This window comes from Myodes glareolus, chromosome 4 (genome assembly GCF_982192425.1).
Source record: "Myodes glareolus chromosome 4, mMyoGla1.1, whole genome shotgun sequence".
NCBI lineage: Eukaryota > Metazoa > Chordata > Mammalia > Rodentia > Cricetidae > Myodes > Myodes glareolus.
The window spans coordinates 83,432,471-83,549,326 of NC_142029.1; the positions used below are offsets into that span (position 1 = coordinate 83,432,471).

Sequence of the window (116,856 nt, forward strand, 5' to 3'; positions counted from 1 at the left end):
CTCAGGTTTTCCATTACTCAGGTTAGAGATGCTTGCCCTCATACCTGGCTCTTTACATGGGTGTCAGGGATTGAATTCAGGTCCTCATGCTTTTGAAACAAGCACCTAACCTACTGGGCCATCTCCCCAGGCCAAGAGCTGTGTTTTCTGAACTGACACTATGCAAGTTTACATTTACTAAAAACTTAAAACTGTACATTTACATCGACTACTTTTAAAAATCTATTTATTTTATACATATGAGTGTTTTGTCTGCTTTTAGGTGTGTGCACAACATTGGTACCTGGTACCCAGGGAGGCCAGAAGAGGGTGTTGTTGGATCCCCTAAACCTGGAGTTACAGATGGTTGTAAGCCATCATGTGGGTGCTAGAAACCGAAACTGTGTCCGCTGTAAGAACAACAATGCTCTTAACCTCTGAGCAACACTGAATACCTTTTATATTTAAACTATGTTTCAGTGAAGCTGTTAAAAAACAAAAATCAAGTTAGCGTGGTGGTGCATGCCTGTAGTCCCTGCACTTGGGAGGTAGAGGCAAGAGAGGAGGATCAGGAATTCAAACCCAGCCTCAGCAACATAGAGAGTTTGAGGATCACTAAGACTGTCTCTAAGAAACAAACCAAACCAAACCAACGTTTGGGGAATAAGTAAAACACCTGTTGTAGTGGGATTGCAAAGGGACCCATTACCCACCAAATATAGAAGGCCCATTAGACCCCTAATAGGTAGCAAACAAACACCTCATCCACACAGCTACTCAATGAATGAAGGGGGGGTGGGGGGGAGGCTTCCGGGTCGCAGCTGGGCCAGCTCAGCAGCGCGTCATCGAAAGATTAAGGCAGTGATTGGCCAGCTAATGGCAGCTGTGCAGAGAAGGGTCGGGGCTGTAGGCGAGCGACGAGAAGATCCGAGCTGGGGGCGGGGCCACGCGGGGCCTCGGGGCGGGGCCGGGCGGGGCGGGCTTTGGGAGCACCGGCTACGCGCATGCGCACTGGTGTTGCCGCTGTCGCCGCGGTGAGGGAAGTGAACGCGATGGCCGGGTCCGCGTGGGTGTCCAAGGTGAGAGCCACAGGGCATCAGGCTCGCGGGCAGCACGGGAGGGCAGACTGTGATCCCTCCTCATGCCTGGCAGAGGCGATCGCGCGGGGGCCGGTAGAGACGGCGCACGGCCTGCGGGGAGAGTTTCGGGGAGTGTGGCCAGCACGCCGAGCGTGGCTAGCCCGGAGCCGGGACAGCCGCGCCCTCGGCGGGGACGGCCTCAAGGTCAAGGCGGCCGGCTCTGCTCCGGGTGTCCCTACCAGGCTTCTCCGGTACTGGAGCCCCGGCCTTGCGCGGAGCCCGGGAAGGTCACGGAACGGCCGCCCAGGCCCCGCGGCCCTGTTACCTGCTGGTTTCGGGGCAGCCAGCGGCACGGCCCAGGCCGCCCCTCCCAGGTCCCTCAGCATTTGAGCCGCTAAACTATGGGAGTGAGAGTTTTTCCCAGGTGAGGGAATCCCGGGGCGGTCCTGCCGGCCAGATTTTTCTCCCTCTTGGAACTTCCCCTTCAGAGGACACAGGGCATCATGCCCCTTGGAATTACACTCTGAACACTCAGAGAGGAAGACCGCAGCATCGTCCTTGGACCTTCTGTTGTTGGAAACCCTGCTGTAGCTGTCTTTGATATGATAGCCCAGGTACAAGCTGGAAGGCACTTGAGGTTACATATGCAATCTTTTGATTTCCCCGTGGGGCTGACCTGTCCCCAAAGACAGTCTTACTCAAGGTCATACAGGATGTCATTGTCATTAGTTAGAGGAACTCAAGTATTTTGATTTTCAGTGCCCTTCTGCTTGTTCAGTGGCCAAGGTCACTTAGCCAGTTATGGATATAGTACTGACCTGGCCTTAGGTCATCTGATGCTAGAGCCAGTGGTCCCCTGAAATCTGCTATAAGCAATGCGATTTTTAACATAAAATTTGGTATTTCCCCCTTTCTCCTTTCTAAGTTTAAAGAGAGGTTTGGAGATGCACGACAATTTACTGCTAATTCAATATAGGGGTCTTAGTTTTAAATCCTGATAATGCCATCAACCAAACTGTGCGCCCGGAGCAAATTACTTAATATCTGTGAACCCATCTGTAAGATGGGTTGTGTCAGAGTTGTTTGTGCTTGAAAGCACCTAGCCCATGCAGGACAAGAAAGCCTGACGCTTTCTTAGTTATCAATGTATCTATCTGTCTTGGCAATTGTCAAGCAGACAGCCGTTCTTGGGCATCAGTAACTAGGCTTTTTCACTCAGTAGTTAGAGTCTACTTTGCCACGTTCTTCAGACCCACATCAGGTCACATTCAGTGTTAAAGGTGTAACAAGTTTATCCTTTAATGTCTGGCCTTAAGCTCCCTGCCTGATCCACCCCTTAGTAGGTAGAGTCAGCCTTCAGGGGAAGGATAGAGAAAGCTACACTGGCGAAGAGTGTGCTGGGAAGTTGGTTTTGTCTTTAGCTCTGTACAAAAATTCCCAAAAGTTAAGAAATTATTGGCTGTAGGGTCAGAAGATGTCCCCTGGGACATGATTCCCTGTGTGACCTTTGGCAGAGTGGCCCAGCCTTTCGGTCAGTCTCTTTAGGGAGTAGGGCTCAGGAGAGGCTCCTGGGGCTAACTCATCAGGTGAAGTGCTAAATGGCATTTGGGGTTTCCTTCAAGAAGGCTATTACTGGGTTTCCATTTAAGGGCTTTGCTTCTCAAGTATAGCTCAGGCTGACCTTGAACTCCTGGTCCTTTTTCTACTTCCCAACTGTTGGCAAGATTATAGGTGTGAGCCGCCACACCCAGTTTCCATTTAAGGTTTTATTTGTTTCTTTTCTTTCTTTTTTAAAAAAAGTCATTTGTAGATCAAAGATTTCTCCACTGAGAAAAAGTGGGTTTTAAAGGCTTTTCAGGCTCCAAAGACTAGGGGAGCCAGCTCCATCCCCTCCTCTCCACAGTACCTCTTGTTCTTAGGTGGAGTGTGAAAGGAAAAGGAAAGGGTTCAGGGGATCTGGGGCCTGAAATCAAGCTCAGGAAGCTCGGTTTTATAGAGGAAGTAGTATTTTATTTTAGTCCAAGATCATAGAGGAGAAATGGAAACACGGGAAACATCGGCTGTTAGAGGAAAGTCATTACAGGCATGGAAGCTGGGGTGGGAGCCCTCAGCTGCACACAGCATTTTTCTGAGAGTGGCCTGGGTTGTTGTAGAAGGGATTTGTTGAGCATCAGCCAGGAGACAGGAGGTGTCCCAGGCACTGTAGATACAGTAGCAGACAAAGCATAAGAAGGGCCTGCCTTGGGATATTGGTTATTGCTCTAGTGCTGGAGACTGAGCCTGGTGCCAGGAAGCACTGTCCCACTGAGCTGCACCCTCAGCACCGTTTTTTCCCTCTAGTTTTAAAGTCAGGTCTCAGTAAACCACCCAGACTGTCCTTAAACTCACTCTGTAGCCTAGCACAGACTGGCAGGCATTGAACTTTCAATCCTCCTGAGTACCTGGGCTTACCAGCCCGAGCCACAAGGCCTGGGAAAAATAAGACAGGGTGTAACAAATGTCTCGCTGCTCATGTAGCTAACATGAAAAAGTTACATTAAAAAACTTTTTTAGCAGATTTGAATATCTTTTGTCCATGTATTCAATTATTTGTTTTGATTTTATTGTAATAAGACTGTACCATTTCTGAAGGAGTCAGCTATTATTATATTTGAAAGCTTTTTCTTGAGACAGGGTTTCACTGTAGCCTAGCACTCACTATTTAGACCAGGCTAGCCTCCAAACTCAGAGAAATCCACCTACTTCTGCTTCCCAAGTGCTAGGTTTAAAGGTGTACGCTAGAGTTTGAAATACCTTTTTAAACACGTACATGTGCTATTGGTTATCAGAAAAAAATGTATTAATACTAATGTCTTAGAGTGGTAGACTTGTTTTGTTTGTTTGTGTTTTTGTTTTTATTTTTTGAGACAGGGTTTCCCTGTAGCTTTGGAGCTTGTCCTCGAGCTAGTTCTTGTTGACCAGGCTGGCCTCAAACTCACCTGAGATCCACCTCCCTCTGCCTCTTCAGTGTTGGGATTAAAGGCATGGGCCACCACCGCCCGGCTGAGTGGTAGGTTTGTTGACTGACTTTATTTTCCTTTTTCATATCTTTCTGTAGTCTCCAAATTAACAAATAAAATTATACAAATAACAGTAATAACTATTTCCTGTACTCCTAGAAAAACTAAACAATTAAAATATTCTGTGTGGCATTGGCATCAAATAGTGCTAAGTAAACTAGTTTAGGTTTACTATAAACTGTCATAATATTTTCAAAAGAGTTGGCCTATGACGGACACAAAAGACCTGGTTGTTTTTTCCCCTTTTGGCATTCTCGGGGCTGGTATATGCTAGGCAGGTGGTCTGACTCTGGACTGTGTGCCCAGCCCTCCTTAGTTTTTGAGATAGGGTCTTGCTGAATTGTCTTTGCTAGTCTTGAGGATTCCCTGTAGCCCAGACAGGCTTTGAACCTCCTACCTCAGTTTACTGAATAGCTAGGTTCACAGATCTGTTCCACGAGGCCCAGCAAGATTGTTTCTAATTTGCTGATTGGATATTGGAGAGATGGCTCTGTGGATAAGAGCACTGGCTGTTCTTCCAGGGATCCGGCTTCCATTTCCTATGTGGTAACTTATAACTGTCTATAACTCTAGCTCCAGAAGACCTCCCTGAGCACCAGGTACATGTGTGCAGGCAAAACACCCATATGCATAAAATTCTATAATAATAATTTTTAAAAAGAACTCAGTAGTTTGCTGATTGGTCACTCTGATCTAAGCCAAATCCCGGTCTTTTTTTTTTTTTGGTTTGGCCTCGAAATCACAGGGATTCACCTGCCTCTGCCTCCCCAAGTGCTGGGATTAAAGGCGTGCGCCACCACTGCCCAGGTGCAAATCCCGGTCTTTGACCTTCTATCTACAGAATTAGTTCGGAGAGGAGCCAAGCTCTGCCAGGACCCCGTTGGCTTTAAATCTGGTGGTAATTTTCTTAGAGCATATGGCTTCCTCTGGTGGTTAAAAGCATTAACAAAACTAACCAGAACATTAGAGAAAAACTAAGATTTGAGGCAAAAAAGTGTAGTTCCATTTTGTCTTCAAAAGTTTTTGACAGTTTACACTTATAAACTCATACTTCAAAAAACAGTTCAGTGCGGAGCTTGGCAGCGGGGTGGGGGAGATGGGGGGGTCAAGGGAGGGTGGGGCGGGGAGGGGTTTGGCTCAGTCTGTAAAGTGCCCACCTTGTAAGCACGATGACCTGAGTTCAGATTTCCTGCACCTACATTAAAAAAGGCTGGGCAGAGACCTGCTCTTTTCTAAACAGAAATGGAGGAGGACCGGGTTGGGAGGGGAAGCGGGGGAGGGGGGAGAGGAAGGAGGAGAAATTGCGGTCAGGATATAAAATATATAAATTTATTTAAAAACAAAAAAGGCTAGGTGGTGACACATAACTATAATTCCAGCATTAAGGAGGCTGAGACAGGAGAATCCCTGGAGCTCAGCTCTTCCTAAATTGGTGAGCTGTGGGTTCAGTGAGCTCACCCTTCTCAAAAACTGAGATAAGAGGAGGACACCTGGTGTGGGCCTGTGGCTTTCACATGCATGTACACACGTGCATATATACACTGATATACCACACATGCATACATAAACCCCAAAGAAAGAAAAAGTACAGAACTGTAGTTCTACTGTTTCAATTCAGCCACATTGAGCTAATAATATTTGAGAAAATTATTCCTAAAAAGTCTCCAAGTTAAAAAAAAAAAAAAGAATTGAGTTCTTCCAAGGAAACCTATCAAAATGACTTCCCCTCCAGTATTTATGTTTAGTTCTGTGCATGACATTTCTCTGTTGTGTTGATGTAGGTCTCTCGGCTGCTGGGTGCATTCCACAACACAAAACAGGTGACAAGAGGTTTGGCCGGTGGTGTGAGTATAATTATGTCTTTACTTTTCCTTTTAGAAGTTTCTCAAGAAAGATGCTCAAATGCATTTATGATTTAGCATTCCATTTTCATTTATTTAATGCTAAAGGGAATTGGCCATACTTCTAATGTATGTTAAAATTATTGGCTGACAATTACACAGATCTCTTGTCATTGTCCCATTGAAGAGAAGTCTGTTACATCTGGCTGTGTAAGCCTGTCCCAGTAATATCTCCAAGGAGCCAGGATAAAAATAGAAGCTACCCTGAAGCTGTTACTTTATTTTGTAATCTCATTAGTGTCTTAAGACACTTAGGGTTTATGTTTTTTTAGAAACATATAAGTTGAGAGAAAATTGTTGAGAAGCTTCAAAAACTTCGCTTTGCATTTTTGTTTTCTGAGCTTCCCTAAAAGCAGTAGATTGGTTATCATCTATGGTCGTCTTGTGCTTCTCTGGGCCCTACAGACCTACACTCTCTGTATGCAGTCTGTAGACCCCGTATTAGTGGATCACCTAGTGCCCATTAAATCTGCTGTTTTTGGAACTCCTTAGAGTTCTGTGCTTGAAAAGCTGATGGCACATTTTTGGAACATTCCAAGACTGTGTCAGTGACTTCCTATTTATTATTTTTTCCCTTTTTATAGAACCTGATTTGATTTTGTAATTCCTTCATTCCTATACTCCCACGTCACATTTCATGCCATGAGGAGTTGATGAGACCGTAGTACATTTCTTCCTCTATTTGCTGGGTGTACTGGAGAAGAAAAGTAGCTTCTTAGATGGCATTACATGTGGGAGAACAGGAAGAAGGAGCCTCTGGCCCTGCTTATGCCAAAAATGCAGAAATGAGCTCACAGCAGCTGAATGCATGCACAAGACCAGTGCAAGCCCAAAGCAGACCAAATTCCAGCATGGGAAAGTTGTGGGGCACACAATCCTGCCTCTAGCTGTGGAGTGATTGGTGGTTGTTAGCTGCTGGGAGAGTCAGTTTTCTCTGATTAGATTATAGGCCCTGGTCAGATGACCATGCTCCACTTGCAGTCCACGAATCCTAGAATATTTGAGCATTACAAATTGGTCTTGATGGGTAAAAAGAAGAAAAAGGACATAAAGTTGGATGGGTGGGGAAGACAGGGGTAGATGTAGGGAGAGATGGGGAAGGGAGGTGAATATGAGCAAAACACATTGTATGGAATCCTCAGAAAACTGATAAAAGTTTTTAAAAATATAGAGTAAGACTTTCATTTCAAACTCAAGAATAACCAAGCCAGTATTTCAGAGCCATTCTGAGGCTGGACCTGACGGTGTAGGTCTGTGATCCTAGCTGCTTAGGAGGCTGAGCCAGGAGGGTCAGAAAAAAAGGCAGGGCCTGTGTTCCAGACAGAGAGTTGAAAGCCAGCTTGGGAAACTTAAACCTGTCTCAAAATACAAAGGAAAAAGGGTTATAGTTCTGTGGCAGAGCACTTGCCTGCATGCACATGGCCGTGAGTTCCATCCTCAACACCAAAGTGAACAGAAGGAAAAACACCCAGCACACTTGGAAATGGGTGAGACAATCATGGTTCTCTACTGTTATTTAATCTCTAGAATATATTAGCCTGGTCGATGAGGTTACTTTTAAAAGATCAAGAGGATATATTAATTTTAAAAATAATTGATTCAGCTCTATGTAAAACTTGAGAAATAATTAGTCAACCTGTCCAGGTGTCATTGTAAGGCAGAGGCCCAGGGAAAGCTGAATTAGTGATTTTAAAAAATAAATTTATGATTTAAAATATATATACAATGTTTACATTAATTCTTTGAGAATGTCATACATGTGTACAGTGTATTTTATCATATTTGTCTCATTCTTCCCCCATAATTAGTGATTTTTTTAAAAAAAAAAAAACTATGTAGTTGAAACAACTAGACCTGTAAGAAGCAGGGTAGAATGTAGTTCCCAATGAAGAGGGCTCTGACCGAGTCTCAAACCCTCCCATCTTTCCTTCTGACACATTTCACTCATTGTTAGGTGCCCGCTTGCTGTTGTCCAGAGCCTCTGGAGTTGATGTAACTGATGTCACAGCACACACACTCGTGTTGTTCTAGCTGGGCCTTAGGGTCTGATGATGGCATCCCATGCTCACTGAGACCACACGAAGGAGTGTTATAGAGGAGCAAGGAAAGTAGAAGCCTTCTAGAGATGAAGTCTGAGTTTTCTCGTGTGGAGTTCTGGAAGCACGTTGTAGTTTTGTGAGCCTGACTGCTTCCTGAGAACTCCCCAGCGTTCCACAGACTGAAGCGGGGCTCTCGTGAGGAGCAGTGAGTTAGCAATGCTGCAGTGGTTGCTCTCTTGGGATTTACAGACCTGAGTTAGTAAGTCATTGGAGCTTGTCTGAAAAGAAGTACAAGTCAGGAAGTATGTTTGGTAGTTTATTTTTGTTTTATTGAAGAGCATAATTTGCATTACTATTTAAATTTCCAAACTCATTTGAGAACAGAGACACGGAGTATCTTAGAGTTGGATTCTCCTCCACTGTCGTGATCGCAGTGGGAGGTTTGTCTGTTTCTTTAAAGCATTTGGGTCTTTCAGACCTACCTGGGAAAGTGAGTTTCTCTGTGAGTGATACTCTTTTTTAAAAGAATTCAAAAACCAATCCTTACTATTTTCTCAATGATTTTTCCTGTTCAGGTTCAGACAGTAACTTTAATTCCAGGAGATGGAATTGGCCCAGAAATCTCAGCCTCAGTTATGAAGATTTTTGATGCTGCCAAAGTAAGTGCTTTTAAAATTCTCTTAAAGGTACTCCACAGAGGCTCTCTTGGCCAAGATGAATTGTTTTAAGTTTCTATATAGTTTGTGGGGTTTGTTGTTAAATAGTCTCCCCAAATTTTCTACTTAAAAAAAAGTTAGGACTGTGAGATGACTCAGTGAGTAAAGGCGCTCACAGCCCAGCCTGGTGACCTGAGCCCAGTCCCAGGCGCTCACAGCCCAGCCTGGTGACCTGAGCCCAGTCGCCAGCTCCCGCATGGGGGAAGAGAAAATCTCCTCTCAATAGTTGTCTTCTGACCTCTGCTCATACTGTGGCATGCACACACGCCCCACATGGATGTACATAAGTGCACCCAAATAAATAAATGAATAAAATTATTTTAAAGCTGAGTGTGGTTATCTAGGTCTTAATCCCAGAATTTAGGAAGCAGAGACAGGCAAATTTCTGCATTCAAGACCAGCTTTGGTTATATAGTAAGTTCCAGACCAGCCAGGGCTACCTAGTGAGACCATCTCCAAAATGGTTATCTTATTTATTTACCTTTTTAAAGATTTGTTTTGTACATGAGAGTGTTTAGCCTGCAAGCATGCATGTATACCACATGCTTGCCTGGTTCCTATGGAGGCCAGAAGAGATTGTTGGATCCCCTAGAACTGAAGTTGCGGATGGATGGTTGAGTCATCATGTGAATATGGGAAGTTAAACCCTGGGTCCTCTGCAAGGGCAACAGATGATCTAAGCCCCTGAACCGTCTCCCCAGCTCCTGTTTACTTTTGAGACAGTCCTGCTCTCAAGCCTAGACTGGTTTAGAACTCACTGTGCAGCCTAGGCTGGCCTTGAATTTGTAGTGTTCAAGCCTCAGCCTCCTGAGAGCTGGATGATTGCCCATTTAGTCATGCCTGTCTTGGTGCTGTCACTGTCGTGGATAGTTGTAATCAGATAGCACTGCAGTACTCGTGACTCTTTAAACGCTGCTTGGGACTAAGGTGTTTAAATCTTGCCCACTCACCTGCCTGCCTTACTATATCTAACAGAAAATGCTTTAGAGTTATATAGGTGATTTTCGAAAGAAGCTTTTTCATATATTAGAGTTTTGCTGTGTTGGAGATTAAACTTGGCTTTGCACATGCTAAGCATGAATCCTTATTGTTAGTATTCAGACATCTGTACTGGCCTGCCCATGGGGTCCTTACAGGATGTGTCCTCAGCTGCAGCCACTAAGAGCACCTCCTGTTCACGTTTGCTATTCCCTTTTAAAGGGGCCTTGTCCACCTCCCGTCTCTTGCTCTCCTTCTCTTCCGCTACTCTTATCCCCAGGGACCAGTCACTGCCCCCTCCCTATCTCTATCCTCCTTTCTGTCTTCTTTCTCCTTTTCCAATAAACCTCGTATGTGAGCCCTGTTGCATGGTGTGACTTCTCTTCATGGGGTTTTTAAATACATTACAACATTGGTTCCCTGACCCGGAAAGGCTTTCCTGTGCTCCCTCCTGCCCATCGGCAGTCTGAGGCATGCTGGGACTCTGGAACCCACTCCTCAGAGGACAGCCTTACTTCTCCAACTAATGGATCACTGGGCTCCTCCGTCCGACACCGGAATAATTGGTGGGCCCCCTCTTCTCCACCTCTGGCCATTTCCCACAAGTTAGGACTCGTCTCTCAATGTGATTTCTCATCTCCTAAGCCTTGTTAAACCCTGGTACCAGGCAGCCACAGCTCTCTCAGGCTTGGAGCCCTTGGCCCCTGCTCTGTGTTTGATGAATTACTGAGCAGCCTGTGACTTCTCAAAATCAACCCCCTCTGAATTCCTAGGAAGTTCAGAATTACAGACCCTTGGGTCTCACTTATCTGCCCCATTCATGGGAACTTTGGCATCACCTATACCTCCAACTTTTGTGCTCAGTGCCCGATTTAAGGGCTTCTAAACTTATCTGCCTTTGTAGTCAGATCTCATCCAAATACCCCTTAGATATTGCTTTCTAATCTTGTCTTTTCCACCTGCAACAAATTTGCTTTCTGCTCTGCTCTCTTCCACCTACGACAAATCTGCTTGTTCACTGGCAGCTTTGCCTTCCATTCAGTATTGGCAATTGGGTCTCTGGTGGGGCTACCTGCCTCTGACCATTCCCCTGGATGTGAGGTTTCATTTCTCAAGCACAGTCCTCGTCTCACCTTCTGGCTTTTCTCAAAGTCCTGATTCCAGGTGACTGTGTCTCTCTTGGGCTCGGAGCCCTTGGCCCCTGTTCTGGTGTGACAACACATGGGACAGCCTGAGTCTACTTAATCTGATCTTCTCTGAATTGCTGGGATGCTAGGAATTGCCGACCCTTGGGTCTGACTTCGCTACCTCACTCTTGAGAACTGTGTCATACTTCCTCATTCCCATTGAGATGTCCTTTGGAGGCCTACTGACCACTCCTTTCAGATCAAATCTGGCCTCAATATTTCTTGAACCAGGCAGTAGGGAAATTGAGAAAGAATTCTTCACTTTCTTTCTTTTTCTTTGTTCTAAGACCTGCTAGTGTCCATCTATTCTCCCTTTCCAAATGTCCCGTCTGTTTGCTGCATCGTGCAGGTCAGATGGAGAATCCAGCTTCCTCTTGCTTGGCACACAAAGGCTTTCCCTTTCTTTTTATTTACTCAACTCCTGTTCCCATGTGGCTCTGGTGATCTTTCCCCGTCATTTTTACGTGCCTTCTCAGGAGACAGCCTTGCTAGTTGGGCACAGATTTGTTCTGTTTCACTCTTTACTATTGACTGCCCTCGGTAGTCAACTACTTGTGTCTTATGATAAATCAGAAAGAGGGTGTAAAGGTGCTGCTGCGGTGATGGGGAAGGAACAGCTGCTTTCAGTTCTTGTGAGCTCCAGGGAGTCGACTTGGATCCACCTCAAAAAAATATTTTACCAGGTCCAAGAGGCATGCCCACAGGGCATGGACAGTGAAATGAAATAGCCATCTACCCTAGGATGTGAAGAACCCCAGATTTCTCAGGCCCCCCAAATATGGTCTACACCCCTTAGGTCAGCAGGGAGCAGTCTCAAGAACACGGTGTCCTCATTCCCCATCTCACCTGCTACCCCTTTCTAACTCCTCACCTTTTTAAGGTAAGAGGGAGTAATGTTAGTATTCAGGCATTTGCACTGGCCACGCCCTTGGGGTCCTCACAGGAAATGACCTCAGCTGCATCTGCTGAGAGCACCTCCTGTGCACATCCACTAGGTTCCCTTTTAAAAGGTGAGCCTTGCCCGTTACCCATTTCTCTCTCTCTCTCTCTTTCTCTCCTCTTCTGCCACTCTTGTCCCCAGGAACCAGTCTCTGCTCTCCTCTGTGCCCTTTTCTGTCCCTTTTCTTTCTTCTATTAAACCTCCTGTGTGAGCCCTGTTACATGGTATGACTTCATTGCATTTTTAAATAAATTATAACACTTATCACTGAATTATGCTTTTTTTCTGTTCTGGTATTGCCGTCAAGCATGGAATATTATTCCTACAGCCCAACTTTCAGTTTGGGTAGATATCTTAAGAAATTTTTGTTTGGGGGTCTTAAGACTGTAATCTGGCTTTTTATTGTTGTTAGAACTGTGTAGCATAAAAAATAGCCAGGAGTTGAAGAATGAAATTTATTGAAATTACATGAACTCTCTTTTTTCCTATGTGAGTTTCTGATGGAAATTCCTGCAGATGAGATAACACTTGTAAGCTCCTTCTAAACAAGGTCCACCACATCTTTTTCTAGATTTCTCTGTCTGATTGTGTGCAGACAGTGTGCTGGCTGGCAGATGTTAGCTCTCATATGACAGGTGGAGGGAGAAAGAAGGGAACATGAGTTTGTGCTTTAAACCCGGACTTTCATGGGTAGTTCTTGTTCTTTGGACAGTTTTATTAAGATATAATTCACATAATATTCACATCACTCGTTAAAATGGTACAGTCCAGGGCCAGGGAGTGGGCTCTGGATGAGGTGCTGTGCAAGCGTGAGGGCCTGAGTTCAGATCCCCAGCCCCCACGTAAAGCTGGATGCTGTAGCATGTGTCTGCAGTTCCAGCCCTTCTGTTGTGCCTGGCATATGCAGCAGTGAACAGCAACAGACCCTGTCTCTAATAAGGTAGAAGGTGAGAACCAACACCAAGTTGATATCTGACCTCCACATATTCATTGTGATAGTAAAAAAGTATCCACAAGTAACTACCATCCAATCCAGTGATTTTTAGTATATTCAGAGTTGTGCAGCCACACACAAAAACCGTCTAATTTAGAACAATTTTTATCACCAAAAAAGATAACCCATAATGCATAGCAGTCACTCTAGATCTGCCCCAGCTCCAGGTAATCATTTGCTTTCTCTCTATAGATTTGATAACCTATTCATATCAGTAGACTCAAACATGGCCTTTTCTGGTGAACTTTTAGCTCTTAGCATTGTGGTTTCAAGGCTCATCCATCTATTAGTGCTATGAATCATTTTTGAGAACCTTATACCCACTTCTTATGTTAATCTAATTATAGCTACCTTAAGAGTCCTCGTGAAGAAAATAAGTGAGCAGGTGGCAGCTGGATGTGATGGCTGGGCCAGAGTAAAGCAGAGAATCCCTGGGGCACACTAGTGAATATCACTTACAGCTTGTCAGGGACTTTCAGGACCTTATGGTCTATGTGTTTACTAGTTGCATTCCGTCTTGATGCACCATCATTGTAGTCTGAATGCCAGAGTCGTTTAAGTCTGTTCAGTTCATTGTGCTATTGTGTGACCTCTAGGCCCCTATTCAATGGGAGGAGCGGAATGTCACTGCCATTCAAGGACCAGGAGGAAAGTGGATGATCCCTCCAGAAGCCAAAGAGTCCATGGATAAGAACAAGATGGGTTTGAAAGGTACAGTGGAACAGGAGGCTGTGGTTGCTCCCAGGCATTCTGTTTGGAGTACAGTCTATCAAAAGTAAAGAGCTCCTTTTATGAAGTATCTGAGGTACCTTATTTATTTATTGAATGTTTTATGTTTGTGAGACTGGGTCTCACGGTATAGCCCAGCTGACCTAGCACTTGCTTTGTGCGCAAGGTTAGCTTTAAACTTGATTCTTCATGTTTTAGCCTTCTGAGTGCTGGAATCACAGTCGTGCATCTCTAGATGTTTCTTTCTTTATTTGCTCTATAGTGGAAGTATATTCTTGGCCTGAGATGATTATTTGTTACTTGGGACATTTGTTGTTTTTGTTTCTTTGTTTGATTTTTTGAGACAGAGTTTCTTTGTGTATCTTTGGAGCCTGTCCTGGAACTCTCTCTGTAGAGTAGACTAGGTTGGCCTTGAACTCTCAGAGATCTACCTGCCTCTGCCTCCCTAGTGCTGGGATTAAAGGTGTACACCACCACCACCTGGCAAAAGTTCAGTTCATTCTCTTCTTTTTTTTTTTTTTTAAGACTTATTTATTATGTATACAGTGTTTTGTCTGCATGTATGCCTACAGGCCAGAAGAGGGCACCAGATCTCATACAGATGGTTGTGAGCCACCATGTGGTTGCTGGGAACTGAACTCAGGACCTCTGGAAGAGCAGCCAGTGCTCTTAACCACTGAGCCATCTCTCCAGCCTCTCTCTCTCTCTCTCTCTCTCTCTCTCTCTCTCTCTCTCTCTCTCTTTTTTAAGATTTATTTATTATGTATACAGTGTTCCATCTCCATATATGCCTACTAGCCAGAAGAGGGCACCAGATATTACAGATGGTTGTGAGCCATCATGTGGTTGCTGGGAATTGAACTCAGAACCTCTGGAAGAGCAACTGTGTTCTTAATCTCTGAGCCATTTCTCCAGCCCTGGGACTCTAGTAACAACATTAAAGTATTGCTGGCCAATACCAACTTTACTGTGTCTGTTATTTTTAACTCCATTTACCTCTAGTCAGACTTTTAATGTTTTTATTATCTTTATACATACTTAAGGCCATGAGTCAGAATAATTAGCACGTGACAGTTTGAAATTTGGCACAGGTTTTAAACCATATTCAGGTCCATCTTTTGTGAGCCACTGGCTGGTAAGCTTAGGCCAAGTTATTTCTCTGGGGTTATTTGTGGTTTTTTTTTTTTTTTTAAACTTGTGTCTCTCCCTTGAGCACTGAGGCTTAGCAGATGCTAAGATCCTGATGCAGTAATTGGTCCTCAGACGTTCTCAGGACAGGAAATGCAGGCCATATCCCAGAAACCTCCCTAGAGGATTTGTTCCTCCTCTTGGATCTTTTTCTTTCTTTGCTCTCCCATGGAACTATTTTCTTGACCTGAGATGGTCTAAGGGAGGGGTGAAGTTGAAGCCAGAACGCATTTTACAGGAGCCAGGTGGGTTAGTGGGTTCTCTGTGAGACCAGGTATATCCAATTGATCTGACTGTTCTTCCTTACAGGCCCTCTAAAGACCCCAATAGCAGCTGGCCATCCATCTATGAATCTGTTGCTCCGTAAGACATTTGACCTTTATGCCAATGTCCGGCCATGTGTCTCCATTGAAGGTTATAAAACCCCTTATACGGATGTGAATATTGTCACCATCCGAGAGAACACGGAAGGAGAGTACAGTGGAATTGAGCATGTGGTACGTTCATCTCAGAGTTTTTTTTTGTTTTGTTTTGTCTTAGTTTGTTTTTTTGGGGGGGAAGGTTTTCTATTTTTGTTTTTGTTTTGTTTTGTTTTCCTCAGAGATGCTTTGCATGTGTGTGTGTGTGTGTTTGACAAGGGTCTCTTCATAGTCCAGACTGTCCTGGACCTCACTGTATAGACCAGACTGGCCTCTTTTTCCCTGTTGCTAGGATTAAAGGCGTGCGCCACTGCACCTGGCTCAGATAGGTTTTTAGTCCCTGTGGGGTTGCCACACCCTGTCAATGAAGCATGACTTCCTCTCTTTCAGATTGTTGATGGTGTTGTGCAGAGCATCAAGCTCATCACAGAAGAGGCAAGCAAGCGCATTGCAGAGTTTGCCTTCGAGTATGCTCGGAACAACCACCGGAGCAACGTCACAGCAGTGCACAAAGCCAACATCATGTGAGTCTTGGAGTGGCTGAACTGACTTGCTTTGCTGTGGGGGTGGATCTTCCAGGGCTTAATCTCCAGCTTGTTGTCTCTCTGAGCCCCAGAGTTTAGAAAAGAACAGTGTACCAATTAGAGTGGCGTTTTCTCCTTTGGTGCCTCCCTGGGGAAATGAGAGGAACAAATGTAGTGGGCCAGGAATTCATGTCCTGGAAGTTAAGTGTGGCTGAGCTGTCAGAAGGAAGCTGGAGAAGACATTAGGTTAGCAAAGGCCATGCAGTTCATGTTTCCCAAGTGGGAGAGCAGGGGTGTTTCTGAAGTGCCGTGTGCTCAGGGCTTAAAATAGAGCAGATCCTGTCAGAGAATTTCTCTGGCAGGTGAGGTTTCAAGCCTCATCTATTAAAGACTCCTCTGACTGGACAAAGACTTGACTTACCTAAGAAAGGACTGAACTTGCACAGTAGGAAACCATTTAACTAACAGTTACCCTTCTAAAGCATTTTTCATATGAGCCAAGCATGTTCCATGTGTATCTGTACTCCCAGCAGTGGGCATTTGAAGCCAGCCTTAGCTGCATACCAAGTTTAAGGCCATTCTTAGCTGCATGGGAACCCTGTCTTTTTTTTTTTTTTAAAAAAAAAAAAGGCCAGGTGGTGGTGGCACAAGCCTTTAATCCCAGCACTGGGGAGGCAGAGGCAGGCGAATTTCTGTGAATTCAAGACCAGCCTGGTCTACAAGAGCTAGTTCCAGGACAGGCTCCAAACTACAGAGAAACCCTGTTTCGAAGAAAAAAAAAAAAAAAAAAAAAAAAAAAAGGCCCCGCCAAATAAAATTTGATTATTCTTGTTTTTACACTTTTGTGCACCCATATGGATCTGAAAACTTTCCAACTCCCAACTTATTAACTGCCCAAGAAATAATTATACTGTAATTGAAATCAGATAATTTGAATTCTGGAACTTATTTGTTTATTTTGTTTTTGTTTTTGAATCAGAGTCTCACTCTGTAGAGCTGTCTGGCTTGGAACTCACAGATATCCACCACCTCTGTCCCCTAGTGCTGCAATTAAAGGCGTGTGCTACCACACTGGGCTTTTCTTCCTGAGTGTGCGTGTATGGTTAACAACCATGGGTGTCATCCTTAGGAGCCTTGTCTGCCTTCTGTGGGGCAGTGTCTGTCATTGACCTGGAGCTCACTGCCTGACTCCTCTTGTCTGCTTCCCTAGCACTGGTATTGCAGCTTTCCTGTGGGTGCTAGGGGTCTGAACTCCAGTGCATTTCAGTGACTGAGCCATCTTCCAGCCTCTTGGAACTTAACTTTCTTGAACTTTTCTTTGATTTGATTCGATTCTTTGCTTGCTGCAAGTCTTCATTTTAAACAATTTATTATGTATTTTATTAAATACAGGCGGATGTCAGATGGGCTTTTTCTGCAGAAATGCAGGGAAGTTGCAGAGAACTGTAAAGATATTAAATTTAATGAGATGTATCTTGATACCGTATGTTTAAATGTAAGTACCTTTATACCGTATGTTTAAATCTAAGTATGCATTGATACTTACTGGTTGCTTTCTATGGTGCATACTGTGTATTCATGGTATGCAGATTATGATTGCTAAATGTACAACTTATTCTTTGTAGATGGTACAAGACCCATCCCAATTTGATGTTCTTGTCATGCCAAACTTATATGGAGACATCCTTAGGTAAGTCTGACTGCCCTTTTTATTTTTGACCTATAGTTTTTATATAAACATCCTAAAGTGAATCATGGCTTTCTGGTTTTAGTAATGTATTAAAAGCTATTTAATACATTTCAGTGTATTTTGTTACTTGCACAGCTAGCTAGATTGGTGGTCATTATCACAATGTCCCCTCTTCTTCCCGCTCCCTTGTGCTAAGCTATCATGGAGCTTCACCTCCAGCCCCAGTCACTATTGACATAATCTCAGACCGACGAAAATCTTACTGTAATGGTAGAAGGAAGCCTCCTGTACTGAGTACTTAAATCTTTCAAGCTCTTTCTCTAGCATTCCTTTCTTCTTTGGAGTCTTCCCTCCTCCCCCTTGGGATGTTGGGAATTATTGACTTTTGAAGCCCATTCTTCTACACTTCTTATGAGGTGTTCTGTTGAGAGGCTACAGCTTGTCCTTCTCTGAGTCTGCATATAGGCCTTCACCTCTGGAGCTTTGAGTATTATCAGGAAATTATACTGTATTTTAAATTTTATTTTATTTTTTTAATTTTTGAGGCGGGGTGTGAGCTGTGTAGCTAATTGTCTATATCAACATGTGTACTCCTGGTTTTCTCTTAGTCATTGGTGAGCTCCTCACTCGCTCAGGTTGTCCTGACTGTGCTCGGTGCCTCCTGTCCATGGATCCTATGTCCTGGGCTGGGCCTACCTTTTGAGCCTTGCCTTACTTTGGCACAGGAAGCTGCTCCAGACTCATATGCATTTCTGACCTTGTTGCCTGGAATGAGCCACTTCTCCAAGGACCTCTGCTTTCCTCTAGTGGATTATCATATCTAAACACTAAAATCTGGGTGATAGCTGAATTGCTTTCTTTTTCACAATGTCTTCTTCTGTCCCCAGTGATCTGTGTGCAGGCCTGATTGGAGGTCTTGGTGTGACTCCAAGTGGCAACATTGGAGCCAATGGTGTTGCCATCTTTGAATCGGTAAGGGCCCTAACACCTACACAGAATTCATGTCTCATTGTATAGCCCAGGCTGGCATCAAACTCATGATCCTCCTGCCTTAGACTCTGGAGTTGGAATTATAGATGTGTACCATCATTCCTGGCTTTCAGGTTTTTTTTTTTTTCTTTTTCTTTTTCTTTTTTTTTTTTGGTTTTTCGAGACAGGGTTTTCCTGTGTAACAGTCTTAGCTGTCCTGGAACTAGCTCTTGTAGACCAGGCTGGCCTCGAACTCACAGGGATTCCATCTGCTTCTGCCTTCCGAGTGCTGGGATTAAAGGCGTGTGCCACCACTGCCCCGTCAAACTTTCAGTTTTTCAATACTCCCATCTCAGGCCACTGCTTCCTGTCAGTCTGACTTGTCTCTCTAGAATCCTTATTGCTAGAGTTCATGGCTAATTCGAACCTTCATCCACCTGATCCTGCCCCTTGTTCACTGTTCCGCACTCCCTTTCTCTCTCTCCCTAGCTAGCTTACATCCTGCTCTGGGAAGCTCTTGGCTTCGTGGAGCACTCTGCCCATATCTGCACTATGCAGCTGAGAATAGTGTTTGGCCCCGTTGTTGGGTTCACTGTAGTCTATACACAGGCTCTTAACTGCAGTTTTGCACATTGTCTTAGAAATTAGACTTTGTTTTTTATTGTATTTGTCTTAAGTTTTGTGACAAAATATGCCTGGCATAGCGTTTGCTATGCAAACTAGGCTGGCTTCAAATTCAGAGATCCACCTACCTGTTTCCCTGAGTGCTGCCATTAAAGTTATGTGTCACCATGTGCAGTTTTTAATTTATCTGTCAGTCTATCTGTAAATGATTATTTGTTGGTTTCTTTCTTCTTTCTTTTTCTGTGTATTGTTGTGTCTGTGTGAGGGCGTCTGATCTCATGGAACTAGAGCTACAGACAGTTGTGAGCTGCCATGTAGATGCTGCGAATTGAACTTGGGTCCTTTGGATAAGCAGCCAGTGTTCTTAATGACTGAGTCATCTCTCCAGTCCCACAGCTTTTAGTTTTTATAACACTGATTTGTTTCTTTTTCTCCAGATATGTCTGCTTTTTTATATATTTTGAGGAGTTTTGTTACTCAGACTAACCTCACACTGAAACAGGAGGCTGCCTGTCTGGCCAGACACTTTTTATGTGCCTCCTTCACTTTCAGATGTTACCAGAATCTACTGGAAAATATTACTGACCCACAATTTTTTATATGTATGAGTATATAGTATGTGTGTGACAGAGAGAGAGAGAAACAGACACACATACTCTGTAGGCATGTGTGTGCCATGCTTGTGTGTGTGGAAGTCAGAGTTGGTTCTTCCCACCTTGTTTGAGGCAGGATCTGTTTTTCTGCTGCAAACAGCAGGCTAGCTAGTCCACGTGCTCCCTGGGATTCCACTGTCTCCACTGCAGTCTCACCCTGATTGGAGACTGGGATGAGGATGCTGCTGTTCCACATTCTGCTTCTATGTGGGCTGTGGAGATGTGAAAATGTGCTGCAAGTGTTTCCTCACCCAGCCGTCTCCCTGGTTGGCACCCATATTTTTGCCCTCAAAAGTTAGCCCTTCCTTTCTTCACAGCTTTACTTTATTTCTAAGATGTATCCGTGAATTGTCCATACTGTGTTTCACATAGGCATGTGTATCTGGGGGGTGGCAGAGAAAGAGGACGGAGACTTCCGCTTCTTCAGGAGTCTGCGCTGTCATTTCATTTTTGTTGGTGCTGGGGATTGAGCTCAGAACTTGGTGCATGCTGGGCACATGCTAAGACCAGAAAGGGCTTCCTGCTCCCGTCTCCCTTCTGCTGATGCTGTCTTCTTATGCTGCCATAGGTTCATGGAACAGCCCCGGACATTGCGGGCAAGGACATGGCCAACCCCACCGCCCTTCTGCTTAGTGCCGTGATGATGCTGCGCCACATGGGACTTTTTGACCACGCAGCCAAAATTGAGGCTGCGTGTTTTGCTACTATTAAGGATGGAAAGGTATCTATAATCTAGACCACTGTAAACTGGGCAAATGATGTTTCTTTCGTAGAAAGGAAATAGAGCCCTGAAAGATTTGATGTTAAACAGGAATTCTTAACGTGGACTCCCAGATTGAACTTCAGTTAGGTATGTGTTCATGTGTGCATTTTTCTGGGGGAGGATCCAAATATTTCCTCAGAAAGAGTAAAGAGGCACTGATGGGCAGTAGTCTACAGCAGAAAACATGAGAGCCAGAGAAAGGCACAGGTGCACCCCGCTGGCCTGGTGTGTTAGTATGCAGTCTGGTGTTAGTATGATCTTACCATAGTGCCTCAATGTAGTGAAAAGGAGCGGCTGTGAGCCGTTTCCCACCGCCCGGCTCCCACACAGCTAGCTTTACACCCAAAATAACAACACACAGATTGTATTCTTTTAAACACTGCCTGGCCCATTATCTCCAGCCTCTCATTGACTAATTCTCACATCTTGATTAACCCTTTTCTAATAATCTGTGTCGTAGCTCACCGGGAGGATTCTAACCTGCGTCCATCTTGGACCGGAGCTTCATGGCGAATGCCTCACTTCCCTTCTTCCCAGCATTCTGTTCTGTCTACTCCACCTACCTATGTTCTGGCCTATCAGGCCAAGCAGTTTCTTTATTAATTAACCAATGAAAGCAACAGATAGATAGAAGACCCTCCTACATCACCTCAAAGCTGGTTCCTTCTGAAAGTTAGAGTTAGGAATTACTTTTTATGGCCAACATACAAGGAGTGCAAACATATTTTTAATAGCCTGACATCGTTTAGTGGACATGAGACCTTGTTATTTACACCAAGCATGTATTTGGGAAATAATAGTCTAGAGCTGAGCAGAAAGATGCCTGACTTACTCAGGGTGTTCTGCAGCATGTAGCTAGGCTACGGGAGGGAATTCAACATGTTTGCAGCGAAGAGGAAATGAGTTGGTAGAAAACAGATTGACTGTGGTAGAGACTTCTCCTAAAGTTAGGAGTTAGCTGTGTAAATGTTTTCATTCTATTTGTCTCCAAATACCAAAATAGATCAGAACGTGTCTTACAATATTTTTTTTTTGAGCTTTAAAATTTCCCCTCAGATGTTTTGCTTAGATTTGCTTTCATTTAACTATCCATAACCAACCAATATATTCTCCATTAATAGTTTGAACAAAGGGTAAATTCTGGAAAACTCCTTGCTCCGTAGAAAGGCTTTATCCTTGAGAGGTGTCTGTTAGCTCTCAGGCAGTCTGTATATACAGAAATGAATTCACGCTGGACTACAGAAGAACTTTTAGTGGTTAGATAAAAAAAACAGTATTTCTTGGGAACTAGTGAAACTTTTTCTCTCTCTCCAGAAAGAGTCATTTCTCTTGCCTCTGGCAGGAAGGACATATGACTCTCCATTGTGACGTGCTTCTGTGGTTACATATCAAAGTCCGTGCTGTACATTACAAAGCCCTCACACTAGCATCGCGGCCCTTCTCACCTCCCGAGGCTTCCCTCCTCCTAGATAGCCGTGTTTTGTCCCTGCCTCCACCTCCCTATCGTGTTCCCTCTCGCGCTGCTCGCTGTTCTGTCTCTTGCTGTCTCTGCTGCTCTCCCACTTCTTTCAAAGATGGCCCTGGACATGTCCACTATGTTTTTTTTCTCTGCTCTGGAATCTTCCAAATGCTTCTGGATACTTTCCTCTTTGTTATTCACAATGAAAACATTCCCCTTAATGGAGTGACATTTCTGTAGTTTCTTTGCTACACCTTCTCAAATAGTGTTGAGTTGTTTTGAGACAGGATCTTGTTATCTAGTCTTGGATGGCCTGGAACTTGATGTGTAGACTAGACTGGCTTTGAACTTGCAAGAATCTTCCTGCCTCAGCCTTTCAGTGCTGGGATTATAGCAGTGCACCATCATGCCTGACTTGGGAGTGTTTTGGGGTACACACCTCATGGGTTTTCCCCAGGCCTCCTATGGTAGGTAGATAGTGTGTAATGGAACCTCTCTTGGACATCAGTAGGCAGGTACCTTGCTCAGTTCCTATTTCACTGAGTGCTTAAAGTGAAATTATCTTTATTTAATTTAGTGTGGTGATGATGGATGTTTAATTTTGCTTTTTCCTTTTCTCAGAGCTTAACAAAAGACCTGGGAGGCAATGCAAAGTGCTCTGACTTCACAGAAGAAATCTGTCGCCGAGTAAAGGACTTAGATTAGCACTTCTGCAGGTGGATTTGCTGCTGTCAGTCACTCCAGAAGGATACCCTGTAATCCTCCTTGAGAACACCCGCCATTGGTTTGCTTGCTTCTTGACAGAGTACATTTTCAAATCTGGCCTTTTCTTAACAAAACCCTTGCAACAGATGCACATGATGGCCCCGGCCTACATTCAAAGGGTTTTCCCAAGTGCTTGTTGTATTTATTGTCTGGTAAACCTTTTTTTGTAAACTGTAAGTGAACTGTATCATTTACCATTGTTACCCATTTTACACTTCAGGCAAAATAGTTTTTCCTCAACTGTAAATATTATGATACAGAATTAATAAGAGAAAATATTTAACTTTTTAACAAAAGCCCTGTTTTTGGTTTATTAAAACGTGCTGAAAATTAAACAGGGCTTTAACAACCGCACAAGATAACATTATTCTAGAACTAAATGGGCTCAAAAGGAATTTCTTGGGAAAGTTCACAGCAAAAATGGTATATTTCTTAGCAGTATGGAAAATAAAAATATTTGTCCTGTACATGAATTATTAATAAAAATGTAAGCTCCAAGAAATATAATGAACGATGTAATTTTGTTAATAACATATAGGTAATCATTGAGTTAAAGCCCCAGATGCTCTGTGTATTTGATTATTTTGTTACCTTGAGATTCACTATTTTTTTGGGAGAACTCTTAATTAAGGGAGATCATTCCTCTTCAGAAGACACATTGTAAGAAAGCATTTGAACCCCTGAACTCACCTCTCAACTGGGGAGCCAGCCACTGCAAATGACTCCTGTGTGGCCCTGGAAGGAAGCCACACTCCAGCTGGTGCTGCAGGTGACACTGGAAAGGCTGGTCCTCTCCCAGCTGTACTCGAGGACCCTGGGATCCTGGCTATGATTTATATTTCATAGCTGCCCCTTCACTTCCCCCAGAACACCCGATCACTGCCATCTGCCCCAGTAGCACCCACAAAAGACCCCACTGCAGAGGCGGAGCTGACTCAGCCCAGACTGGGGCCCATGTTACCAGCTTCTGACCCTCAGGTTCCTATCCCCACCCTCCCCACAGCCTCTGTACCACAGCATGAAGCTACTCTTAGGCCCACACCAAAGTTAAGCTGTCTTTCCTCAGCCCTTGTACCAGTTTGCAAACCCATGGCTTTGCATAATGTACCCAGGTCACAAGGGGATTTCCTAGCAACAGATCTCCCCATCTGGGTCATTTTTAAAGCTTTTGTTCGGATTTAAAATCTGTATTTTCAGCTGCTGCTTTCCCTGTCTTACTGGATTGTTCTAGTTACCAGTGGCTTTGGGTTCACAGTAATAAAGAATTTAAAAACTGCTGAGATGTTTGCATTCTCTGCCTCTTGGGTGCCTTAAGGCATTTTGGCTTAGCTTGTTGTAATAGGTGGTAATAGGGTTGACTGCTTTAACTGGAACGTTCCACCTGACCCCATCTTGCACCTTTGTGTATTGTAGGCCGCTAATGATATACTAATGGTTAACTCTCACTTCCGTGGGTTAACTGTTCATGCTCTGTTCTACCCGCCCAACCGACAAAAAACATCAGGTTACTTGTTGCAGGTTTGTTAAAAGGTTTAATACTCAAAATTACATATTAAATACAGCCACATAGGCAGAAGCAGTTTGTTAAGCATCAAGCCTATTGTGTTTAAAGTGGAGGAGAGCCTGGTACTAGCGTCCAAGAAGATGCCAGAGTTAAGTGAGGCCATTAGGCAAGCTGTGACTGCTGTCTCTGCAGCACGCATTAGTAATGGGGCTGTCATCCCTTTTCCCTGTCCAGCAGCCAGCCCTGGTAGACCTGTTCCCAGGACTAGAACCTTGTAAGTCTGCCCGGACTGAGGCCAAAATGAACAGTCTTCTCTTTCAGAAGGAGCGCGGTTTCTCTGACACCTGAGCAGGAGCAGTGGCTAAGGTATTGGAGATGTCAGTGCTGTGTCCAGGCAGGGAGACACCAGGCCATCCTCCCTCCAGCAGATGCCAAGAGCATGGCCCCCGACTACTGTTTTTGCTCCTGATAAAAGGAATCGATGATATCTTTGTACTTCTCCAGAACCGTGAGCCGTTTCAGTTTCATGGTGGGGCCTAAAACAAAAATGGAAAGAAATGAGTGAAGCCTATGATGACTTGAGAAGATACGATTTGAATGAAAATGGCCTCCAAAAGCTCATAGGTTTGAGTACTTAATTCCCAGTTGGTGAACTCTGGTGAACTCTTTGTGAAGGATTAGAAGATCTTGGAGGAGGTGTGTCATGGGGTAGGCTTGAGGTTTCAAAGATTTGTGCTATCTTCAAGTTATCTCAGCTGTTTTTGCTGCCAGGCCTTTGCTCTGCTATTGTGGACTCAACCCTCTGAAACTATAAGCCCATTTAACGCTTTTCTACGCTGCCTCGTCATGGTGTTTTATCACAGCAGTAGAAAAGTAAGACAGATATCACAGGAGACCCAGGAGACAGGAAGTGAGCCAGAGAAGCAGCCAGCCTCTGAAGCAAGAGTCCCTCAGCATTATCCCCTGAGCCTCCCTGTGTCACAGTGAACTAGGGTTGGTCTGCAGCCAATAGGATACAGAGGAGGTGACAGAGTGCCACTTTCAGGAGCAGAAGTGACTTGGTTTTGTTCCCCCCCCATTACATAATGAAGTAGTGTCCCCAACATGATCCTCAACTGATTCTCCCTTACATGAACATACCCATCTCTCAGAATATGGGGATATGAGTCCTGAAACCTTTTTCAGATACCTAAGCTAGAAAATGTGCAAATCCATACACTTCAAGCCATCTCTAGACTGCTCAGAATATCAAATACAGTACAAATGGCATGTAAGTAAACTAGTGTTCATATAATAGGGGAAAAAATGTCTGCCTAGTCAGGACTTTGTGGCCTGTAATCCTAGCTCCTCAGGAGGCTGAGACAGGATGATCACAAGTTCAAGGCCTACCTGAGCTACAGTGAGTTCAAGACCTCCAGCCTGGGCAATTTAGTAAGACTTTGTCTCAAAATTTAAAAAGTAAAGAACCAGGGAGATAGCTCTTGCCTGGCTTGTTGGAGGTCCTAGAGTCAATCCCAGTACTGGGGGAAAGAATCAGGGAGGGGGTCTACATAGTAACATAATTTTTTTTAAGTTTTTGATCTGATGTTGATGAGATCCATAGATGTGGGGCCTGTTCATGCAGAGCACCAACTGCAAATGATGGCAGCAATCACACACAGCCTCAGTCTCAGGCATTCTCTCAGATCATTCCTGGGTAAGCCAGCGGCCGTGCTAGGACATGCAGGCAGCCTGTGCGGAGGTCTGCTGACCGAGAACTGAAGTCTTGCCCCGCTGAGCCGGTTTGAGTGATATATGAGTGGGCAACAGTGCACCTGGGCTCCAGGTGTCCACCACTCAGCCCACTCTGACTAGTATCATGGAAAACTCCCAGACTGGACCCTCGGATCAGTCGCTCCCGATTCTTGGCCCACCAAAATGGAGATGGCTGAAAATGGAGATGGTTGTGGGACAATGATCTTGCACCCTGTAGATTTATCAGTTGTATTGCTTTAGTAAAATGCTGATTGGTCAGTAGCCAGGTAGGAAGTATAGGCAGGGCAACTAGGCATGAAGTAGAGGTAGGGCGACCGGAAGCAAGATGAGACTGCCTCGGTGATAAAAGGTACTAAGCCATGTGGCTAACACAGACAAGAATTATAAGAGTTAATAAGAAGCTTGAGCTAATAAGCCAACCAGTTTATAATTAATGTAGACCTCTGTGTATTTCTTTGGGACTGAATGGCTGTGGGACCGGACGGGGCAGAAACCTCTGTCAACAGGAGATAATGTTTATTGTTTGCATGTTTAATTATTTATTTGTTTGAGACAGGGTCTTGTGTAGCCTAGGCTGGTCCTGGAGTTGCTGTGTAGCAGAGACTAGCCTTAAACTCCTGATCTTCCTGCCTTCACCTCTTGTGGGATGACAGGCACGTCCACCACACTAGGCTCCGTGCTATTCTTTAAAGCTCCTCCATTTGGGAGTAACTGTCTCAGTAATAGCTTATACATAAAGCCTCCCTGTGTTTCAGTGACAATTCATAATGATGAACTTAGTTTTGATGGGTTGGGATGCAGGAAGCTCTCAATAACACCTCAATGTCTCAAATGGCCTCCTCAAATCAGTTTTCTTTTGTTTGTTTGTTTTGTTTTCTTTTTTCGAGACAGGGTTTCTCTGTAGCTTTGGAGCCTGTCTTGGAACCAGCTCTTGTAGACTAGGCTGGCCTTGAACTCACAGAGATCCATCTGCCTCTGCCTTGGCCTCTGGGCAGTGCTGGGATTAAAAGCGTGTGCCACCACCGCCTGGCTTTTCAAATCAGTTTTCAACTTAAGGTGCTGGGTAACTTAAAGTTCTTTTTGTGCGTAACTCAACCCCCTACTAAAAACATGAAGGTTAGGGTCTTCATGATCTGCGAGCTGCCTGGAGAAGACCCCTTCCATTCAGTTGTCCATGTATTTAGTTTGAACAAATCTGGTTCTATATTCCCAGCATCTCTGACACAGCAGAGCATTGCTGCAGACAGTGTGACTCCTTTCAAAGTGTGTGAATTTGAGTCTCACCAAGGGGCCGTGCTTAGTGTCCTGTGCCATGAGCACCCCAAGATGCCCGATAGCTACGAGAGACTCCTCTGGTTACATGGGGCTGCACCACAGGCTCTTCTGGGCTTGGGCTGTGACCCAGATAGTTCTATCCTTTTAGCAGCCATGTGGCTGATGTCACAAACTATAGTGGTCTCCCTGCAGCCCTGGCGCCAGCGGGGCTATGGTGTGTACCTGATGGCTGCACTATCTATCACTCAACAGAACAGAGTCCCATGGTTAAGGCAAAGCTAAACATTTCATGTTCATACTGAGAAGTTCTGGCACATGTGTAATACACTCATCCCGTGCTCACAGGTTTCGGGAGCGCCCTATCCCAACACCAGAGTCCAGTGTTTTGGCCCCATGTGTGAAATGACAGGTATCTGCACAGGACCAACCTGTCTTCCTTTATGCTTCTAAGTTGTCTCTAGATGACTTTTGATACCCAAGACCCTGTAAATATTTTGTGAGGATTATTATTTAAGGGATTAAAAAACTGCATATGTTCAGGGCAGATATAATTTTTCCTCTTGGTATTTCTAATTCAAGGTGGTTGCATCCAGTGCATTTGAAAGTGACTGTTTTTCAGACAAACACATTCAGAGGCACCCAGCTCAGATGCTGTCCAAAGCCCTGTCTACACCTTCTGTTGGCACGGCCACTTCCCCACTGCCACTGTCATGGGTGTTGCCCTTCCCACACAGCCCCAGGAACAGTGAAAAGAAAACTTTACCTAGTTCTCCACCGGAAATGGAGAAGTCACGTTTGAGAATGGCCCACTTCTGGATGTGGTAGGGCCGGGCTGCTGCATTCGCATTCACCCTCTGGATTCCTTCCTGGATGGCCTGATACACAGCCTCATCTCTCTGCCCCACAATCTCGGATACGGTGCTGGCCCTGCTGCCCACCCGCTGGCAGAACTCCACAGCTTGCTCTGTCAGGTTGTCCGTTGGCTCCGATGTCTCTGGGTCCAGCGTGCACTGAAAAGAAGATGAATGAGGGTCTCTCCCTCCCCACAGAACCAAGCTTTGGTTTGGGAGGATGTCACAAGGAGCAAGGTGGGAATTCCTGCGGACTCGGTTTTAGAGTGATGTGTCTAGGGTGGGCAAGGTGCTGTGCTTGTCCCGGACATGAACAGTGGGCGGAGGGTTAAGCCTTGGCTGGTGATGTCAGCACCTGTTCAGCAGCAGCCAGTCTTCCTCCCTGGCTGTGATGCTGAGGCCCTGAGCGTGTGGGTGGGCAGCCAGACCTTTGCAAACTGGAATGTACTGGTGAGTGGAAGGATCATCTTAGTAGCCCATGGGGCAGAGGAATCTCCACCCTCCCTCGCGGTGCACAGCCGTGGCTGCATGACAGCGGGATAAAGCTGTGAATGCCAGGAGCACCTTGGGCTACACCTCAGACCACCCTCCTGCTACATACTCCTCCAGAGCCGGGGCCCTTGACATACCTTCAGAGTCAGCAGCATGGACAGGAACTTCCTCTGGTCCCCTATCAGCATGGCACTACTGATGATGGGCAGCTCCGTCTTCACGGCCTCCTCAATGGGCACCGGGGGCACATTCTCCCCACCCGCAGTGATGATTAATTCTGCGGAGGTAAGTCAGGTCCAGACTGAACCACACTCCCAGGCCACAGCTGGAGAGGCCTGAGCAGCGAGCGCAGTGCTGGCGATGCCCTTGTGGGAGGCATGAAGCAGGCCCGACCCTCCAGCAGCCCTTGAGAACAAATGCTTACTATGTCACCCATTCCTTAGCCTACTGCCCAAGTCCCTCTCTGCTCGACCAGCTCATCCCAGGGTGCGTCTTAACCTCTTTCTCCGCCCCTGCTCAGACAGTGACGTTACCCCTCCAGGTCTTTGCTCGCTAGCTGCCAGCTGATTATAAGCCAGTCGTGCCCAAGTGCATGGTTTGGGGTACACAGGCCGGAGCTTTACTCAGGGCACTTTATTCAGTTCCCACAGTCGGTCTCTAATGAGGGGCTCTCTCATTGCCATCTGCAGACAGGAAGCAGAGGCCAGCATGGTGCTGAGTAACAAACCTCAGGTTTACACCCGGTTTGGTTCTGAGACCCAACACTTAGACATTCCCCCTCCGCCGCTGCTTGTCACCTTCCCTCCAGACAGACCTCTCCTTTCCACGCAGCCAGCTTCTACCTGTGGCTCAGCAGCCTTCATCAACAGGCTACCCCTCCCCTGTCCCCGCCTCCCGTCCCGGTCTGCCCCACCCCGTTTTCACTACTCCCTTCTCTGAGCTCTCCTGCAGCTCTCTACCCACCCTGGGCGCGTGTTTCATTCATTATTTATGGCATCTGTGGGAAAGGCCAAGACCACAGCCCACCATTCAAGGTCATGGTCTTCTGTCCTGAGCGATGACAGATTTCCAGGCTAGACGGCAATCAACTCAACAGAGCCAAACACTGAAAATCTTCCCAGTGAACCCTGTGCTAGGTGTGAGAGCAGCCAGAAACCCTAACTACCAGGGGAAGAGCCATCTCCCAGGACAAGATTCTGACACCTTTCCTTTCCTTATACTCCCACACTCCCTGCATTTCTAGACGCTGGAACAGCGCTGTGGGCAAGGACAAGAGGAGCCGAAAAGTTCCTCTTTCCCTAGGTCCAGTCAGAGGGCAAACAAACCACTGCCTTTTAGAAAAAAAAAAAAAAAGGATAAAATTACATAAAACAAATGCATGAAACACACTTTAACTGGTGTGTGGGATTGTCTCCTATCCTCCTGTGTTATCTAATTCAAAAGCGGTCACTGGCCACACTGGTTCACAGGCCCAGCCTGACATTAGGCGCAGATCAGAACAAGACAGGGCCTGGCTGGGAGGAGTTCACGGTTCACTGGAGCTATAGGGGACAGGAAGCGTGTGGTCCACAGATGAGACCCATGGAGAGAGGCTTGACAGGCAGAGCCATAGAAGCACATATAGCCTTTGGGGATGGAGGCGGTGAGTCAACCAGGGCAAAGAGGGCTCGGGATCAATGGCCGCAAGGCCTCCCGGCAGACGGCAAGCACTGAGAACTCCTGGGCAATGTTTTAGAATATTCCAGTGATTGAGGGCATGACAGTTCTCAAGGGGATGAACTGGCCAGAGAGGAATCCACACGAGTCCAAATGATCAGGGTTTGCTGGAGCAGCAGGAGGCAGAGGAAAACTCTGGAAACCTGGTGGACAGTTCTAGCCTCGCCCACAGCTACTCCTGTGAGCCTCATTCCCAGCTTTCTCTGTCACTCCCACCCTCCCCACTCCTACCAGCATTTTCAAAGCTAACATGGAATGGAATTTCCTAAATCTAGTGAAGAATACCTTCAACAGCTCGGTAGCAGACATGCTTAGCACTAAGCTATAGAGGATAGGCCCTGGGGTAGGCACGGCAGGTGAAAGAAAATACTAGCTGAGCAGGCCTGATGACCCGAGTTTGAGTCCCCTGAACCCCTGAAAAATCAGGTAGTGTACATTTGTCATCCCAGTGCTCCTACAGTAAGGTGGGAGGTGGAGATAAGGGAATTGTCCCAGAAGTCCATGGGTAGCTAGCCTAGAGTATGCAGGGCAGCAAAAGTAAGAGAGGCCCCACTTCAATAAGGCGGAAGGGAAACACTGACTGCTGAAAGTTGACCTCAGCCCTCCTCATGAGTCATGGCATGTGTGCACCTGTGTGCACATGCAAAGAAAAATGTTAGAATTAGGAAACGTCTTTTAAATGTTGAAGCTGTTCTGCTGAGATCAGGAACAAATCAGGAACTGCCTCGATCACGCAATGTTCCTCTGTTCTTTTCATGCCTGGTGATCGGGGTCTAACCTAGCCCAACTATTGCCATTTCTGTCCACCACTGTGAAGGAAAAGGTTTTCCTAGCCTGGGTGAGAATGCAATAATAATAATAATAATAATAATAATAATAATAATAATAATAGCGATGATGATGAGTGAAAAGGAAGGAATAAAATTGCCACTATGTACAGATGATGTGATTTTGTCCATAGGAAATTCAAAAGGGCACACATGCTAGACCTAGCGAGAGGGTTGGAGAGGCAGCGCGGTGGTGAGAGAGCACTTGCCGGCTGCGGGCAACGTCTTGGTTTCATTCCCCAGAACTTCAAAAGAATAAATAGTGGTCATGCATGTGACACAAAATCTGTGATCCCTTTCCTCAGGAGGCTGAGGCAGAAGGATTGCTGTGAGTGCTAGGCCAGTTTGGACTACCTGGCAAAACCCTGTTGAACAAACGAACCAACAAATGAGCGAATGGCAACAAAAGAAACACAGGACTCCAGGACAACTACTCTGTGAACTCGCTAAGGTCATTTGAAGCAGGCCTGGGAACATTCGCAAGCTCAGCTACTTGGCGAGCTTAAGGCACAAGGATTAAAAGTTTGAGGCCAGCCTAGGCGATAGCATGACCCTGTTCTCAGGCAAAAACGCAAGAGTTTGGGCGGTAGGTCAGTAGCAGGGTTCTCTCCAAGCCTGCTCAAGTACCTGTATTCAATCCCTAGAATAAGGAAAAGATCATTTGACCCAAGACCAATATATAAAAAAAACAGGTAATTGCATTCTGTATCTCAGCAACAAACAAATTGAGAAACAAAAAATGTTAAATGCCATTACTTAAAATTGCACACAAATAAAATTATCCAAGAGAATATTAGTGAAGGGATGAAAAAAAAAAAAACCTCTATACTGAACACTAGAATACACTGTTGAGAGAAAAGTCAGAAGATATTAGTAACCAGAGAGGGGAGAGACAGCACATTTAGGGGCTGGCAGACTCAACTCCGAAAGACGTACAACCTCACAAACCTAATCTACAACTCCAACGAGATAAAAGTCATCATTTAAGCCAATCTACTGGATATACTTGCGCAGTGAACCCAATGTAATCCACAGGCAAATGTCCAGTCACCGTGGAGAGGAAGTTCATGGCTGTAGAACCACAGAAGCAGACACCAGCCCCCCCCCCCCCCCAATCCCCTGCCCCTAAAGCTACTCAGGGGGAGATTGTGCCGTGAAACAGAACTGTTCCGACGCTGGCTCATGAACAGTCACTTGGCAGATGAGAAAGGTGGTGCTGAGGGACAGTGAGGAAAGGGCAGTTTTGGTGGTACTGGCCTAATTGTATGTTTTTGGAGAGAAGGTATCCGGATTTGTATCGAAAACCACGTTCACCAAACGGTCTAAAATCATGGCTGTTCCTCCCAGGGCTAGAATGCGGGTTTCCGCATTTGTCATTACAAAAGTGAACACTAGGTGGCGCAAGCGAGCACAGTCCCCATAGCAGCTACCTGCTGCTCCAGGGCCAGGGTTTTACCGCTGAGGCTCACTGGCCTGTACAACTCAACCCGTGCCACCTCCGGCATCCACAGAAGACCAGAGCCTCCTTGGAACCTAGGTTGAGCTGCACCCCTGCCTGTGTAAGCTCCGGAATGAGTGGGATTGCCACCGGGGGGCTACGGTACTACACAAACGTCTTTTCATGGAGGAGTTTCTATAACTTCCCTTTCTCTGCCTTTGAAGTTTCATGTTTTATTTCAAATTTTGTATCCACTCTACCCTTCTCTCTGTCACATTTTGTGTTTCTACATAAAAATGCATAATCCTTATGCCTTGGAGTCTCCTGGAGGCTTGTCTTGTTTCATCTGGGGAAGTAAATCCCAGGTCTCCCATTCACTATCTATGTGACCCTGAAGTAGCTACATAACTTCGCTGGGCGTCCTTATTTAATTTGTGAAAGTACTCGCCCCAGAGCTGATGCTGGTAGAGGCACATAACACTCATGGAGGGTTCAGGGCTGGCAATGGCAACAAAGGGCGTTCGAGCAGACTTATTTCTGCCCTCGTTGTGCCCCCGATCCCCATCTGCCCCAGGGCAGGGGTGCTCACCTTTGAGGCGCCCAGTGATGTAGAGGAAGCCATCAGAATCCAGACGGCCCATGTCACCCGTGTGTAGCCAGCCTTCCGAGTCAATGGCCTCACATGTTTTTTCCTCCATGTTCAGATAGCCCATGAAGATGGTGCGGCCCCACAGGCAGATCTCACCAATGCCGTCGGCATCCTGATTCACCAGCTTCACCCGGCAGCCAGGGATCAACTTGCCAGAGCTGGTGATGAGAGAGACAAGGGTGGAGAAAGTTGTAGGTCAGCCCCTGCTGAGGCTCTCTGGGATCTCCAACTTCTCCATCTTCACTGGTGGCAGGGGTCCCCTCTCAGGATTGCTTTTTAAGACTTAAAAGTAATTGTGTGGGACTGTGTGTGTGTGTGTGTGTGTGCGAGTGTGTGTGTGTGTGTGTGTGTGTGTGTGTGTGTGTATAAGCCAGAGGTCAACTTGATTTTTTTTTTTTTTTTGGACATGATTGCTGGTTGAAACAGGGACTCAGCAATTTGAGAGTGACCAGTCAGAGAACTCTAGAGATCTTTCTGTCTCCATATCCCAGGCATTAGGATTAGGCATGCGCCATGACACTAAAGACAGGTTCTCACTATGTATTTCTGCCTTAACGGAAACTTATTACACAAACCAGGCTGGCCTTGAACTCACAGTGGCCCACTTGCTTCTGCCTCTCATCTGGCTTTCTACATGCATGCAGGGGATATGAACTCAGATTCTCATTGTGTGGCAAATGATTTACCTAATGAGCCATCTTAAAAGCAGAGGGGTTTTGTATTTTAGTTAGTATCTTAGGGTTTTCCTTGAATGAATGGCCAAACTGCTAATAGTAAAACCGGAGCACTGTCATACTGATGCAGAGGGAGTTGCCAATGCACAACAGACCACTCTTAAATCCCTCCCCAGAACTGATTGCCCTCCCTGCCTTCCAGAAGCCTGCCCTGACTCTTAGTCCCACCCCAGTGGGAGCCTGTCCGTCAGCTCTCCTGGGACACAGTCTAGCATTCCCCACCCTACTGGGAGAAATGGAAGAAGGAGGTTTCTTCACCAGGGACTCCTGGTTTCAGCAGCTAAGGTGTCGTCAGCCACAGGACACATGTCACAGTGGCAAAGTCTGCCCATCTGGATGAAGGAGGGCAAGCAAGGGGCTTGGCCCGAGATGGCCCTGTTGTCACTTGAGGCCAAAGCTCCAGTGTGGAAGGGAGAGTAAGAGGGACAGTTCCCCAAGGCACCAAAGGGTGTCAGCAAGGACATGTGAGCTCTCAATGTGTCCCAAGTTCAAGCTTTACCTGTACAGTCGGTAGTTGTAGGGGCTGGACATGAAGTGGGGGCCTGTGCTCTCGCTGAGGCCATAGCCTGCGTACAGGCGGATGTTAAGGCCCAGAAAGAAGCGCTGTGTCTCCGCAGTCATGGGGGCTGCTCCGTAGAAGTTCTTCTGACACTTGGCAAAGCCCAGAGCCTGACGGACCTTGGCTAATACTAGGTAATCTGCCAGTCTGCTTGTGAAGGGCTTCAGGTCACTGTGAGAGGGGTAGAGGAAAGAATGGTCCACAGAAAGGAAAACAAAGACACTCACGGAAGCACACGCCGGACTCGGCCATTGAAGCTGTCTGTTGTGATGGACTGCGAACAGTTTGGATACTGGCCTTGTACGCAACATGAATTTGTGTGTGATTATAAGTGTGAGTCCTCCAGGTTACATGCAAACATGTCATGGGGTCAAACAAGCTGAGCCCGTCTCTCCAGCCCCTTCTTTTTGATTTTTATTTTTCTTTTGAGACAGTCTCATGAATTTACTCAGGCCTTGAACTTACGCTGTGACCGAGGCATACCTTAACTGCCCATTCTCCAGCCTCAGTCTCCTGAGTGCTGGGATCACAGACCTGCCCGTCCATCCTTCCCCCAGGCCTGGCTGCACAGCCACCTTTTGTGCATGTGAATGACGCTGTAGGTGAACAGGTGTGTCTGCATCTCTGTCACAAAACTGACACTGCTTCAGAAGACACACTTCTTCTTATAATGGAAGTCTCCTCTGCCCCGCCCTTCCCTCTTTCAGGTCAAAGGACCTGAGCCCAGAGCTTTGTGCTTGCTCGGTCAGTACTCTAACACTAAGCTGGATGCTCACTTTGAAAAGTATTTTTTATGTTGAAACAAGGCCAGATGTCTACTGTGCGGGAATTTAAAAAGAAATCATGAGACAGATGTGATGGTCTACATCTATAACCCTACACCTGGAAGGCCAAGGAAGGGGAGGCCTGAACTTTAGGCTAGCCTGGGCTACCTATTAAGACTATGTCTCCTTGGGCAGTGGTGGTGCACGCCTTTAATCCCAGCACTCGGGAGGCAGAGGCAGGCGGATCTCTGTAAATTTGAGGCCAGCCTGGTCTACAAGAGCTAGTTCCAGGGACAGGCTCCAAAGTTACAGAGAAATCCTGTCTCGAAAACAAACAAACAAAAAACCAAACCAAACCAAACCAAAACAAAACAAAAAACCCCAATCAAACAAAAAGACTTTGCCTCAATAAACGAAGTGTTATACTAATAAGCAAGTGGAAGGGATTTGGGAATTATCTGAGTAGTCAAATGGGCTGCTGGAAAAACTGGGGTGGCTAGGCCTATATCATGGAAGTCAGCTACCGAGGACAAGCAGTTGGCAAGAGCTAGCTCTCCCTAAGAGGGTGAGTTCTTAAGAAAAAAATCAAGCCAGTCTTCCCAGTTAAAGCCCCCAGGTTTGCAATGGTATCAGAGTGCAAGCCCAGATACAGAGACCACTCTACTATGTTTCCCCAAGCTGAAGTCCTCTGGAATCAGGACAGCCTATTAGATTCTTGCTTGTTACTGTGTATGTGCTGGCCCTGGACCTCCCCAGGCCTCCTGCCCCCAACTTACTCGCTAGGGCAAGTGAGGTTCTGTTCCAAGGTCACTGACATGGCCCATAGCAGCATCTTGCGCCGGATGAAGCCAGACTGAGCCGCCACCTCCTGGATCCCTTCCATGATCTTCTCCCACACACGAGGCACCCCCATGTGGGATGTGGGCTCCACCTCCCGCAGTGTGTTCACCAGGCTCCCCTGCTCAGGGAAGGCCAGAAAGAAGCAGAGGTGGCACCAGGTCTGCAGACATAAGCCTCACAGTATAAATGCTCCATGCAGGTGCGCCTGTGGATGCGCACACGCTTGCACCCAGTTTGTGCACATGCGGTGGGTGTAGTTCAACAGCTGCATCTCCTCGTCTGCTGCAGAACTTTTGGTGTCCCTTGCGGACCACTGTATCCAGATGCCTGAGCAGCACCTGGATCCCTCAGATATTTCTGCATCTGTCTAATTCAAACATGATAACCTCATTTTGCCACATACTGTGGTGAATATTTGTAGTTCCAGCACTTAGGAGGCTGAAGCAGGAGGACTATGAGTTTGAGGCCCAGGCTGGGCACCTAGCAAGTTAAAGCCAGCCTGAGCTACCTAATAAGAGTCTATATCAAGACAAACAGACATATAAAACAAAACATAAGCAAATAGACAAAAACAAGGGCCAGCAGGGTGGTTCAGTGGGTCAAGGGATCTGTGACTGAACCTGACTACATGGCTTCATCCTCAGAACCTGTCTGGTGGAAGGATGTGACTGGTCCCCACAAGCTGTCCTCTGATGTACACACTGTACACTAGAGACACATAAGACCCTGCAGTACTCTCTACAAATACAATAACTAACTAACTAACTAACTAACTAACTAAATAGATAAATAAGTAAGGATGTGGTGGCATATGCCTTTAATCCCAGCACTTGGGAGGCAGAGGCAGGTGGAGTTCAGGCCAACTTGATCTACATAGTGAGTTCCAGGTTTTTCTCTCTCTCTCCCTCTCTCTCCCTCTCACCATATGTATGTGTGTATGTAAATAAGCATACGTTTAAAATTAATTAAAAACCAAACAAAGGGGCTAGGGCAATGGCTCAGCTGTGAAAGCATGAGGACCTGGATTCAGGGCTCATCTGAAAAAGATGGCCACTGCACATATGCCCGAAACCTCACGCTGGAAGAGTGGATCCTGGGGACTCCGCAACTGAAAGCTCTTGCCGAGATGGGGAACTCCAGACTCAGTGAGAGGCCTTGTCTCACATCAGTGTCCAACACTGAATAATGAAAATGTGGTGAGCCGGGAGATGGTGGCGCACGCCTTTAATCCCAGCACTTGGGAGGCAGAGGCAGGTGGATTTCTGTGAGTTCGAGACCAGCTTGGTCTACAAGAGCAAGTTCCAGGACAGGCTTTAAAGTTACAGTGAAACCCTGTCTCGAAAAACTGAAAGAAAAAAAAAGAAGAAGAAAAGAAAAAGAAAAAAGAAAATGTGGTGTACAGATGCATTCTTATTCAGTCATGAAGGAAAATGAAATCATAAACTTTGAAGATAAATGGATGGAACTAGGAAAGATCCTATGCAGTAGGTAGCCCAGACGCAGGGAGACAGATGTCACATGGTCTCTCCCACTGGAGGCACCTTGCTCCCAATCTTCAGATGAGCACACAGCCTGTAGTAACTACAGAAGCCAGGAAAGTAACACAGGACCATTGCCAGGACAGAGGGTCTGAGAGCAAGAGAGAGGTGAACAGCAGGGTACAAGTTACCGACTGGGGAAATGGGAAGGGATGGACTCTCTAGGGAAACCCAGGAGATGAGGAGCAGGACAACATGGATGCCTGGAAAATCCACAATGAATCATGCTGTGAGCTAGTCATCCAAAATGCAATACACCATTCCATGTACAAATAAACATATAGTTTTAATAAACTTTTCTCATCCAACACAAAACCCAAATACCGGACATGAGAAGCCTTCTTTACAGTTGTTGGCCAGGGCTGTCCAAGAGACTCCCAAAATACAGCCTATTGTTATTGCCCTTGGTTACCCACTCGGAGATGGAAAGTGAATTCCTGTTGCTGAAGACAGCACATACTTCAGCAACAGGGCTCGGAAACCCCTGATCTGGAACTGACCTGAATGCCCCCTTCCTGAAGACTAGCGTTCATGGTATCAAAAGGTGCCATGCAAACTACCGAAGGAGGAAGGCAACCACTAGCCCTACCCAGCTATGATGCCTATGGACCACATCAGAGACCAGCATGGACTCGGAACCCTAAAGGTACAGTAGCAGCGTGCATATTTTGATAGTAACCAACAGCAGCTCTTTAACTGTACTTAATGAGAGAGATGCCATGCCTGGTATCCCAGTTAACTGGAAGCCTCGTTATGGTTATTTGAGGAGATTCCGCAAGCCCTAATTCACTAAAGCAGCATAATCCCTAACAACAATCTGTAAGGATTTGTCCTTATACCCACAGAGAAGTCTTGCCTTCACTCCTTATCCAGGAACCTTCTCTTTGCAATAGACAGAACCACTACAGAAAACCAGCCCAGTCCCGACAGATCCATCTACAAAGCACGTTCACAGTCAAGGCGTAGGAACACTGCAGAAGAGGGGGCGGACAGACTGTAGAGCTGGAGGATCAGGGGGTTTTCTGTGAGATTGTGTCTCCTAGATGTGCCAGAAGCTCCATCCGTAAAGTCTCCCCAGCAGGACCGCCCACATGTGAGCTGACCAAAGGAAACACCAACAGGTACACTGGAGTGTACAGGAAAATGCCCATGAGACCACAGTCCTACACAAGGAACTACAGACAACTGAGGAAGGCTGGGGATGGGAGAAGTGGTCTCCCCCTGGGGAGGACACACCAATTGTTTGCCAGGGCCAAATGGTCAGGCCCAAAAACACGCAAAAAAGTGATATTATATGAACTGAGCAAGTTATATCTAGGAATACATTTATGTGCAAGCAATAACAAGTAGCAGAAAAGAGGCCATGAATTTGAAAGAGGGCAGGGAGGAATATGTAGAAGAATTTGGAGGAAAGGAAAGGAGAAATGTTATAATTATATTATAATCTCAAAATTAAAAAATAAGCCAGGTATAGTGACTCATGCCTTTAATCCCAGATCTTAGGAGGCAGAGACAGGCAGATCTCTGTGAATTTGAAGTCAGCCTGGTCTACATAGTTCCAGAACAGCCAGAGGTATACAGTGAGATCTTGTCTCAAAATAAATAGATAGATAGATGATAGATAAATAGATATATATAGATAGATAGATAAATGCAAAAATAAAACTTATTTTAAAATATTAATTTTAGGGTCTAGAGAGGTGGCTCTGTGGTTTAGAGCTCTTGCTGCTTTTTCAAAGGAGCTAGGTCCAGTTCTCAGTTCCCACATGATGCTCCACAAGCACCCACGACTCCAGTTCCAGCAGATCCAATGTCCTCTTCTGTCTTCTCACCTCTGAAGGTACCAGGGACACATACATGCACGCAGGCAAAGCATTCACACACATAAAATAAGATAAATATTTAAAAATATATCAATTGTAGGTTAAAATTCTGCATCTGTAGGATTGAATTCAGCATTATTAAAACAATTGCACTTGATTTACTACAGTGAAGGGGCAAGCCTGTCTCAAAGAAAGAAAAAAAAATAAGGTAGAGGTGGTGGGAGAGAAGCTCAGCAACTGAGAGTGCTTGGTGCGCTTCCAGAGGACCAGAGTTCAGTTCCCAGCACCCACAGCACCTCAGTAGCTCACAACTGCCTGAAACTCCTGCTCCAGGGCTCTATGCCTTCTTCTGGTCTCCGTGGACATGATGCACATACATCCATTAAACAATTTTTTAAAATTTTAAATTTTATAATTTTAAAGATGGAGAATTAAAGAAGAAACCAGTCTATGTTGACTAGCCTTCAGAGGTATGTGCACAGGTGAGAAGAAGAGCATATGACACACACACACACACACACACACACACACACCACCACCACCACCACCAACAACAACAACAACAGCAACCATAACCAAACAAGGACACGCAGGTTGCTCCCCCCAGCAGTGTTTGTTTTAGGACTAACCATGTGACATTGTTGACGCTACCAAGACACCAGGTCAGGGAAGCTGGCTAGGGAGTTTCTGGGAACTTTTCTTCACGGTTCAAATAAAGATGCAAAGACTAGGTCTATTTTTATGAGACTGGGGTGCAGGAAGCTGTGGCTACCCTTTGATCATCTTGTGGTCATACTCTAGGAAACTGTGACTTCATGGAGTTTGAGACCGAAGGTGGTAGTTTATATGGCTTAATATAATGTCATCAGCTTCCCTATTCGTTTGGTTAATTGAGTCAGGTTGGGCAAAGAGTTGCTGAAAGGACTCTGAGTGCTATTTGCACCGGGAACCGGCAACCTACGGATGTACACAGGGCCCGTAGATTCAAGCACACACCTGGGTATGTCCTGACTTACACACTGGACACACATGGGGCCGGAAGTCAGGAAGACAGACTGACCTTTAGGGCATCGGGATCTGCAAAGCAGACCTGGGCTCCCCACTGGATGCCGGTCCACAGGTCGTAGATCTGGGCAGCAATGTGGCTGAGGGGCAAGTAACTGACTACGACCTCCTGCTGGACTTCTGCTGGCTGGATGTCCCCAGCCTGACTGCCGAACCGCGCCGTCCATGTGATCTGAGGGGAGGAAGCCATAGGGGCTTGGGCTACTTCTGTAGAAATTCCCAGACGACGTAGGCGCCCTCCCAGGTATTTCTACAGGCTCTGGAGACCTCTAGGGACAGGCCTCCCTGCTGCTCCCTTCCCTCTCCCTTCTGCAGGGCTCTGTCTACACCAGAAGTGGGTGGGCATTCCTACAACTAGCTCCTTAGGCTGAGCAGTCAGAGAGGCTTCCCCAGAGGCTGTTGAGGCAGGACCGCAGCCCGGAGTCATCCCACCCACCCATCTGGGCAACTGTCCTACATTGTCTTGACTCAACATCACGCCCTTGGGGTTTCCGGTGGTGCCGGATGTGTAGACCAGCACGCAGCACTGGTTGGGCTGCTGGGTGTCGATGACAGCGTCCAGGGCCTCCTCAGGTACTTCTTGTCCCAGTTCTATGAGTTCTTCCATCTGTGGCAACAGAGGGCAGAGGAGCTGGTCTGGGTCAACCGTACAGGCACAGGCAGGCCCACTAATCACCCAGGGCTCGCTACTCATACCGTGTACACGTTGGCCATCTTCTCTGGAAGGGGTTCTTGGTATATCACCACTGCTTTTAGATGTGGCAAATCTTTCCAGATCTGCATTGACAGGGAAACAAATTGGGTTTCAGCAAGAAAACGGCTATGTTGTAGAAAAACAGCCTCATCTGCATGTGTTGGGCTGTAGCAAAAGTCTACTATTTCTGATCCTCAATGCCACCTCTGTTCACAGCTCCCCACTGTGGGAACTTGGGTGCAGGGACAGTGGGGACCTAGGGCCTGATTGAACAAGTCACACAACAGAATGTTAGGTTAGTGCAGATGAGGGAGACAGAGGTGCAAAGGGAGTGCAAATTTCAATACGCTGTCTCCTAAATTACTCAGTGGGAAAGATGTGTGTCTACAGCATGACTTACTTCATGGCCTGAGTAAGGAGTGCGGTGTGAACATACATGAATAATGGACATGCATACAAGCAAGCATTTGTTTATGTTTGTCACAGGGCTCTGGAAGGCTAGAACTCATTACCCTGACTTTCTACAGGCAGAGAGCGGGGGCAAGCATAAGACGAAATAGAAGGGAGAAAAAGTCTTCCAGCATAACATATAGTTTTGACTTTGGAATCATGTAAATATTATAATTACTTAACAAATATGTTTATATGTAAAAGAGAAAAGATGATTTTCCAGTCTTGAGAGCAACCTGAAAGAAATAAACGCAACAGTCAAGTGTGGCAATGTGTGCCTGTCATTTTAGCTCTGGGGAGGCTGAGGCAGAGGATCACAAGCTAGCCTGAGCTATGAAGTAAGACTGTTTCAAACAAACAAATAAAAAAACCAAAACACTTCAAACCAATACAAATGAAGACTATACGTCAACCTGGTTAAACACACACATACACACATGAACGCACACACACACACACACACACACACACACAAATAAACATCACCTAAATACATACGACGGCATCAAAAGCTTTTTGTTTTATTACTTGTTTGTATGTTTTGATTTTTTCCTAATGGTAAGGTCTTATTATGTAGTCCTGGCTGTCCTGGAGCTCACTCTGTAGACCAGGCTGGCCTCAAACTCACAGAGATTTGCCTGCCTCTGCCTCCCAAGTGCTAGAATTCAAGGTGTGTGGTGCTGGCCTCATTAAAGAATTTTATACCTGTGTTTTGATTCTTTGTTCTTGGGAAAGTGTTAAAAGAAATTTCAGACTTCACCCAGCAGCCTGTCTTTCTTTCTTTCTTTCTTTCTTTCTTTCTTTCTTTCTTTCTTTCTTTCTTTCTTTCTTCCTTCCTTCCTTCCTTCCTTCCTTCCTTCTTTCCTTTCTTTCTTTCTTTCTTTCTTTCTTTTTTCCTTCCTTCCTTCCTTCCTTCCTTCCTTCCTTCCTTCCTTCCTTCCTTTCTTTTTTAACCTGTGTGTGTTGTGTTCATGTGTATATACACTTTGGCACGCCCAGGTTTTTAAAAGGTCTGGGAGCACTCGGGTCCTCATGATTGTACAGCAGACAGTTCACTGGATGAGTCATTTTCCTAGCTCTCTCACTTTATTTTGCCTTTAAATGTTTTTATTTATTATTATTGTGTATATATGATGGATATAGTCATGCACATGTCACGGTATGCTTGTCTGAAGGTCAGACATCCTTGTGAAGTTAACACCACATTCATATGAGATCTAGGAATCGAACCCAGGTCATCAGACTTACACAAACACTTTATCTGCTGGTTCATCTAGTTAGCCCACTCCCCCCACCCCCGTATGTGTGTGTGTGTGTGTGTGTGTGTGTGTGTGTGTGTGTGTGCACGTGTGTATTCGGGCATGCTTTTTGAGACAGAGTCTCATATAACTCAGGCTGGCTTCAAACTTGTAGCCTTGGCTAACTTTCTCCCTCCATTTCCTAAGTGTCAGTGTCAGGATTACATGTATGTGACCGTGTCTGGATTCATAGGTCTTATTTTTTTTTTTCTTCAAGATAGGGTTTCTCTGTAGCTTTGGAGCCTGTTCTGGAACTTGCTTTGTAGACCAGGCTGGCTTTGAACTCACAGAGATCCGCTTGCCTCTGCCTCCCGAGAGCTGGGATTAAAAGTGTGCGCCACCACCACCCAGTCAGAGGTCTTACTCTGGTGATAAATCTGTACTGTTATTTTGAAATTATCTGATATGTTTTCTAGGATTAGACCAATGTTATCATCTGCTACAATTTTTAAGTTTAGATACGAGAAATTCAAGAATATAATCTAACAAAATTTAATTCCCATCATGAAATGTTTGAATCGGAGCTATCTATCACTGTGAATTATGATTTAAATGGACACATATAGACACACAAGCACACACACACACACACACACACACACACACACTCCTGAGAGAGAAGAAATGAGAGAGATGAGCTTCTATGAACTCAGTGTTCTGTCTGAAGATGTGAGGGGAGAGGGAAAAAGAGCAGGGGGAAAGGTGAGGGAGGAAGGGAGGTCTGAGGAGCTTGAGAAAAAGGGAGGGAGGTGAGAGGGTGAGATGGAGGGACAGCAGGAAGAGGAAGGATAGGGAGGAAGGGGAAGGGAGGCACGTGCATACTGAACTGGTGTGAGAGGGCAGTGAGTCAGGAGGGCAAGGTAGTTCAGGCGAACGGGTGGGGGAGCTACAGAAGGGAGAGTTCCAGACACTCTCCTAGGGTCAGTGACTCACTGGCTGAACAGCCGTGCTGACAGACATCTCATTGATGAAAGCTGATGAAACTGGAGACAAAGTTGCTGTAGGATAATGATCTTGTATATTGGAAAAATTTGTCACTGGTATTGGTTTAATGACACGCTGATTGGCCAGCAGCCAGGCAGGAAATGTAGGTGAGGTGAACAAACTAGAAAAATGTTGGGAGAAGGAAAGGCAGAGATGCAGCTGCAAGCCAGATACAGAGGAAACAAGACGAGAATGCCTTATTGAGAAAAGGCACCAATCCATACGGTTAAGCATAGGTTAAAAATTATGGGTTGTCAGGCAGCGGTGGTGCACACATTTAATCCCAGCACTTGGGAGGCAGAGGCAGGTGGATCTCAGTGAGTTCAAGGCCAGTCTGGTCTAAAAAGCAAGTTCCCGGACAGCCAGGGCTGTTGAGAGAGCTTGGGAAGGGATTCTAGACAGAAAAGGACAGAATCACACATGGCTTCTTGGTAGCAGCATTTTCTTGGGTGGATTCTGTTTGTTAGATGCAAGCAGAGGTGTGGTTTCTTTAAGAGAGGCTTCCTTACTTAGCATTAGTGGCAAAAATCATGTGGTTCTTTTAAAAGACCCTGCTGCCAAATACTTAAATGGTGTTTATGAGCAGCTGAAGGTATGCTTCTTGCTGGTGGCATGGATCTAGAAACTCTGCAGAGTTGTGGTAACAAACATGGCTCCCACCAGCACCTCCACCATGAAGCGAGACTCTCAGGAAGTCAAGAAATGGGGCAGAGCCAGGTGTCAAAGCCACCACTTTAGTCCTAACCATGCTGCTTAGCAGGTTAAAGACTCATGTGATCATAAAAAGATAGAAATAAACACTAAAGATAGATTCATATTAAAAAAAACTCTAAATGGTTTACAGTATGCTAAAAAACATATGTAGGCTTGGGAGAGAAAAGAAAAAGGATAGAGAAAGTCCTTAAAAAAAATAGAGTAATCTTTAAAAAGCTATGTAAGATGGAAAATGCACAGAGTCTGGATACTATATGTTATTGTGTTGTCTTTGAATTATATGATTGTTGAGGAAGAAATAGCAGTTGCTAAAAGACATTTGATTACAAATGCTGCTGGATTAAACCAACCTATATATTTTAAAAATATCTCAATTTCAAAATTTAAGTCAAAAGATATGTTAGTTTGAGAAAAAGATTCTGATTTTATTTCCACAGGAAATGAGAGGCTGTAGATTCACTCTGGGTTAAGAAAAATAGGTTTGATCAAGGAGGATTCCCTGAAAAAATCTCCAATAGGAGAGGATGGCCCAGACAATCCATCTCAGAGTACCTCTGTTGCAGTTTCCTCTGAGTTCTACATACAAAACAGCTTCAAGTGACTGGTGGAGGTGATCCAGATTCACAGAATACTCCAGTCAGGATTTAGCCATAATCCTAAATTTTCTCAGGATACCTCAAAGATTATCAGTACCCCCAATTAATAGGAAGTAGCCTAGAAAACTACAACCACATTCCCAAAAAACAGATTAAGGATGTTTGTCTTTGTTGGCTACAAGTTGTTATAAATAATGGTCAGGAAAAAAGCTAAACAAAGGAGATTAGATTCAGAGTTCTTGTTTTGAAAAGAAAAAAAGGAGAAGTGCGGTGAGATAATGCTCTTGTACATTGTAATGATTTGTCACTTGTAATGGTTTAGTAAAACACTGATTGGCCAGTAGCCAGGCAGGAAGTATAGGTGGGGTGACCAGACTAGGAGAATGTTCAGAAGAGGGAAGGTAGAGATGTAGTCACAAGCCAGATACAGAGGACACAAGATGGAAATGCTGCACTGAGAAAAGGCACTAAGCCTAAGATAAGAATAATGGATTGATTTCAGTTGTAAGAGCTAGTTAGTAATAAGCCTGAGCAATATGCTAAGCAGTTTTTAATTAATATAAGCCTCTGTGTATTTATTTGGGACTGAACGGCTGCAGGACTTGGAGGGACAGAGAGCAATGGTTAAGCCAGAGGAAACAGGTCTTGCACAGGTGTCTTGGAGGCCATAAAACATAGACCCAGAAAAGCCATGTCTTAAGGGGGTTTAATTTGAACTTGCCTTCAAAAATAGTTAGAGCAGAAAAAATAGTAGTTGTGGTAAAATATAAAGACATTTAACATATGTATAATTGAAATCCCTATGTTTTAAAAATAAAGTTGGGAAATTGCTGAGTTAAATTAAAACTATAAATCCACCAAATCAAGAATCTCAGTGAATTTAAAGGAAGATACACACACACACACACACACACACACACACATAAATAAATAAATTGATTAAAAAAAAACCTTTCCAGATACAGCCTGAGGGAAGCATTAAAACCAGTGCTAGAGAATACATCTTGAGATAGGCATGACAATGCAGGGCCTGGAGTGTGCAGAGGAGTTCAAGACTAGCCTCAAAGGAGCAAATGAAACAAGTCTTGAAAATGGCCAGAAAAGCTGGTTGGTGGTGAGGCACATTTTAACCCCAGCACTCAGAAGGAAGAGGCAGGTGGATCTATGTGAGTTTGAGGCCAGCCTAGTCTACAGAGTGAATTCCAGGACATTCAGAGAAAGCCAGGGTTATACAGAGAAACAGTGTCTTAAAAAAACAAAAAACAAACAACAACAAAAAAAAAAAACAAAAAAAGAAAAAAAAAGCAGCCAGAGAAATAAATATATCATAATGAGAAAGAAACACACAGGGAGAAAACATTGGGATGACAAAGGAAGGAAGGGTCAACCAAGAATGCAAAATCAGATGAAATTAATCTTTCAACAAATGAAGTCCAAAGTAATATTTGTTTTCAGAAAAAGAAAAACTGAAAGAATGCATTGCTTTAGAAACCTCAAGAATTCTGAGGAATGAGGCAGCAAGAGAATTTCAAGGGTATACACCTGCCATGAAGCCTGGCAATTTGAGCTCAATCCCCAGGATCTATTTAGTGGAAGGAGAGAACCAATCTCTGAAAGTGGTCCTCTGACTTCCTCAGTATGATGTTTCAAATACGGGACAAATGGCTGAGGTGTACATTAACATATCAAAGCAGAATCCTCCCTGCATCCCTCAGTCCCCACCTGTTACAGGGTCCTCCTGACTGCCATACCCCATCCCACCCCAAACTTCTCCAGCTCAGGGGCTGGACTGCCCTTCCCCCAGCTGCCCTTCCCTATATAATCCAGGCATTTTGGTTATCTGGTCCTTTTTGTCTGTTCTCCTTTGGGCCTCCTGGCTGCTGCACCTGGTTCCCCACCTTTCCCTCCCCCTCTCCTCACATTGTTCAGAGTCATGTCTACTCTGGACTCTCCCAGACATCCCTGCCTCTGATGATGCTCTCCCTCGCGCATCTAGAATAAACTCCCCTCCACCATGCCTAGGAGCAGTTGTGTCCTTCCCTTCTCTTTCTTTCTTTTCTTTTCAGTCAGTCAGTACACGTGTGCACTCCCCTCTGACACCCTTATACATGTTCAGCATCACTGCAAAGCCCTCGCTAGTCTCCTCTGGGGTTAGCTGGCTTGCTTCTGTGAAATCCACTGTAGGGTTTGTACGTCTGTCTGCATGCTCTGTGAGTTCCCGTCACACGTGGAGCAGTACTCTGCCTGAAGGTGCACTGAGATATGTTCAAGATGCACACCAGAAGGTCTAGAGCAAACCTTGAGGTGGAAATGGAGGTCGAGATAGACTGGGAGGCCAAACACAACACAAACCCAATGCAGAAGTTAGAAGGGGCAAAGAACAAGTAGCCACATGGTTGATTAGTGACCATTTTGTTTTCTAGACCCCAATAAATGCTAGGAGCAGAAGAATCGTTGAAATTTCAAGACACAAAGCTATATTTACTTATGTATATCTGTCTGTTTGTGCATGGCTGCGTATGTGTGTGGAAGGATGTGCGGATGATATGAGGGAGCTGGCTGCCTTGGTTTACCAAGTGGATTCTGGGGATCAAATTCAGATCACCAGGCTTGGCAGCGAGCATCTTTCCTATTGAATCATCTTGCCGGCTGTTTTTCCTTTATCTTTCTCCTTGAGACAGGGTCTCATGTATCCCAAGTCGGTCTCTAACTTTCTATGTAATGAGAGAATGGGTTTGAGTTTCTGGTCTTCTTGCCTCCACCTCCTGAGTGCTAAGACTACAGTGGAGTACCTACACATCCAGTGATGTACGCTAGGCTTATGTGGCCCAGGGGGTGGAGCCATGGCTCCAGGTAAGCATTCTATTAATTGAGCAACACTCCCTGCCCTCATTATCAAAGGTAAGAAAGATGCACACAGCTGATTGGGAAGTATAGGGAAGTACTTGGAGAATGAAATAGCATGATGTGGAATATTTGCCTTTTAATTTAGCAAAAAGGCAAAGGTGCATGTGAGAGCACCCTAATAAGTGTGAAACATGATGATGCAGGGGCCCATCTCTGTTTTTATTTGTTTGAGAACTTCGATAACACAAATTCTGTTTTAAACCTAAGGGAGTCTTAACTGAAGCCCTGGATCTGAGAGGCCGCTTTTTAAGCTGTCCAACCCTCCCCAGCCCAGCATGGGAGGGTTCAAAGGAGGGCATACCATTGGCTACAGGGCCTGTCGAGTTGGTTTTCCTTCTTCTAAGTGAGGGCTCAGTGAAACCACTGAACTAGGCCATTCCATGGGTGGGAAGAAGGTTTACTGTAACTATGAAACTGCCTCCTGGCTATCAGGTGGTAGAGAGTAGCTAGAGGCATCTGGGGAGTCCGAAGCTGCCGTGGCTACCTGGCGTGGGGCTGAGAGACAGATGTGGAGGGGCAGCTGTGGAAGGGAGGAGGTAGAACCTGGTGTAGCCTGAGATTTAGACAGGAGGGAAAGAGGAAACATGCAGGCCAGTTCACTGGCTTTCACATGCAATACAGGGAGATGTTAATATTAATAACGAGAAAAGAGCCTGGCGGTTAGCTCGGAGCTTTGAAATATGTTATATGTGTGTGCTAACAGGGAGCTAGATATACCAATTGCCAGAAGAAGAGAAGCGGCTCTCCCTGGCAGATAGAGACCTATTTCACAGTTCCTGAGCAATGCTGTGGAAGCTTCTATCTTTTTGCCAGCAATCCTTCTGAGACACCCGAAGCTGAGGCCAGACTGTCAGTTCGGACATTGCCAGTAGTACTGCCATTTTGGGGATTGGGACCTAACAGCACCCCCAACATGTGTGTATGTCCATGAGTGAGTGAGTATGTGTGTGTGTGGGGGAGACACAGGTTGATATCAGATGCTTTTCCTCAATCACACTCAACCTTATTTTCTGAGGTCTTTTGGTGAGCTTAGCCATGGGCTTCCTCTACCTTCACCTGTGCCGACAGGCACTTGTTATAACGTCCGGCTGTTCATGTGTGTGCTGCTGATCCAAACTCAGGTTCTCATGCACACCTAGAAGGCACGTTTCTCATAGAGCCATGTCCCCCTCCAGCTAGATTGATTCTTTTAAAAAAGACTTTCTTTTTTGAGATTATAATATAATTACATCATTTACCCCTTCCCTTTCCTCCCATCAACCCTCCCATAAACCCTTTCCTGATCTCTTTCAAATTCATGGCCTCTTTTTTCATTAATTATTGTTACACAAGACATGCACACACACATTCCTAAATACACAGATATATAATGTTAATATTACTTTGTGTGTATATGTTTTCAGAGCTGACCACTTGGTACTGGATAACCAGTTGGTGCGCTTGACCCTGGGGAGGATTGTTTCTCCTGCTCCCAGTATTCCCTAGTTGTCTTAGCTCTTTGTACTGGAAAGATTTAAGAGCCAGAAGATCAGGGAGCTTGCTGTGAGACTGTGTCTCATAGTAATATCAGGAGCTATACCAATAAAATCTCCCCAACATGTCTGCCTAAACACGAGCTGTACAAGGACAATAAACATGGACGGTGAGGCAAGCTCATGAGGCCTCAACCCTGTTAAATTGGTTCCTAATCCATCAAGATTTCAGACCTAAGTGGGCCTGGGAGAGCCTGGCTCATTTCTGGGTTAGGCTGTGATGAGTAAGGCTCAGAAAATGACCTAATGACCTGGGTGTATCTAAGACCATGGGGCTATATAAGGACTTGTGGGTCATGCTAAGTCCAGGGTGCTTTGAAAATGCCAGTAACATCTATATCCCTGATGACTACTCCAATAGAGACAAGGGAAGGCATTTTCCATGACCTCCCTGAAAGCCCCATGGTTCTTGGAGGTTGACCACTTAGCCCTCAGACCAAGAGTTTGGAGAAGGGGAGAAGGTTGACTGGAGATAGCTCAGCCCTCCTTGTCGCAGAGTACGGTTGGGGCCACACAATCTGTCCCTATCTGTCTGTTCCCAATCCCACATGTTCGTCCAAGATAGACAAATGGAGATGGTCAGTGAGACCCCGAAAACAAGACTCAAAGAAAGGGCCGTGTAAGGAGGCAGGACAGTTCCTTACTAGCCAAGGAGCCACAGGAGAAACCCTTCACACTAAAACAGAATGGTTGCAAAATAGAGTTTTCATAATCACCCTAAACTGGCCTAAAAGGCTGTGCTCACATGTCTGAGACTAGCGCAAACTCCATGGAGTCTGTATCTAGCACAGGGTATCCAAGTACAAGATGCAAGGGTGGGTACCTTATCCAGTCTCACTGACAAGTTCAGGAGGGTGTGTGTACTCACACCTGCCAGGCCATCTCTGCTGTTTGAGGAATTGTCTCTTAGGCTGATGATTCAGGCCCCTGCTTAGATCCTGTTGGGGGTCTGGGTCCGCCTCATTCCCCCATCCCACAGCTTTCCTGGGCCCCAGCTCTGCATTTCCGCCTGGCCTGTCTTGGAGAGGAGGGACACTCAGCTTTCCTTGTTGCACTAGCATTCCCTGAGCAGACCTGGACTCTGGAGGCTTCGCAGGGGTGGGGTGGGGGGTCTCCTCACTTTGCTGTGAGCTAGTGATTCTGTCAGGGCTTGCATAGCCTCACCTGAGGGGACCCTCTCCAGGAGCTGGGTCTGCTCCAGGGAATATCTCCACAGCCAAGTGAGAACTACAAGCCCTAGCTTGCTTTTTCTTGTCTTAAGAGACGTCTCCAGCAGAGATGAAGGGAGGCAGGCACCTACTGTGGTCTCTCTGGAGACCCGGGTTCCAGGTTCGGGAAGGCTGACCCTCAGGAACAGAGGAGTGGTTAGAGCCCAAGGAACATCTCCAGAGTACAAACTAAGCCACAGAGGAGCTCAGTGTCCACCGCTCTCTCTTTAGGTAAGACCCTATTCAGAGGGAAAACCATGGCAGACAATGGGCTGGCCAGGAGTATGAGCGAAAGGCAATATTACCCAGTCCCCAAGTGTGTGTGTGTGTGTGTGTGTGTGTGTGTGTGTGTGTGTTGTACATGTGTATTGCATGTGCACATGAGCTGAGGGAGATAAGAATTCTTGATGGCTGAATAAAAGCGCCCTTCCTACACTCGAGTAGGTGTCCAGCCTCTAACCACACACCCACTGCTCCTTCCCATCAAACCTTCAGTATCTTCTCCAGCTGCTTCTGTGTGTCAACCACAATGACGTTGGCACGGCAGTCGTGGGCGATGTACTGGCAGGCCTCATGGGAGCTAGTGGTGTAGATGCCAGTGACAATGCCCCTGTTGGAGGCACAGGAAGATTCATATCGGATGCAGAGGAACCATCCCCTTCTCACAGCCTCCATTCCCAGGGAGCTCCAACAGGCAGGGATGGGAAAAGGTGGACCCAGAAGGCCCTGGGGGTAGGGGATATGGGATGCTGGGGAGTGGTAGAGAGCCCGCTAAAGAAATGATAATCCTCTCTGTCCTTTCTGCCCACCACCAGCCCATAGGAGACCTTACCCCTGCCCAGTCACTCACCCTGCGAACACTGTGCCCACCGCAGAGAAGAACCACTCTGGGGAGTTGAAGCCGAGGATCCCCACGCTGTGGGCTCGTTCCAGGCCGAGCTCCAGGTCAAAGACAGATAGGCAGGTCAGCTACACTGAAAGGGTCTTTCCCTCCCCTGCTGCCTCCCAGTAGACTGCAGAAGCCCGTCCAGGCCCATCTCAGAGTTCACCCAGCCCGAAAACATCTTAGGGAATCAGCTTCTGGCAACCCCGTTGACTCTTCCTCTGACTTTCTGGGGAGACCAGTCTACTGGGTTTCCTTTCTTGAAGGTAGCCTGCGGTAGAGGCTCCATAAATGTAAGAGCCCAGAATATAGAGCTAGCCCAACGGATGGTGTCAGGCTTTACAGTGGTGGTTTCTGGAGACCTCGCCTGGCCGGGAGTTGAAAGCTCAAGCTAGAAAGCAGGTCTGGGGAAAGAAAGGATGTGCAGTGAGGGGCTCCTACCTTCAGAAAGCCCCTGGCGACTTTGCGGGCAATCTCGTAGTACTGGTAGTAAGAGATGCGTTCCCACTTGTTTCTGCGCTTGACGCCCAGAGCACTGAGGCTCCCGTACTTATCCAGGGCCTCGTAGAACATCCGGTGCACGGTGTAGGGTGGCTGCGTGCAGAAGGGTTCCCGGCGCAGGCGCACTCTTCCATCTGCCCGAGCTGTCCAGAGTGTTTCCTCTGCAAGGGAGAAATGACCGCAGTCTGGTCAAACCTACCTGGGTAGTCTGTAGGGGATCCTGGGCAGGGCGTCCATGCCTGCTGCTGACAATACCTTCCCGACAGGACCTTGAGAGCCGGCAGGCAAGCCAGGCCTGTGGTGTGCTGGAAGGCAGCTTGGAGAAGGCAAGTCTGGCTTGGCCTTGGAAGATGAGCAAAGTTTAGTATAGGCATATTTCATTTGTATTTTAATAAATAAAGCTTGCCTGAAGACCAGAGAGTAAAACAGTCACACTGATCAGCCTTACAGACCAGGCAGTGGTGACACACGCCTTTAATCTCAGTAACCACACAAGTTTGCCATAGAAACTGGGTGATAGTGGTGCATGCCTTTAATTAGTCCCATCTCTAGAGAGGAATAAAAGACAGGAGGAGACAGCTCTCAGTCACTGTCTTATTCTGAGAGTCCTGGAGGCAGGATCAGCATTTCAGATTAAGGTGGCTGACTGTCTTGTTTTTCTGACCTTCAGGTTGAACCCCAGTTTATTAATCTTGCTACAGTTCAGGGAGACAGCAGGGAAGAAGAGAGGGAACGACTGGAGGGAAGTCCCAGAGATGGAGACTCCTGGGCCTTTCTCTGCACTTATCCTTGCCGGCCAAGGTTGGGGTGGGCCGAGGTGAGGCTCACACCCACTCACAAGAGTAAAAATGTCTCTGGGCTCAGAGCTTCTCAGGCTTCTGGAAGCAGGAGAGGACAGATCTAGCTGGACAGAAAGTCAGGGTTTTAGAAAGAAATTGGGGTTGGGGTGGTGGGCTGAAAACCAACAGGTCCACATCCCCAGCCGGCAGAACCTACAGAGGGGAGGGCAGACAGCAGGAGTCTAGACAGTTATGTCTGGGTCTGCTTATTCCATCCTCATGGAGTGGATCCACACAGCCTTATGATGTCACACATGGATAACTGTGGCCCAGACAGGTTCACTCACTTTCCCCCCACCACACAGCAAGAAAGTGGCAGAGTCAAGACTTGAACTCACATATGCCTGTTGTCTCATGCCACAGTTTGGGAAATGGTGTGGGTGGGAACAGAGCCCTGAAGCAGGCATCTTCCTATGGGCTGAACCACTTAACATGTTGGGTTGAGGCAAACACGACAGCCTGAATCTGCTTCCTCAGAGGAAGGTGGGGCATTTGCCGTCGAGTGGGGGGATCAGAAAAAAATGGCCAGAAGAAATGACACATATGAAGGAGACTCAAATGTTCAATAAAAGCTCATTCTCCTCCATTTTCCTGTTTATAAAGGAAGTTTGCATGGGCTCTCTGAACTCTTTTAGACCTTTCGGGCTTATTTGTTTGTTTTCAGGGTCTTGAAGGCCAGCATCAAGTTTACAACCCTCCTGCCTCTGCCTGCCAAGCACCGGGATTATAGGTAGGTGCCGCCATATCTGGCGGGGCCTTCCTTCCTGGGGACGAGGATTATCATTCTAAAAACACGAGCACAACGTGGATAGAGAGTGAGCTGTCCAGGACCCGCAAGGGCCTCACCGCTGCCTCCTGGCCAGGCACATCTTCGGAGGAGCCAACGCCTTCACAGCGTTTGCCTCAAGGCGCGTACCAACGGGGTATCTTGCCTCTGGTCCTACCTGAACGAGACAGACAGATCAGACGCCCCTTTCCTCCGTAGATACATTCTGAGGCCGCAAATAGACTTTGACACTGGCTAATGAAGTAAAGCTTGTGGGGCTGAGACAAGAGAACATAGCCAGACCCAACCAAATGAAAAGATGAGGAAGGGGCCATTGCAAATACAGGCTGGGCCAGGGGAGGGCACCAGAGAGAAGATTTTATTGTAACTGGTATTGGCAGAAGCCAGAACAAGTTGACTGACCATCTCCCCCTCTTTCCCAGACCAAGTCCCTGCTGTAGCCATTGCTGGAGCCCATTGCCCCTAGGTTGGAGGTATAAGTTTGGTCCCAAAGTCCAGCAGCCCCAGTTCCCAACCCTACCCTCTGCAGATTCTGGCCACTATCCCACAAGCTGAAGAAGAGTCAGGGTAACTTGGGTTCCAAACCTTGACCCTGTCATTCTCTGCTGTGACCTTAATAAGTGATCTTCCTCTCGGCTGCACTGCAATCATGGAAGGCAAAGAGGGGTTAGTGAGGACAGAGAAGCCAGATGCTCAGGCAGTACTGGTAGGAATGAAGGCTGGGGTACAGCTCTATTGGGAGACAGCTTAGCCATTTCTCAGAGAGTTGCTATATCTCTCAGCACTGTGACTCCTAAGTAGCTACTCAAGAAAAAAAAAAACATGTGCCCCCACAAACACTTGCATATGGACATTCATACCAATATTATTTATCAGCCCAAGATTGGGAAGAACTCAGATGTCCACAGACAGGTGATTAAAGGCACAACATGCATGATCTAGTGCGGGACAATTGTCTATATTCTGTCAATTATATTTTAAATAAATGCTGATTGGGCAGTAGCCTGGCAGAAAGTATAGGCGGGACAGCCATACAGGAAGTAGAGGCAGGTCAATGAGAACAGGAGAATTCTGGGAAGAGGGAAGCTCCCTCTGCAGTCCTGTCCAGACACCGAAGAAGCAAGATGTGACTACGCCACTGAAAAAGGTACTGAGCCATGTGACTAACACAGATAAGAATAATGGGCTAATATAAAGTATAAGAGTTAATAAGAAGCCTGAGCTAATGGGCTAATCAATTTATAACTAATGTAGACCTCTGTTTGATTTCTTTGGGACCCAACAACTGTGGGAACCAGGCAGGACAGAAACCCCCAATAACAATGATCCATATGATGGGATCCATTTCTATTCTAAGAAGGAACAAAGCAACAATTGTGAGTCAGACATGGAGACAGCTCAAACCGTGTTCAGTGAAAGAAGCCAGATGTGAAAGACCATGTACCTTGTGATTCCAACTGTAAGACGCATCCAGAAAAAGACTGATTAGTTGCCTAAGGCTAGGGGTGGGAATGGGAGTGACCACAAGAAGAATACAGGGCATCTTTTGGGACGGATGGAAATATTCTAAAAGTAAATTGTGATGATTACAGAACTCTGTAAGTTTCTAAAACTCGTTGAATTGGGCCTGGAAAGATGGCTCAGCAGGTAAAGACACTTGCCTACTTAACTGAGTTCAGTTCTTAGGACCTGCACGCTGGAAGGAAAGATTGACCTCCTGCTTGTTACCTACACACCATCGTACTTTCACATCCCCAACCTACATACATATAATAAATAAGTAAATTGAATAAAAACCTCTGTATCATACACTTACCATAGGTGGATTGAATGATATATGAACTATACCTTAGTGAAATTGCTACTAAAATAATGAGAGGAGGACAATGAAAGGGAGAAGGGCTGAGGATGTAGCAAAGTGGGCAGTATGCTTATTTAGCGTGCACAAAGCCCTGGATTCATTCTCTGGCACTACATAAGCCAAGTGTGGTAGTACATGCCTACAAAACCAGCACTTAAGAAGTGGAGATAGCAGGATCAGAAGCTGAAGATCATTTCTAACTGCATAGCAAGTTTGAAGGCAGTTTGGGCTGCATGAGACCCTGTCTCAAAAACAAACAAACAAACAAACAACTCCCCCCCCCAAAGTTGATCTTCCAAACAGAGCAAGGACCCAGAAGCTGGTGAGTTTAGTGTGTGAAGCCAGGTACCCAGTTGTTGTCTTCCTGTTAGTTCTTTTCCCTCCCCACGGGAACAGAAACTTCTGACTGCTTGGAGCAGAAAAAACGGCTTCCTCCTATGATCTAGTCCAGAAGCCCATGCCCCGCTGCACCTGTTCCCCTAGCTGCCAAGAGGAGCAGAGGTGAGCCTCAGTCTTGTGATCATTGCTAAAGCCTCCCTCAAGCCAAGAATTGTCTTTCTTCTTTTTCTACATGGACTGGAGGTTGCAGCCAGGGCTTCGTGCGTGCTAGGGCAGGTGTGCTGCCGCCATACTGCATCCCTAGTCCAAACCAAGAGGCTTAACGTTAAGCACTTATAATCTCTTGTTTCAATGACAAAAATGGAATGCATCCTCTAGGAAATACGAAACGGCTCAGAGGCCTGTGCTGTGCAGAAGTGGGCAGCCTCCTTATCCAGACATCAAAAAAGTTTCTTTCTGGCTGCTGCAGCAGTTGGGCTGGCTTTGGCTTGGTGTAGCTGCTGGGGCTCTGCCCTATGCGCTAGCCTACCACTGAGCTACAAATACAGCCCAGCAGTGCAGCTAGCATGTCTTCAAAACGAAGCGGGGCGGGGGAGGGAAAGATCATGCCATTGGAGTAATAACCAAAGAGGGGAAACTCAAAATGCCCGTGAGACTTTGGGGCTCATGTGTCAGCATCATAATAAATAATGCATAGCAATAAATAATGAATGAGTGAGTGCCCCAGCAATGAGGACTTGCCAGTGCAACCCACAGGGCAGCCTTCATTTGCACACACAAAGAAACCCTCTTGCTTTCTTTGAGACTTGGGGCCTCCACTTGCACCCTCAGTTTCCTGGCTTCGATGGAACAATGTGGTATGTCTCTAGTCTGAGGGAAGCCGCAACACTTGAGAGAGCACAATTAATATTGACATGTATTTTTGAAAATGAATGAGTAGATTTTGTGTTCTTAGCACAAAAAAAAAATTAGTCTGTGATGGAGTACATGTGTTAACAGTCTCAATTAAGCCACTCCATACTATCTACGGGTTTTACAACAGCCCACCATAAATATATGGTTTTTAATTTGCCAATTTAAAATTTTAAGGGGGGAACCTATAATGCAGGGACAATTGTTGTGCCCCCAAGCCTCTATGTCAGAGAGGGGACAGGGATTGGTAGGGACTTCTAAGGAAATGGGAGAGGAGATGGCACACTAACAGAGGGCCCTGTTCCTCAGTGGTAGGATTCGGTGCCAGGTAAGAATGGTGTCATGGTTTGAATGAGATCGATCCTCTTAGGCTCATAGGTTTGAATTCTTGACCCCCAGTTGGTGGAACTGTGTGGGAAGGGGTAGGGGCGTGGCCTTATTGGAGGAGGCATGTCCCTGGAATGGGGTTGGAGGTTTCACAAAGGCCTCACCATTTCCAGTTAGCGCTTTCTCTTCCTTATGCTTGTGGATTGCGATGTGAGCTCTCAGCTGCAGCTCTAGCACCCTGCTTGCCTCGTGCATACTCCCTGCCATTATGATCACAAATTCTAACACTCTGGACCATGAGCCCCAAATTAAACACTCTCTTTTATAAATTACTTTGGCCATGGTGTCTTATCCCAGCAGCATAAAAATAACTAAGACAAATGGAGACCAAGAGTTACAAGAAATCTGAGTGTGTGTGTGTGTGTGTGTGTGCTCGCACTTTTACTTGAACATTTAAATATTTAAAAAGTTATATGGGTTTTTAAATGATTAACCGTTAATCATTTATCCCAGGTCCTCTAGAGGATAGATATCTAGAGGGTAGGACAAAAGGATTAGAAAAAAAAGTGTTTTTAAAATTTTGTTTGGGTACCAGGGAATTTGATGTTTGGGATAGAATACAACACATTCTAAGCACAACGCTCCTGCCCCTGGTCTCCAGCCCTAGCCATGTTTATATTTTTGGTGCACATTTCTGGACAGAGTTATTCATCTAATTTCTTATGTCTTGTTCCTGTTTTTCCTCCTGGAGCCAGTGCTTATGAGTGCTCAGCTTGCCCACGGCTTGAAAGGAAGAAAGACAGAACGGGAAGAGAGGAGAAGCTGGCTGGTCTGTACTTCCGCTCCCTCTTAGTCCGGCTGTTTCATGAACCAGGACAGAGCCTTAGTCTTGGGGACCATGCCACAAAGAACAGGGTTTCCTAGCTGGCAGAATGAATCTTGCTGGCTTTCTTTGTCCACAGGCCCAGTTAGGACAGCAGGCCCTTTAGACTAGCCAAAAGAGAAACCTGGGGGGAAGGGCCTGCCCCTCCCGCTCCCTGAGGCCCAGTCATCCTTTTCCCAGGAAGAAGTCACCACGGTCACACGAATTGAGTGCTGTCTCATATGCCCACAATCTTCTGCCACCTAGCGAAGGCTTAGGTCTCAGGGAGGCTAAGTGGTCGCCGAGCTGGGAGGCAGAGCTGTGGTTCGGAGTCACTGCCTGGCGCTTACACTGTCCTCCTCTGGTGTGCTGTCCCTCGAGTGGCCTTCACTATAAACCTTGTTTCCATAGCTCCTCTGGGAAAAGATAATGACTCCGGCCCAAATCCTGTCTTGTAACCTTGGACTTGTGGCTGATAAGTTGTCCTGCATTCCTCAGACTTCCAAAGTGTCCTTTCTAAACCCAGATCAGATCTGCTCAAATATCTTTCTTGAGCTCATGGGCCACAGGGTGCTGGCCACCCCCTTGTTCTCCGACAGGCCCTCTCTCACAGATGGCTACCTCTACATCCTGAAATGTGTCCAAGTCCCCTTGCCCCCTTTCTTTGTATCTTTGTGCATGTTGTGACTCTAGCTGGAAGACCCTTCGCTCTGCGACAGGGACACATTCCGTGTCACTTCAGGGCCATGCTGCTAAGACTCTGGGTCCTAAGAGGAGGCCACCTGTGTGGAAGCAGTGGCTCAGCAATGGCCCAGCACTCAGTTAGCTTGACCGTGCTGATTTTCAGTATCTATAGAAGAACAAATTGGCCTCCTTCTCATCCTAGTAGAGGACTGGTCCGAGCGAGTGTGAGTCAAAGAGATCCAAGACGTCATCTTTCTACTCCACCTGGTCCCAGAGGACGGTGTGATGATAGGGCAGGGCATGACACTGTTCAGATGTAGGCAGGGGGGACCCACAGACCCACGTCCAAAATTTTAGGATCTGGTGGCACTTACATTGGCTAATATTCCTCTGGCGTGAGTCTACCACGTCCAGGTCTCTGGCCCCTGGGTTTCTGGTGCCAGCTAAGAAGCCTGCCCTTGGACTTGGGAACTGAAAGAAGGGTAAACAGAGGTGTGAGGCACCTCCTCCCTTGATTCCTCCTACTTGTATGTCCTACTCCCAAGCCTGTTCTGACACTGCCTTCCTCCAGCCTCCATCCCCATAGCCAAGGGAACACGTCCCGACAGCAAGTTAAAAGGTCTGAGTCTGGGTTTTGTTATTGGTGTGTGCTAAACGTAGTGAGAAGGGTCCCTGCCCATGGAGGCCCAGCCTTGGGCAGTAAATAGTCTTGCTACCTCAGTCGCATGAGTGAAAAAGGGCTTCAAGTTTGGCCACGTGCCCACGTATCAGCCGGCAGGCAGCCAGTCCAGTCGGACGACTCCAAGTAGGGGATGCCTGACACAACCAGAGTTCCGCCCCCTTTCTCTCCCTTCCAGAAGTGTCTGACTGAGATCAGGCAGGCGAGCTGAGAAGCTGAGGCATTCGGAACCACTCCATAGAAAGTGAAATACGTAGAAGCAAGGCGCGGATAGAAGTAGCCGGAGTCTTTCACTGGGGACCACGGGAGTCCATTCCCTTTCATTTCCCGCCAGCCTCTTCTTATACCTCTTCCCCTCCCTGGTCCTCTAGATAAACAGTATGTCACCTCCTGAAGCATCTCCCCCACCTGCCACCTCCCACTCCTGACTCTCCTGGAAGGAAAGAGCCCTAGCAGCACAGCCACAGCCAGGCTCCACGGTTGGGAACGGCGCCAGCCAATGCGGGACGCAAACAGAGGATTTTACCGAGGGTGGCTGACAATGCTGCCTCGCAAGAGGAGTGTTCCTGGAGTCAGCAGGGATGCTCTTGAGAAGTTGCTCTAGTGAAACAGTGAGACAAATGCAACAAGCCAACGGCAATGGGCAAACTTGTGTTCTGTGGGACACAGACTCAGTGTCGAACAGGGATGCGCGAGACGCATCGTGGGAATCAGGGATTCCCAGACAGTCAAGAAAGCAAGATATTAGAATACTCAGTGATACAAAGAAATGCTCACAGTTATAGCATCAAGCTGAAAAGGAAGCAAATGGGGGTGGATGGGAAGATGCCATTCAAGCATGAGGGTCTGAGTTCAAATTCCCACCACCCAAGTGAAAAAGCCAGACATGGTGGGAGGTATCTATAGCTCTGGTGCTGTGAGGGTGGAGTCAGGTAGCTTTCCCAAGCTTACTAATAAGCCGGTGTATCTAATCTATGTACTCTGGGTTCAGTTAGAGACCTCGTCTCAAAAAACATAAGGTAGAGAGCGACAGAGAAAGACACTCAGTGTGGACTCTGGCTTCCACACACATGTACTCACATGCACACCTGTATAAACATTACATACAGCACATACACACTTTTTTAATTTACAAGAGAAGGAGGAGAAGGACGAGGACGAGGAGGAGGAGGAGAGAGAAGAGAGAGAGAGAGAGAGAGAGAGAGAGAGAGAATTTGCTTCTGAGGAGTAAGTTGAATCCCAGGGGAGGTATGGGTGAGCCAAAGTCATAGCAAGTCAAAGGCAGGGTTGGAACCCTATCTCCATTGGTCCTGGCATTTGTCCTGTGTCCAGAAGCTGGAAAGATTGCCCAGCGGATGGAGAGTAGGTAGGTCTGGGTTCACGGGCTGCGGTGCTGATCAGAGCCATGCAGTAGGGAAAAGCCATGCTTGCTGTGAGTGACTGTCTCCCCATCTGGGGTGTTCTGTAGGAAGTATTACAACTTGTAATTACCCGCCTACTGGGGCGTGGCCTCTTATACTATATACGCAGAAGCTGAACGCATGTCCGTCCCTTTTTCTCCTTCCCCTTGCTCTTTTTCCACCGGCTGCTCTTTTGGATCGTGTGATTCGACCGGTCAAGTGGAGGATTCTGATTTGTGAGTTTACCCCTAAATAAATGACTATTTCTCAATTCTGAGCTAGTGTGGGATTTCTTTTAAGCGTCTGCCCACCGTTTCAGGGGTGGCCTGCTAGGGACTGGAAAGACTTAGGGGATCAGGTGAGACTGCCAATACTCCTCAAAATTTAACAGGGGCACAACCCTCGGCTCTTGCTATGTTTAAGGTTAATGCTGGGACAATAGCCACGATTCGTGACTAGAAGCCCACTGAAATCTCCATCACCTAGCAAGGCGCCAGGACCCCCACTGGAGAAGATTCCCAACAGCACCTCCCATGGCTCAATCTGCCATGCCAACAGCGTCAAGCTGCTAGGAAGCCTGTGCTAGAGCCAAGGTCCAGTAGCCAGCTGGGCACTGCCTACGCCAGAGTCAGGCCTCTGGGCACGAGGGGTGGGCTTTGCCCCGCTCACACTGTCTGCTGCCCCCTTGTCTCCAGTACCTTTCATGTGGCTCTCATCTTGGTCTGACCCCGGCAGGGTGGCTTTACAAGCTGCCCATTGTGCTAAAGGGTGCTGGGCAGGCAGGGAGGTGTGTGCTCTGGGATTTTGGAACAAAGGCTTCTAAACAGCAGAGAAAAATCACTACATGTTCTGGGAAGGAGAAAAACTTCAGCATAGGGGTGGAAGGTGAGGGGTGGAGAAGAGGGGAACAGGGGGTGAGGGATGGGGGTGTTCCTTGTAGCCTGTGGGAATAGCCAAGCTCAGAAGTTAAGTGTATTTGCAGGGATGGGGTGGGGGGTGACATACATTGGGCCTGAGGACAAGGGGCTCTTAGGCCAGTGACAGAGTTCTCTCCAAGACCACATGGATGAAATCTGAACAGCTTCACAGCACCCACAGCCCCTCCCCCAATGAACTACGGAGACCCAACCCCAGGAGGTCTTCTCACTCAGGGATTCCATGACGAGAGCCTCTCGGTGGGTGCAGAGGTCACATTGGCCTTGGGACATGAGGAGGGATAGGGACCGGGCCCTTAGGCCTGAGAGGTCTGTGAAGACCGTGGTGGTGTGGTCTAGACTGTTCCGCTGAACGTCCAATGACTTTGTTTCTCTGGGCTTGGTAAGAGAGGCCCTGAAGCTGGGGGCTCTGGCTAGGCTTCCCTGTGACTTTTCAAGAGCAGAGTGACCCTAGGCAGACGTCTGCCATCCCTGAGCCTTGGTTTCCCTGTCTGGGTGACAACAAAGGAAAACATGCACCAGCTGAGAGTCCCTCCCAGTTATTGCTCTAGGTCTCAGTCAGCCTGGAAGACTCACAGGGACTGTGAGCTGAGTGAGTGGGCTGAGACCACTTCTGTAGAGGAATGAAGTCTGGAATTCTCCTACCTGCCCTGAAAGGAAAGTCTCCAGGAGGGGGCAGAGGGTCGGGACATCTAGCAGTGTCTGAAGAATGTCTAGGAGAAGCCATGCACTCTGACCCCTGGAAGGGTCTCCCCAGGGGCACCTCAGATGTGTCTTTGACTGACAGGCCTGGGATTACCTCCTGTTTCCATTTTATAGATGAGAAAGCACCTCCACTGTTTCTCCAGATCTCAGGGAAGCCCTTCTCACAGAGGCTAAAGAGGGAGCTGGACCCCTCCCCGGTCCCCAGCTTCAGGCTATGAGCTCCTAGACATAAGGGTAGAGTCCTGTTCCCTGCTGTCTCTTCAGCTTGGTGCTCCTAGGCCCGCATACGTGTCCCTGGGACGAGAATAAGGGACAATGAAATGATATAAATCCCTTGGGCCTAAGGTCCTCTCTGCCCTAGGGACCAAGTAGGGCCGAGTATTCCACTTTCCGATCCTCAGCTTAGAGCTCCCGCGTGGGACTGGCAATTTCCTGGGGATAGGGGTGGAAAACTAGCCCCAGCCAGTACCTCTATCAGCTTTGTCCCTGGCAACCGCTTTTCCTGGGCCACCCCCCGCTTCTTCAGCAGGGGTTCATGTTCAATCTAGAAAGGGCTAGAAAGAAATGTGTCTCAGGCCCTGGCACAAGGCTGCCTTTGTGTGGAGGTCAGATTCCAGCATGGGTTGGCACCACTGCTCCCTGGGAGTCCAGCCTAGGGACTGGAGTGTAGGACCCTCAAACCTCTTGGGAACTCAAGGAGACCAAGGTGCCTCTGAGGGGCCCATGCTGAACCTTGACTCCTGCAGGCAGGAATCCAGGAGCTCCGTGGCTAGGTGGTGGGGAAGCTGGGGGAGCCCGGGGCTGGTCTGACTCCTGTGTGCAACAGAGTTGAGGCTCCAAAGAGACCAAATGGGTCGTTGGGAGGGCTACCTCTAGACAGCTGTTTGGCTCAGAGAAAATCACTTCTGACTGTGAAGACCTTCGTCGTTCACCCTGGCACTCAGGAGACTGAGGCAGGAGAATAGCAAGTTTAAGGACTGCTGGGCTACTGAGTGAGACAAGAGAGACACAGAGAGACACAGAGAGAAACAGACAAAGAGAGACAGACAGACACAGACAGAGAGGGACAGGCAGGGAGAAGAAAATTAGGAAATCCCTAACCTTTACTTCCTTTCCCTTCTCTTCTCCCCCCTTTTTTTTTCTCAGCTAGAAGCGGGGTATGCATCTCCCTCTCTGTGGCCGGGATGAAGAAAATGAAGACATACCTTCCTTCTGAGCCTGGCCACAGTAATTGCTCAACAAGGGGCAGCTGTACGTACGTGTTGCTAGAGAGGATTAGGGAACCCCATAAATGCCCCTCCCAGGACTGTGGAATACACCACGGCCCCCATTCAATCTTCTGAGTGGCTTCACAACCTACCCACTCAACCTGTGACCCTTCCCTTCCCCTTCCTTCAATGGCCACCATAGCCCAGCCTCCCCACAACCCCCACCCCACCCCACAAGCTTTCTTGACTAGGGAGACAAAGGATGCCAGGCCGAAGCTCAAGGTCTAGCATGCTGATAATGGACACTCAAGCCAGTAACACCTGGAGCTCCAGGCTGCCCCACCAACATCCTCCCAACCCCAGGGACGTGACTCGTGTGAGTGGGGCCTGGAGGCGCCATGCACCCCCTATTCTGGGTGCCTGCTGACAGCCATGGGGACAAGAGAACCCCCCTCCCATCTCCAGTCTGTCAGAGCAAGAGGGTCAGAGAATAGCACAGGATTCTCCCCAACTGGAATGCCCACAGTAGCCCCCGCTCTCCAGGAGCAGGCCTGCCTTCTTCTGTCCAAGCTGTGCCTCAGAGTCTGTCTGCATCCGGGCTGGGAGCTCTTGGAGGGCAGGAAGCAAGCTCGTCAACTTCCCCATCTCTAGGGCCCAGAGCACAAGGCAAGGTCGAGAGTCTGCACAGGGCCAGTCGGCCTACCTCTGACAGATGCCCACAGTCCCAGCATCCTGTAACCCCACCCTACATTAACTGCAGTGTCTTCTCTGCATCCCACCTGTCCCCAGCTGCTCAGGGAGCACTGCAGATGTCACCTTCACTGGGATTCCAAACCCAGCTTGTTCAGACCTGCTTTTTCCTGCGCCTGCAGCTGCTAAAGCAACCGAGAGGCCCACAGGCTAGGAGAGGCCCACAGGCTAGGAGAGGCCCACAGGCTAGGGTCGCACCTCTCAAGGAAGCCAGGTGGCAGGAGTCCTTCCGAGCTCTCTCATATCAGCTCCCTTCCTTCTCTTTCAGCTGCCAGGAATGCCAATGCTAGCACCCACTCCCAGGACCTCTGAACCCTGGGGCTTTCCTGGCCTAAGTCACTGGGTCTGGCATCTGCCCTTCAATTGCCTCAGGAAGCAATTAAACATCTGCACAAGCAAGCTGGGTTCATGCAGGGAGAGGACACTGTGGGAGGGGGGAGAGGGAAGAAGTGGGGGCAGGACACTGCCCTGGGAACCTGACAGGTCAGTGAGGTGCCTGGGCTCTTAGGAGCATGGCAGTGAAGCCTGCCTGGGCCTCCTGTCGGCTTTGCCTATGCCTCTCTGTAGCCTAGCGGACCACTCTCTGAAACCAGGGACTGGGCTGGCTCCTTCTTTACCTCTGACGTGAGGATGTGTTAAAGACTCACAGAAGGCACTCTCAGCCCTGAGGTGACACTCTTGCCAAGGCTACCAGGGCAGCCTGTCAAGTGGCAGCAGCAAGCCTACTCAGTGATGGGACTGGAATGCCCAGAATCCTGGTCCAGGGCCTCTCTGCCTTATACTTCTTCGATTGTTGTTTTTGGATATTTTATATTTATTTAGAGACATGGCTGACTGGGATTAGACAAACAACAATTACCCTGGTTCATCCTAAGTGTTGAGACCACAGGTGTGTGTTAGTATGCCTAAAATAAATACTTTCTGCCTCAGTTTCCCTGCTGAAAATGGGTAGTGAATTCTCTCTAGCCTGGGACAATACCGTGGCACAGCAGAGAAACCTGGAGCTTGCTGTTGTCTTTTAGCCATTCTGGGACCCCAGCAAAGTCTACTCATCAGTAATAAGAGGAGAGAGGATTTGGGACAGAGGTCACAGGCCTCCTCCTCTTTCTCTAGTCCCTGGTTCTACCATCACTCTGTGGCTCAGGGACTTAGAAACGGCCCCATCTTCCCCACCTTGCCTCATTGCACACACTGCCAGCCACACTTCCAGACTTGTAGACAATTTAGCCATGAGGAAAACACAGGCATACCCAAAAGGAAGGCCATACAACAAAATACACCGCCACTTTAGATGTAGCCACTGATAGCAACTCGCCTTCGACGCCAACCAGTTTCCACTTAGATGGCCACCGGACTGTCTGCCTGTCTACTGGAGGAGCCTACAGCTGGCAACCCTCCTCCTGGGAAGACCAGCAACCCAATGCTCAGTCCTGAAAGGTGACCCAGGCCAGGGACAGTTAGGGCTCAAGGACAGCATAGCGAGTGGGAGAGTGGGACGCTGGGAACCCCTGAGCGGGTCGCCTCTTGTTTCTCTTTTTATTTTGAAATACTGCTTCTATTGCAGTCTTGTTCTGCACACAAAAGTGAGCAAGTGTTGTAATGATACAATTATCATCCAGATAAGTTTTCAGGGTGAATGATAACTGCCTTCCTTGGGGCACGCTTATCTGAGGGGAAGGTCACCAAGCATGTGACGACCCAGCTTCCAAAACAAACTGTGCTAGCTCGCACCCGTGTGCTTGCCCCATGCTCCAGTTAACTAAGTACAAACTCCCAAAGGTGTTGCTTATCTGGCTGGCCCCCTTCCCGTCCATTGGCAGCCTAAGCCTGCAGGCCCTACCTGCTAGGGTCTTCCCATTGTTGGCCCTTCTTCCCAACCTTAGGGAAGAAGGAATCAGCCCCCTGTGATCTTCCATCATGCCTGGCCCTGATGGCTATTGTGGCAACCGTGAGTGAAGAGTTAGATGGGGGTCCCCGAAATGTGGACATAACAAGATTTCCATGGATTCTCCCCAAGTTCTGCTCTGTGGCTCCCAGCAGCCCCCACGACTCCCTCCAGGAACACTCCATTACGCGAGCTCACCTGCGGCATCTGGCGGTGAGGCCTTCTCTGGAGCTGAGAACTCAAGGCCATGAGTTGAGGACTCTTTGGGGAGCGTTCGCCCATCAATTAAGGAGCTGGAGAGTGGGGGGGGGAGATGGGTAACATAGGTTAGAACATTTTGTGTCCTACCCCACTTCCTCCAGTCCCCTCCCTTTCCCTCTGTAGGAGAATTCAAGTCTTGCTATCTCCTGATTTGTTGTGTGTCACCGTGCAAGATCATATCTCCCCATGAGTCTCAGTGTCCCCATCCAGACAGGAAAAGGGTTGGACTCTGAGCCTCTGTTCTAAGAGAGTATAGACTTGAAGGTTTGGGGGAAGCCTCTGCCCCCTCTTTCTTCACTCCTACTAGTCCTGGGGCATGCTGAGAGACTCAGAGTGGAGCCGGGGATGTTCTTAGAACTCTTAGAACTCTTGGAATCCTAAGGGGCTCCCTCTTCCATGGTGCCTGCCTGAAATCTTGACAACCCCATGGGGAGGACATGGGCCAGGGAGAGCTGGGGCTGTGCCTGTCCTAGCTCTTCCTGGCCTCCCAGGCTAGGTGGCTCTGAGCAAGGGTCTCTTCTACCCATTGGGACAGGCTGGCTCCTGGATTTCTGTTATCACCTCAGCCTCGCTGGCCCTCAGCACCAGTCCTTCCCAGGGTTTACCTGGTCACACTTCCCCTTCCTGGGTGGATAAGCAGAGGGATTTCAGTACACACCCCTCAGGACTACACAGGGCTGCAAGACTGTACAACAGCAGGAATGCATCACCGTCATAGCTACGTAAACAGAACCTACTGGAATTGTATAGTGGGTAACCTGTATGGCTGGTCAGAGATGCCTTAAGGATATGACCCTGGCTCCAGGCAGTCCCATTTGTTTGTCAGGGTGGGGTTACCCCCATCCCTGCCCAGTTCCCAGGAGGCCAGGTCAATTACCTGCTTTGTACATTCGGCCTTATTCCTTGCTGGTACTGCAGGTTCAAACTAAGTTTTCGAACACACCCAGGCCCACCTGGTAGCAGTCTGCTTAAGAACCTGAGACACGTGTTAAAGCAAAAGACACAGGAAGTTATGAAAGGAGAAGGATTGGAAGGGGAAGGAGAGGACTGAGGTGGTCTTTTATATGTGCACACTGTGAGTAAGGCGTGGTCCACAGGACTGGAGCATCCCTTCTGTTGCTATGACGACCTGGCACAGAAGGGGAGGACTGAATTGGCTCCTTCTTGGGAACACTGTGAGCAAGGCATGGTCCATAGGGCTGGAGCATCTTCCCTGTTGCTATGGTTCCGGAGAGGACGGAAAGGATGACAAAGCTGAGGTTTCTGAGCATTCTGGATTTACTGACTTTGGAGCAGCTGTCACAGCACTGTTCTCTAGGGCTGCTGGGTGGAAGCTGCCCCACTTGGGGATGAAGACGGTAGTGTTACCAAACAAGCCTGTGAGTTCCCTTAGTGAGGTGGGGCCTCACTGTACCCAGAGCTGACCCAGCCTTCAAATCACTGACTGGAGAGCCACTACAAAATCAGTCTGCAATCGCCCACCATCTGGCTCAGCAGCCTCCTCTAAACAGGTCTGTTTGTAAGTCCCCACCATTAAAGGTACGGTGCACTTCTGCTCCTAATTAAATTTGGGCGAACTGGTTCTGGATTTCCCAAAGCTAAACAGAGGAAATAAAAACACAGCTACCCGGGGAAATCAGAAGGCTAAGTTACTTATTCTGAAGAGAGTCTTCTGGTTAGAGAGCGTGGGAAGCCCGTCTTCCCTGAACAAGCCTTTCCTGAGCTCCAGCGTGCCATCTGTAAGCCTAGTCTTTTCCCCACCCTTCAGGTGGGCCCTGTTCTTCCACCAAGACCTGGTGGGAGGGGACACCTCACTTACCCTTGCAGTTGGCCCACAGAGGGTCAAATTCAACCCTCATGTCCTGGGCTTAAAGAATTTGGGGTACCTAGGTTAAGAAAAAAAGTCAAAAAGGAGTTTTCCTTACAAATAGAGCTGATCTTCCCTTGCAAGGACCTTGGCAATTGAGGCCCTTGGAGGGACTGTCTGTCACCTGAAGTCAAATGTGTTTAACGTCCTTCCTGCTCACTCAACATTCTAGCTAGTGGCAGAAGTGGGTTCAACTGCATTAGGGCCAGAGTCACCCACACAAATCACCAGCATGGCACTGCCTCACACAGCTTGCCTGTTTTCAACCCTTTCCTGCATGCATTTTCGCCACAGGCAATGTTGGTGCCTAGCAAGGCATCATTTTTATAGCAGGCTAGGAAAGAAGAGGTCTGAGTGCTCCCATACTACAGGTTTTTGTCAGGAGAGAGACCTCGGGATGAAACGGTTCATGTTCCTCTCCAAAAGCACTGTGAAGCCCTGAATGGCGGAACACTCACCTAGCGTGCGTGAGCAACCCCCCCCCCCGTCTCCACCCCACGTTCCATCCCCAGCACTAAGGGGAAACCTGGCAGCTCTCTGTTCTTTCCAGAAGGACGGGTGACCAGCAAGTGATCCCCGGCAGGTGAGGACACTACGGATAGTAACACGCCTGCTGACGACGATCGACGTTTTTTTATACCCGTCATTCTGGAAAATTAGACTCCTCCTGAATGAGTGCTCTGGAAGCTGGCAGGTTTCCAGGAGGAAGTCACCGCAAGTCATAAAATGACAGGGATGGTGGGAGGAGGGCCTGAGCTGACTTGCTTCTGTCTGTGTTTTGAATTCTGAGGAGGAAGAATTCCAAGATGGCAGGAGGCTGGTTCCCTTTCACCCAGTATTCTTCACATATAAGCATGCTGTTTGCTTTTCACAGAAGCAAGCCAACGAAACTCGGTGTTCTTTGCCATCACCCCCCACGTGTGCAGGGAACAAGAAAACCAAGGTATTGTTTGAGCACCTCCACGAGATGCGGACAGAGCAGAGGTGTGCGGCAGGGCCTGCTCACTAGCTCTCTCCTAACCATCATTCCACCTCATCTAGTCACCCAGGCTTGCCAGCAGGATGCAGAGCCTCCCTAGCTTCCTTAGCTCTTCTTCCAGGAAGCCCTCCTGGGTTCCCATAATACCCTCTAACTTGGTCTTTGAAGGTCACACAGAGGAAGTTCCTGAAAGTAAGGGTCATTCTCAATTCACCTCTGTTCTCCAGCCATGAGTAATCCTTGTGGAAGTCCAGTAAATGTTGGTTGGATATACCCATCATATCATCACTGTGGGACACCCAAATTAAGGGGAACCCCTGCTTCCCGTGTGACTCCCTCACAACGATCCATTTCCTATATATTCTTACCATCCAGTCTTCCCAGTTAGCCCTGAGCAGTAACGCAACTGGTGTCAAATTAATGTTCTTTTGAAACAGCCTAGCGTCAAGTCTGCCCCTCTGTTAGGGTTCAACTAACGTCTCAAGCCGTATGCTATGGTCAAATCGCCCTGTGTCTCTGAGCTGTGTTCTAACCCATATCCTATGCTATCGTGAGAAGATGATGGAGAAAAAGCGCTCAGTTGCAAATATCTGCTTCCATCCCTGGTGACAGCAAGAGGGGGGATGAACAGGGTGACAAGTTTTAAACCCAGGTCCGGGACTCAGGTACTGTGCTAAGTACTCCCCCGTGGGAGATGGTGACAGGCAGAAGGCAGGAGGATGGTGGGACCCTGGTTCCTTACACAGTCCTCAGGATGGAGCTGGCAGACCTGAGAAGCAGCGCCTCTGGCATGGTCCCTGTGGGGTGGCTGCACCCCTCGAGCTCACCAGGGAGAGAGCGAGAACCTCAGAGGGCCTGTCACAGCGTCCCCTGGGGAAAGCCACCGCAGCCCCAGAGAGGCCCAACTCGACCGCCCTGCAACAGAGACACAGTGTGAGTCACTGCCCAGGCCTAGCAGGGCAGGGGCAGTTGTCCTCCTTCAAGAGGCATGACTCACCACTCCTGGGGCTGGGCACCTGACTGCATTTTACTGCCTTCTAAACCCACACATCCCTTCAACCTGGGAACAACACAAGCTCACAGGAGGTGGCTTCCTTGAGGCTCTGGGCTCAATATTCCCTAGAGCCAATTGCTCACGTGCAAGAGCAAAATCAATCAGATTTCCAAGACTCCTGCTTTGCAAAGACTCTGCCCACTGCCCAAGTCTCTGATACGTGAAATATTTGTCTCTGCTCAGAGACAAAGGGAAAACCAACTTCCAGACATCCTGAGAAAGTTCTCAATGAAGGTGTTACCTCAGCACCACCCTGCACCCTAAAAGCCCCAAAGACATGTTGGGGCTCCCTAAAGAAGGCCAAGTCCACACTTTGCCACCCTGTTATCTTATACACCAGACCTCACATCCCAACTTCCCTTTGGTTTATATGGACTGCCTTGTTTCAAAGATGAAACCTCTGACAGCTCTCTCCAGTCCTTACTCCCACCTTCCCAAGACCCCCACAGAATAGTCACAGCAGAGGACTTGCCTAGCAAGCCCGGCTCCAAACTCCCCGCTCACCTTCCGTTTCTTGGTGGCGGCAGGCTCAGGGCTAAATACCCCCTGCTCCTGCAACTATGGCATGATGAATCTGAGAACTGACTGCCGCAGTGGCCCAGGTTCCGGGTGATGAGCCACAAGGGCTGGGCATGAGTGGGGACCCGCCCCAGCCCGCCTTGGGGCTCCTGGCAAGGTGTGGCCCCAGGTACCTCTGACCTACATGGCATAGGACCTAACTTATGGCTCTTACATAAGTGGGGTGGGAAGCAGGACAGGGACAGTACTACAGACGGCTTGTTGACTGCGATCCCTCACAGAGCCTTGGAGAAATTACTCCTGCTACTGGGCCATGTACCTGACAGAGTCCACCCTGGGGGCCTCTGGGGCTGGGCCAGAAGATTGACTTGTTTATTCAGTTTGGTTTGGGGGGGTTCATTTTATGGTATCTAAATATACACACCTTATCAGATGGGCTGGGCTTCCCGTATCCACTATTCCACCTTGTAATGTCAGTGTTATTAATATCCCCATTTTCCAGATGAGTAAAAATGGGGCCTGGATGGGGGCCCAGAGAGTGCTAGATTTGCTCTGTGTTACACAGCCAGCAAGAGGCAGAGCCAGCGTGTTTAAACTGGCTCTCCACAGCTGGCTCTGAAGCCAGGATGCCAGGACACAGGTTTATCCGGCACTTGCAACACAAATTCAACCATTCTATCCAACCTACCTCGGACAGCCCTCATCCACGGACCTTGCCCTTGGCTTTCTAAAGCCCCCCACCCCACCCCACTCCCCACAACACTAGTGAGTTTGCCGCTGCCGTGGCTCCTTTAGTACCCTCTAGTAGAACCTCTGCCCCCCTCTCCTTCTGGCTTCTTAGATTTCTCTGTTTCTTGTCCCTTTTGAGAAATTCACCCATATTGTCATCTTTAATTATCCCCTGGGAACTAAACTCTAAGCCCCAAACTGCTCCCAGGCTGAGACAAGAAGCTAGAGGCACCCCAGCCAGCTTTGAAAGAGGGGAGCTTTCAAATCCTAGTTTAACTCACAAGCAGGCCACAGAGACAACAATGGGGACAGGGGCTTTTGGGAGGTCCTCGGGCTACTTGGGTGACAGCTACCAGCACCCTATATAATTGTGACCTTCACCCTGTTTTCACTCCTGAGCATCTTCTTTCCCAAGTGGCCCCTGCCCGCTGCTCCACCCTGTGACACCCAGGACATTTTACTCTATACTCTGAAACCTGGTGATGAGCCCTTTCGAGAGCCTTCTAGTCAGGCGGTGGTGGCACACGCCTTTAATCCCAGCACTAGGGAGGCAGAGGCAGGTGGATCTCTGTGAGTTTGAGGCCCACCTGGTCTACAAGAGCTAGTTTCAGAAGAGGCCTCAAAGCTACAGAGAAACCCTATCTCGAATGAAAAAAGAACCTTCTAGAAATCCATTGCTCATTCCATCCATAGGTTTCTGCACTCAGAAGCACTCTTCCTATTTGAGAAACCTGTGTGACCCCAGGAATCCAGGCCCAGTCATATGAAAAGCTTTCAGACTTTACTTCCACCAGGAGAGGTGATGAGGGAGTCCCCCTCTTCTCCCCAGTGTTGGCTGAGTAGTGGCATCATGCTTCGGATCAGCACTGGGCTGTACTGGCAGAGGGGAAGGGGTGCTAACATCTACTCTTGAAGGTAAAGGTAGCCTCATCCCTAAGTTTCCAGGCCCTCTTGATGGCTGGATATAGTTTCCAAATTGATGAGGTTCAGGAAACTTGGGAAATATGTAAGCCTCTTTCCAATCCTTTGAAAAATACATCAGCAGGCTTCCTCCTCCTGAGCCCTACATGCTCCAAGAACTTCGATAGGGACCCCCTGCTGTCACATTTCTTCCTGGAGCTGGCTAGCTAGTCCAAGGCATTTAGTTAGCATTTGAGGACCAGCAATCGCTAGGAAACCGAAATGTGAACTCAGTCCTTACTCCCTGAGTTGGAAATAATCTCTCACTGCCCAGTGATTGATAGCTTCTGTGGGGGTCCTTTCTCCTACCCCAGAGTTGATTTAATGCCTTCTGTGTGCCAGATGGCATGTGGGCTGTGTGGGCAGAGGTGAACAAACTGGATGTACCTTAGAGATAGTGTGCGCTTGATGGCTGGTGAGCATGTATGTGTTCAAGGCTACTGGTTGGTGAGGGGGCATCATCAGTGCCAGCCTTGGGGAGGGCAAAGAGAGATCACTGAGGAGGGCTGAAGGAATGATTATTTCATGTAAAGCCATGGGGGTAGGGCAGGGGAAGCTAGTATGGGTCATAGATATAGACTGTGGATCATCTGATTTTAGCTCCCACTTCATGGGTGGGGCCTTGGGCCAAACAAAGTAAAGATCTGCCAGGTATATGAAGTCTCTAGAAAAGCATTAGGGTAAGGTATTCACGACCTAGCATATGCTCAGAGCCACCAGTAGATTGGAGCAGAGATCGTGGGGCCCTTGACTGACTGAGGAGTGTGTTGTTTACTGAGGGACCCCACCCACAACAATTCCTTCTCCCTAAGCCTTGGCTCCCATCTTGATGGGTGGGGCAGCCATCTAGCCAGTTTACTTTTAACCCAGCTGGCAGTACCTAGACTGAGTGTTCAACCTTGGCAAACCAAATCCCATTGTCCGTGCGAGGAAATAAATATACCAGTCATCAAGTTCTATGACAATCTCTCAAAGGAGTTGGCTAGCAAAGTGGTCAAGCCCAAGGCAGAGTTCTCTGGACACTAACCTTTGAATTCTTGCCTTGATTATGTGACTTCAGACAACTCCTGGTTCTTTTCTGGTACTCCATATTCTGAGATGTCACAGATAAGGGGCCTCCCAATTTCAAGACTGTGTTTGACAATTAAGGGCCTGCGCTAGAAGCCTGCCATTCTAAGTAGAGATAAGGCTACGCATTTGTGTGTTGCCAGGATCCCATGCCTGAGAGTGCAGGGGAAAACATACAGGAATAAGAATGGTATGTGCTGTTAATTTTCCTGTACGGGGCACTTACTGGATGTTGAGCCATGCTTTCCGTGTTTCCATCTGTGTGGAAATGTCCATCCTCACAACAGCTCTGTGAAACACTGCTGCTGTCAGAATCTTACAGATGAAGAAACACACTCAGACACAGACTTCAGAGAGGTGGGCTCAGGGCTCACATCCTTAGTCAGCCAGATGCCTGGAAGTGCTGGGCCCTCCAGGTGATTGGAGTGGGTCAGGGCAGGGACAAGAAAGCCAGTAGAGAATGGAGCATCTCAGCATCTTCTGTCCCCATTCCTGACTGTGCATCAAATATCAGGGCTGTGACAAGTGTTGTGGACAATAAGAAAGGTCAGAATTCAAGTTTTGAAATCTTAATGAAGCCGCCTTCTTTTTTTTCTCAAATCCCAAATTTTATTTATTTGTTTATTTATTTATTTGTGTCTATGTGCGCACACACGCGGAGGTCAGAAAACGGGCTGAATGGGTTGTTTGAACATTTGCAGGGGTTGGTTCTCTTGTTCTACTATGTGGACTCAAGGGATCAAACTTAGGTTTTCAGGCTTGGCTGCAAATACCTCACCCCCTGAGCCATCTCTTACATGGCATCAAGGATACAGTGGTGGGTTTGAGGATCATAGGGGAGGCAGTGTGAAGCTCAAAGTTGACAGAGTTCTAGCCCAAAAATGACTTGAAAATCATTGACTGACATTTTTATTTGAAGTGCTGCATGCTTGTCTCTGACTGTGTTCTTTTTCCCCTTGGGGTCTCAGCTGTCCCAGCTACAGAATAGGACAGGGTAGATGGGTAGGTTGTAAATCTCAGCTCTGGTCAAAGAGGAGTCTCTGCATCTCTCCCAGGATATGAGAGGAGGGAAACCACACTGTTTGGTCCTCCAGTCCTAGATCCTCAGTGTGCAGAGAAGGCTTCCACAAGGCCACCCAGTTGTGTGCCAATGACAGCTGCTGCTCTGGGGACACACCAGCCAAAGAAGAGAGACGTGACACACGACCACAGTCTGTACTTCTTGGACCTTGGCTCTGCCCTGGGGTGGTTGGAGTGTCAGAGCAACAGAAGGGAATCTGGAATATTCCAGATAATGTTCCAGCTACTTTACAGGACTTGCTCATTTTGCTGTCTTGACCGACTGTGGCTCCATCTTATGAGGCCCCATCTAATGAGAGGAAGTAAACCCCTGAAAGTTGTGTAGCTAATGATGGGGTCATCTGGGAGCCAGGTGAGCAGACTCCAGAGTTCATGTTTTTGTTTTTGTTTTTATTTTGTTTTCTGGTGTTGGGAATAGAATAGAGCTGAATAATTCACTTGTGCATGCTAGGTAATTTCTGTCCTGAGCTATATACCCCAGCCCCAACTCTATGAAGCCTCCAGTTCCATTCTATGTCTTAGTAACATGGGATTTCCTAGAAACAACTGACCCAGAACAGCAGATATGGTGGCAAAGGAATGGGTTTATTATGTTTGTGTTTGCAGAGTCTTCAAACTAACATAGTCTTAATCCTTTCAACACCCATTTCATAATATTGACCATTCAGCCAAGAAAGACTAGACATCTGAAAATATACACAGTCAAGGGGGAAAGACAGGGACAGAAACAAACCCTGGTCTGACACAGATATAGAAATGAAGATACCAGGACTTTGTAGCAGTTATTACGACAAGCTGAAGAATTAAAGAGGGAAAAAAGTAGTCACCATCCATTGTGTGTGTTTCTCTCTGTCTGTCTTTCTGTCTGTCGGTCAGTCAGTCTGTATGGGTATATGTATGATGTTATACATTTTGTGATAATCGCTGAATATCTGTATGTGTGTGCAGGGGATGTATGTGGGTACATATATGCTTGTGTGGGCCCGTGTAGAGGGCTCTACCCTCATGCCAGTGCCTCACTGTTTTGTAGACACATTGACAAGTGAAGTGGAGTAAAACTCAGAAACAAGTTTCAGTTTTTTGTAAGTTCACAGTGAACCGACCTTCACCAAGATGAGATGACCCAACAGAGAAAGAAGGGTCTTTCCAGCAAGCTGAGGCGACCGAGGAAGGATGGAGGCAAAGCTCTTCCCCTGCCAGCCACAAAACAGTAGCTCAAAAGGAAGCAAACTAATATAAACTATTTTATCTAATTCAATGTGAATTCAATTACTTAATGAAAAGCTAAGGCTGTAAAAACACTAGAAGAAGTAAATCTTATAACTGTGACTTAGGCAAAGATTTCTCACACACGGCACCAAAGATATAAACAACGAAAGAAAAACAGTAAGTTGGTTGTGATCAAAATTAGAACTATATCTGAGCTTCAGGGGACACAATCAAGAATCTGAAAAGTTAACCCAGAAAATTAGAGGAACTACTTCCAAATCAGATGGTGGTAAAGAGATTTGTGTTTAGAATATGTAAACGAACACTTATCACTCAATAACGAACAATATTGACAAAGGGGAATTGAAAAGACATCTCTCTGAAGAAAACAGGCTCCTTAGAGGTTACTCAACGTCTCAGGCATCAGGACACACAAATCAAAGCCATATGAAGTAACAGCTTACACCTGCCAGGGTTGTGGTAATCCAAAAAGTTGAGGGAGTTGGCGACGGTATGGAAATGCTGGAGCCCTTGCGACTGCTCAGAGGAGAGTTTCTTCCGGCTTCTCAAAGATTATCTGTTGAGCTGGGTATGGGGTGCACTCCTTTAACCCCCAAATCTGGAAAACTGAGGCAGGCAGATCTCTGAATTCGAGGACAGCTTAGTCTATGTAGAAAGTTCTAGACTAGCCAAGGGTACATAATGACACCCTGTCTCAAACAGGAAAATAAAATTTTAAAAGGTTATGAAATGAATTTCATATGACCTAGCAACTCCCTCACAGGTATATACCCAGGAGAAATGAAAATAGATGTTGACATCAAAATTGGACATGGATATTCTCAGCCTGATAATTAGAACACCCAAGTGTCCATCAATGGATGAAGGGGTAAGCAAGTTGTGACATATAAAGAAATATTAATTAGGCATAAAAGAAACGAGAAGCTACCACACCTTTAATCTGACACTTGGGAGGCTATGGTTAGAAAAGTGCTTTGAGTTCAAAGCCAGCCTGGGTGGCACGGCGAGACCCTTTCTCAGCGCCCCCCAATGCACATACAGACAAACAGAAGAAGACAATAATACACGCTCCATGATGACTGAGTCATGAAAACATTAACCGCTAAGAGGTCACTCGCAATAGGCTGAACGTCAGCTTGTTTCTATAGAATGTCTCAGCAGGGACAAATTAGTGGTTTCCTCACATTAAAGGCATCGAAATGCTGATGGGTACAGGCAAAGACAATATTTTAAAAGAAATGGAGGGTTGGGGGCAGGGAGGACACATTAACAAAAGGAAGAAGGCAGAAGTGACTGGCCACTTGCCATGGAAGCCATCAAGATCAGAGATGTCAGTATGGCTATAGCAAATCCTTGGATGCAAGCCAGAATTTCCTTCACCTTTAAAAGGAAGGTAAAATAACAGCACTTTTCTGCAAATGAAAGACGGAAGCATTTCTTACGAAAACTGCTGTAATAGGTTGAAATCATGTTTGCAAATTCTTTTTCAAGATTGGGTCTCCCTGTGTAGCCCAGCCTGGCTTGAACGCACAATCCTCATGACTCATTCTCCTGAGGGTTGGAAGTAGAAGCACGTGTCACCATGCCTGGTCATCCTGCATATTCTTAACACTGCTTCCATCCGTTGGTGAAGTCTGATTAATCCCACTCATACCCCTTAATAAGTGCTAGCCCAATGCCTGGCTCCTAACATAGTAGGGAAGCGCCTAGCTTCCAAGGCTAGGTCAGAAAAAGCAGTCTCCACTTGACTCTCAAAGTAGGTGATTGTGGATCCCTGACCCATCATGTCAGATGTTCAACCTTGAAGGCATGTTGGTGACATCATTCAGGGAAGGCACATAGAAATATATATGCTGAAGAGTCCTAGAACACTCAGCATACAGGCTCCAGACATGTGAGCCATGACTCTCAAACATCCCTAGTAGCCCTGCTGACCCACCACCATGTTGTGAGGACACTCAAGTAGCTCATAGAAAGGGCCATTGGCAAAGAACTAAGGTCTCCAGCCAATGTCAATATAGTAATACACATCCCAACCACTGGCAACTTGTGAATATGGCTTTACTTTTGGTGGGTGGGGTATGGATGTGATTAAGGACCTCAGGACAGAAAGATTATCTTGTGTTACCAAGAGGACTCAAAATACAATCACATATGTTCTGAAGGAGGTTGCAGCAGTTTAAAATATTGTTGGTGGTAGTGTGACACACATCAAATAAAACAAGAACTCAAGTGACCCTTGGCAGAATGGAGAATAAACTCATTGTGGTATACACATCAGGAAGCAGGGATGTGCTTGACAATCCAAAGAATAAACAACGTACTACAGAAACACTTAATGACATGGATGACATCTCAGGCATAAAGTGTGACAAGAGCCAGGCACAGAAGGGTACAATCTGTGTAGAGTGGCTTACACACATGACGTTCAAGAATGGCTAGAGAAATGGGTGGACGTGAAGGATTTTTCTGGAATGCTGAGTATTTTCCATATTCCAGTTGGGCTGTTGATCGCATGGTGTGCACACTGAAGTCATCACCTATAGGTCAGTATATTTCACAGTAGGAAACATTTGCCCCCATTAATAAAACCCCACCCACCTACTCAACTCTTCAGATGGACATTCTGCAAGTGGAAGCTCGGGGAACGAGGCCTAGATGTCTCTCCTGTGATCGTAGCCTTCAGAGTTTCCTAGCACTCTGTAAGCCCTGTTCGCGAGCATTTTCCACACAAGCTTCTGACAGGAGCCACAACAAGGAATCCAGGAGACTATTCTTCTCTTTTAATTAACTACTTAATTGTTAATGTTTTTAATGAATTTCTTCCTTGGTAATTTCATATATATAACACATTCTGGTCACAGTCGAGTCGCCACCTACCCTGTCCTATCCCCATCCCTTGCCCCGAGTCTCTCTTCTCATCGGGTGCTCCTCCCTCCCACTATCATTTTTTTAAAGGTTTATGTTTATTAATTTTAATCATGTGCGCGTTGGGGTGGGGGGGTGCACGTGCCAGTGCCTGTGGAGGCCAGAAACTGCAGTTACACCGTGGACGGGGAACTGAGCCTAGAACCTCTGCGGAAGCGATGAGCCCTCAACCATTGAGCCATCACTCCAGCACCGCACTGTCATAAATTTGGTTTTGTGGTCCACGGAGTTTAGGTAGGGCTGCATACACGGACATGGTGGCAGCATAGACAACTCGCCACTAAAGACAGTGGCTGTACCACTAAGGACAATGACTCCCACTCCCACAATAACCGCCAGCTGCCAATCACACCTGGAGGAGGGGCCAGACTCCCATGGACCCCTCCCTCATCATCAGCTGCCAATCACACCTGGAGGAGGGACCAGACTCCCATGGACCCCTCCCTCATCATCAGCTGCCAATAACACCTGGAGGAGGGGCCAGACCCCCATGGGCCACTCCCTCATCATCAGCTGCCAATAACACCTGGAGGAGGGGCCAGACCCCATGGGCCCCGCCCTCAGCCATGATGCGTGTTGATGGGTTCAGTCCTGTGCAGGTCCTCCCAGTTACTTTGAGTTCATGAGTGTGGCAAGCACTCAATGCCTAGAGTATAGCGTTCCGCAGCCCCACAACCTCACTGTCGGGCCCTTCCATCCTTTCTGCAACACGAGGATCTCTTGAAGGACTGGGTGTGAACCAGAACTCTCTCCTACTGCTGTCCTTTACAGAGGTGATGAAATTAAGTAACAAATTCTCCTTCCCCAGAGGGATTCAAGTTAGAGTAGATTGAAGTAGATTGATTCTGTGTTGGTGTAGTAACAGAATGGGTAAGACTTTGACCTGAAAGAACCCATCGGCCTGGGAGGGCATATGTCATTTAAAAGGGTTTACCTGGGGACACAGCGATTAACTTGGGTCCCAATCCTTGGCTTTGAGCCAGCTTGGCCTCTGCTGCTCCTGACTAACAATCAAAAACACTGCAAGGACCCAGCGCTGACGTGGGTTAGTCTGAAGATACCCAGATTGAATTTCATATATCTGGGACCAGGCCTAGCTTGCCTCAGGGACTGTGACTTTCCAGATAGGTACTGCCCTTTGGATACTCTTGACACCAACACCCTAACTTCCTGTGGCCATTATAGTCCCAGCTCTGCCCTGTGCCCACTGGCCTTGAATACCAAGTTCCTCCCCACCCTTTCCTATAGAGCTCTTTCCCCAATGAAATTCTGCTTACCTTTCAGGTCTTAGATTTTTTGCTTGTTTGTTCGTTTGGTGTTTTTAGACAGGGTTTCTCTGTAGCTTTGGAGCTGTCCTGGAACTAGCTCTTGTAGACCAGGCTGGCCTCGAACTTACAGAGAGCTGCCTGCCTCTGCCTCCCTAGTGCTGGGATTAAAGGCATGCGTGACCACCGCCCAACTCAGGTCTCGGGTTTAAAGACTCCTTTAGTCCCCAAGACAAAGTCAGATCTCTATTATATTACCTCCATTTCTTTTTTAATTACCAACTTTAAAAACCATTTTATTATGATAAAATAAATATAGCCTAACAGTTAACATTTTTGCCATTTGAAGTGTATATTTTTGAACTGGATATTTTTTCCTTTCTTTTCTTTTACCACGTTAAAAAAATTATTTGTGTGTTTGAGGGGGGTGTGAATGTTGGGGGTCAGAGGGCAACTTGCAGTAGTTGGTTCTCTTGGGTTCTGGGGATTGAACTCAAATTGTTAGGCTTGGTGGCAGGCAACTCTTCTGGCTAAGCCATCTCACCAGCCTCCCCCCCACCACATGCATGCATGCATGCACACATACACATATGCACACACACACGCATGTACAAAAACAGACGTACACATGTACACACATGCACACACACGCACACACATGCACGCATGCACATACAAAAGCAAATGCACACATGTACACACAGACATACACATGCACACATGCACGCATGCACACACACAAACACACATACACACACACACCAACATTTTTCTCCACACATTTTAAAATTCCTTTTTGATACCTATCATTAAACTGTAAGTTTAATGACTCATGGCATAATTATTTATTAATGTTTGCCTTCTTGGCTGGTGTGTAAACTCCTTAAGGCAGAGGCTTGCTTTGTAGTCTATGACATTCTCTTGTGTTTAGTGCAATTCCTGGAGATCTGACAATAAGTACTGTTGAGTTATGAATGGGTATATTATAGAACCGAGGAAAACAATTGAGATATCAAAGCACGAGGAAAAGAAAGAGCAGCCACACTTCTGTACTATGCGAAGTGGGCAGTGGGAGTCGGGAGAATCTCCAGAACTGGAAGGCTCTGTGTGTTCCCGATGCCAAGGACACTTGTGCCTTTGGTAACATTTCCCTGTGGTTGTTCCTCTTAGGCCATCATGCCGCTGAGATGGATTGACCCCTCCCTGCCACCATTGGCAAGCTTTATCTGTGAGGACAGCATTTCTTGCCTAGCTTGCTGCAGCGTCCTGGATTGTCTTCCATCACGGGCTCTCGGGGGTGGGAGGTGTTCTTCTCCATACCTGGCTTCTGTCTGACAGAGCTAAGACAGTAGCTGGCCGCTCAGGGTGAGTGTGTGCAGTTTAGAGCCAGCAATCCTATGGGCCAATTTTCTGCTTCGCTTCCCCTAGCTACCTCACATTCAGTCCCTTTGTGGCCACCACCAGATCCACTCCTTACTTCCCATAGACTGCCAACTGCCACCAGTGGTTCTGGAGTCTTGGAAGGATGAAGGGATGCAGCCACCTGTTTCCTCCTCCTCTCTGGCTGGCTGCCCTAGGCCTGCCCATCACAAGTAGAACACATCAGACTCTCTAGACCATGAGTTAGCCTGGCCCAGCCTGGTGGTCTGATGGCCACTTCTGCACAGACACACTACCCCTGCTACCACCCTTGGACCATAGCCTTTCAAACCTGAGACCAGTTGTCCCCTTCTCAAGGACTTTCTTCTATTGGAGGGTTTCTCCCAGACCTGCGACTTGATTTGACTGAGACCTAAGGGCTTGGGGCATGCTCAGTAAAGCATGTAGATGGCATACTCTACAGCCTCAGTCTCGAGAGGTATACCAGTTGTAGGCACCCCTTGGCTGCCTGATGCCTGTTCCTCCACCGCCAGCCAAGCCCTCTACAGTGTAAGGGAGGAAAGAGGAAACAAGGGTCTCTCAACTTGTGGGAGGTTTCTGGAACCACCCTTACCGCAGGAGCAGCTGTCCCTGGCCACACATGGAGCTTTGGTGACTCCAGTAAGGGACCAATGGTCTTTCCTCATAGCTACACTGCAAGGCTGCTGGAGTACCTTCGCCGGCCCTGCCAGACAGATGGGGAAACTGGGGCTCAGAGAGGATATGTCTTGCCTTGAGTCGCAGAGTAAGTCAGGAGTAGAGCCTGACCAGAGTCTAAGCCATGAGTTTTGCAGCCTGCTGCCGAGACACCCTGGCCACTGCCCTGGGTTTTGTGTGTCTGTGGTGTGTGAGCCTGCAGCCCTGAAGACGTCGTCAAACACAATCAAGGTCAAGGGAAGTCAGGCCGTTCGTCTTCAATTGCACAGAGGGAGACACTAAAACTCAGAGAGGTTCAACAACTTACCCCAAGTTGCTCAGTGAGAAAGTGGTGGAGCTGGCACTCCAACCCTGGCTTCCAGTCCTTGTCTGTCTGCAAGCCCTGAGCCTATGTTCGCTCCCATAACAGAGTCCTTCCCTGCCAAGGCTGGAGATGGTCCCTGGGTTTGATCACCTCAGTATTATCAGTGAAGCAGACCCAGGGCCTATCAGCTTAGGTGCCCAGCTTTCTCCCTAGTGGCCAAGTCCCTGTCAATATGGACCTGACATACAGACTTCAGCAAAAACTGGGGCTACTGACCCTACTCACCCTTCATTTAGTGGGACAGGGGACTTTGAAAACCAACAGACACTGTTCTTCATTTTCAAGGTCTGACTTTCTCAGGCATCTATGAGCATCACTTGGGATGGTGTACTAGCCCCTGTGCTCATGAGAGATGGTACCCAGAGACTCCAGGACCTAGGCCTTTCTGTGCCAACAGCCCATGTCCAAGGCCACAACTGTTCCCCTATACTTGCATTCCCCTACAGGGGGAAGGGATACTGCTTGTGGGTGACGAATTTGTTCCAAGGACCTTAAGGGACAGGTTAACACATCCTCCCACCCACCCACCCTTTCTTTCTGCACAGCCCTTATGGGGACAGTGGCCATGTTCTTGGAACTCAAATCCTTGCAGGTTCTGCACTTTACTACCAAGGGCTCAGACCTTGGCACTTAGCCTTGAGCTACCCTGTATACAATCCGACCACTTAGCACACTGCTGGGCCTGAGCCCTTGTCTTCCACTATTCTGTGTTCTGCCTATTTCTTTCTTTCATGGGGCATAGATGCAGTTCTTCCAAATCAGTGGCTTAGGACAACTTCAGCCACTGGTCATGTACTGACAAAAAGGGCCAGGGACTTGCCAAGGTCATCTAGCAGGCTGGGGCTGGGATCATGGGCCCTTCCCTGAACTTATCAGTCATTGACCCCCATATGCTATGTGCCACTTATTCCACCAACCCCGGGAGACAGAGGGACATGCCTGTTGACTGAAACCTTTTTTTAATGGCAGTGTAACTCATTCCTCAATCAAACCTCTATGGCCACCAGAAAAACAGACACATTAAATGGCATTCCAAAGGACAAGTGTCCCTAACCCATTTTTTTTTTTTTTCCCATCACAGCAATCAGGTAAAGAAATCAAGGCTCAGAAAGACAAGTCGCTTGCCCGGGTCCTATAACACAAGGAACTCGGCCGGGCCTCAAGCTCCATGTGCTGAGACCTGACTTGGACTCACCTGGTTTGGGAGTTGTTTTGGGTGGTCTCCAAGGCACCTTGCTGCTGAGCATCTCTACTGTCGGGCATGTTGGAGTCCCTGGTCAGGCAGCACAGTATCCTGCTTCGGAACTGCGTGGCATCTGCTGTGGGCATTCACCAAAGACAGCGCTGTTCAGCGTCAGTCTCCCACAGTGAGAGATTGGCCTTGAGTGGGGCAGTGGGGGCGGGCATGGGGCAGGAGTAGGCGGCGCCTGGATTGACCCAGAGGGCCCCATTTCCTCTCTATTTTCAGAAGCTCGGAATGTCCCTAGGCAGTGAAGTTGCTCAGGACGAAAACTTTCCTTTTCTTCCTGGTTTCGCTGTACTCAAGATGAGGAGAATTTCAATGAAGCCGGACTTCATTTTTATGCAAATCGACCCTGGTTCTCCCAGAAGGTCTAGCCAATGGGCTCAGGATTTCTAGGCCCCCAGAAAACCTCCTCACTGTCTTTAAAGGGACACTTTGGAGCAAATGGGGGTTCCCAGCACAAAGCCAGACCCTGAACCGGAGACGGCTGCTAGTCCCGATGGCCATTCTGCAGCCTCAGCCTCAACAGATGAATGCAACCCAAGTGGGTTTGCCGGGAGTCCCCTGGCCCCAGACCCATACTCGACACTGCAGGAAAGCCCGCAGCTCCTGCTTTCAAGGAGTACAGTATTGGGGGAGGGCAACGGGAGGAACGACTTCATAGTGCATAGAAGCATCTGCACTAAAGCAGGCATGAGAGAGAACCCCCAAATGGGGCCATTCAGGGACACCTAAACACAAGCAAGGATTTGCCCCTTCAGTTAAAGGAGGAAAAGCTAGTTGGCAGGCAGCCAAGAACAGAGGCAGAAAATACACAAGGCAGGCATTTCTCTGAATACCAGAAAGCTTCCTCTAAGGTGAACTGTATATTTATTCCTACAGCTGATATAACAAAAAACCTGTAATCCAGATAGCTTAGAGCAGTAGAAATGCATTCTCTCCTAGTTCAGGAGGTCGGGGCCTGAAATGCAGATGTGAAAGGGCCACACTCCCTCCAAAGCTCACAGGAAGACTGTTTACCTCTGTGCTAGTTTCTGGAGGTCACCGCCCCTGCTCATCTTCCTTGGCTTTGAGATGCAGCATCTGTAACCCCTCACTTTCCCAGAGCTGTCTTCCCATCTCCGTCTATATCTCTTTCCGTATAAGAGCACCAACCAACAGACGAGGGCCCATCACAATCCTATCCAAGTTCATCTTAGCAGATTACACCTGCTTATACCCCATTTCCAAGGAAGCCCCCCTCTCTGAAGCTCTGGCTGGACATTAATTTGACAAAGACAAAGTTTAACTCAGTGCAGATTGTATACAGGAGGTGTCGGCAGGCATTCCTGTTGTTACTGGGGGAAATCAGGGCTCCCTTTGTGGGTCTGTAGTCTGGTAAGAGAATTTAGGAACAGACATAGAAAAAAAAAAGCTTGAGAAAAATTTTCTTAAAATTTGAGAGTAAAACAACATGGCAGGTGGTACATGGAACCTCTTTCATAAGAATAAGTGATCCGGGTGAGGCTTGGCTCTACAGATAATAAAGGCTACAAGGTTATCAACATATCCACTCCCAGCCTTCTGGATAGAAAACAGGAATACACATTCCTCTCGTTGAAGAGAAAAGCCTGTGTGTTTAACAGTTCTGAATTCTTTATTGCTAATCTGTGAGCCCATGGAACTGGTGCCTTCTACAGGCTCTTGTGTCCTGAGACAAAAGATTGCACCAGGGACATGTGGCTAGAAATAGCCTTAGAAGCCATATACTAAGAAAAAACAAACAAACAAACAAAAAAACTAAGAGGCACACACCTTTAATCTCAGCACTCAGGAGGCAGAGGCAGGATGATCTCTGTGAATTCAAGGCCATCCTGGTCTACAGATGAGTTCCAGGACAGGCAAGACTCCACAGAGAAACCCTGTCTCAAAAAGTCAAAGAGGAAGAAAGAGGAGGAGAAGGAGAAGAAGAGGAGGAGGAGGAGAAGAAGGAAAAGAGTAAGAGTGGGCTAGTGAGCTGAAAGGGGAAGCTCCAAAAGCATTGGACCAGAAGGAATAGCCTTCATAATACATTTACATAGCACCCAACTTCTTCATGTTTGTGTATCATGGTTTTTTTTTTGGTGTGTGTGTGTGTGTATGTGTGCATGTTTTATTAGATGAAGCCCGGGTATTTCCCTGTCAACTAGTTTTCTTCATATTGTAACCTTGGTGTAGCTTTCTCTGGTCTCTACTCTGCTGTCACACTAAGAAATGTCCCTAAGAAGATCATTGAGCCTGCTAGTCATAGGTGATGCTATCCTAACTGAGGAAGTCAGGTGACTAAGGAACATTGGACTGTCCCCAAACAATTCAGGACATGGACCACATTCACCCAAAGCTTCTTCCATAGTATAGTTGAGGGTACGTTGGGCAGGAGGCCCAAGTCTTTAACTCTGACCTGGTCCCTGTGTCTCCCTGGGCCTCAGTTTGAACTATTTAGATCATGAGGTGATAGTCTGGAGGCTGGCCATCAATGACTGCCAGCTCCAAATGGGGAGAGCTTTGGCAGGGGGCTGATTGGCTGTGCTGAGGGGAGGGGTGATGTCATCGCCAGTAATATCATTGTGCCCCCATTATGAGGGAACTGAACTAGAAGGGAGAAGATAAGGGATTGTTGTTCAAGATGAAAGTTGGGAAAGGCTAGAGAGACATGTGACCTGGGGAAGGGTAGCGGACCTGAGTGGATCTGGAAAAGAAAAGTTATTGCCTAGGTCAGTGAAACCTAAGGGTAGAGGGACCCTGGGAAGTGATAAGGCCCTAAAATGCCCAGTAAAGGCCACAGACGAACACCAGAGGCAACAGGGCCAGTCAGCCCTGTGTCCCAGAGAAGGCAGTGGCTTGTATCTTAGCCCCTGTGAGGGGAGGGTTGGTGGCCTGCCAACAGAAGCTGATAACTGGCTCTCAGAGTCACCTGGGGACAAAGGATAAATGTCTCCACACAAAGTCCATGCTGGGACACAGGGAGTAGGAGAGGCTGCTCTAGCCGTCGGAAAATGGCAATTTAGTTTCTTCTTGCAAAATAAATACAGCCCCCATGGTGGTTATTCTGTCTGGTCCCTCCGTCCACTTCCCTGGCTGCTGCCCAAGAGGAGGAGGGCTCATCCTGGGAGTCTCCACCAGTGTCCTCTGGTCTCTGGGTAAACTAGGCCAATTCGGGGTAGCGGCAGCAGAAGGGACGGCGGTCTGAAGAGTGTGTGTGTTGTTAGTGGCGTATGAAGCTGTGCCTGTGGGTGTGTTTGCAGAAGTGGAGGGGTTTGAGAGGGCCAGGGGGTATCTGGTGTCTTCTATTTCTTTCTGCCGTATTCCTCTGAGACCTAAAGCTCACTGATGCAGCTAGGCTGGTTGGCCAGCAAGTCCCAAACACTCTCTCCTTTCTGCTCTGCCCCCACATTACTGGGGTTACAGGATAGGCTTTTTCATGAGGTCTCGGGATTTGAACTCAGGACCTCATGCTTGTGCAGCAAGCACCCTTGCCCACTTAGTTGTTTCCTCAGGCCTGCATTTGGAATTTTGATATCTCTCCCTCCCTCTCTGTCTCTCTCCCTCCCTTCCTCCCTCCCTCCCTCCCTCCCTGTGGCTACTCTTTTGGCAGCAGAGAAATCCTTGTCCTTGTAGCTAGCTACAACTCTCACTGTGTGTGCAGCTCCTCCCTGGCTCCGGGTAGGAGAGAAGTCTCCCAACCATAGGCCTTCATAGAGATCCACATCTGAACCACAGGGACCGTTTGTCGGTACAGAAACTTGAGCTCAACTCATGGGTCTTCTACTTAGGAACTGAGTGATCCTGACCAAGGTGTTCCATCTCTCCTAGTCTAAGCTGCCGCTACGAAGGTGGGCTAGTACCACCATGTCGTGAAACTGTAGGTGAGGAATGAGTTGAGTGATTGGGAAGATGTCAGTGGGAAAGATGCTCTGAGGTTCTGTGTGCTGTGATTCATTTAAAAATGCCCCGAAGAAAAGCCACACCATGCAACAAGGCTCACATGGGAGGTTTGTTAGAAGAGCAGAGAGAAGGAACAGAGAGGTGGGCAGAGATTTGTTCCTGGGGATTAGAGTGGCAGAAGAGAAAGAGGGGTGGGGGAAGAGACAGGAGATGGGCAAGGCCCACCTTTTAAAAGGGAATGAAGCAAACATGCACAGAGGATACTCTTAGGGTTGCAGCTGGGGACATATTCTGTAAGGACCCCAAGGACAGGCCAGTACAGATGCCTGAATACTAACACTGTGGCACACATAAAATAAAATAAATATTAAATTACACCAAAAAACTAAAAAAAAAACTTAACTAAGCTGAGTTCTTATTTTTGGTTTAAAAATCTTGCTTGACAGTTGTTATTCTAAAAGTTGTCATTCTAAAAGTTGTCATTCTAAAAGTTGTCATTCTAAAAGTTGTCATTCTAAAAGGAGCAGCAAGTGGACAACAGACCGTGGACCACTTCCCCTTTTAAAATATTTATTTTTATTTTATGTGTATGAGTGTTTGTCTGCATGCTAGAAGTATATGGATCTCCTGAATGCAGTGTCTGCAGAGGCTAGAAAAGGGCATCAGATTTCTGGAACTGGATTTACGGATGGTTTCGTGCCACCGTGTGAGTGCTAGGAGCTGAACTGCTAGGAGCCAGTGCTCTTAGCTGCTGGACCGTCGACATGTCTTCTGCGAGTGACCTACACTGTATGGCTACAGTTCTTTGTGTGTATGAGTTAACCCCAAAAGCCTCTCAGTAAAAAAAAAAAAAAAGAAAAGAAATCAAAGCAAAGGTTTCCTTCTAAAGTCCAGTTTCTGTAAATGAGTTCTCTGTGGTTCTCACCACCTACTTTTTGGTTCCTTTACCCTCCCTACTAGATCACACGTTGGGTTATTTTATCTGTGAAGTGTTTCTAAATGTTGCCATGATTGTGTGTCTTGAATTCTTACTCAGTGTGTTTATGATTTAGGATTCCAGTAGAGATCACAAGGCAACTGACCAATTTTGCAAGTATTCATTTTACAAAGTACATGAAGATGGTCACTTAATCAACACCATCATCTGGCTATTGCTATAGAAGAAAGTACTATAAATTTTTCTTTTTCTTTCTTTTTTTTTTTTTGGTCTTTGTAAACATCTTTAAATGCAGGTTAAAAATTGAGCATAATTCACCCTTTCAAAAACTTAGAATGTAAGTAATGCATTTTTTTATTCTTTTGTGTGTGTGTGTGTGTGTGTGTGTGTGTGTGTGTGTGTGAATAAGAATGTGGTTTGAATGAGAATGGCCCCCACAGGCTCATCTCTTTGAATGTTTGTTTTCCATTTGGTGTACTGTTCTGAAATGCCTAGGAGGTGTGGGCTTGGAGGAGGTGTGTCACTGGACAGAGGAGGCTTTGAGTTTCAAAAGCCCATGCCAGAAATCTTAAATGGAACCACCAAAATTTTAAAAGCCCCAACTAGACATCTCTTACCACCAAACGAAACCTCCAGTGCCAGGAATGAGTTCCCTCTAACTGACTTGTTGGCCAAAGGGGCCCCACGGAAACCCCTAAACAGCCCTGGCTATTGCCAAGGCTACTGGTTATTCACTACAAACCGCTGGTGAGTCCCTATTGCTGAACACATAGCTCACTGAACATGGAGACGTGTAGCTGAAGCTTGCCTACCCCTCCTGACGAGCATTTGTGATACTTGGAAGGTCCTACACACTACCAGAGGAGAAAGGGAAACACCAACCTAGCCACAAACCCTGTGAACTACAGTGGTGGCCGGTCTGCAAGATTTACGGCTGCAATAGTGGCGCAGTCGCTGTGAGAGCAGCCATCCACTGTCTGGTTGGCATTAAGGTCCACTCTATGAGATGGAGTCGATGCTTGATACTGCTCTGGAGGCTGAAACTATTTAGACCTGAGACTAATTAGGGAAAACTAGGTGGGAAACAAATACTGACATTTGAAAAATGAATGAAATTCATGCCCTGGCAATGCTGAAGCATGCATGGGCAGCTCGTATATGGCGGTTCTGTTGATCTTGTCCATGTTGGGTTTCATGGTCTAAGTTGATGAGGACGACTGACCAGGTCTCTTCCTCAAGAGGGCATCATGACAGATGGTTGTGAGCCACCAGGTGCTTGCTGGGAATAGAATTTAGAACCTTTGGAAGAGCAGGCAGTGTTTTTAACCACCGAGCCAAGGGATGTAGTAAGGAATATAGCCAAGGCTCCTAATGACTTTCTGCTATTCTCATCGTTCTGTGTCTTGCTCAGCCATTGTCATGGAAGTTTTCTTCTGCACAGATGTGAAATTACACAAATACCCACAACTGAACAGTGTGCAGAGAATGAGAGACCTGAAATACTCAGTCCTGAATAGGACGTCTCCATCAAAGCCCTCCCGTCAGGGCTCAGAGAACTCTGGAGAAGAAGCAGAAAGATTGTAAGAGCCCCTGGGGATGGACTTCTCCAAGGAAATGAGACCTTCTAGGCCCAACAGGACTGAAGCACACATGAACTCAGAAACTGGCAGTACACACGGGACCCACACAGGTCTCGGTAGGATTTTTTGGAGCGGTTTGTTTATTTGTTTGTTTCATAAAGCTTTGTCAGGGCTTTTTCTTAACCTTACAGATCTTTTGTTTATATATTATGATTTCCAGTTTTGATTTTATAGGTTTTGTGTGTGCGCAAATGTGTGTGTATCTGAGTCTGTGTTTCCTGTATTATTATTATTTTTTTTTAGCTCTTTTTGTCCTCTATTTGTTTGTTTTGCTCTATTCTGGTTTATTTTTATTTGATCTTCTTTTACATTATTTTTTTTTAGATTTCTGTTTGTTTTCTAATGAGAGAGAAAGAAAAGGTGTGGATTTGGGTGGGTGGAGAAGCAAAGAAGGAGTTGGGGGAGGGGAATCATACTCAAAATACATTGTATGAAAAAGATTATTTCAATTAAAAAAAAAACGATTTCAATCTCTCTCTCTCTCTCTCTCTCTCTCTCTCTGCCTCCATCTCGCAGATAAAATGAGATAATATGTAAACTCTCGGCTATTCCCGCAGCACCATCCCTGCCTGTCTGCTGACTGCCAGCAGGTACCAGAGCCATGATGATTATGGACTAACCCTCTGCAATCATAATCAAGCCCCCCAACTGAGTGCTTTCTTTTGTAAGTTGCCTTGGTCAAGGTGTCTCGTCATGGCATCAGAACAGTTAGTGACACACACAGCATGCGCGTGGAGGACAACTTTTCAGGAATTGGCCCTCTCCCGCTAGGTCTCCACATCCCAGCGAATCTGACTCAGGTTGTCTGGCTTGGCACAAAACTTGTTTACCTGCTGAGCCGTCTTACCTGCCCATAGAATGCATTTAGAAATTAGGCTTTTCTTTCTCAACCACCTATTATCTATTTCGTAACAGCGGAGAGTGGTGTGGAGGCAGAGAAAGATAACTCTGCGGGTGCTTGGCTTGGCGGTCAGGGTTGGCTGCTTGAGAAAAAGCTGCATACTTTAAACCCCTGTTGGAGAACTGGGGACAACGCAAGGCGGTCTGTGTCTGGGAACAGCGGCCTGGAGTGTTCAGACCTTTTGAAACAAATGTATCGTGTAAAGGACACTATTGGGTCTTTCTGTCCTTATTCGGAGAGTTTGGCTTGTCTAGACCACAGATTTAGACTAAGGCTCTAAGGGTACAACAGGGAAACTGACATCCTTCCCCTATCAAAAACAAGCAAACAGTAAAACCCCACAGTGTGACAGTTGATGAAATAAGATTAATATATTTAGAGAAATATCTGTGTCTAATGAAAAGGTACCAATGTTCAGCTAGAACCCGATTCTTGGGTCTAAAGCAATAAAATTTTCTTAAGAATAATGGTTTTTAATTTTTTTAAAAAATTTATTGTTGTTATGGGAGGATGAGTCAGGCATGTGGAGGTCAGAGGACAACTTTGTGGAGTTGGTTCTTCTTGTCCACCTTACTCAGATTGCCAGGTTTGCACGACAAGGACCTTTACTCAAGGGCATCTCTCAAGTCCAGTGGCTCTCAGCCTTTGTAATGCTGCGACCTTCTAACACAGCTCCTTGTGATGTGGTGACCTCCAGCTATAAAATTATTTTCGTTGCTACGCCATAATTGTAATTATTTTGAGACAGGGTTTCTCTGTATCTTTGGAGCCTGTCTTGGAATTAACTCTTCTAGATCAGGCTGGCCTCGAATTCCTCACAGAGATCTGCCTGCCTCTGCCTCCCAAGTGCTGGGCCTAAAGGCGTGCACCAGCAACGCCTGGCTTAATTTTTCTACTGTTATGAATGATAATGCGAATATCTATGTTTTAGGGTAGTCTTAAGCGACCTCTGTGAAAGGGTCAGTTGACCCAAAGGGGTCATGAACAACAGGTTGAGAACCATAGTCTAGTCCCAAGCTATTATTTTGTTTTAAGTAGCATCTAGAAATAGGAATTAACTTGAAAGATGAGGGTTTTGTGTTTTGTTTTTTAAAGGTTTATGACTTCTGATAATTTTTTCAGGCTTTTGACTACTTAAAATTTTATCTTGGTGCTGGAAGAAAGGCTCAGCTATTAAAAGCAGTTGCTTCTTTTGCAAAGGACCTAAGTTAAATTACCATAACTCACACTGAAGAGCTCATAACTGCCTGTAACTCTAGCTCCAGGGGATCCAATGCCCTCTTCTAGCCTCCCTGGGCACACTATGTGTGTGCACACATGCATAGGCACACACACGTATAAACAAAAATAAGACAAACCTTTAAAGCTGATCTTGTTGTTTATATTGTTGTTCTGTTTTGTTTTTCTGATACAGGGTCTCACTACGTAGCCCTGGCTATCCTGGTTGTTACTCACTCTGTAGACCAGGCTCGCCTTGAACTCACAGAGATCTGCCAGCCTCTGCCTCCCGAATGCTGGGATTAAAGGCATGCACCATCACTGCCCGGCAGAAAATGTTGTGTTTTTTTTTAAATACAATATTCATTGCATATAAAACAGTTAGTGAAATTTTTTGACATTTCTGCCAATTTTGATTAGTGCCATTCAGATTCTTTTTTAAAAATCTGCTATTTTGGCCAATCTTGCTGTTTGAAAGCCTGGGTGTGTCTATTTGCCTCAAGTAAGTATTTTGTTATTGTGGGATGCACACTTTCTCATCAGAAAATGAGTGTGTTTCTAGTCCCTAGCACTGTTCCCTAAATTTGTCAGGTCTAAACTGTTTATTTTTGTCATGTAGCTCAATTGTCTTAGTGAGCCAAAAGCTGTACATTTTGTTTAGTAGGAGAATCAAAGTTGGAGATCAGAGAACTTGCTCTGTGTAGTTCTGTGCAGTGTTGACTGGTTATTGCTGGGTATCACAGAAGCTGTCAACGAAGCAAAGCTTAGGATGATACTGGCACCAGTGCCCTACAAACCCTTCTTCTGGTTTGTCTTATTTCTAGTTGTATCATGGGTATTTTCTTTCAGCAATAATAATTAAACACGCCCTAATACTATGCACTCCAAGCCATGCCTCCTAATAGTTAAAAGCGACTTTGGTCACCAAAGACGTACATCTGTAACCAAGTATTTAATTTTCAAACTCATTTTAAAAAAATATTTGCTCTTGGTTGTGCTTTGTACAACTTTATAAATGTTGTCTTTTAATACTTTAGGAGAAGTATTTGTTCTTGATAGTTGTATTTGTGTGTGGGTGTATGTGGGTGTGTGTATATTGTATGTATGTGTGTGTTGATGCAGGTGTGTGTGGTCAGAGGTTAACATCTGGTGCCTTTCTCTTTCGTTGCTATCCACCTTATCTTTCGAGACAGGGTCTCTCATTGAACCTGAAGCTCACCACTTTGACTAGGCTGAGTAAGCAATGAACTCCAGGGTTCTGCCTGTCTTTGCTCCACTCAGAACTTGGACTGCAGACATGTATCTCTGCATCTGGCTTTTGTGTGGGTGCTGGGAATATGACCTTGGATCCTCAAGCCTGGGCAGCAAGGAGTTTACAGACTAAACTATCGTCCCTAGCCAGGTAGTTGTGTTCTCATAAAGTTTTATAACTCAGTATTGTCTATTTGCATTTTATAGGAGAATTTTTTAACAATAAAAAATTATTACATTTGTGTGTGAGTGTGTGTGTGCCTCTCTGTGTGTGTGTCTCTGTGTGTGTTTAGAGGTTAGAGGACAGTTTGTGAGAGTTGGTTCTCTCCGTCCACCAGGGATAGAACTCAAATTATCAGTGTTGTCAGAAAGATCCTTCACCCACTGAGCCTTCTCACTGGTCCCTAATTTGTCTCTTGACTTGACCTCTTGAGGTCATCTGGCTGAGTTTACCCTGTTGGGGCTCCCAGGGTCCAGGCTCGGACCCTAACGACTGCTGTGATGGTTCAAACCAAAGCAGAAACCATGATGCCCAGAAAGTACTGGCTAAGCTGGGGTGGTGAAAATGAGCCGCAAGCCTGTCCCTCTCTCAGGTAAGAAGGCCTGGGAGACGTGGGAGGCAGAAGGGAGGAAGAATGAGCCACACAGACGGCGGCAGGGAGAGGACTGGAGTAGGCATTGAGGGTAGAGGGCCTGCCTGCCCTTGGCTGTGGATTGCTGGCCTTGGTCATCCCGAGTCTCTGCGAACTTTCCACAGGCTGGAGTCATGACTCCTGTGTGGCAGGAAGGCCAGAAGGACCTGTTAGAACTCAGGTCTGACAGTACACTGTTCCTTTGCCAGAAGCTTCCAGAAGCTTACCTTCTCACAATAAAAGTGAAAGTTCTTACTTGGGACAGCCTTCTGTTCTCTGACCTTGGCTTCTACAGCTCAGTGCTTCTGGCAACAGCCACACTGGCCTTTTGCTGCTGTGCAAATGTTACAGGCACACTCCTTCCCCTGGGCTTTTCACCCCTCTGCCTGGAACAGTTTCCCTCTGTGCTTATCAGCTCAGGCATTTGCCTCCTCTAATCCCTACTTCAGGGTTGCTGCCCAAGTAAGGCCTTTCTTGACCACCCAGTCTGAAACCCATGCCACCAGAAGCTCCTATTTTGTTGATTTTCCTCCTTCGCCCTGGCCCACAGCATTGTGACATACTGTGTCTTTCATAAGCTCCTTGGACACAGGTGCTTCTGTGATTTCTACTCTAGCCTCAGTAGCTGTACTTTATCCTAGATTTCCCTGTCCATCGTTTCAGTTAGCCATGGTCAAGCACAGCCCAAATATAGGAAATGGAAAATTCTAGAACAAAAGAATTCATACATTTTGACGTGTCTTCTGTTCTGAGGGCAACCTGAATGTAAGTGCTGCAGTGGGATCTTGATCTGATACTGAGACAGGGCTAAACTAAATAATTGGGCCGGATATCAGCACGGGGCTCATCCAGGTCAGAAGGGGAATGGGTGACACTGGGATTCTAACACACGTCCTCAGGATTAATGGAGAATGACAGCAATTAACCCCCCTTCACCACATAGACTCCACATCACCTCAGATCTTCCCAGAAGCTATGCCGAATCGTGAGGTAGCTTGAGAACATTAGACTGTTTGTGGAGACCATGAGGATATACTAGCATAATTAGTCTACTTCCGTTATGACTAGTTATTCATCTTTTACTGTGCCTAATTCATGAATTAGGTTCAATTATGGGAACCGATATATAGGGTATCTATAAGCTGTCTACTTGGGGCCTGCCCTGGCTGGTTTCATGTCAATATGGCACAAGCTAGAGATTTTTGGAGAAGGGACTCTCCACTGAGAAAATGCCCCGACTAGATTGGTCTGTGGTACATTTTCTTGATTGATGATTGATGTGGGAGAGTTCAGTTCACTGAGCAACCAACCCCTGGACTGATTATCCTGGGTCTTGTATGATGGTCCTGGGTTCTATAAGAAAAGCTGAGCGAGCCATGAGAGCAAGCCAGTAAGCAGCACCCCTCCACAGCCTCTGCATCAGCTCCTGCCTCGAGGTTCCTGTTTGAGTTCCTGCCTCCACTTCCCTCAATGAATTGTGACTCAGGATATGGAAGTCAAACAAACCCTTTCCTCCCTGAGTTGCTTTGGTCATGGTACTTTATCACAGCAATGGAAACATGCACGAAGACTGGGCCGAGGTTTACCCAGTGAATAAGCGAGGCAGGTTGCCACGCTTTGAACAAGTGCCTGGTGTAGAAAAGGTGCCCCGTCAACATTTGCCAAATGAAGGAACTGTGCCCTGGGAGTGCCAAAGTGATGTGCTGTGGACCCTTGCTTACTGAGTGTCTCTGGGTAAAGGGGGAGGCCTACATCAAAAGTGGAAAGACTGAGATGAAGCCTCAACCAGAGGCATGATCACAAATGAGGAAAACAAGATGATTGGATTTATCAAGAAAAACCACTGGAAGGTAATGGAGTCCGCCTGTCTTCAGTATCAGGCACACTGTTGCTTGGGTGGCCCAGGTTGTCCAGCGCTGGCCTCTGCTACCTCCTTGATTTTTTTCCTCTGCCACTGTATGTCACTGAAAAAATTTTCATGTGTGTATGTATACTTGTGTGTCATGAATGCAACTGAGTGTGTGCACTCTCCCGTGTGTGTGCATGTGTGTGCAGTTGAATGTGCATGCATGTGGAAGCTAGAGGTTAAGTCTTTCTTGTTTGCTTTCTACCCCTGTACTGTGGCAGAATCTCTCGCAGAACCCAAAGTTCACTGATCTGGCGAGTCTTGCTAGGCAATTTACTCCAGAGACCCCCTCATCTCCTGTTCCTGAGTGCTGGGTTCACAGGCCCATAGTTATACCCTTCGGGAATTTACATAGGTGTAAACCATCTTTCCTCCAAGCCATTCTTCCCATCATCTAATATTTTTATCCACCTAAACTCCCTTTTAAAACTTAAAAATGGGCTTTAGTTTCACCCTAAGGAATTATACCTATGAAAACACAAACCAAAGGATGTATATCTATATGTACATACATATATTTTCTAATATATTGAAATTAACGTTAAACACATTTTCAAATGTTTTTTTTTAACCTATTGTGTAGCTTATTATAGAGTGCTTTTGGAATTTTCTATGGGAAAAGTTGGGGAAATATTTTTTTCAAGAATTTTAAAAGTTTATTCTTTCACAATTTCATACCTGTATAGATCCCTCCAGCCACACACACACACACACACACACACACACACACACACAACGTTTTTTAATGATCCATGGAGTTCTATTAGTGATGTCCACATGCAGGTGGTGTGGGAACATCAACTGAACATGGCACCCTACCAGTGGCCAACCCCAATGAAAAATGACTCCCCCACCCCGCAGCCATCAACTGTCCAGTTAGGGGGGTGGGGACTCATGAGTTCCTCTGCATCCATGATGGACCGTTGTCCAGCTGGATCTTGTGCAGGTAAGCACAGTGGACCATGGTTGGTGAGTGAAGTGGTCACGCCATGCCCAGGGGACAGCATTTAATGACTCTCTCCTCATCTTCTCACCCTTCCATTCTTTCTACGCCCCTTTCCCTGCTCTGGGAAGACTTTCCCCCTGTTTAATGAAAGAGTGTGTTATTTCACCAATGGCAAAGTAAAGGAATGGTTGAGGGGAGGAGGAGGTGGAGGACAGAGGGGATGCCCAGGTCCTCATTGTGCAAAAGTGCTGTTCAGAAACGGGGTCAAATGCCAGGGGGGAGATAGCACATTAAATTATTAAGTACTACATGGAGGTGGGAAGGGAGCTGAGTATAATGATCTAGGTCATTGGGGCAAGTGTCACAGTAGGTGACGAAAAAAATAAGCCCAGGCTAAGGATGACCCTGAATTCTATAGATTCCCCTGCCTCTGCCCTGTATTAGGATCACAAGCTTGTGCCACTAGCCCCATTAATGTGGTGTTGGAAACCAAATCCAGGGAACCCAGGACCTCAAGGACTCTACCAACTGAGCTACATCCTTAGTCTTTCGTCAATACTTTAAAAACATGCCTCTAGGTCTTGGGTAGGAAGGCCATCGCAATGTGCCTGCCATACTCACATGTACTCCACTCTCTACCCGGTTCTCTCTCCCTCTCCCTCCCATTCTCCTCTCCTTCCTCTCTCTCTCTCTCCTCTTTCCCCTCTCCCTCATCTCCTTTTTTTATTTTCAAATACTTCACATGGGCCCCTGACCCGAAAGAAAGCTTCTTGGTTTGCCACGCAGAAGAAGCAAGGGCATTTTGGGTCTCTGCTGACCTCTGCTGGCTATAGCCCCTCTGTGCTCCAGCGATGGAGCAGCAGTATGGCTCCAGCAATACCGGCCTTCAACTGCCTGCATGGACACCTCTGCCTGCAGTATGCAGGGTTTCAGCGGTACTCCAGAGCTGCGCAGCCCTGGGCCGCATTCGTGTTCTCTGGGCCGGATCGACATGGACTGAGTGGAGGGGGTTCCAGCCAAAAAGTCCGTCTCCTCCAGCTCTGGATGAACCTGGAGTTTGTGGAGGCCCAAGGCCCTGGAGGTGCGGGGATGGCAAGCGTCTCCATCTGGACAAGGCTGTATCCAGAGCTGGGGCCCAAAACTGTTCAGTGGGGATTCGGGCTGCCAAGGCCGATCTGGACCACTGCAGTCTGTCCCGAGGCTGAGGAAGATGCGTATCCACAGAGGCAGGGACTGGGATCCAGCCATGCTCCTGGGAGAGACTGCCACATCTCAAAACTGTTTCCTCCTCGGTCAAGTGGCTACATAGACCGAACAGAAGCCCCGTAGGCACCTACCTGTGGGGTCTGAGAGTGCCAGACCTGGAAAGATTTAAAGGGAGTTCTTCCAACCCCGTGCATTCAAAACAGATGAGGAAACAGGGAGAGAGGAGAGAGGGGGCAGAATGGAGGTGGGGAGGAAGAAGGGGAGAAAGGATGGAGAGAGCGGAAGAGAACAGCACCTGTGGGGCAGGCTCCCCAGATCTTGGAGGGGCATGTGCACCCTAAATCTGTGCCCTCTCTGGTCTCTGCCTAGGCTGTGGCTAAGAACTAGAGAAGGGGTGCACAGCAAGACTCAAGAGTCCTGGCAAGTGGGCTGGGAACCAGGGACCAGGGCCAAGGCTGGCAGAACAACGTTGCTCACCAAGGGCCTAGACACCTAAGCATGGAGAATTTACTTCCTCACTCAAATCTCTTAATGACAAACTTCTGAGAGAAGCAAGAGAGGGCAGAGTGGGGGTCAGGGCCCCAGGTGTGCTACTTCACATCGAGGGTAAGATCGGTTAATACTCCACCCCGTCAGGACTGGCTGCTCCTTCTTGGTCGTCCCAAAGGAGGTAGCAAAGGACATTCGTCACATTGGGGCTGACAAGCCCGGACCCACAGCAGACGCTCACAGCCAAGGCTTCACGTGTGCCTTTGACAACACTGGCAGGAAGCCTTATTATAATGTCGCCATCACACCGGAGGGGATGCTGTGAGGGGTTTGGCTCATGCTGGAGCTCCATGCAAGGCAGGCATCGATCTAACACCTCCAACCCAGGCCTTGATTTCTGAGACCAAGGCCTCTGTGTTGAGTGGTGGTAGTGTATAACTCTGCAGTCAGCTGTGGAGAAGCAAGTGCGGTGTTGACAGCAGCCCAGGCATCGAGCCTTAAGAAGTCCAGTGGAGCTTACGGAACAGAGTCACACAAGAATGACTTGTTCTTTTCCCTAATGTTACTCAAGAGTGTAAAGGTCATTTTCTTTTCTTTTCCTTTTCCCAAGTAGAATAGGATCCTTTATGAAGATGCTTTCTTTGTGGGAACTCTCCAAGGCAAAATCCAGACAGACTCTGCCTGCTTGCTAAGAGCACCTGCCGTGGCTGGGTCAGGTGGAACCAGCCTTCATCGGCCTATTCTGAGAAACTCTGAGACACAGAAAAGTCAACTCATCCCTAGGGACCTTCCCAACAAGTAGGAGTGACTTTACCACCATTTATAAAGAAAGCCCACATTTGAGGCTGTGGAAGGAGATGATACAGAAGGTCGGGGTCGGGGGAGCCTGGGAGCTGCCATCTTTAAGGAATGACAGTACCTCAAGGTGTTTACTGTGATGTCTCACACTTACCTCCTCTAACAAGCCTTTCTGAAAGCCCCTGCTTTGCTGGCCCCCTCCTATGACCCCCAAAACACTTCCTTTTGCTACTGTCAGACAAACTGACATTTCCGATACTGCTTGGCCTGGGTCTTGTTGCTGGTTCCATGAAGTGCCATCAGATGTGACAATGCCCGTGTGCCCCCATTAAAAACCAGTGGTCACCTGTGATTACACCATGATTCTTCCTCCTCGGAGGTCCAGGTGTGAGTGACATCTCCCCCTTGCAAAAGTTATGTATCAGCTGGGGTGCCTGTAAGGATCAGATCTGAGTGAGTGAAGTCCCGCGTGGATGTGTGTTGCTGGCACGAAGGAAGTCACATCAAGATCTCAGCCCCACAGGAGTGGCAACACCTTACCCGGGTAAGGAACAGGAAATAACACAGTAGCTGTATTTCTGACGAGTCTATGTCATATTTGTGCAGGTTAAGTCTTGTTAGAGGAGAGCATCCTGGACTTACGTCCTTTGGGTCCTGTGGCTTGGTCACATCCTTCAGTACCTGTTTATACTAATAACGCCCTCCGTTTGTGGGGAGGTGGGGTAGTGTTCTCATCACCTGGAGTCCCACGGGCACTGTTCAAGCAGTCAGGGCAGGCCACAGCCTTTTGACTTAGACACCTTGATTTGTTATACGAATTACCAACACACATGTACGGTCCACCTCCTGAGAACTAGAACACAGAATTGGGAATGAATTGGGGCTGGCCTCTTTGGCATTTGGACCCAAAATAATGATGCTAAGAATGTGGCCCAGTTATGCCAACACATCCCAGAAATGCAAAAGGTTTATAATCAGACTGCTTCTCCTGTTGCAAAAATGATCCTCAGTGAACTCCGAGGCTTAACCCTTTACCCTGTTAGAAGGTCCTTTTGTTTTTCCTTGGGCATAGCGGCTGCTTTGTTCTTTCCTCGTCTCATGATTACAGTCTGGTGTGGAGTATTGCAGGGAGCCATCCCTAGACTAAGCATGACGATTCATCCCGAGCATCTAAGAAATAAGAAAGGGGGCATTGCCGGGAATGGAGGAAGCCCTGACTGACACCCCCAGTCAATGTGTATTGTTGTCATGACAAAGACCAAGGCCACAGACCCAGGGGAAGTTGACAAAGCCTATTCCCCATTTGGGCCAGGCTCAAGAGAGATGGCAAAGCTTTCCTCCCAGATCTGAGTGTGTGGGAGGAGTCACTGTGTGTGGGAGTGGTCAATGTGTGCAGAAACTAGCAATTGCAGCTTTCTCCTCCCCCTAGACATTTACAGTCTAAGAATGCTCACCTACAGAAGCCTTCTACTGAGACCAGCTGGGCCTACCCCTATGCTGCTCTGTCAGTGAGTACAACCCCACCATGTCTCTGTGTCTGTTCTTTCTTTATTCTCTCGCTGCTCCCAGTGAGGGTTCCAGGACCAAGCCGCAAGACACAAGGCAGAAGCCTCTGATACAATGGAGATGGTGAAGGGTGTGTGTGTGTGTGTGTGTGTGTGTGTGTGTGTGTGTGGTGCTAGGGATAAACCAAGGGTCTCCTGCATTTTGGGCAGTCATTTTACCATTGAGTTATATCCCCAGCTCCCGACAGTACTGTTTTAAATTCCTGCTTTTCCTGTACATAGGACTCTGTGCTACAGCATTTAAAAAATTATTTTTGTGGGTTATGCATATTTTGCATCCGTGTATGTATCTGTACTGAGTACTTGCCAGTAGAGGACAGAAGAAGGCATCAGAATCCTTGGAATTGGAGTTACGGAAAGTTGTAAGCTGCCACATGGGTGTTGGGAATTGAGCCCAGGTCCTCTGCAAAAGCAGTAAGCACTCCTAACCACTGAGCCACCTCTCCAGTCCTGTGCTACAGCACTTTATGCACATTCTTTCACCTTACACACACCCATGTGGCCTTACACAATTTTATCCAATCACTATTATTACTGCTTTGTAGAGGAAGACAGGACAGACAACACAGGCACCAGTTTGTCTAAAACTTTATATGGGCCGCACACAACAGATTCAGACAGTTGACAGGGCCACCTGTCAGAGCCACCAGTCACACCTGAGACAATTGAGGAGGCCACTTTCATGTGGGGGCAAGAGTGGCTTCCTGGTGCAGGTGACTTTTCAGGGGAACTCTGAAGGAAGTGCATGATTGAAGGCACTGAATGTGGGGAAAGTGTAATGGATAAATAAAAACGCTGCAGGTCCCCAAGTGGGCAGCGGGTCGTCTTGAGAGCAGCCAGTCCCAGGCAGGGACAACACAGTTTCCTGAGTGGCTGCAGCAGGCTACAAGGAGAGACAGACAGATGGACACACCATGAGACCACACCACAGGTCTCTGAAGGTGGCTGGTCCTGGGCAGGGAGCCATGCAGCAGGGGAGAGACAGACTGATAGGCACGCCATGCAGAGTGAGGTTGGATATTTATTTAGTGGGTTATGGAGAGGAAAGAAGAGAAGGATGGGGGATAGAGGAGTGGGGAAAGAGGGGAGAAGTGGGGAGAAGCAGAAGCTGCCTCTTCGAGAGGGAGACAGAAAAGGAAGGAACTCAGGCTGCAAGCAGGAAGGAAGATCTGCCTGTCTCAGCAGACTGAGGGGAGTGGGCGGGGCTTGTCTCTTAAAGGGGCAGAGCAGACCGTTACAGAAAAATTCTATAAACAAGGTATAAAAGTGCAAGGGTGGCCGAGAAGACATGTGCTTGTTGGGGGAAGGCAGCATGAGTATGGGATGACAAGAGCAAGAGACAGACCCATGGCTGTCTTAGTTACTTTTTTATCACTGTGAGAAAATACCATGACCAAAACAACTCATGAAAGGAAGAGTTTGTTTTGTGCTTACAGTTGCAGAGAGAGAGGAGTCCCTCACTATCATGGCAGGGAACACAGCAGCAGGCTGGAGGGCACGGCACTGGAGCAGCAGCTGGGAGCTGGCATCCTGCTCCACCAATGGGAAGAGAGAGTGCACTGGGGATGGTGGGAGGCTTTTAAAAACTTAAACTTTCCTTGAAAGACAGTCCTCCTCCAACAAGGCTACACTTCCTAATCCTTCCCAAAAGCCACCAGCTAGAGACCAAATATTCAAATGCCTGAGACTTAGGAGGGACAGATATGTCAGTCAAACCATTGCAATAAGTCTGAAGCCTTTCAGTCAGTCTAATGCTTCCAGATGGTGGTAGAGGTGACTGTAGTCTGTGAAGATGTCCCAGAGTGTGGGAACATATTAGTCTGTTTCTCATAGTAGACTTTGCATATAGTATTAAAGACTCTAATCATAGTGACATTGCAAGGCAGAGGCAGGAGGTCAGAGTGGGAGGTGACATGATTAGAGACTTGGGATTTGAGACTTGAAGATGTGACTCTGCCAGTTCTGCAAATAGAGGAGGGGACATGAGTCAAGGAATGCAAATGCAGGAGGCTTCTAGTGGCTGGAAAAGGTAAAGATACAATTTTCATAATCCTTGTACCCTCCAGAAGGGCACAGGCTGTGAATACCTTGATTTGGACCCGGTAAGATTCAGTTTGGGTTTCTTTTGCTATTTTTTTTAACATCTATTTATTCAGTCTCTACCCCAACCCCGACTGTGTGTGTGTGTGTGTGTGTGTGTGTGTGTGTTTGGGGAGGCATTAGAATTCATATGAAGGTCAAAGATCAACAGTAGGAGTTGGTTCTATCCTACCAAGTAGGTCTTGGGGATTAAACTCAGCTCATAAGGCTTGGGAAGCACCTTTACCCACTGAACTATCTCACCAACCCTTCCTTTAGGTTTCTGATGAAGGACCCCAATGCGTTTTAACCACAGTTATGCCGTTCTGCAAAGGTTTTCAGATAGCAAGCTTAATTAAGGGCCTCCGGAGTTCAGGGCCTCCGGAATGCTGAGCAGATAACAAGCTCCATTAAAGGCCTCCGGAATTCAGTGCCTCCGGAATGCTGAGCAAAGATACCTGAGGACAGCCTTATCTGGCTGCGAGACAGGAGATTTATGAACTGGTCATAGAAACAAAGAAAGAGAGGATTGCGAGGCCTGAGTCACGTATAAATCGGGGCTCGTCATGAGTCAGAGGCTGTGCAATCAGACATCAGGTCTCCAGCTAGGAAGGCAGAAAGAGATAAGAAAAACAGGTAGCACAACCCCCTCCTTGGTATCCAGGTGGGGCTGGACAACCCCCTCCTTGGTATTTAGGTAAAAGGTCAAGAATGTGCCACTCAGCTTAGCCTTATTTAAATTGACCAATGAAATGAATCCCCGTAACCACGCCTTTTTTGCTTCTGTACCCACGCTTTTGCTCTCCTATAAGAACCCCTCACCCCCAACCTGTGGGCGCGCAAGTCCTCCGAGAGACTTGGTCGCCCCAGGTACCTGCATATCCATCCAATAAACCTCTTGCTGCTTGCATCCGGCTGCGTGTTTTCGACTGATCTTTGGGCATGGGGTCTCTCCCGAGGGAAGACTCCCACGGGACTCTTTCACTGACATCCAGAAGAGTGTGACTGTCAGGGTCCAGCCTCGATGGGTTTGGTCATCCCAGGATGGGGCGTTCGGATTAGAAATATTAGGCAGACAAAACAGAGATACAGAAGAAATACACAGAGACACAGACTAGAGTTGGGAGGGCAACCGAGTGAATGCTGAATTTACCCATATTTATTTTCAATATTCTGATCTACCCCAATACAAAAGGGGGAAGAAGGCAAAAGACTGATTTACCATGATATAAAGAACAAACAGAGCAATTACCTCTTCAATACCTGAAACATCAAGTAACTAGTTAAGTTACTTGAGTTAAGTATTATGATGTTTAGGCAGGACTTGCAGTCACCACACATTGGGCCAAGCATGCTGTAGGCAGCCACACCCTGGGTCATATCCTAAAGGAGCAGGAATAGGCCTGAATTCTCTGACCATTTGTCAAGGTGGAATAAATCCACATCCGTGGGGACTGACATGTCATAACCAGGATATACCAGCTTAAGTGTTGTAGGAGACCAGCTTCAACAAAAATACTACTTACTAGGGTAGGGGCATGAAGATTAGAAAAATAATAAAGAGAATGAGGACATATGTGAAAGTAATAAAACAGAAAACATAGGATAGTACCGGGAGGGAGTTTCAGTGAATACTGAAATCACCTGCATTTAATTTTCCATACAGTTTTATACCCCAATCCAAAAAGGGGAAGAAGACAACAGACTGCTTTAACACGGTACAAAGGGCAGCTAGAGCAGTTATTTGTTTCAATACCTTGAGACATCAATTCATTAGCATTCTGTTATTTAAGCAGTGAACCCACCCTAGACCAAGTATCCTGAAGGCAGCCACTCCCAAGGTCAAACCTCCTATTTCAAAAGAAGGAGTAAAAGCGCACTTGACTATCCTGACCATTGGTCAGAGTAAACCTATAAGGGCCATCTTAATGTCAAAAAGACCAAGTAACCACACCCTAGGTCAGGATGTGTAGCCACACTTGTCAACAACTTTGAACAAGCTCAAATTCTCTGACCTTCAGACAAGGTGGAAACAGACACAATTTTGGGCTTCCACAAGTGTGTGTGACCGTTTGTTACAACAGCCACAAGAAACTGATACACGTAGGCACTGGGGCTCGAAGCAGCATTCTCCAATTGGCATTTTAGAATGCTAGGTTTACTCTACAAATGTTTACCAGGCACCTTCTGTACATCAGGCTGCAGGCTAGGCCAGGGGAATGTAGCAAGAAAAGATGCAGTTCCTCCTCCGGGAGGGACCACGGTGTCACTGTGGGCATGCCAGCTGCCACAGACGACTAACAGTGACTAGCAGCCCGAACAGAGCCCGGGCCCTCCCAGCGGCACAGGGCCTTCTGTAGTCAGAAGGGGGCTTATCTGACACAAACAGAGGGAAGCACTTTACAGATGTGTCAGGGTCTGTTAGCAGCCATTTACTGGGACAAATGTGTGTGCTGGCTGTCCTCTGCCCTTTCTCAACTGGACAGCCTGGGAGCTCCTGGACAACACAGGGCAGGGGGCTGGGCATTTCCTCAAGGCTCCAAGCAGGGTCTTCACTGCTAAGGGGAAGTATACTGGAAGAAAACAAGAAGAGCATTGAAGTGTCATCCCCCAACCATCCAGCAATTTCAGTCCTGGGGCAGGCATCCAGGAAAAGACGTACAAGCGTTGGCTGCTCTTCCAGAGGATCCAGGTTCAATTTCCAGCACCCATATGGCAGCTCATAATCATTTGTAACTCCAGTCCTAGGGAATCTGATGCCCTCCAGGCACTGGGCATGCATGTAGTACACAGACATACGTGTAGGCAAAACACTCAGGCACATAAAATAAAATTAAAATCCCCAGTGTCACATACACAGAAAAGTCAGGATCCAAGTCCCTTGGGACGAGGGGCGATCACAGTGATCGGGAGGAGCACAGGAGATTTGTGGCATTGGCAATGCCCTCTTTCCACTTCCTGGTGGGGTTAAATAGGGGCAGTCATTCCTTGAAGGTTTGCTACAATGTATGCTTACAGTCTGTGTGTTTCCTTTGTATACAGCGCATCATGTACATCTATTGAGGACATTTTCTGCAGGGGGAGAGATTGAACCTAGGGCTTGGACATGCTTAGTAAGTGCTCTACTACTATCAGGACCCCCAAGTCCACACAAAGTGCTAAGGAAGGCACTTAGGCATTTTTAGGTGCCTGTGTGGTGTGAGTGGCATTGTCTGGGAGTTAGAAAGCCCAGGTTTGTTGTGTTAATCCCTCTAGGCTAAGATGCTGGGTGATACCAGGCAAACTCTCATTCCCCTTTAGATCCCAGTTTCTTGTGCATATTGAGAATGAACGTTCGCTAAAGAGGCTGTGTCTGTGGGCCTGGGGGTGTAGTTCAGTGGTAGAATGCTTACCTGGCATGGTCAAAGCCCTGGTTTGACCCCAGTGGTGAAGGTAAACAGAGAGGAACTTCATTTGCAGCAGAGATTCTCGAGCAGCTGGCCTTTGACTAGGACATCACGGTTACAGAGAGAGGACATGCTCTGGATCCAGAACCAAAATTATCTTGGGCCGTTTAAGAGCTATTAATGTAATTTTTGTGTCTGATTAAGGCCATGACTACTAGGTAAATGTCCCAGAATGCATCACAAAAGCAGACCTCTGGTCTCTACCTCCCTAAAGCTGCATGGTAGCGTCTGAAACCTGGGAAGACATTTGCCCACCTTGCTGTATCTGCCCCACATTCCCCCTCACCCCCATCACCAATGTAACTGATCTGTTTTTATTCCGCTGCTATGGAAATTCATGCAACCACTCTCACAGCGAATATGCTACTCAGGATAACCTGCACACACGCTTGCAGGCCGTGATTACTCATATTTGGCCAAGAACAAACTGTTTTTAAATTTTTTCTTTAAAAGCAGAATGAGAGGCGGGTGAAGCAGCCACCAAGCCAGACGATCTGTTTGCTACCTGGGACCCAACTCCTGAAGGCTACTCTCTGACTTCCATGAGGGGTATCATCTGTGTACCTAGGTAAGCATGCATGCATACACACACACACACACACACACACACACACACACACACACACACACACACACATAATGAAATATTTTTTAAAGAAATAAGACCGTACCATTATTTTATGCTGCATATGGATTGTAGGACTTTGGCAGAAGTTCAACAAAATGCTGGTGCTATAGCTAACCTGACTAAAGAAAAGGAAGGGGGAGGGAGGGATGGAGGGAGAGCTCTGTTGAAAAAGGAACTGCTTTCCTGCTTCCCTGTTAAAGGGGTCACAGGGCAAATTATCTCCATTACTGTTGGCTGGACACCTGGCCCTTGGCCGTGGAGACAGGTGTGTGGTGAACTGGAAAGAACACGGTGGGCTTTAGGATCCTTTTGTCTGGGTTAGAAGTCTGGTGGGGTCTCATTTCAACTGTGTGTGAACTTGGGCAAGTTTCTGTCTCCTAATAACTCAACTGTCGTGACCATGGCCACGGTACTGGCAGGCACGCTAGTTACCAGAAGAGTGCCCAGTCACCTTCATGGTGAGGCCTCTGAGCTAAGTGGCTTCCCTGCTGGGAGAGTGGCAATGAATACTTTGATCTCTGTCCAGACTAAACAAAGATGCTGTCTACTGCCTCCTCTGAGGCTGGAGGACCTCCAGAGAGCAGATGTCTCCTTTACAGACACCAAGACTTTGCTCCAGGGGTCCAGTCCCACCCTACTGTGGGAGCCAGCCACTGCTGCCAGTCTCTGGAGGGCAGGAACAGAGGCCTCAAAGGGTGAGAAGCTGCTCTGAAAACAGGGAAGGACCTGGGCAGTACTCTGGAAGCCTGTCTTCCAGTCCAGTGTCTGCTGGCAGACAGCTGGAGAGTCTGAGTGGGAGCAGGGCAGCTCAGAGGAGACTCAGGAGTCCTGCGACACTGCTTTTCACCAATTCGATCGATTCTGAGTTTCTTGACCTTTTATATAGCATCTAGTGTTTCTCTGATCCTGACTCTCAAAATATCCAAAGCTGTTATAATTTGTGTAGTACAAAATGTTGTGCATACTAATTGTGTAATATATATATATATATATATATATATCCATGCAAAAAAAACTGAAGCCCATGAAAAAGTAGAATTGGAATATTCAATGCATCATTCCTCTAATGTTTCTGTGTGTGTTCTCCAGATCCACAGGCATTGGTCACCATGCAGATTCAGTCCTTCTGGTCTTGACTGAAGGCACTATAAACTGGCTCTAGCTAACTATCACTTAAGGCATAATTAGCTGCTCTATTGGAAAAATCCTCAAATGATGACAGTTTTATGCCACGCAAATGTAACTTCTTGCTCATGTGATGCTCATTAACAGTCATCATTGCCGGGAAGCCAGATGAGCTGTGGTTTGTAGGTCCCCCCCCCCAAAAAGTTCCCATGATGGAAACTGAATGCCCCAATTCTCATATTAGTAGTTTGTGGAGGTGGGGCCTTTGGGGCATACTTAGTACTAGATGAAGTTGTAAGAGTAGGCCCCCAAGCCCCACCCTACTGATTGCCAGGAAAAGGTCTAAAGGCAAGTTCATTGCCAATGATGAAATCAATACTGCTCACTTATCAGAGCCTCCTTGAGAACCAAGAACAAGATTCTGAGTGTTGCTGGAGAGCCAAGCCTGAGAAGGACCTGGAAGGTGACACTCCCAGAGGGCACATCAGCTTGTTGTCCTTCCCCAGATGTCGAGCCCAGCAAATCTCTTCCATCTACGGATTCAGTGGTGTCCTTTGCACTGGCCTGTTTTACTGAATTCCATGATCAGCTCTCACCAACTTATCCAACCCAAGGAAGGTATCCTCTGCTTACAGCCAGTGGGTCAGAGGTACTGCTCCCAAACCCACGCCTGGCACCTCAAGTGAAGGGCGATCTCATGGGACTGAGTCCGTCCCCTGTAGGGTCTTAGCTGTCTCCAAGTGGACAGGGTCAGGACAGCATGAAACAGGGCACTCAGCAGCACAACTGCTTGCTAGGCTGTTGGTGGGGAGAACACCAATCCACATACATGCACACGCCACCGTCACAGTTGTAAGCACTCAGCCGATGAACCATTAAGTTCACAGGCGTGGGACCTGATCACTCAGGCCTGTAATCTCAGTTACTCCAGAGGCTGAGGCTAGAGGATCAAAATGTGAAGGCTAATTTGGGCAAGGTAGTGAGACCTTGTCTAAAAACAAAATAAAACAAAACAAAAGTGTTGTTTAGTGGTAGAGTGTTTGCCTAGCAGACATGATCCCTAACATCAAAGGGAACTGTTCTATACCAGACTCATCTGACTCAGGTGACCACATGGCCATGTGCAAAAAGCCACCGAGTTTTGTGTATCTTACTCTTATGCTGTAAACAAGCGCTGAGAAATTTAAAAGTTAAAAAAGTATGCACTTCCTGGTCAGAGGAGCTACACCAAGTCCTTGGGCAATGTTCACCATGTCAGCTTCTAGGGACGTGGGGAATTTCTTCCTCCTTGCTGGATGCTGGACCCATGGTGCCTGTGGTCCAGTGTGCTCAAGCCCTGAGGACTTCCTCCTTGAGAACTGCGGTGGGCAGGCATTCTCTCTACTGCGCAGGAGCTGACTGACCCATTTCTCATTATTCCTCACTGACGAAACCAAAACTCAGAAACCAAACAAAAGCCCCTGGCATCTCATCACTTAACGTGTATTTCTCTAGGTATGGACCTTTTCAATTTCTTTGTTTTGAGTCTGACACTCTCTAGGGCTGTGCCAACTGATCAGGAGGGAGAATTTAACTTTTGTCATCGCTATGACAAGAGGTTAGTTACTTCAGGGGGAGGGCTTATTTGGCTCATAATTTGAAGGTACAGTCCAGCAGGGACTGGGAAGGCGTGTCAGCAGGAGCACAAGGCAGCTGCTCACAGGGCCCACCCCCCGGGAGCTTAGGACAGGAGAACAAAGATGCTCAACTGGCTCTTTGTCTTTCTTATTCAGCCCAGGATCCCAGTTCACGGGACTGTCATATTCAGGGTGAGCCTTCCCTCTCTGGAAGCACCCCCAGAGACCTGTGTAGAGGTGTCTCAAGTGACTGACTACATGACCAACCATCTGGACATACACATTTCCCATCTTAGAACAGCAGGGGAATGTAGGTGATAAGAAGCTGAGTCCCCTGGAGAAGGAAGTGGTTTTCCAAACTTCTGTCCTATTTGGCTTTGTGTAAGTGTACATATATGTGTATGCACACACATTCCTGTGGGTATATGTGGGTGTGCACATGTCACAGCATGGGTATGGAGGTCAGCAGACAGCCCTGTGTCTTGGTTCTTACCTTCTACCGTTTTTTTGTTTCGAGACATGGTTTCTCTGTGAAATCCTGGCTGTCCTAGAACTTACCTCTGTTCATAAGGTTGGCCTTAATCTCAGAGATCCACCTGTCTCTGCCTCTGCCTACTACAACTAAAGGCATGAGCCACCATGTCAAGCCTTACCTTCCACCTCCTTGTTTCTTTCTTCCACCAGGCTGGCTAGTCTTTGAGCTTCCAGCAACAGACTCCTGTGTTTGCGTCTCATCTTCCCAGACATTACAAATGCTCTTGCCACACCTCTGGCTTTTAGGAGAATCCTCGGGATATAGTGCAGCAAACACTTTTACCTACTGAACTACCTCTCACCTCCACTCTTGCCCCACCCCCATATGGCTTTTTTACATCTAGGTTCAGTGCTTTATAGCAAGTAACAATGGTCAGCATCGACTGGCTTTATTATCTATCAACATTCCTTACAACCCTGTGAAGCAGGTTCTTTTTCACAGACCAAAACCAAACCACCTAAGCAATGAAGTAACTTGGTTACCCAGCCAGGAGCTGACAGAGTCAACACAGCACCCCAAGTACCAAGGAGTTTATTCTTCAAAGACTAAAACAAGGTGTGGCTCCAGTACAAGCCATCTTGTACATCGGGCAGGCCATCTTGAAACCACACAGGAGGAGATTTTGGAAGTTGTGACTATGTTCACTATCTCAATTAAGGGGATGGTTTAATGGGAGTATTTAAGGATATCCAAATGTATTAAATGGTGTATTTTATGTGCAATTTGTTGTGTGCCAATTATTCCTTAATAGAGGCATTTTAAAAATCAAATCACAAGTGTATAACAGAAAAAACATATTTGTAGTTTTTCTATAGTGACTGTCATTTTTTGTATGTGATTTTATTACAGTGCAAGTCTGATGCATAAAATTCATGGTCATTTTGAATCTAACATTTCCTTGGCAATTGAAAATCTTGCTACACTTTGGAAGAACAAACTGTCTCCAAATTAAAAACTAAAAGACACAATGACTCAAAAAATGTTTTATAGCTGGGCAGTGGTGGCACAGCCTTGCTTTAGGACAATGGTCTTATACCCTGTAAAGATTTCTTACTTGTACTGGTTTAATAAAACATTGATCAGCCAGTAACCAGGCAGGAAGTATAGGCAGGGGAACCAGAATAGGAGAACTCTGGGAAGAGGAAAGGCTCAATCTGTAGTCATCATAAGACACACAGAGTGCAAGATGAGAATGCCTCACTGATAAAAGGTACCAAGCCATGTGGCTAACACAGATAAGAATTATCTTAAGATGTAAGAGTTAGTTAATAAGCCTGAGCTAATAGGCCAACCAGTTTATAATTAATGTAGACCTCTGTGTATTTCTTTGGGACTGAAAGGAACCATGTGGGACAAAAACCTTTGTCAATACAGCCTCGTCTATGAAGTGAGTTCCAGAATAGCCAGGACTGTTTCACAGAGAAACCTTGTCTTGGGAAAAAGCAAACAAAACAATTATACTCCTTGCCAGGTGATGGTGGTACACACCTTTAATCCCAGTACTTGGGAGGTGGAAACAGGCAGCTCTCTATGAGTTCTAGGCCAGTCAGGTTTACAGAGTGAGTTCCAGAACTGTCAGGGCTACACACAGAAACCCTGTCTTGGGGGGAAAAACAAAATAAAACAACAGCAACAAAAAAAAAACAAGAATAAAATGTTTTATAACTTCTCATTTCTAAAATTAGAACAAAGAATGAAAAGATGATGCTTATGACAACATGATGAGTTTCCTGAAGTTAAAATTTAACCTAGAAGTAAAAAGTGGCTCCCACCTTTAATCCCAGTACTTCGGAGACAGAGGTAGGTGGGTGGTTGAGGCCAGTCTGGTCGACATAGTGAGTTCCAGACAAAGATACAGAATGAAAACCTTTCTCTTAAAAAAAATAGTAAATTTTATAAACTAAATATGAAACAATCTCACCCTGAAAGCCTTTTAGAGGCATCTCAGTCCCCCACAACCCCTCAACAAAGGTCCATATTCCTAATTCATCTATTCCAGATGCAATCAATGGTCTGTTTCTGTCTCTTTGAAGCCAAGTTCTTCCTGTCTAGGGCCTTCACTCTTATTTGGTACTCCCCTCCCCAGCCCTGCATTACCCACCACAAAGCCCACCAATACCAGGACACCTCTTGACCACCCAGAGTCCTAGAGAAAACGCTTCCTTCCCTACCCTTATCACAGCACACAGTAGGAGCTTTATTTCTGATTTCTTCTTGTCTAGGTGTGAACGTACCTGATTCCCACTGTGTCCTATACCTCCTTTAGCTAGGACACAAAATGTGTCACAAACACTTGGGTGTCACATCACTTCAATAATCTGTATCCCCAAATAAAGATGACATCAACTCTAGGTGAAGCCCACCTTCCAGAAGGAAGTGTCTATCCTCTCAGAGACCAGGCTCTATAATTCACAGAAACATCAGAGGACTCTTGGGCTACGCCTGTTCAAGCAAGAGGACAGTGGGCGATGAGCTCTTTCAATGAGTTCTTTTAAATTCCACGGGTCACCCAGATACTCAGGCATTGCGAGCCTGTGAGCAACTCAAGGACCCAGGTGTCACCATAGAGTGTCACCATGGAACACAACCATGGCATGATCACCTGCTCCACCTACTGTGTATGCTGAGCCCTTTATACACTCTCCATTCAATTTACAACAGCCATGGAGACAGCTGCCTCTGGCCTTCCCCTCCACCCTTTCAGTCTTCCCTCTTCCTCCCCTTTCTCTTTTTTCTCCTTCCTCTTCTATTCCTTCCCCCATTCTTCCTCCCCTTCCTTCCATAGTTAATGCTGATTGAACCTAGGGCATCGCGCATGCTAGCCAAACACTTTGCCACCCTTGCAGCTCTTCTTATGCTTGTTGGAGGTGGATATAAAGGGTCTTCCTCAATTGCTCTCCATCTGATTTTTTTGAGACAAGGCATCTTTTGAACCCGGAAGCTCACTGATTAGTGTTTGGCCAGTGTGCCCCAGGGATCCTCCTATCTCTGCCTCCCTAGTGCTAGGATTACTGGCTGGTGTGGCCATGCCCAGCTTTCAAGTGGGTGTTGGGAGTCAAACTCAAGTCTTCGAGCTTCATAGAAGGATGCTGTAGTCCAAGCCCTCTTCTTACTTTTGGAGACAGGGATGCACCAAGTTGTCCAGGTCGGCCTTGGACATACTCTGTAGAGCAGTAGGCAGGATTCTCAGCCCCTGGAGTAGGAGTCTGCCATCAGGCATGGCTGAACGAGATGCTCCTGAACTAGGGGCTCTTCTTATTTTGTTAAGCAGAGAAAGGAGTGGCCCAGGCAGAGATTAATTGCTTGCCCAGAGTCACATGCTAACACAAGAAGTTCCTTGTGATAGTGAAACAATGGTGTGGATGGCAACTACTGTGTAAGTCGATAAATTAACACCCCCGTCATTGGAAAGGCCCGGGTCTTTCCCTGCCAAGTACCAGCCCTGCCGCCCTAGGTTCTGGAGGACCCAAGTGGTCCTCTCTGCCCTTCTCGCTGCACCTCTGCTGCTTTCCATTTTCTGGTGTGTGTGTGTGTGTGTGTGTGTGTGTGTGTGTGTGTGTGTGTGTGTGCGCGCGTGCACATGCGCGCGCCTCACTAATGGCTATTCATCTTCTTTCAGTCTCCTCTGGGCAAGTGTTCCCCAAGGCCTTCCCTTGACCCTCCTTTTCTCTTCCCATACTTTCTCTGAGCCAACCACTCAAACCTGTTTGCCAAGCTCTGCCTTCTCCAGGAGGGGCACACCCTGCTCTCATAGCCACTGCTTGTTGTTACTCCACCCAGAATGTAACCCTTGCTCCCCAGGGTCCATCAGAGGAGAAGCATCCAGGGATCTGTTTTCTCTGAGCTCTGGGCGGCCTTTGTAAAGCATGGCTCCTTCCTTCCCACCTCTACTCAAGAAACTTCCTACTCCTTGGTGTCTGACCTTTGCCCCTTTTCCACCAAGTCCTTCTTGCCCCTTCCCTATCAGACATGGCTCTTCCTTGTCTTCCTATCAGGCCAGTTCCCTGGACGAAAGCTACCATGCTTGGCCAGATAACCCAGCATCAGGAGTGGGGATCAAGGCTCATCCTGTGCCTTCCGCTTGGACCTGTTGTTTAAAAATTTCCCCATTTGGAAGAGAAGGTAGTGGAACTGGGCCCACATTTCCCCAATTGCACTACTTTATGTACCACCAGGCTCACTTTATTCTTGCAAGTCAGTACTAACATCCTTATTACCTCTAAGGAAACTGCATTGTTCCCTGAGACTGGGAAACCAATGCCATCGGCAATAGTTGGGGGGGGGGGGTAGCAACCATGAAGATAAACATGTAACTGATAAAAGTTTGCGTCTATAGCCTCAAATCCTCATAGGTGGAATTCTAGGAAACAGTTCAGATCATCAAAGTCTTTGTCAAAGACAGAAGCGGAGGCAGAAGGATCAAGGTATTCAATGTCATTTCTGGTATTACAGCCAGTTTGGGCGAGACTCCATGAGACCTCGTCTCAAAAGACAAAGGCCAAAATCAACGTTCATAGAAGTGTTAAGGACAGATTTTGGTCAGTAATAAATTTTGCAAAAATCCTGTGGGAATAGATTTCAACTTCTATTTGCATGAAAGTACTTGGATTTTTACAGAAAGGATGAGGGTGAAGGGAGAGGGACAAGAAGGGCTTCTACAGGGTCAGGGAAGTAAGAGATTTTAAAGTCTTGGGTGGTATAAAGGAGACTGGGTGGCTGTGTGCACCGGGACCAGTCAGGAGTCCAGCCTCTAATGGAGACTTCTCGGGGGAGTCAAGGCCCTAATCGCAGATGTGAGCTAATGCTTCTCTGCCAGCCTGAGTTTTTCAGGCAGGAATTTTAAGGGCAGCTGGGGTCATCTTAGAGATACAGCCTTTACAGATCTAGGCTGGAAAAAGGCTCAGAGGAAAGTCTAGAGCTTGGAAAAGGAGATTTTTATCTGCATTTAGCTTGGATTTTTTTTTTAAAAAGTCCAAGTTTGAAACAGAACTTGAGAGGAAAAAGATGGGTGGATCTCTGTGAGTTCAAGACCAGCCTGGTCTACAATAATGAGTTCTGGGACAGTCAGGGATACAGAGTAAAAAGCCTTGTTAAAAGAAAAATAATAATAATAAAGGAGTATCCGCACATAATGGCTGAAGTAGGTGGGTTTGGTAAGGTGCTGGGCAACCGGCATGGCAGCACACACCTGTAATCTCAGCATCTGGAAGCTTAAGACCACAAGTCTGAGGCCAGTGCAGGCTATAAACTAAGGTAAACTAAGACCCTGTCTTAAAAAAAAAAAACAAACAAAAAAACAAAAGGAAAGTAATGCTGGATTTGTAACCAGGCCTCCTGCTACCTGAATTCACAGTCCAGTTCCACGTCCAAGTTCTGCCCAGTAAGACACCTTCCACCCACGCCCATCCTACCAACACCATTCATCCACACAAGAATGTGAGGCTGTCTGTTCAGCTCTGGCTTCAACCCTGGGCTCACCTGACAGGGCACCTGCACTCTGCCTGGAAGCTCTGCAATGTCTGGGATGTAGGTTAGACTTTTAGAAGTTTTCAGATGAGCTAACATAATGCCTCATGCTTGTAATCCCAGCACTGGAGACTGAGGTTGGAGGATCCTGAGTTTAAGGGTGATCTGGGCTATGTTGTAAGACCCTGTCTCAAAAGCAACAGCAGTAACAAAAAACAGGGAAAAAAAAAAGAAAAAGAAAAAGAAAAGAGGAAAAAAGTTTCCAAGTGATTCCTATGAGCAAGTCAGGTTCTGGCTAGCTCCATAGACATCATCCTGTTTGATCCTTGTAGATGCCCTGTGAGGGATTTGAGTACTCGACAATGAACATGTTCCAGTAGTGGAGAACTAAGCCCAGAGGCAGAGGTTCATGTAGGAGAGAAGGTATGGAACTGGGTCCCCACATTTCTGACCTCCAGCTCTGAATCTGGCCAAAGGCGGCTATTGCTCTCCAGGAGCAAGATCGAGAGGGAGAGAAGTCA

The 116,856-nt window shown here is 47.1% G+C and overlaps 2 protein-coding genes across 4 annotated transcripts; one reads left to right on the top strand and one right to left on the bottom strand.

Annotated features, from left to right (window-relative positions):
- Positions 1–962: 962 nt before the first annotated feature.
- Positions 963–23,932, top strand: Idh3a (isocitrate dehydrogenase (NAD(+)) 3 catalytic subunit alpha). Its single transcript, XM_048416796.3, has 11 exons — positions 963–1,058; positions 5,899–5,961; positions 8,633–8,716; positions 13,469–13,583; positions 15,099–15,286; positions 15,599–15,732; positions 17,125–17,227; positions 17,358–17,422; positions 18,310–18,394; positions 20,237–20,389; positions 22,512–23,932. The coding sequence occupies exons 1-11, from the start codon at positions 984–986 to the stop codon at positions 22,593–22,595; spliced, it is 1,149 nt and encodes a 382-aa protein (XP_048272753.2). The 5' UTR covers positions 963–983; the 3' UTR covers positions 22,596–23,932.
- Positions 23,933–24,164: 232 nt separating this feature from the next.
- On the bottom strand, positions 24,165–84,180 carry Acsbg1 (acyl-CoA synthetase bubblegum family member 1). 3 transcript variants are annotated; one of them, XM_087905670.1, is made up of 16 exons: positions 71,091–71,195; positions 70,275–70,447; positions 67,564–67,662; positions 66,624–66,718; positions 52,193–52,413; positions 51,719–51,807; positions 51,358–51,478; positions 41,182–41,262; positions 40,943–41,092; positions 40,481–40,657; positions 35,996–36,177; positions 34,396–34,626; positions 33,103–33,320; positions 28,670–28,809; positions 27,953–28,199; positions 24,165–24,695 (listed from the first exon to the last, which is right to left on the bottom strand). In XM_087905670.1, the coding sequence occupies exons 2-16, from the start codon at positions 70,322–70,324 to the stop codon at positions 24,610–24,612; spliced, it is 2,187 nt and encodes a 728-aa protein (XP_087761796.1). In that variant the 5' UTR covers positions 70,325–70,447; positions 71,091–71,195; the 3' UTR covers positions 24,165–24,609. The 3 variants fall into 3 exon arrangements, with proteins under 3 accessions (XP_087761796.1, XP_087761795.1, XP_087761797.1); XM_087905669.1 differs by lacking the exons at positions 70,275–70,447; positions 71,091–71,195 and adding an exon at positions 84,001–84,180; XM_087905671.1 differs by lacking the exon at positions 67,564–67,662.
- Positions 84,181–116,856: the final 32,676 nt, after the last annotated feature.

Bases quoted from the DNA above. Each gene is read 5' to 3' on its own strand.
- Idh3a (XM_048416796.3), top strand. From the start codon at position 984: ATGCGCACTGGTGTTGCCGCTGTCGCCGCGGTGAGGGAAGTGAACGCG. The intron at 1,059-5,898 runs GTGAGAGCCACA...GTGTTGATGTAG, and splicing joins GGTCCGCGTGGGTGTCCAAG to GTCTCTCGGCTGCTGGGTGC. The intron at 5,962-8,632 runs GTGAGTATAATT...TTTCCTGTTCAG, and splicing joins CAAGAGGTTTGGCCGGTGGT to GTTCAGACAGTAACTTTAAT.
- Acsbg1 (XM_087905669.1), bottom strand. From the start codon at position 84,134: ATGCCCACAGCAGATGCCACGCAGTTCCGAAGCAGGATACTGTGCTGC. The intron at 67,663-84,000 runs GTGAGTCCAAGT...CACGTGTCTCAG, and splicing joins CAAAACAACTCCCAAACCAG to GTTCTTAAGCAGACTGCTAC. The intron at 33,321-34,395 runs GTAAAGCTTGAA...TCTCATCACCAG, and splicing joins TACAACTACCGACTGTACAG to CTCTGGCAAGTTGATCCCTG.